Source organism: Dromiciops gliroides, chromosome 1, assembly GCF_019393635.1.
Source record: "Dromiciops gliroides isolate mDroGli1 chromosome 1, mDroGli1.pri, whole genome shotgun sequence".
NCBI lineage: Eukaryota > Metazoa > Chordata > Mammalia > Microbiotheria > Microbiotheriidae > Dromiciops > Dromiciops gliroides.
Window position 1 is genome coordinate 60,838,389 of NC_057861.1, and position 108,771 is coordinate 60,947,159.

Below are 108,771 nucleotides of genomic sequence, written 5' to 3' on the forward strand. Positions count from 1 at the left end.
TTGATTTAGAGCATTCTTTCATATGGTTAATAGTTTGCAATCCTTCTTTTGAGAATATCTGTTCATATCCTTTGCCTGTTTATGTATTGGGGAATGTCTTTTGACTGTGTGTATATGCATGTATGTGTATGCATATGTAAATACACACATATATGTGTAAACATATTTGTTAATTTTAAATATATCTTGTCAGCTGACTTGAGGCTAGATTGCTGTAGAGAGGATTAGGGTTAGAGTTAGTTAAAGAGAGTCTTGGTGGGCAGGAAAACCAGTTAGGAGACTATTGCAACATTCCAAGTGTGATGTCATGAGGTTTTGAGTAGAAATAAGGGGATGTAACACCAGAGGTGGTATCAAGACAGGTAGAGTTCTGGGTCATATGGGACTTATAGGAAAATGACAAGTGGAACACTGGACAGATATGCATATCGTAAAGAATTTTAGATAGGTTTACCACTCGAATTACAAGGAAAAGCACTATAGTTCTGTCCTCCAGCTTTTGCAAGGATAACAAAACTGCAGTAATTCCAGAAAGAATTTTCTGATTGTTTGATGAGAGTGAACTGGCCACTCTTTTTTAAAAAAGTATTTTATTACTTTCCAGTTACATATAAGGATGGTTTTCAAAATTTGTTTTCGCAGGATTTTTAGTTCCAAATTTTTCTCTCCCACCCTCCTTTCCCTCCCTCCTCCCCAGGATGGAAAGCAGTATGATATAGGTTGTATATGTACAATCACATTAACCATATTTCTACATTAGTCATCTTGTGAAAGAAGAATTAGAACACAAGGGAAAAACCTCAAAAAAGAAGGAAAAAGAAAGTCCAAAAGTAGAAACGGTATGGTTCAATCTGCATTCATAATTCACAGTTCTTTTTTTCTGAATGTTGAGAACATTTTCTATCATGAGTTTTTTGAAACTCTTTTGGATCATTGCACTGGTGAGAAGAGCCAAGTCTATCCCCATTGTTCATCCAAAATGTTGCTGTTACTGTGTACAGTGTTCTCCTGGTTCTGCTCCTCTCAGTCAGCATCATGAACTGGCCACTCTTAGGCATCTTTAATAATATCTAGGTGGCCTCCAGTTCTTCAAGGTATCAGTCAGTTGAATGGTTGGTTATATACAGCATAACGAATGTGTGTGTGTGTGTGTGTGTGTGTGTGTGTGTGTTTGGTGGGGCAATGAGGATTAAGTGACTTGTCCAGGGTCACACAGCTAGTGTGAAGTGTCTGATGTCGGATTTGAACTCATGTCCTTCTGAATCCAGAGCCAGTGCTTTATCCACTGCACCACCTAGCTGCCCCTTGAATGTGTTTTAAGGGAAGGCCCCCAAAGGAAGGGCATGTGACTTAACTATAAACAACCAAAGGAGCAGAAGACAATGAAAGACAAGTACTAGGAGAGCCCACTGACTCTCTTACACTGGGGCTAGGACTCACACCTCCAGAACAGAGCTGCCTAATGTCTCCTTCACATTGGGACTGGGACAGATATCTCTCAATTGGGACTACAAAGGAGGAAGAAAGGAGCACACATGAGGATGCTGCCTGGGACATGATGCTCATCAGATCATGGCAAAAGGCGGGTCCCAGGATTTAGTGTAGGACTATAACATATCCTAATTTGCATTCTTGAATTAATGAATCAGGACAGCTCAGATTGCTCCTGTGTAAGAACAACTTGATGGTCTTGAGACTTATGGTAGCCCAGGCATCAGTACTGCTCCAAGTGTTTTATAAGGAGATGAGGGTGATCTGATAGGTTTCCCATCCCTGAGGTTACAAGCAGGGAGACACTAATCATGTAGAAATCAGGAAGTCTCTAGTTTGAAATAGAAGATTTCTGAGATTGGAAGAAAGGGGTGATGTCAGGCAGAGAGGAGGGGGGGATTAGGTAAGAGGAAGGACCATGGCTAGAAGAGATAATCTGTTAGAGAGAGATTAAGCCACAGAAGCCAGAAGTTTTTTCCAGATTGCATCAAAAAGTAAGCTAGGCCAATAATTCTGACTATGGGGAGTGTAGTAGTGACATTATTGCTGCAGTGTAGTTAGTGTGGTCTGGTTGTTGGTTTGGTCATAGAAGGTGGTAGAAGTGTAACCCAGGTTTCAAGTTTGGAGCATTTTGCATAAGATTTTCCTCATTGGTGAAGAGAATGATGAATCTATGCTAAATGTGACTGTGTGAGGGCTAGAATTGGTAAGAGAGAAGAGGCATTTTTCATTCCTACTTTTAGAGAGAGAAACATCATTCCAGACTCTCCAAGGGACCAGGGAGGAGAAAGAGAAACAATATCTTTCAGATATATTAGGAGAAATCATGTCTTTAATTTCCACTTGCCTCTCTAGAGAATTCAGGGCAGTTTCCCCTCAGGTAAGACTGAAGTCCCTCTCTTGGCTGACTCAATCCCATTGAAAGAGCTTCTTTACTCATGTATTTTCTAGTATATTGTAACCTGTAGAACATCTCCAATCTCTGTTTTCAATCTGCTTGGATAAATTGGTTTGCTTGATATTCACTATTTGTGATGATCTTTTGTGTAAAAAGCTTTTGGTGGGTATCTGCAGGTAGAACCATGGAACTTTAAGAGAATAATGACCAGGAAAGTGAGTGGCTTTGTTGCTTTTGAATAAAAAAAAATGTGTCCCTAGGCCATTCCCGCAATATTTAGGGGGTAGAAAGGTATAATTCTAGTTTAGTATCTCCTCTCAGAGGATACAATGCCTTGGTGCATTTCAAATGTATCTCACCTTCAAAGAAACCTATTTTTCTGTTTTTGACCTATCAAGCTATCCTGAAGATGGATAACAATGGTTTTTAGCAGATGCAACTGGAGTCCCATGGGCTCTTGGCTTTTTGTTTTCTCCTACCTGTTTGCTTGGGTCTCATGGGGGTCATGCCTGAGGGAGATGAAGACTCCGTAGAGCTCACTTTGCCAGAGATTCTAAATTAGAAGTTAAGAAGACTCTCCTCAGGAGGCCGACCATCAGTTTCTTTTGATCAGTTCAACTTTTTAAAGACTTCCCCAGAGTCTGATTAAAATTCTGGGGAACCTTGTTAGAAAGAAGAGTGAGGAGAAGAGGATTGTTATCTTTCCTTCATCCCTATAGGACTCTATACAGCTTTTATAGCTGACATTGAAATTGTGCTTTAAGGTTTATGAAGCTGTTTACACATATCATCTCCTAATATGTATTCCACCATCCAGTAACAGTGGTTTCTTTGCTGTGCCTTGAATAATACTCCATCTCCTGACTGCATTTTCACTGGCTATCTCCCCCTGTCTTCCCAATGTCTTCTCATTTATTTTTATCTCATGACTTCCTTCAAGTCTCAGCTAAAACTCCACTTTCTACAAGAAGCCTTTCCCTGTTTTCTTTAATGTTAGTGAGAAATCTCCAGTTTAGCCTGTATATATCTTGTTTGTACATAATTGTTTTCATATTGTCTCCCCCATTAGATAGTGAGCTCCTTGAGGGTGGGGACCATTTTAGACATAGACACTTGTACAAGTTGTATGATTCAGGGAAAGTCACTCCACCACTGCCTGCTTCGGTTTCCTCTTCTATAAAATGGGGGTTAGAGAAGGAAATGAAAAAGCACTCCAATATCTTTGCCAAGAAAACTCCATGGATAATATGGTCTATTGGGTCAAGGAAGAGTCAGATACAAGTGAATGAATGAACACCACCACCACCACCAAAATGGGAATAATAATAGCACCTATTTGCTTGGGTTATCATGAAAATAAAATGAGACAATATTTGGAATGCATTTCAAAAACCTTGAAGCTCTATATGAAGACTAATGATTATCATTTTTACTATTATTATTAGTAGTAGTAGTAGTAAAAGTAGTTATAGTCATGGTTGTAGTAGCAGTAGTAACAGTTGTGGTGGTAGAAGAAGAAGGAGGAGGAGGACAAGAAGACTCCTTAGTACTTAGTTTAGTATCTAGAACATAGCAGGCACTTAATATATATTTACAGACCAACTGACCAACTGTGTGACTCGAAGCAACTTTGTGAGGTAGGTACTATAGATGTTACTGTTCCTACTTTAGAGATGAAGAGATTGAGAATCAGAGAGTGATTTGGCTACTGTCCTACTGCCTGTAAGCATCAGAGATTGAATTTAGACATGGGTCTCTCTAAGTCCAGTGCCCCTGACACATCCCATTGTGCCTGTTTTTCATGTCTGGGCTTCTCATTTGAGGAAAACATTGACAACTTTGAACACATCTAGAGAAGGATGACCAGGAGGGTGAAAGAACAAGACTTGGGGAAAGAAGGGAAGGGGAAAGGTTATGATTTTTCTCATTCAGTCGTTTTTCAGTTATGTGTGATTCTTCATGACCCCATTTAGGATTTTCTTGGCAACAATACAGGAATAGTTTGCCATTTCCTTCTCCAGTTTATTTATAGATGAAGAAACAGATGAGGTAAACAGGTGAAGTTACTTGCCCAGGATCACATAACTAGTAAGCGTCTGAGGCTAGATTTGAACTCAGGAACATGAGTCTTCCTGACTCCAGTCCTGATGCTCTATCCACCTCACTACCTGGCTGACCCAGGGATATAATATCTGTCTTCAAGTATTTGAAGACCTGTCATGGGGAAGAGGAATTCAACTTGTCTGGTCTGACATCCTAGACTAGAGGATTTGGAAGCTCTTAAGAATGAGATTCTAAAACCATAAGCAGCACAAAGAGGAGGGAGCACTGTCTAAAGAGGCTGATGTGGACACCTAGGGAATTTATTGTCCTATTTGGGTTTTTGTAAAAGACCCGGGGTCACCAAATCAAAGCATTTACAAATTGGTTAGAGGGGCAGCTAGGTGGTGTAGTGGATAGACACTGGTCCTGGAGTCAGGAGGACCTGAATTCAAATCTGGCCTCATACACTTACTAGCTGTGTAACCCTGGGCAAATCACTTAACCCTGATTGCCTTAAAAAAAAAAAAAAGAGTTGGATGGGACCTCAGAGTCAATCCAATCTAACCTGTGCCTGACTTTGATGAGTCTGTGAAAAAGCTTTAATTGCTCATTTGAGAAGCCAGTTTAGTTTGGATGGATTAGCAGGTGGACTCAGGAACTGAATGTTATCTTTAGTGATGATGATGTAAAGGAATTCTTTTCAGCTACATATTGGACATAGATCAAGGGACCTTCTCCTTGAGCTCAACCAAAGGACAAACACACCCAAAGAGATAAGGAGCACCAGATCGGACTGAGCAAGCTCGAGGACCACCACGCTCCATTCCAGTCCTGCTCACCACCTGGATGAGGTAATCCTGTTAGGTGTGGCTGCACCAGAAGGGGACACAAAAACTGCCCACCAGCAGACTGCTTGCGACCCACCAGGATGGAGTTAACGTCCATCACCAGATTGTCCACGACCCATCATCAAACTACCCCAACCCACCTCCAGACTACTTCCAACTCATCACCCAATAAGGTACATTTTGCCCATGCCATCTTGGCCCCATAAAAGGGCGCTCCCCAGACTAGTCGGGGAGGAAAGTGTTTTTAAACTTTCCTCCCAGCCAGTTTCTCTTGTACCCCAATAAATCTGTTCTTTTATTCCTAAATAGGACTTGTGTGAGAGTGTAATTCTTTACAGAAGAATCCTAAGGACCCATGTGCTTTCCCCCCATATCACTTTGATCATTATATTGTTGAGAATAGCTAAGTCATTCACAATTCTTCATCAAACAATATTGCTGTTACTATGTGCAATGTTCTCCTGGTTCTGTTCACTTCACTTTGCATCAGTCCATGTAAAATTTCCCAGGTTTTTCTGAAACCATCCTGGTCATCTCTTGTCACTCTTTAAGTGATTACTATATCCTAGGTACCATGTATGAAAAGCTCTGGGAATACAAATATATGCAAAAAGGACAATCCCTGCCCTCAAGGAATTTACATTCTAATGGGTAAGACAACACATCAAAGGAAGCTGAAAAGGAAGGAGGTGGGGGAAAGATGCTTGGTTTGGGGCTTGATGGAGAAATCCAGAAGTGTGTAGCCTGATGGGAAATGAAGAGATGACTCTCCTGGGCACCCTCCTTACATGGGCATTCTAGGAACAGCCCTCCACCCTTCAATCAGAAGGAGAGGTCATAAGGCCAAAGGGCAGTTCAGAGTTGTGAGTACCAGGGTTGAAGTGATCTCTCAGAAAAAAGACCTTTCTTCTTGAGGTGGCCTCTAAGTGTGGACACATCCATCTCAAGATTGATATTTTATTTGTCTAAGATCAGAAAAGTGCAAACACAGAGGAAGCCATCCAAAACTCAGGAATAGCCTAGCTTAGGCAGGATTCACTGCTGTATACTCACAGATGATATTCTTAGATGAGGCAGAGGGAGCTGCTTGCCACATAGAAGATCCAAGGAAGAAGAGCACTATGGCTGGAGTCATTCTTTTTTTTTTTTTTCTTCAGGGTAATGAGGGTTAAGTGACTTGCCCAGGGTCACACAGCTAGTAAATGTCAAGTGTCTGAGACAGGATTTGAACTCAGGTCCTCCTGAACCCAGGGCCGGTACTTTATCCACTGTGCCACCTAGCTGCCCTCACTCTCTTTCTAAAGATCCATTGAGTCATTGGTTCTTCCTGCTCAGTGGTCACTGGGGCAGGATGCTTCATCATCTCAAAATTATACATGGGTGGAAGAACCAGGCTTCATTATTCCCAAAGCACTGAAGTGATGAGCCAGCACCCAGGATTGGCCAGAATGAGGAAGGGCAGCTTTGTGCATACACATTCCATCCTGGGGAGCTAGGGAGCACCATGAATAGAGTACTAGACTTAGATCAGCAAGACCTGAGCCTGGTAAGTCACAACCTCTCTCAACTTCAGTTTTCTTATCTGTAAGATGGAGACGAGTTGTCAACAAGCATTTAGTAAGTACCTACTATGTTCCAGTGCCATAATAATAGCACCTACCTCACTGAGTTGTGAAGATCAAATGGGATAAAGTATAAAGTTCTCTGCAAATCATAAAGTGCCAACTATCGTTATTATATTCATTATGTAGATACATGTTACCTCCATTAGAATGTAAACTCCTTTGGGGCAGGGGCTATTTCACTTTGAGTTTTGTATACTCAGCAATCAGCCTAGGAGGGTAGAGCTGACAGGGTTGGCATGAGATTTGTCTGGTGCCTGATGAATGAAATAGAAAAGCATTTATTGAATGCATGCTTGGTGACAAGAGCTGTGCAAAGCACTGCAATTGCAAATAAAAAAATGCAAGACAGTCCTTTATTTCGAACTCACATTCTGATTGGGGCATGCAATACCTACAGGAGGATTCAACTGCACAGCAGGTGGTAAGGCATGCATGGGGCCCTCAAGGGTCCAGTAGCAGTGGGTGCAGATGATACACATCTTTTCCATCCTTCTTATTTCATAGGACCAGCATAGTGGTTAGCAAGCCATCCTGTGTTTACATATAAAATGAGAGGGTTGGACTACATAAGGTCTAGATATAGGAGAAGATCAGACTCTTTGATGGCATGGGATCTATACAGGCTACAGTGAAGTGGGTTGGGAAAGGACAGGGCCTGTGAGTCACTGCAAGGAGGGTAGGGTGCATAAAGGAGGTAATCTTGATGCTACTCATACACCTAATTCCTCCCCTTCAAATCAGCTCAATCCATTCCACTTCAATCAATACTTAATAAGTGATCTTTATGTGCAGAATATTGTGCTCAGATTGGGGGGATACCAAGTTTAGATGAGATATGATCCTTGACTTCGTGGACCTGAGAGTCTATTTTGGGAAATAAGATACTAACATAGATATTGTGTGGCATCATGTCTTTTAAAATGTACTAGGGGATGGAGCACCGGCCCTGGAATTAGGAGTACCTGAGTTCAAATCCGGCCTCAGACACTTAACACTTAACTAGCTGTGTGACCCTGGGCAAGTCACTTAACCCCAATTGCCTCACTAAAATAAATAAATAAATAAATAAATAAATAAATAAATAAATAAATAAATAAATAAATAAATAAATAAATGTACTAGGAAGTTACAAAGCTGCATGCTGTGTGAGATCTGAGGAGAAGGTCTTCCCCAATTAGCAAGATCAAGTAAAGCTTCCTGGAGGAAGTAGAATCTGATGTTGGAGTAATGGTGTTGTGGTACATAATTGACCCAAATGCATCAGCAATAGATGTTTTGGAACAGGGATTCCTTTGAAAGTCGGGGGAAGGTGTCTTGGAATGTTTGTGGAGAATAAAGCTGTAAGAAAACAGAGGAGGAGGCAGCACTGGGTGGGCACAGGCACATGCTCCATTATCGGAGGTGCCTAGGTTTACCCTAGTTCTTGGGTGCAGCTGATTCCTGTGGCCAAGGGTAGTCAGGTCAAGCCAACAAGGATTTATCAAGTGCCCACTGTGTGCCAGGCATTTTGTAGCTGGTGTAGTAGCCAAGACGAGGCACCGATGTTCTAAAAAGACCTTATTTGGTGCGAATGTCCCTCAGTGACATTCTCCCTCACTTGGGATACTGAGACTCTGAGGAAGCTGCTATGTTAACTACCCCTTCCCTGGTGGCTAAACAGAAAAGAACTGTTTGCTGCCCTTCAAATCAGAAGTGTTTAGCACCCGGCTGTCATATTTCCAATGAACTGTGCTAGCCATCCTTTCTATCAAGTTCCTCCTCCTGTGGGGATTTCTGTCCATCATTTTTGCAGCTGATTATCCCACTGTTAGAGAAAATAAATTAGGGTGGTAATCTCAGTCTGTGTAGGTTATTCTTTTTTGGGGAACATGGCTGGAAAAAAGGGAAATCTATTTCCCTTTCTGCCCATCCCACTCCTGACTACCCTCAAAGAAGAGTGGGAGTGGGTGCTTCCATCCTGGGCATTCTTTTCTGGGGAAGGCCCCAGGCCTGTCAATATTCATTTACCTCCTGGCTGTTCTTCTGACTTTCTGGACTTCAACACCATGCTCTGTGTTATGGGGAAAACATGTGGGTCCTTAGGACTCCTCTGTAAAGAATTATACTCTTGCGCGTGTCCTAGTTAGAAATAAAAGAACAGTTTTATTTGCTACAAGAGAAACTGGCTGGGAGGAAAGTGCTGAGCACAGTATCTGGCACATTATAAGCACTTAATCAATGCTTCTTGCATTTAGGGAAAGAGCTGGGCTTGTGAGGAACCTCAAGTTACCTTGCATTTGAGCTGGGGCTCAAAGGAAACCAGAAAAACTAAGGGGAGAAGAGGAGGAGTTAGGAAGGGCATTCGAGGCATGGAGGACAGCGTATGCAAAGCTGAAGAGTCAGGAGATGGGTTTACACACCTGAAAAACATCAAATAGGTCAATGTAGTTGAATGATAGCATGAACAAAAGGAAGTAAAGTATAAGACTGGAAAGGTAGCAAGGGGCCAAGCTGTGACGAGTTTTAAATGTCAAACAGAGGACCTTAGAGGTAATAGGGAGCCACTGGAATCTAATGAGTAGTTGGGTGACATGATCAGACCTGCACTTTAGGAAAACCATTCTGGCAGAGGTGTGGAAGACAGACTGAAGTGGGAGAGACTTGAAGCAGGGGAGACCCATTATGAGGCTATTGCAACAGTCCAGGCAAGAGGTGATGAGGGCCTGAACTCTGCATTAGTAGCTATGTGAGTTGAGAATGGTGGTGGTGGAGGGGAGGCGGTATATGCTAGAAATAATGTGAGGTGATGAATTAAATTTGGGGGATAAGAGTGAGGAGTGGATGGTGACATTTAGGTTGGGATGCTGGGGGAATGGGAAGAACAGTGGTATCCTTGAAGGTAATAGAGAATGTTCAGAAGAGGTGAGGATTTTTGTAGGAAGATAAAAGAGTTCTGCTTTGGACATATTGGGTTTGAGATTCCTCCTGGACATTTAGTTCTTTTAAAAATTTTTATTTATTTTGTTTTCTCAATTACATGTAAAATTGTTTTAACATTTTCTTAAAATGTTGAGTTCCAAATTCTCTCCATTCCTCCCCCCTCATTGAGAAGACAAGCAATTTGATATTGGTTATACAAGTGCAGTCATGCAAAACATATTTCCATATTAGTTGTAAAAGAAAACACAGACACCACCCCCCAAAAAAGAAAACCCAAGAAAAATAAAGTAAGTAAAACAAAGTATGCTTCAGTTTGCATTCAGACTCCATCAGTTCTTTCTCTGAATGTGGATAGCATTTTTCATCACAAGTCCTTTGGAATTGTCTTGGATCATTATATTGCTGAGAATAAGCCATTCATTGTTCATGATCAGCATTGCTGTAATTGTGTACAATGTTCTCCTGGTTCTGCTTATTTCACTTTACCTCAGATTACATAAGTTTTTTCAGGTTTTTCTGAACTCATGCTGCTTGTCATTTCTTACAGCATGATAGTGTTCCATCATGATCATATACCACAACTTGTTCAGCCATTCTCCAATGGATAGATGTCCCTTCAATTTTCAATTCTTTGCCACCACAAACAAGAGCTGCTATAAATATTTTTTTATACATATAAGTCCTCTTCCTTTGATCTCTTTGGGATACAGATACAATATCACAACTAATTGCTGGGTCAAAGGGTATGACCAGTTTTTTTGTTTGTTTGTTTGTTTGTTTGTTTGTTTTGTGGGGCAATGAGGGTTAAGTGACTTGCTCAGGGTCACACAGCTAGTGTCAAGTGTCTGAGGCTGGATTTGAACTCAGGTCCTCCTGAATCCAGGGCTGGTGTTTTATCCACTGAGCCACCTAGCTGCCCCCCATGACCAGTTTTATAGCCCTTTGGGCATTGTTCCAAATTGCTTTCCAGAATGGTTGGATCAATTCACAAGTCTCTCAACAATGTATTAAAGTCCCGATTTTCCCACATTCCCTCTAAGATTTGATATTTTATTATTCAACATTATCCCATCTGATAAGAGGTGGTACTTTAGCATTGTTTTAATTTGTATTTCTCTAATTAATAGTGATTTAGGGCATTTTTTCATATGATTGTAGATAGCTTTGATATCTTCTTCTGAAAATTGCCTGTTCACATCCTTTGTTGTTGTTGTTGTTGTTGTTGTTCTTGTTGATGAGTCATTTCAGTCATGTTCAACTGACTCTTTGTGACCTCATTTGGGGTTTTCTTGGCAAAGATACTGGAGTAATTTGTCATTTCCTTCTCCAGCTCATTTTACAGATGAGAAAACTGAGGCAAACAGGTTAAGGTACTTGTCCAGGGTCAAACAGCTACGAAGAGTCTAAGGACAGATTTAAACTCAGAAAGATGAGTCTTCCTGACTTTGAGCCCAGCACTCAATGCCACTTAGCTGTCCTCCTATCCTTTGAACATTTCAGTTAGGGAATGACTCCTATTATATATTTGATTCAGTTCTCTAAAGACTTGAGAAATGAGGCCTTTATCATAAAAACTTGATGTAAAAATTTCCCCCCAGTTTCCTGCTTTCCTTCTAATCTTGGCAGCATTGTGTTTTTCTTTTTAATTTAATGTAATCAGAATTACCCATTTTATATCCTGTAATGCTCGCAATCTCTTGTTCGGTCATAAATTCTTCCCTTATCCATAGATCTGACAAGTAAAAATTTCCAGGCTCAGCAATTTGCTTGATTTCACCCTTTCTGGACATCTAAGTCTGAAGGCCAATAGACAATCCAGAACTCAGGAAAGAGAGAATAGGGTTGGAAATTGAACTGAAAACCTTCCCTATAGAGATGATCGAACCCAAATTGGGCCAGGGACAGAATCTTGGCAGAACAATTGTGATCCCTTCTACTTCTGAACTCTTAAAGGAAGAGGGCAGGGTGGATGATGAATGATCATAATGGCACATTAAGGTTTTCAAAGCCCTTTACCAATGTTATCTCATTTTGTCCTCATAGGTTGCTATTGTTCCCATTTAAAAGATGAGGAAAACAGAGACAGGTTAAGTCGCTTGCCCAAGGTCACACTGCTAGAAAGTGTTGGAGGCTGGATTTGAACTCAAAACCTTTTTTTGTTTGGGTTTTTTTTTTTTGTGAGGCAATGAGGGTTAAGTGACTTGCCTAGGGTCACACAGCTAGTAAGTGTCAAGTGTCTGAGTCCGTATTTGAAGTCAGGTCCTCCAGAATCCAGGGCCGGTGCTTTATCCACTGTGTCACCTAGCTGCCCTCAGAAACTTCTTGACTTCAGGTCCAGAGCTCTATCTGTGCTACCATAGCTACCCCAAATAAATGTGAATAATACTTGCTTTAAAGTTGCTGAATAGAAGCTGGGAGGTGGGGGTGTGTGACAGGGGCCTTGGAGGGTAGGGGGGGAGCTAGGGGCTGTGAAAAAGATTTATGGGGTGAGGGCTCCGAGAAAGGAGTGTGGATATGTGTGTGGGTGGGTAGGTGAAGGAGGGGACGTGTTGAGCGTGGCCTTGAATTTTTGGACGGGAGAGGTCTCTGTGAGGATATGGGGGCCATGATGGGGCGGGGCCTGTGAGGAGGTGGGGGGCATTTGAGGCCCCTTATCCCCCTTCTCCCTTTCCCACTAGCGTGGAAGTAGGGGCCAAGATGCGGGTGGGGCCTATGAAGAGGTTGAGATGATGGGGACGGGGCCTGTGAGAAACAAAAGTTCTCCGTTGGCAGAGTTTCTGAAGAACTGGTTTTCTTTTTTCTTCTCCTCCCTCTTCGGAAGGCGGGAACCAGCCGCAAGGACCCGGATGAGCCCAAAGTCCTGAGGGCTGAAGACTTATGAATTCAGGGCCCTTTCCCTCCACTTGAGTGGCAAGCGCCAGTCACGTGAGGATAAGTGCCGACCAAACCACAGAGCTACCTCTGTTCCCTCAGGGGAAAAAGGGGAGAGCGGGTGGGGCGGAGAAGCCACCAATCCCCGGAGGCGAGGGGCGTGGCTTGGGTCTCGGGGCTGAGGGAAGACGTGCCCACGCAGGATGGGGCGGGGATTATCCTGAGTTAGCCAGGCCCCGCCCACATGGTTGGGCCGGGGCGGTGACTGGGTGTGGGGTGGCCGAAGCAAAGTCCGGGCCGGGAGCGAGCGGGGGCGGGGGCCTGCTTTTTTCCCTGGGGCTCGTGTCGGCCGGTGTAGCTGGGCCATGGAGGCCGGCTGGGCCTCGGTCCCCTGCTGCGTCCTCTTGGCCTGTGGGGCCCTGGGTGCCGTCCTGCTCGGAGTCGCGCATCGCCTGGGCCTCTTCTACCAGCTCCTGCACCAGGTGCCCGGGGCCGGGGAGGGAGGCGGTGCTGCCCCCCGGACGGACTTGGCTGGGATCGGGGCCGGCCCGAGCTTAGCTAAGGCTCGGGCCCTGCGCCCAAGAGCTCCAGGGCACTCGGGGTGTGTGGGCGCGGGTATGACACACACATCATCTGTACCCTACGGTGCGGGCTCAGAGAGGGGCAGAGTGCTGTGTGTGGCCGGAGCGACTAGGTCGCCGTGCGGGCTGCCCGCCGGAGGGGGCATTTAAAGCCTTCTCCTCTCCCCTCCCTCATTTCTCCCCTTCCCCTCCTTGAAACGCACAGTTTACGCCGCCCGCGGTGGGGGTGAGGGTGAGGGTGAGGGTGGGAGTGGGGAGAGGCAGAACACCTGGTGCCAGCTGGGCCTCTGCATCCGAGGCCTTGGCTCTCCCAATCTCGGGATGTTGTGTCTCACCACACTTGCTGCCCTTTGTTCCCCACCAGCTCCGTGGGGAGCTGTCAGTTCCCAAGCACTTCACGGAGCTCACTCTGTTCTCCTGACACTTGTAACAGGGAATGGTGGGAGTGAGAACAGAAGCCAAAGTCTGGCTGAACTGGGCACGGAAGACAGGAGTCTCCCTGAGCTGATGCCCACGGATTAAACTGGCTCTGCCTCAGGACTCTGAGGGAGTTGGGCAAGTTGTGAAATGCTTCAGGGATTAGCCATGCAATGGGCAACAGTCCTCTGGGATGTGTAGGCCTTCTGGCTGAGCAGGGGTCCAGGACCTACCATAGCAATAGGTAGGGAAGGACAGGTTCCATGCTATGGAATCCTCTGCACTTCTCCTTTGGGAAGGCAGCCTAGGGGACAAGAACACACTCAGAGCCCTGACTTCTTTTACTCAGTTGTAAATGTATCCTTGTAAACCCAGGCTCTCCGTTGTTTCAAGGGAATGGGTACAGCCATCAAGCCAGGGTACTAGATGGATTGTTCCCACACTCTGCTGCCTGTCTCCCCTGCCCCACTTAGAGTCTTCCTGCTTCCTTACTTCTTACCTCTCATGTTCTAGGTCGACAAATCTAGTTCACGGCACGGTGGGGAGAGTGTGGCAGCAGTGCTGAGGGCCCATGGTGTGCGATTCATATTTACGTTGGTGGGTGGACACATTTCTCCACTGCTGGTGGCATCTGAGAAGCTGGGCATCCGGGTGGTAGATACACGGCAGGAGGCCACGGCAGTCTTTGCTGCTGATGCAGTGGCCCGGCTCTCAGGTAGGGCCTATGTTCCTTCCCTAAGGAGGGGAGGGGGAAGGAGGATGGGTATTACTGTGGTTTCTGAAGAGGGGTGGGTGTCCTTTCTAGGAGATCTCTATGATTGTGCCCATGGTGGGTATTGAAGGGGTGATTGGAGGTGGGCCTGTGCTGCTTATGCCCATCAGAGCCTCAGTGAATACTTGTTGAATGAGTGAATGAGTGAATGTTGACTTTGCTGACAAAGAGGACTTGTCTGTGGCAGGCACTGTGGGGGTTGCTGCGGTGACAGCCGGGCCTGGTCTTACCAATACGGTGACGGCTGTGAAGAATGCCCAGATGGCCCAGTCTCCTGTGCTGCTTTTGGGAGGGGCAGCCAGTACGTTGCTGCAGGTGAGGTGGAGGCTGGCTGTCAAGGGGGGCCGGTGTGATAGCCAAAGCCTAGTTCTTGCCCTAGGCTAGGTGTGGAGAGCTGGTGGTGGCAGGAGGGGAGGGTGTTCAGTGGGATCTATAGTGGCGATCTTTCCTTGTGTCAGGGCCGGGGGGCACTTCAGGGCATCGACCAGATGTCTCTATTCCGGCCGCTTTGCAAGTTCTGTGCCTCTGTGCGCCGAGTCCGTGACATCATCCCCACCCTTCGGGCTGCCCTTGCTGCTGCCCAGTCTGGCACCCCAGGTAGGCAGGGGATGGGGTTGGGGGGAGGGGAGACCAATGAAAGAGGGATTGTCCTGAGGGGTGGGGAGTGCCTGAGGGAGAGAGTGGGGTCTTGGGGAAGATGGAGCAGGTGAGGTAGCCTCCTGTGCCCCCATTCCCAGGCCCTGTATTTGTGGAGCTCCCCATCGATGTGCTCTACCCTTACTTCTTGGTGCAGAAGGAGGTGATGCCCTCCAAAGCCCCCAAGAGCCTCATGGGAAAGCTTGTCTCCTGGTGAGCAACTCCCCTGCTTCTCCCTCCTCCTCTTGCTTCCTCCTTCATCCACCTTATCCTTTCCCCCAGACCTTTCCATTCAGTACATCAGCAGGCATATTGAAGCCAGCTTTCCCTGGCCTATAGGAGAGTTAAAAGGAGGAGACATGGAGACTTGGTGCTTGTCTTCAGGGAGCTAGCTCATGGTTTCATTGGGGATCTAAGACTCACATTGATGATACAATCAGAGAGCTAAGTTATGTGTTTCAAGGGCATATTGTTGTAGGTGTTCAGAGACATCAAAATGGCCTGGAGCAGTTAGGAAAAGTTTGTCTAGGAGGTAGCATATAAGCTCAGGAAGTCAATTTAACAGATATTTATTAAGCATCTACCATGAGTAAGGTGATTGGGTCATGCAGAGATAAAGGCAGCCTCTTACTGAGTTGGCTGTGCTCTGTGGGTGGACTGGTGGAGATGGGGAGGGAAGGGCCACACAGATTGGGAGAACAGCATGTGCAAAGGACGGGTGCCCATCTTTTGTGGACAAGTGTAGAGAGGAGATAAGGTTAGAGCTTAAAAGTAGGACCAATTGATGAGACTTGGAAGCCAGAGCGGACAGTGGTTCAGTTGGATAAAGGAAGCAATGAGGATCAATCGGAAGTTCTTGGGTCATGTACAGAGGGCATTGGAAAGGAAATTCTGAGACTGGGGTCCTTAACCTTTTTTCTTCTTTTAGAGACAGCTAGGTGGCACCATAGTACACAGACTAACTGGCAGGAGTCTGGAAGCCCTGACTTCAATTGTCCCCTCAGATACTTTCTAGATCTGTGAGCCTATGCAAGTCACTAAACTGCTGTTTGACTCAGTTTCCTCATCTGTAAAATGGGGATAATAATAGCACCTACCTTCTAGGGGATTGTGAGGCTAGAATGAGACTTTTGTAAAGTGCTTTGAAAATCTTACAGAGATATATAAATCTTATTTATCCATTCATCCATTTATCCATTTAACTATTTACTTACTTGCTTATCTATTTACTTGTTTGTTTGTATTATGGATCTCTTTGACATTCTGGTGAAGTCTGTGTACCCATCTTAGAATAATGCTTTTAAATGAATAAAATAAAGTACATAGAATTCCAAAGGAAGCTAATTATATTGGCATACAATTATAACAATACACACACACACACACACACACACACACATCTCAACAAACAAGTTCACAGACCCCAAGCTAAGAACCCATGGAGGGAAAGTAGGTAGGAGGCCCTTGCAATATTTCAGGCGTGAGGTAATGAGGATCAGGACTAGCGATCAGGAATAAAATAAGGCTCTGGACTTAGCATCAAAAAGGAGGAACATATGAGAGACAAGAAAGAAGGATTGCTATAACTTGGGGTTAGATTGGCCCCAAGAGACAGAAGGTGGAAGAGGAAGAAGATCCAAGGTGCCTCTTGAAATTCCTAGCTTGGGTGGTATGACTCAAAGGGGAAAAAGGATTTGGTTTGGGGCTGAAGAGGTTTGCTCTAGACATAATTGAGTTTAAGATGATGTTTGGGTATCCACCTGGAGATGTTTTAGAAGTAATTAGGAATATAAGAGAATGCCTTGCAGTTAGGAAGTGCATAACACACGTTGGTTGAATTGTATTGGTATACCAGGTAAGAAGCTGGGGCTGCTTGGAGACAGCAAGGCCATAGAATATTGGAGGCAGAAAGACTCGTAGGGAGGGAGCATCTCATCTAACATCTTCATCAGTAGGGTGATGCTCAGTTTTTCTGAGAGGTTGTGACTTTCCAAAGATCACACTGAGTTAATGACAGAATCAGGACTAGCACCCAAGTTGCTTGCTTCCTAGTCTAGTAGGGAAGCTTGAAATTCTGTCAGCAAATGCTCTCTTTGAAGGAGTGAGGATAGAAAAGAAGGCACCAGAAAAGATGCGTGGTTATTGTTGACTTTGGAGAAGAAATAGAACTATTGAAGGAGACAAGATTAAAGGGAAATAGAAGATCCATGAGTACCAGGTGAAGGTTGAGGGGGTTCAAATGATGCCAAGAAGGCTGGAAAATGAATGTGAGAAAAGAACATGGGAGATGGGGAGAAGGGTAGCATGATGGGAAGAGGATGATCCTCATAGAGCTGGAAGGGACCTGAGAAGCGACCTACTCTAACCCCTAATTTTATAATTGAAGATACTGAGGCCTGGGGAACTTGAAATGATTTGCCTCAGCTCACATATACTTGTATATATCAGAGTGGCTATTTCAACCCAGCCCCAGAGTTACAGTTAAAAATCCTGGCTTCAAGACCCAGTTCTGATATTTACTAGCTTTGTGACCTTGGGTAAATCATGTTATCCTGCTGTACCTCTGTTTACTCATCTGTAAAATGATGGAGTTGGCTAAATGGTCCCTAAAACCCCTTATAACTTCTCATATTTCATTCTGTAATAATTTGCTTTTTTCCTGTGGCTTTCTCCCTTTCCTATCCTGTGAGTTTCCCAATCCTCTGCCTTTCTCTTTTTTCCTCCTCAACTCCTGTTTCTCCAGTTTAATGTATTCGTATTTTTCCTGCCCTCTCCACCAGGTACCTGCAGAACCACTTGGCTAATCTGTTTGCAGGGGCCTGGGAGCCACAGCCCGAGGGCCCCCTGCCCCTGGACATTCCTCAGGCCTCTTCCCAGCAGGTGAGCCGACCATGCTTCCTTGGGCCTGGGTCAACCTCTCTGAGATTGCCTGGGCATTTGTGTGTTTGTGTGTTGTTAGATCTACAAGCAGAAGAACCTTCTCTTCACCCTGTCTTGACAGGTTCAGCGCTGTGTGGAACTTGTGAGTCGAGCCAAGAAGCCCCTCTTGTTGCTGGGAAGCCAAGCTATGCTACCCCCAACCCCAGCTGAGAGGCTCCGGTGAGGAGACTTTCCCTGTTCCTCCTGGCCAGAGCTTCTTCGGGAAAGATCTTCCTTCTCCTAACCACTGTCTGCCCCCTTCCCCTCTGCCCCAATCTGCCTGGCTTCTGGTGAGGAGATCTTGCTTCTGGGCCTTCTTTGAGGAATCAATCCCCTGCCTCTAATTCAGAGAAGCTCTGTGTGCCTTCTTCCTCTAGGCCCTTAGGGGAGAAGAATCTTCCCTCTCTGCCCCTGCATGGCTCCCTTCTCTTCAGCTGACCTAAGGCACACTTGGGCTCCCTCTGGCAGGGGTTGGGGTGAAGATGTGGAGGGGATGGAGGCTGGCAAGAGGAACTGACACTGATGGAATTGGTGACCAGGAGGAGCTACTCTGGGCTCCTCTGATTTTTCTTTTCTCATTAGAGCTGCTGTGGAGTCTCTGGGTATTCCTTGCTTCCTGGGAGGGATGGCAAGGGGACTTTTGGGCCGAGACAGTCCCCTTCACATCAGGCAAAACCGCCGTGATGCACTGAAGGAGGCTGATGTTGTCATCTTAGCAGGTATGTGAACTAATCTGTGGAGGCAAGAGTGGAGAGGGTGGTTGTCAGTGGTTCATTTTTGCAGGTATCCTTGGGTGTGTAGGACCTCATCACTTTTCCTGCTGGTTTCTTTTGCTCTTTGTAACCTCCTTCTCATACCTGCTGCCTTGAGAGAAATTTAGTCATGCCCCCATATTCCCATTCTTTTTTGTCAAATTCATCTTTAAAAGGTGAACACCTTTCCACAGAATTGAAAATGGAGTTTAGGTATGTGGTCACTAGGTGGCTGCCATATTGGAAGCCTGTTGTTGGTGGTATGTGTTTAGCTAAGATGAGATGGACATGCCTTCCTCATCCTCTTTGACTAGATAAAATCCGTGTTTGGATTGGATTGATTAAAACAGTTAAGTTTTGAAACAAGCATAACCAGTTCAGCAGACAATTATTTTAGAGGTAGCTTCTTAAAGAACAAAAGGCCACCTATATATTAATAGCTCTCATTTATTTAGTCTTAAAATTTGCAAAACACTGTATACTTTCTCATGTAATTCTTGGCATTACAGATGTTATTATCACCATTTTTCTTCCGTTGCATATGACTATAGTTTGCAGAATAGTTACTGATCTGAATTAGTAACTAAGAAGCTCCCTACACTGATGAAATCATAGGTTTGGACCAAAATGAAAAATTATCCTCATTTTCCAGGTCGAGGAAATTGAGACTTAAAAAGGCCAATCAAGAATATGGTGTAGTAGAAAGAGTGTTAGATTTGGGTTCAAATTCTATCTCTGATACTTATTAACTCCATGACTATGGTCAAGCAACTTAATATCTCTGCGTCTCAGTTTCTTTAGCTATAAAATAGGTTAATAATAACTGTAGACATTCTGCTTCCCAGGCCTTGGGTTTTGGAATCAATCATGGAGAATAAGCATAACAACTTATATTTCTATAGATAGATAGATCAGGCACTTACTGTGTGCCAGGAGATATAGATACAAGCAAAAAAAATGGTCACTGCCCTCAAAGAGCTTATGTTCTAGTAGGGTCTTTATCCTTCTATTCATTTTTTTCACCTGATAGATGTTTACTGTGGACTGTTACTTCAGCCATTGCTGACTGGCTGCCCTTTCTAGGGAAAAGGCAGCAATGCCCACAGCCTACCATAGGAACCCACTTTGGGTACTGCTGGTGGAGGAGGACCTGCCAGATGGTGGCACTGGGATAGAGATGAGTAAGACAGATGGAGTTTGTAGTCCAGTTAGTTGTAAAGTACAGAACAGAATGCTTTTGAAACCAACTTGAACTGGGAATTAAATGAAGTTTCGCTGGTTTCATCGCCCTCCCGTGACCACTGACTACCCTTCACCCTTAAACACTCTGCTGTGTTTAAGTTGGTGATGCCCCTTCAAACCCCCAGGTGCTGTGTGTGACTTCCGTCTATCCTATGGACGTGTCTTAAGCCACAGCAGCAAAATTATTGCTGTCAATCGTGACCGAGAACAGTTGCTGCTCAACTCTGACCTCTTCTGGAAACCTCAGGAAGCCGTGCAAGGTGGGCAGGGGAACACCTAGGAACTCACAGGATGCATTGATTTGGTTTTGGACCATCGAGTTCAGATCTGGGTGGGATCTTAGAGATGATTGAGTCCAATGCCCTCATTTTGCAGAGGAAGAAACTGAGAACCAGAGAGGAAAATTTCTTTCACAAGGTCACAAGATAGTAAACAGCAGAGCTGGGATTTGTATGTAAGTTCTGACTTTTTAAATTCCAGTGCTTTATACGCTGTACCACACTGGATCTCTAATAATCCTTTGACATGGATAATGGAGGAGAGGCCATCTGGCAGATTGACTGTGGCGCTGGGCTTAGATCAGGAAGACCTGAGTTCAAATTTCATTTCTGACACTAGCTGCATGACCCCAAACAAGTCACTTAATCTCTAAGACTCAGGTCCCTCCTGAGGATCGAGCTACTAGGTCTTAGATGGATTGCTGCCTGCCTTCTCTGTGCTGTGCCTGTGCTGATGAGCAGTATTATTGGTAGGAAGTGACTTGTGTACACCTCCACAGTAATGGAGCACTTTATGTATATTACCCCATTTGATCCTGTCCACACCTCCATGAAACAGGTGGGACGGGTCATCCTTGTTCTACAGATGAAGGAATGGAAACTCAGAGAGAGCAATAAGTAATAAGGGCAGAGTTGGGACTCAAACCGAGGTCTTGGAACCTTTCTTCTATGACATGGGCTCTACCCTCTTTATTCTAGCCTTGCCTGGTTACTCTGGGCTTTTTGTCCCATATCTGATCACTCCCCTATGGTGTTCCTTGTGTCTTTGTTCTCACCAGGGGATGATAGTAGGAAGGGGATAGAAAGGGGAAAGGGACTAAGCATTTATATGGTGTCTACTATGTGCCTGGCACTGTACTAAGTGCTTTACAAATATTATCTCATTTGATCCTCAGAACCATCCTGCAAGGTAGGTGCTATTATTATCTCCATTTTAAGTTGAGGAAACTGAGGCAGACAGAGGTTAAATGACTTGCTGAGGGAAACACAGATAATAGGTGTCCGAGGTCAGGTTTGAACTCGGGTCTTTCCTGACTCCTGATGAAAGAGCAGCTGGGTGGTGCAATAGATAGAGTGCTGGTCCTGGAGTCAGGAAGACTTACCTTGTTGAGTTCAAATCTGGCCTCAGACACTTTACTGTGTGACCCTGGACAAGTCACTTTACCCATTTTGCCTCAGTTTCCTCATCTGTAAAATGAGCTGGAGAAAAAAAAAATGGCAAGCCATTCCAGTATTTTTGCCAAGAAAACTCCAAATGGGGTCATGAAGAGTAAGAGTCGGACACGACTGAAAACGACTAAACAGCTTCCTGACTCCAGGCCTAGCCTTCTGTCCACTGTGCCACATAACTGCCTCAACAGGCCTTCTCTGTCTGCTCTTCCTTTTGTGCCTTTTTCTTGCCCATTGGGGCGGAGAAGGCCATCGCAGCATGTAACCCCAACCCCACCAATATTTTCCTCCCAGGGGATGTAGGCTCCTTTCTGCTAAGGCTAGTGGAAGGGCTTCAGGGCCACACTTGGAACCAGGACTGGATCGAGCAACTTCAAGAGGCTGACCAGAAGAAGGAACAGGCCAATCGGTGGGTGTTGAAGAGGGTTTATCACTGGGCTCAGGAGCCTGTAGTAGTAAGGGGAATGGGCTAAAGTGTGTGTGGGGGAAGTGAATGGGCTGGGTTCTGCAAAGGCCGAGGAAGCTTCCTTTGATCCCTGAAAAGGAGTAGACTAGAGTGGTAGGAGAAGAGTTTCTTTCAGGGTGCTAACATCCTGCCTATTCTAGAGAAAAGGCATCAGTGCCCACAACCCACCACCTGAACCCACTTTGGGTGTTGGAGCTGGTGGAGAAGACCCTGCCAGATAACTCGGTGCTGGTGGCAGATGGTGGAGACTTTGTGGGCAGTGCTGCTTACCTGGTCCGGCCTCGAGGCCCTTTGTGCTGGCTTGATCCTGGTGAGTAGAGACTGGGAACAACTATGCCCTCTCTTTGCCTTTCTTTTTTGGGAGAGGGCCCTATATCTAGAGAATATTGTGAGGCCTTTTGTATTTGGACGTTATCTTCTTATCTCTTTTTCCTCTGTCTGTTTTTTCATAGGAGCCTTTGGGACTCTGGGAGTAGGAGGAGGATTTGCACTTGGTGCCAAGCTGTGCCGGCCAGATGCAGAAGTGAGTTATGGAATAAAGGTGAGGGGTACCAGCCCATGGGTTACTGCCTTCCTTCCTTCCTTGCTTACTTCCCTTTCCTTAGGTCTGGGTCCTCTTTGGAGATGGTGCCCTTGGCTACAGTATCATTGAGTTTGATACCTTTGTCAGACACAAGGTATGTGGGCACAATAGGGGTATTCTTGCTGTTCTCTGATAGCAAATCTCTCTGTGAGAGAACTGCTTATCTATGGGGAGGGAGAAGTATTGAGATTTCTTTCTATCCCTTACCCAGTTGTGTTTCTCCCTTCTTCCTTGGGGGCCCCACCCCTTGCTTCTGTAGCTCCCATTTTCTTAGCTTGGGGCAAGAGGGTTAGGATTAGGGTTAGGATTCCTACCCTCATGTTTCCTTTCTTTCAGATTCCTGTTATTGCTGTGGTGGGGAATGATGCATGTTGGACCCAAATCTCTAGGGAGCAGGTGCCCATTCTTGGCAGTAATGTAGCCTGTGGTCTGGCTTACACTGGTGAGGAAAATTGAGGGGGAGGGTGGGTAGTCAGGTTTTTGCTTCCTCTTCCTCTACCTGCTACTTCTTTAAGTCCTAGAAGTAGATAAGCCACCTCCATATTTATTCCAAGATCTGGCTTTGTGCTAGAACTATACTCTGATTGTCTTCTTATGTTGTTCCTGCAGATTATCATGTGGTGGCAGAAGGGCTGGGATCTCAGGGCTTCCTGCTGTCAAGGGTGAACAAGGAGAAGGCAGCAGAGGTGCTGCATATTGCCCAGCAGCGGTGTCGTGAGGGCCAGCCTGTCCTTATTAACATTCTCATTGGAAAGTCGGACTTTCGGGATGGTTCCATCTCTGTGTAGGGGGACCTATTAATGCATCATCTTGTGCCCTGACCTCCTTATGCCACCTGTTAGATGGAGGTGGGCCATCTTGCCCTTCCCACTTCTCAGAAGATACTGTTTCAGACAGTATTAAAAGTGGGAAGGGGAACAGGACAAGTGAGAATGAGACCATTCTTGGAGGTTGTGCTCTGGATGGTGAGCTCAGCCTCTCACTAGGCTGGTTTGAAGCATCCCTGGATGTGATAATGCCCTCTTTCCCCATGAACCTTGGTTCAATAAACATCACATCTAGGCCTTTGGTGGCCCAAGGACTCAGCCCTGGTACCTGTGCATAATGATTTATTGTTCACACAGTGAGGATGGGGTTGAGGGAGGGTAGTTGGTGATGGTGGGAAGGACCCTAACTTTCCCACCAATGCATTGCTCCTCACAGATGAAAGGGATTGGGGTGGGGTTCCACAGTGGTGCCTACTGGTTGTGGCCTCAGAAAGTATATATCCACTGCTGATGACTCATCTCCATGTTTTTTCTGACCTGAAGCCCAGACATCTATATAAATGTATTTCTACAACATTCTCTCTTATTCTCAACACACACTTATACACATACACACAAACACACACACTCTCACAGCTGGAGGCAATAAATAAGAGCCTGTTCGTACCAAAGTATACCAGCCTGGCTCTTGAGGAGAGGGGGAGGGAAGAATGGGCAGAGTCATCCTTCAGAGAAGGGGGGGGAGTAAGTGCTTAGTTTGGTGGGCCTGAGGGTTAGGACCTATACTCTGCTACCCCTACTTGCTCTTCTGAGGCAGTGATTGACTTTCCCTGTCTCTCTCTTTGAGAGTAGGGGGTGAATACTCTTAGAGGTAGGGCGATACTGAATACTGGTTGCCCTACTTAGATAGCCCTTGGCCTGGGGCCAGCTTATGGACTCCCAAAATAACACTGCTGATTTCAGTGCTTAGGGGAGTAGGGGGTGGCAGAGTGCTGTGTCCAAAGCTAATACTGATTTGGCTGGCAGCAGCAAGGGAGGGTGCGTTGGTGTACCCCCCTCAGGGAGGTGGGTGATCACAGCAAGATAATAAATCATAAGATTTTAGAGCTGAAAAAGACCATAGAGATCATCTAGTCCTACCCTCCTCATTTTTACAAACGAGGAGACTGAGGCCCAGGGAGATGAAGTGACCTGCTCCGGCTGACATGGGAGCAAAGAGCTGAGCAGATTTGAGTGCAGGTTTTTTCTGACTTGGATTCTCGGCTCTTTCCACTCCACTCTCTCACTTTTACCCGGAAAAGTGGCTGCAGTAGGTTGGCTCCCACAGGGGGCACCAACCTGGCCTCAAGAAAAGTGGTCCCTGGTTTCAGGGGAAAAGGTCCATGGCAAGAGGGCTATTTATCCCCGTTAAGAACGTCTCCTTAGTAACAAGGAGATGATCCTTGGCAACGGAAGGCTGGTCCCTAGCAACAAGGAAATAGATGGTCCCTAGCAATGGGAGGCAGGTTCCCTGCCAGGGCTCAGAGGCACACGTTGATCTGCTTGGACAGCTCCCTCTCCAGGTCCAGGATCAGGGTGTCAAAGTCCTTGAGGTTGAGGCGGGTGTTGAAAGGAGCCTCGGGGTCATCATCCATGAGGGCAAAATCTCCCACGAAGTCACCGGCCCCCTCTTGCCCTCTGCCTTCATCCTCGTCTTCGTCGTCCTCGCTGCTCCCCGCTACCTGGTCGTAGTCTGGACCGGACAGGAAGTCCCCACCATATGACAGGAAGTCCCGCCCGCAGATGCTCCAGTCGCCAGCGTAGCGGTTGCTAGGGGGGCTCTCGGGCCCACCCCGGTCTCGGGGCCGGGTCACCACTTCGGGCTCCCCCAGCGGCAGTTCCAGCAGGGGCTGCCGCTTCGGGCGGAGGTAGGGGACGCTGTCTGGAGGATCCGGGGGGCGGCGCGGGTCTGGGGGAAGAGGGGAAGGGAATGACCTAGAGCTGGCTTTGAGCTGACGTCCGCCCCCAATTGGCCTCGGGAACGGTCTACAAGCCGGCATCGGATTGCCTAGTTAACGGGTGGGGTCACTCAGTTTGGTCCTCTGATTGGCTGGGTGGTAGGCGTGTCTGTGTGTAGCTCAGACCCATCTTTGGCTAGGTAGAGGCGTGGCCTCAAAGGTGATTTAGCCTCCCATTGACTGTAATACAGCCATGGTGACAGGGGATTGGCTTTCTGGATGGCTGATTGATGGATACGGCTCCTAGGGGATTGGGCTTCTGCTCGGGATGGGCGGGGCCTGAGGGGGGCGGAGCTTACCTGGCCAGGCCTGCAGCAGATAGTGCAACACCTCGATGTGACGTTTGAAGTCCAGCGGCGCTGGCGAGCCCGGAGCCAGAACCTGGGCCAGGCAGCGGCCTCGGAGCCGGGTGGGCGCTTGGCGTGGGGCAGCAGCACAGGCCCGAAGCAGACAGCTAGGTTCTGGGGGGTCATGGCGGTTGTGGGCGGTGGAAGGAGGAGACAGGCGCAGGGTGATCCAGAGCAGAGTCAGTTTGGCCTGGAGAGGTGGGGGGGGGGGGAAGGGGGGTTGGGGGGGGCAGCATAAATGAGTTGGGGCAGGGGCTGGTGAGGCTCCGAGCACGGCATCGTAGAGGGACTCGCCCCGACCTCCTCCCTCCCCTTGTCCCGCCTTCCCCAATGCCCTTGCTCCTCGTGACCTCTGGACTTCTGCTCTTCTTCCAATCCCTGACTCCTGCTCTTCTCTCTCTCTGCTTCTTTCCTTGCCATTCTCCCCTCTCGGTGTCTTGCCCTCTGAACTTCCCGCTCTGTCCCCCTTTCTCCCATTCCCTTCTCCCATCCTCTTCCCTACCCACCTTATCCCCTCATCCTCCTGTCCGCCATTTCCTTGTCATCCCTGTTTCTGACTCTAGTTCTAATTCATACTGTCGTTCTTCCTTTTCTTTCTTTGTCTCTCTTCTCCCACCTTTCTTCCATTAGTCTTCCCTTTGACTCCATCTACCACTCCTATCTCCCTTTATTTCCCTCTCCCCACCCCCAGCGTTCGTTCCTGTTCCTTATGCCTAGGCAAGATTTCTGTAATATGTACTATTGTCCACTGGAGGCTTTAGGTTATCACTGTAACATGTCAACACAAAATAAATGATAACAGGCCATGGCCTTTCTATGTGTATTTGTGAAAAGAAATGTTACAAAGAGTCTATGTGCTAGTAGCCCAAGTGGTGGACTGCCTTCCTTGTTTTAGCCCCAACTTCCTGTTCCCCTTTCCCTCATCTTTGGTTCCCATTACCCAGCACCAATGTTCTCTTTCCCTTTCTTCCCATCCTTCTACCTCTTCCCCAGGCCACTTACCCTCTCAACTTCAGGCAGACATTGGAGGAGCTCTCTGGTACCTTGTGGGGTTGACTCTGCCTCCACTGGGTGGCCCCTGCCTCATGGCCTCCAGGAACCCATTGGTAGAGTGGTGGGGTGATGAGGGGTTGTGGGTAGCTCTCTTAGGTAGTCCTTGAGGATCCTACAGAGGTGCTGAGCCCCAGCTCAGGTTAGGGCTTCCTTGTCTCTTTTTCTGCTGATTGTGCCCTATTCATACTCCTGGCCCCAGGTGAAAGAGAGGTAGGATGTGGGGGAGGGGAAAGAGGGGGTAGAAAATGAGATTCCCCAGAGAAACCCTAGTCAGAGAGAAAAGGGGAGGTCTAGTGGAATGGGTCATGCTTCTTGGGTGGAGAGACAGAGGTCATGTTAGTGGGACTTTGGATTTGGAGTGGATTAGAGGAGCCAAAGAGTAGGGTTGGTGTGCAGAAGGAGACCTAGGTTGAGGGGAAAATTCTGACCTGTGATAACATTGATGTCCGGGTACAACTCCTCTGAGATACTGACTGCTGCACTGTCTCGCTCAAAGGCATCCCGAAGTTCCTTCTTTACAGCTGCTGCAGGCCACACAGACGGTACAGCCCTACCACCTGGAGGAGAAGAGGAACCTTTACTATGGCCACCTGGGTACCTGGACCATGAAGTGCCCAGAATCCAGGAGGGGTAGGGGGGGAGGGGTGAGGAAACTTGGGATGTGGCATAGAGAGTATGGCCAGGCCAGGGTTCCAGGGCCTCACCCGTAGCCCCCTTCTCTCGATCTGCCCAATGCCACTTCTGGATGATGAGGGGCACGTGACCGGAGCTTGTTCCCGGTTCTATACCACAGTGGCAGGGGGTAACCCGAAGACTCTGGGCTCCTGGCTCCGGGGGCTTCCTGCTGTTCCCAGAGGGTCAGTTTTGCATATAGCAGGCCTTGGGGTTCTATGCCTCACAGCTAGCTGCTGGGCCCGGCACCCTGGGGAGCAAGATATAACAGTGTGATAGAGACAGGGTCTTGTGGCAGGCTCCATAGCCTATAAGGACCAGCCCTGCCCATTCTCTGGCCACCCATTCTCCCCCTATCTTCAGTTCCCATTCCTTGCCAGTCTGAGCCCTTGTTCCCTCACCAGGGAGGCTTCAGGCTTGACTCGCTGATTCTGCCTTCAACACCTTACTTGATCTATCCCCAGGTCCACACCCCCCCCCCCCCAAGTCATCCCCAGATCCCATGCACCTCGGAAATGAGGGCAGCAACACAGTGCCGTGAGCACAGGGCCGGGTGCGCGCTGGATGCAGGGGTCCCATGAGGGGCAGGATTAGGCCCGGAGCAGATGAGCAGCCTCCAACTCCAGGTGGAAAGTGTGGTCCAGCCTCAGGAAGTCAGTACCATCCCCTCGAAGCGGTCCTGTCCTGGCTCTTGGTGTACCATCCACTTGTAGCAGGCAGCAGAGATCTGGTGCAGTGGGTCCTGCTGGCAGGCGCAGGCCCCCTAGCCCATGTAAGTGCAGACTGAGGCGCCCCCAGAGGGCAGGGGGGGAGGCACGTGGGGGTGGGGCTGCTTCATAGGGTCGGAAGGCATCGGGAGATGGGTGAGGAGGCCGTTCAGGGGAGTCACCGTCGCTGAGGTAGCCGGCCTGGCCCCCCTGGGCTCCCTCTGTACACCTCTGTGCTTCCACGCTGCTGTCCAGGTGGTATCGGCTTATGACTGAGCCAGCTGGGGCCGCCCGTTCTCGTTCCCCCTCACGGTCCCGCCCGCTTCTGGGTCCTCGGAGGCTCAGTCGTCGCCTTAGTTCAGGCAGTTTTTTCATCTTCATTGAGAGGCGCCTTGCAGGGCCTGGAGATTTGGTTCGCGATGGTTTAGTAGGGGGATTGCTGGGGACGACCTCTGGGGCTGGTCCTATGTAAAGACAGAGGAGGAGTCAGATGTTGGAGAACAGAAGATTAGACTTAGGGACCTATGAATGGGGGATGGGGGATACTGATGGGGCAGGGACTGGCATGGGGACAACTGAGGGGAAGGGATCTGAGAACAGCAGGGATCAGGAGGGTGGGGATGAGAATGAGGACTATGGACAGATGGGGGTTTAGGGGGCTGGGACTGGGGGTTGGAGGGAAGGCTGGAGAGCAGGGCTGAGGTTAAGGACATGGAAAGGAGACTATAGGGTACAGGGTAGGGAGAAGAGTAGGTCCTGGAGGCAGCTGAGTGGAGAGATTTAGGACAGGAGATTAGGTTACAATTGTTTCCTTACCCCCAGGGGTTGCACTCTCCAGGTTGGTCTGAGTGGGCTGGGGTGTGGTCCCCCCAGAGGCCTGGCCTCCTGGCTCTTCTTCGGGGATAGGATTGTACCATATCTCTCCAACTAGTTCCGTGGGCCCTCCAGGTCCCAGCACTATCTCCTCTGGAGCCTTGCTGCCCCCCCAGCACCCAGCGACGGCTGCTGGACTCCAGGCTCTGCAGGTAGGCCCCCCCGGGCTGGGTTTCTTGACACTTCAGGGCTAGGAGGTTCCTCTTCCCCAGGCCCTGCCACCTGGGGTATAGGCTCTGTCTTGGGGACTTCAGGTGCTGGCTCAGGGACTCTGGGTTCTGGGATCGGAGCTGGGCGGCCTGTGGGGACAGGAGGAGGTGAGACTGTCACCTCATCTGCCCAGAGGAGAGGAGGGGCCCAGTCCTTAAATCCCCACTCTCCCCTTTCTCTCATGCTCACTTAGGGCTCTAAGCAAAGCCTGACATCAGTAGAGATGCCCCCTCCCTGCCATCCCTTTCTCCCCCCTTAGCATCCCCCAGGGGTCTGCTCCTCACACCCGACTGTCCCGACTAAAGGGTGCCTGCTCACTGTTCTCACCACTCCTCAGCTCCCTGTCCTTGGGCCACCCTGAGGAGCAGCAGCCACTGTTGATCTCCCCTGGGATAGGCAGCCATTCCAACTGTATAACGGTTTGGAGTCCGACCCCATCCCACCCCTCCTCCTGTTCCCCCCTCCATCCTTCCACCCCTTGCTCCCAGATCACCACCCCCATCCCATTCCCTGAGGTACCACCTTCTCCTTCCTCCAGCCTCCACCTTGGGGTCCCCCCAAGAGGGGCAGTTAGGAGGGCTGTGTATGAAGAAGATGTCAGCGGTAGGAGCTCTGGCCCTTGGAACTCCCCTTGGACCTCACCTCTATCCTTCACATCCGACTTTTTCCGGGGAAGTTTCTCCCGGCCCCGAAGGCGGGAGAAGGTTTTCCTGAGTAGCGGCTCGGCCATGCTGGGGGCTGGGGTTGGGGGCTGGGCCAGGGTCCTGCCAGGCCAGGCAGAGCCCCTTGCCCTGGGCCGCCCCCTCCCCTCTTCTCCTTGCCTGCCCACCCTGCTGGATTTCTCCCTCCCTCCCTCCTCCCTCCCTCCCTTAGGCAGGAAACAAATTCCAGGAATGCTTTGGCCCAAACTTTTTTTTTCTTCCCTTGGCCAGAGCAGGTGCTGCTGGGAGATGTAGTTCTTGCCTGGGGATGGATAGGATGGGAAGCTGGAGAGAGTAGATGGAGAGAAACTTTAGGAAGCTGAGGTAGTAAGGGGAAGATGGGGATTGTGGGAGGCATGGGACAATGGCTGGAGCATTTTTGTCTTGGCAAAGGATTGAGTTTCGAGTGGGCTTGGGTCAAGCTGTTGGACCTCATGTGCAGGGTCCTGGATCTCCATGGAGGTAAGGGATGTGGAGGGGAGGGATCTGGAGGAATAGATGGTGTGGAGCGTGGTGATGTGACAGGGAGGAGGGACGAGGGCAAGATCTCCCCAAGAAGAAACTAGAGAAAGGGTGTTGGGAGAGAACCTTAGTTTAGCAGATGCTCTGGACATTGTGTTGAGAGTGAGAGTGATCAGGTATGGTTCAGGACAGGAGGGTTCGACAAAGATTGGGATTCCTATTCCCATATGGAGTAAAAGCAGGGATGTGCCAAAAAGTGTTTAACAACCAGCTGTCCTAATATATATGTGTGAGTATGTATGTATATGTATATGTATATGTATATGTATATGTATATGTATATGTATATGTATATGTATATGTATATGTATATGTATGTGGGACACACTTTTAAGTTTAATTGGCATTATTAACATTTACCCCATCACTTTATTAAGTCTAGACAATCAACGAAACAATAAATCAAGCCCTTATTTGTAGCATTTGCCAATTTCTGAGGTATAAAAATGCTCACACTGAAAATTTCACTGCGGCTTTCTAGAGCTGGCTTCAGACACCTGCAGGGTAACACAGGAATTAGAGATGGATAAAGTGGGAAACTGAATTGGGGGTGGTGTGAGGAAGGCTGGGGATAGGGAATAAGGAGGCAGGAGAAGGGAGATCTGCACTTTCAGGCCTGCTTTTGCCTCTGCCTCCTAGCACCAGAGATGTACAACTGGAAAGCACATCAAAGGCCATTTAGTTCAAGGTGCTCCACATTTTACAGATTAAGAAACTGAGGCTGGAGTCACATCTGTAATGGGTGATAGTTAGAATCTGAGCTGGTTCTCTGACTCCAAAGCCAGCATGGTTTCCATCAACCCCCACTTCCTGCCCTTCTGTGTGTCCAAGGTGGTACTTGACTCCAAGGCTTCCTGACTCCTGGGCTCATTCCCAATCCAGTACTCTGGGCTGCCTTGGGTGAGCTACTCTTTGGGCCTGTTTTTTTCATCTGAAAAATGCAGATATAACCTCAGCTTTCCTTACCTTAAAAAAGACTCAGTTGAGGTAATGATTGAGAAGTAGCTTGGGGAAGTTATAAATGCTACTCTTTGCCTATCATGTTATTGTTATTAAAGTCTTGGAATTGAAAGGGACATCGAAAGTATTTCAGCCCAGCTTCTCCCTGAATCACAAACCTCATTCTACCCTGTTAGAGGGGTAGGCAAAAGAGCTTTGGATCTGGAGTCAGAGAGCCAGAGCTCAAATCCCAGGCCATTAACTCCTATGGGCCCCAATGTCCCGTGTCAAATGAGCTGGTGGGACGAGATGGTCTCCAAGTGCCTTCTCAGCTCCAGCCTGCACTCTGATATCTCCAGTGAAGGAGAGTTCATTATATCACACCAAGATGACCTGTTCTGTTTTGGAATAACTCTAATTATTAAGGTACTTTTTATTACTCTAGATTAAAGTCTGTCTGATGGAGCCTTCTACCCAGTGCTCACAGTTCTGTCCTCTTCACATCAAGCAGAACAAGTCCAATCTGCCTTCCTGATCAAATATTTGAGGACAACAGCACATTCTGGGAGTGGTGGTTGGCATCTGTGAAGGGGAAGTTATTGAGATTCTACCATTTAACCGGGATCTTTGGGGCCCAGTGCTCTGTTTAGCCACCTAAGGGGATATCCTCAGTACCTTAGTCATGACTGTCTAAGAGAAGGGGAGAGGACTGGGGGAGGGGGCTCAAAGCATTCTCCACCCCCCACCCCAGCACGATCCTAGGCCCTGTCTCCCTCCCATCCTTACCCCAGGTGTTCCTGGGCACTCTCAAAGATGAGGTATTGAGTGTCCAGCCTGGCTCAGACCATTTTCTTAGGGGCCTAGGTATTTAGCACAGAGCTTCTTAAACTTTTTCCACATGCGAGCCCTTTTCACCCAAGAAATTTTTACATGACCCCAGATATACAGGTATATAAAATAGGTATACATAACCTTTTACTGTTGCCAAATTATTCATGACCACCACATTCAGTTATACAACCCATAGTTTAAGAAGCTTGAATCTAGCAAATGGGACAAGTAACTCCCTGGGATCAAAAGATGAGAGTTACTCTTGACTTGGGTACTTGGCCAGTAACTTAGAGGTTAGTGAACAGGTAACCAACAGGCAACAGGAGTTGATAATCTAGGTATTAAAGAGGTAAGATGGTAGTGGTGGACTACGGTATGCAGGAGCTCCCCTCTCCCAAACCCACCCATCATCCTGACTTCCCTCTTTCTGCTGAGGGCAGCCCACCTCTCCCTGATTCTCACTTTCCCTCATCCTTCATATCCAATCAGTCCGCAAAGCTTGACAGTTTCTTTCCTCAGCAGAGCCTCTTGCTTCCCTGACCTTCTCTCTGCTCATACAGCCAGCAGCCTTGCACAGGCTCTCCTCACTTCTCCTGGATCTCACCTCTGAGACTCTTAGCTACCTTCAGAACTTAGTTCAAGTACGGCCTTCAGCAGGAAGCCTTTCCTGGTCCCCCCTAGCTGCTAGCCTTCTTCTGTTACTTGGAGTTTACTTTGTGTACATTATGTATTTATAGGTTATACATGTTGTTTCCCCGGATAGAGTCTAAGTTCTTTGTGAACAGGCACCGTGTCTTTTTGTCTTTGTATCCTTAACGTTTAGGACAGTGCTTGGCACATAGTAGGTACTTAATAAATGCTTGTTGATTGTTTTTCAGGAACCACTGGTGGCATTGCAGGAGTTTGGGGACAGTAGGGAGCACAGTGGGGTTACTGGGGTCTTTTGGGGGCATTGAGGCTTTTTGATTTAGGGATTAGAGGGTGGGGAGCTGTGGAAGGGTTGGGTGCTGTTGGGGAGGTTCATATGATAGGAGTAACTAGAGAGGACTTGGGAAATTGTGAAGCCCAGAGTTGATGGTGTTAAGGGCTAAAATTCTAGCTAGTCTGTCTAAAATATCTAATGAGTGGTCATCAATAAATTATAAGCTTTAGCAAGAGTTAGACTTTTAAGCATTTATTAAGGAGAATAAGAATTTGGTAAAGAGAGAGAAAGGCCTAGATTCCTATCTATTAAAGGGAGAGCACATTTCTAGCTCCACTTTCCACCAGAGTCCAAAGGAAAGAGAGTGAGACTGAGCCGCCAGTCTCTTCCTTCTTCCTCCCACTAGCCTGCGCCACTTCCTGACGCCAAAGAAAAGACTCCTGGTCTTGCCCTCAAAGACCTTCGCTTCATGGGCGGAACTTTTCTACAGTAAGTCTCCAGCAGGTGGCATCATTCCAATCGTTACAATGGTATGACCATAGGCAAGTCTAGATACAAACTCAGGTTGTCTGACCCCAAGTCAACTAGTCTTTCCATTATGCTACAGTGTCTTCAGTGCCTTTGGAGTTAGGGTGGGGTGGGGAGAGTATGGGTAATTGGAGTTTGTTGGAATTGAAGATTATGGGCTGTTGGGTATAGTAGGATAAGGAGATCTGTGGGCAGGAGAAATGTTAGGAGCTATGGTAGGGCTGGGAAGAGGTGGGACCAGGAGTGTGCTGGGGCATGGACCCTTACCTTGGGTGGCAGTTGGCGCAGAGGCATACAGTTTTGAGTGGCCAACTTTAGCTAGATGGCAGCACTTCCCATGGCTCAGGCCCTAGGGTAGACAAGCTCCCACCAAAGCCAGCAGCTGGCCATGTCTCACTGCCCTGCCAGCCTATGCCCTCTGTTCCCTGTGGCCATAGACCCGTGAGTTGGACCTGAGGCTGACCGCCTTGTCACCAGGGTGGTCCATACCCCCAGACTCAAGACGTGCCTTGTGCCCTTGGCAAGATAGCACATAGCCCCCATTGTATAGGAGAGAGGGGTAGCAGTGGGAGATAGGCCATTTGGGGAGCAGGAGGTAGGTCAGGAGTTAGGGTTAGGGTTAGTCAGTGTCTGAGGAAGACTTTGGTGGGGTGGGGTGGGGGGAAAGTTTCTAGGTTTTCAGGCAAGTCAAAGGAAGAAAGGCTGGGCTACTCTCAGGGATCTGTCCCCTAGGTACTTCCCCCTCCTCCTCATAAGCATTTGGTTCCCTCCTTCTTTCTGAGGCTGTTGTGAGGAGCAGCATAAAGGACACAGCTGGCCAGGGGCTGAGTCCCATAAATGATAGAGTGAGCCTCCCCTCTCTGAGTCTAAGCCTAATCTTCAGGGAAAGAAGGGAGATGGGGATGGGCAGTGAGTAAGTTTATGGCCTTCTCCTTTCCCTGTATTCCCTGCCATTCCCTATGTGACATCCCTTCATAGCCTGGTGTGGCTGGCCACCAGAGGCATGTTAAGACCACATCACCTTATGGTCTCTCACCCAGCCCTCAGATGTGACCTCCTTTCTTCTTCTAAGTTCCTCCAATCTGGCCAGAAGACCCTGAAGAGAGAATGGCAGGGTTACAGATTTAGAACTGGAAGGGATCTGAGACGTTATTTAGTTCAACCCACTTATTTTATGGACAAACTGAGTATTGGGATCTGGGCTGTAGCAAAGTAGGGATTGCCTCCCATTCTAAGAGAGGCCTATGGGGGTGGTGGTGGAATGGGAAGAGTGGGACTTAAGAGGCCCAGCTGTGTGTGTGTGTGTGTGTGTGTGTGTGTGTGTGTGTGTGTGTGTGTGTGTGTGCTTGGTGATTATGCTTGCTCTGACCTGCTTCTTGTCCCACTCTTGGCCCTCCTCCCCATATCTGTCTCACGTTCTCGCCACATATACTGGGTGGGTGTCCTGGAGAGTTGTTCCCGTGTGACAAAAGTCACTCTTTGTAGGAAAATTAGTATTTTTATAGATCACCTAAAGCTGAGCAATTCTGGCACTGCATTTTGGAAGAGACTTTGACAGGCTGGATGTGGGTCCCCAGGAGGGACAAGAGAGCTTCTCTTAAGAATTTTTATTTATTTATTTATTCATTCATTCATTTATTCATTTATTTATTTGTTTGTTTATTTATTTTTCGGGGCCATGGGGGTTAAGTGACTTGCCCAGGGTCACACAGCTAGTAAGTCTCAAGTGTTTGAGGCTGGATTTGAACTTAGGTACTCCTGAATCCAGAGCCGGTGCTTTATCTACTGTACCACCTAGCCGCCCCCTCTCTTAAGAATTTTGAAAGACTTTCATAAAGAAGAGGGTTGAGACTCATTCTGCTTGGCCCCAGAAAGGAGAATCCAGAGAAGTGGATGTGGAAAAATCCCCCAAACCAACCAAACCGGAACTCGGAACACTTGCTAAAAACTGGAGCTTTCTAAAAGCAAGATGGGTCGCCAAGAGATGTTGGAGGTTGCACTGTGCTTCAGAATATCGAGCAGGGCCTGGGCAGCTGGCCGATGCAGTAGATGGAACAATAGGCCTGGAGTTAGCAAACCTGAGATCAAACTCAGCCTCAGACACCTACTGTCCATGGGACCCTGGGAAAGTCACTTACACTGTTGTCTCCTCAGTTTGTTTCTTCATCTATAAAATGGGGTTACTATTAGCAGCTCCCAGGGTTGCTGTGACAGTCAACTGAGAAAATATTTGTAAAACACAGCATAGTGTCTGAGATATAGTAGGCACCATATAAGGACTAGCTTTTATTATTGTTGTAATTTTGTGACCCCTTACCCAGGATGTCATAAAAAGGGAGTCCTATTCAACTACAGATTGAACTAGATGGCCTTGGTGGTCCCTTCCCTCTGTGAACATGTGAGGCATGGTGTGTGTGTGTGTGTGTGTGTGTGTGTGTGTGTGTGTGTGTGTGTAAGTATAACAAATAGCCTTTTTTTGGCTGAAGCATTAAGTTAAGGGGAACAGTGGGTAATAATTCAATCCAACAAATGTTTATAAGTGCCTATGATGTGCAAGGTGCGGGGACAGCTCCTGGGGCTACAGCACTGTGCCTGGCACATAGTCAGTGCTATCTGAATGATAGTGGCATTGGTGGTGATGGTAATGATGATGTGACCACTTGTCAGGGTTGTTGTAGAAAGAGCCTGTGATTCAGGGATAGTTTGAACTAGATGGTCTCAGAAGTCCAGCTGTGAACTGTCCAAATCATCCTTTCCATTTGCCCAAAGATTTTCCAAAGGTATAGCTCTGATCGGGCCTTTTCCATGCTCACAAACAGTCTATAGCATGGTCCATGCTTTTAAGGAGCCCACCACCTGTTGACAGGGTGGGTATGACATCTGCTAATGAATATAACACAAGCTAAGTAGTGTGATAGTGCCAAAAGGAGAGCCAGACAAAGTACTCAAGGAAAATCCAAGGATGGGCTTTTAGTTGGGAGGACCAGAGAAGCCTGTGAAGAGGAGGTGGCTCTGGAGCTAGGCCTTGACAAGCCTTTCATGAGGCAGAGCTGATTATCATAATTGCTAGTGTCTGTGTAGTGCTGAGGTTTGCAGAGTACTTGATGTGTGTTGTCTTATTTGATCCTCACAATAACCCTGAAAAGTTGGAGCTATTGTTATTCTCATTTTACAGATGAGGAAAGAGGCTAAGAAAGTTTGGGACAGCTAATAAGTGTGTGATGAAACTTTCGCCCTCTGCACTACAAAGTTGAGAAAGGGCTGTGTGGTGGTCATGTGTGAATTCACCAAGTCCTGGGAATAGCTACTTGTCCAGTTTGGGTCGGAGAGTTTATAAAGAAGAGTTATGTGAGATGTGGCTGGACGGGCACTTGTCAGGTATGTTACTGTGGGAGTTGACCTACATCATCTCTGAGGTTGTCTATGTTGGGAGTCCGGCTGTAGACATTTAATTGGAGACATATCTGAAAGATGCTGTTGAGTTGGAAGAATAAGTGGGAGACAAGTGGTATGTGCCAGAGTCTCCCTTTGAAGGCCGAGATTCAGATCAGAGCTGTGGCTCACATTTCTGCAGGGCTTTTCTTACCATCCTCTGCTCCTGTTCTCTAAGTGCATCATACATGCTCAGGCCTCAGTTACCTTCCTTTACAATCCTGACCTTGTGGAGTCAACTGTGCACAGCTACCCTTCATTTCTTGTCTCTCTGACCTATTGACAGGCATGCATTGCAAAGTCCAAGCCTCTGTTACCCCTTTGCTGCTGAACACAGCCTGAGAAAGTTGTGAAGACATTCTGCTGAGTGGCTTTATTACACATTTATGTTATCTAATCTCAGCTGGGCCCTTTCCTGTCTGGGGCAGTAATCCTTTTATTTTTCTCTGACTCTTTTTTTAAAGAGGCAATTGGGGTTAAGTGACTTTCCCAAAGTTAAGTGTATGAATCTGTATTTGATCTCTGGTCCTCCTGACTCCAGGACAGGTGCTCTATCCACTGGGCCACCTAGCTTCCCTTCTCTGATTGACTCACTCTCTTTTTTTAGAGTATTCTATATTTTATTTTTTATTTCAATTTTAAAAATAACATTTCAATAATATAATCAACTATACTTGTTTAGTAGCTACTCTGATCGACTCTTGCATCATCTCTGCAGGGGCTATTCTGAACATCTCTACTCAAAACTCTTAGAACATCTTCTCTTCCTTTCCTCTTAGTAGAGGACATCATCTCCTGCTTTCCTGAGAAATCAGAGGCTCCCTCCTTTCCCTTACTCCATGCCTCACCAGTCTTCTTCAGCATCCCCTCCCATTCTGTCCTCCAGTCTCTGTTGAAGAGGGGTTGAAGAGGGCACCTTTTTGCTCAAGCCCAGCTCCCCCACATGTTTGTTGAGTTCTCCCAGATTTTGCCCCTTAGGACATTCCCCCCTTTCTTTCATCTTCAGCCTCTCCTTATCCACTGCCTCTTTTCCCATTGCTTAAAAACATTTAGGGTTTCCTCTATCCTTAACGAGCTTCACTTGACCCTGTCTCCTGTGTGTTAACTTAGCTTTGTCTCCCTCCCTCCTTTCCCTCCCTCCTCCCTAAGACAGTAAATAAATGAATGTTTGACTTTACTTCTGCTGATCCTCTGACATAATATCCTCTGTCTGCTTCTATCTAGATTATGACCTTGTAAGTACTCCAAATAATGTGATCCATGATGGATCCACACAGTAAAAACAATGAATAGCTATTGTATGGACCAAGATCTGAAGTTATAAGGAAACATGTAGGGCTCATCCATCATATACACATACTCACACACATACATATGCACATTACAATCTATGAATCTGAGTTTAGCTCATAATCCCCCTCATATTGTCTAACCTAGATGCCTTCCAACTCTGAGTATCTATAATTCCATAATATTTGGAAAAACTCTAGGAGGTAGACTAGGGGTGTGATAGTACCTACCCTGTGAGATTGCCTTCCAACACAGAGAGACAGAGACAGAGATAGACAGAGAGAGAGAGAGAGAGAGAGAGAGAGAGAGACAGAGAGATGCCTGTGTATGTAGAGATACAGAGATCTTGTAAGCACCTGCTTATTTACATGTTATCTCCTCCATTAAAATGTGAACTTCATGAGATTGGAAACTGTTTTTGCCATTCCTCATATCTCCAGCTCTAAGCACCATGCTGGCACATAGTAGGCACTTAATACATGCTTGTTGACCAATGACTAGACAGTACAAGTAATACTATCCCCTTTTTATACATGAGAAACTGAGGTTTAGACCATGCCCAGGTTGACAAAGCTGCTAAACTGGGACTCAAACCCAAGTTTTTTGAGGATCAAATTCAGTGTTCTGTGTATTATTTACATTGGGCTTCAGAATTTCACAACATCTCTCTCTCTTAAGGTTGTTGTGAGGATAGAATAATTTATGTGATGTGATTTGCAAGCTTTAAATCATATCTCTATCTCTATCTCTATCTCTATCTATATATATGAGCCATTGTTATTGTTGCCTTTTATCATTAGAACTGATTCCCTTTTACCCTAGGAGTTGGAACCTCCCACAAGACACTGGTTCCTCTGACCTGGGTTACAGAAGCAGTTCTAGAACACCATCATATACCATAGCCCGTGAATGAAATGCAGTTGTGGGTCTCCCTGAACCGATCTCTCTGTACCGATCTTCCTGATGTCTCTCATCAGTTTCTTTTTCATCACACTAAGATGAGCTTCCATCCTTTCCTCAACCTGTTACAAAGTTCACAGAAAAAGCAGCACTTCAAGGATGCCTGTGCCCATTGTGGCCCTTTCCCCTGGGGTCTTGGGAAATGCTTCAAGTAGGAAGGAGTGGTTGGCACTGTCAAAAACTGCACAGAGGTCAAGTAGAATGAAGTCTAAAAAAAAGGCAATAAGATTAGCAGTTAAGACACGCCAGTAACCTTGGAGAAAGCACTTTCAGTACACATAATGGTGGGGCAGAAAGCAAATTAGTAAATTGGCTAATATGACAAAAAAGGAAAATTATAAATGTTGGAGAAGATGCAGGAAAACACTAATGCACTGTTGGTGGAGCTGTGAACTGATCCAACCATTCTGGAGAGAAATTTAGAACCATGTCCCCCAAAAGTAGAGTCAAAGCTAACTTACCTCACAGGAAAAGGAAGGTAGAAATGGGACTAAGATGAGCAGGAAGACTTGAGGACAAACCAGGGTCAGAAGCTAGAGAAGAACAGGTTCTGAGTTGAGGTCCCTCTGTGAAGACAATTTGCTGAGTTCAGTGTGTGCTTGATGTTTCAATGGCGGGCCAGTGTAGACTGTCATGTCCTCTTCTGCTGCTTGAAGGAACGACCCTGTCAGAAGATAGCTCTATCCGACCCCAGAGACTTCCTGCCAGGGCCTCAGATGAAGGAAGGCATTTGGGGCAGATGACAAGGGAAACTTTAAAACCAATCCAGGGACAGTAGATGGGGACTGGAGTTGAGGTGATAGTGGGACAGAGAGAAGTAAATTCAGTTAAAACCACTTGTAAGTAGGAGAGATTTCATTTTCGTTTTTAGTTGTTTTGAAGGGCTATTTTATTTAGGTTTTTATTAAGGAAGAGCTTTGGTGTTAAAGTCTAGAGACTAAGTACCAGTCTCATCATTCAATACATCTGTCACTTCCTGTCCCTGAGTCTCAGTTTTCCTGTTAGTAAAATGGGGATAATGCCTGCATTACTTCCATAATAGAACTGTTGTGGGGCAGTGCTTTGTAAACCTTGTATTGTAGGAGGAACAACTTATGATCCTTATAATAACTCAGGGATATAGGTGCTGTTTTTACTCCCATTTTACCAATGGAGGAACTGAGGCCAACAGAAGTTTAGTTGATGAGGATCACACAGCAAGTAAGTGTCTGAGGTTGGATTTGAAGTCAGGTCTTCCTGACTCCAGTCCCAGTGCTCTATTCATTGCATCATCAAGCAGCCTGTATTTCACATCTGTCAAGATGATGATTAACTGAGTACTTACGGTAATTTGTTAAGCACTTAAAGTTTTTAAGGAGAGGTCACTTTGGCAGAAAAACCCAGTCTTTGGCTGCATTGTGTAACTCTTAGGGAAGTAAGAGTGACTGGGCTGTTCTGTGATTGTCTTCAGTCCTTCTGGGGTCAGGGGCAGGGACTGGCATCTGGAAGGAAAAATTCAAACCCTGCAAAGCTTCTATTGAATCTCCCCACATGACATGTGATGAAGCTGTCTGGAGGGAGGGCAGTCAGTTGTGGGAGAAGATGCAGCAATATTTCCTAGCCCTTTCTAGAAGTGGCTGGCTAGCCAGGGGATATTTAGATTTCCTCTCAGTTATTGTTCCTGCATTTCAGATGAGGACAATGGGACTGGACTGTGGCCTTGGAGCCCCCTTGTGGCCAAGGCTGGTATCTAACTTCATCTTTGCTTCTCTAGCATTTCTGAGTGTTATGCAGAAGGCTCATCATAAATGTTGAATTGACTTGAATGCCCCAAATAACTAAATTTCCCATAGATGGAGTTTATTGAATTAAAAACCATTGTGTTCTCTTCCACTCAGTTTTTTAAAAGTAAAAGAACTTTTATAGAGATAATATAGAATATATTTATGCTAATTAAATGTTTAGTAGAAATTTATTCTAATTAATGCTAATATAGCATTTTCCAATTACCATTTTGAAAATTACACAATGATAACAAGACAAAGTGATATAAACATATAGGTGTATTTCTCCCTAATCTTAATTATTCTAAGACATTATTCAGTTCAATTTTGGCTTTCCTTCAAGGTAAATTATGTGTAAAACATAATTTTAAACTTCACTTGAAAGCCATTCTTAGGCACATATACAACTCTAGCTTTGCCTCCTTGGGACTTCACAGAATCTTGGCATCAAAATGTATATTTGTATCAAATACTTTGGTATTAAATGTCAAAACTGAAACTTTGAATCAATACCTTGGTATCAAAGTTCAGCCTTTGATCTTGTTAGCAGGGTAAACTTTGCAAACTTGCTCCTTCAAACTTATTGGGAAAATAGTCCGATTTGCCCTCTCTGTGAACAATCTGGTTGTTGATGTTGTTCTTTTTTTAAAATACATTTTTATTTATAGTTTTGGGTCCTCATTTTTATCCCTCTTTCCCTCCCTCCCCTGCCCCTTCCCTGAGGCAGCAAACAATCAGATATGGGTTATACATGTATGATTATGTAAAACATTACCATATTTGTCATTTTGTACAAGGAAACTTGATTAAAAGGAAAAAATGAAAGAAAGTGAAAAATAGCATGCTTCAGTCTGTGTTCCATCAATATCAGTTCTTTCTTTGCAGGTAGATAGTATGTTTCATCAATAGTCCTTTGGGATTGTCTTGGATCCTTGTATTGTTGAGAATAGTCAAGTCATTCACAGTTCTTCATCAAGCAGTATTGCTGTCTCTGTGTACAATGTTCTCTTGGTTCTTCTCACTTCACTATACATCAGTTTCTGAAGTCATCCTGCTGGTCATTTCTTATCGCAAAACAATATTCCATCACCATCATATACCACAGCTTGCTTAGCCAGTCCCCCATTGATGGGCATTCCTTTGCTTCCCAATTCTTAGCTACCACAAAAAGAGCTGCTAGAAATATTTTTGTACAAACAGGTCTTTTTCTCTTGATATAAACCTAGCAGTGGTATTACTGGAGTTGATGTGGTTCTTATTGATGCATCTGTGCTTTCTCTCTTCCTCCTGGTACAACAGAAGAGGGAAAGAATAAGGTAAAAGCCAAGCTGTGTTTTCCTATGTCAGCTTCTTACATTGATTTAGCTGATTTCTCTGGCCCCTTCCAAATATGTAAGATTCTATTCAAATTTTCTATAGTTTTTTTTCCTAACATTTAGTTGTAGAGTCACTTTAGGTTATCCATCTCCCATCACATCTCTAGAAATTACCACACCCCTTATTAATGACTATAGATCTCCAGTAGTTCTCATGATCTGGCCCCTGATTAAGATCACATTTCAAGTTGCTACAAAATTAAATTCAATGAATATTTGTTTGGCAACTTCTGTGCTAGGAACTGGGGAAGCTGTAAGGTACAGCTAAAATATGGCTGGTGCCTCCATGGAGCTTACACTTTTATGGGGGGATTTGACACATACACTAATAACTATAATTTAAAATAGTGTATGATCAAGTTCATCAGAGTGGTACAAAAGCAGGTGTTATGTAAGATTCAAAGCCTTTACCAAATGGGAGGGAAGAATGAGGAGAGGCTCCCTGGAGGAGGAGGCTTTTGAGTTGAAATTTACATGGTGGGTAGGATTTCAAGAGAGAGAAGTTCAGGTCAGAGGACATTCCAGGCAAAGGAAACAGGGTGAGCAAAGAAACAATGATGGGAAAACAATATCTGTGCATAGAGATGTGAGCAATACGGTTTGGCTGCAACACAAAATTCACAGAGAGCAGTAGCATGCATTAGGCTCAAAGAAATGAGGTAGTTGAAGATTAGGGAGGGCCCTGAATGCAGAGAATTGGGATTAAGTGACTTGCCCAGGGTCACACAGCTAGTAAGCGTTAAGTGTCTGAGGCCAGATTTGAACTCAGGTACTCCTGAGTCCAGGGCCAGTGCTCTATCCACTGCGCCACCTAGCTGCCCCCAGAGAAAAAGATTTTAAACTTTGCTCAGTTGGGAATCCTGAGCCACAGAAGGATCTTGAGGAGAGGTTCATGATCAGGTTTAGACCTAAGAATGATTTGTCCGGTGCCCCATAAAAGATGGATTAGAGGGGCACCTAGGTGGCACAGTGGATAAAGCACTGGCCCTGAATTCAGGAGGACCCGAGTTCAAATCCAGCCTCAGAAACTTGACACTTACTAGGTGTGTGACCCTGGGCAAGTCACTTAACCCTTATTGCCCTGCAAAAAAAAAGATGGATTAGAGGAGGGAGAGAACGTAGGTAGGAAGACCTGTTAGAAGATGATTGTGATAATTCAAGTTGGTAGCACTAGAGTCCTGAGGGTAGAAATGGGAAGCAGGGAAATAGGCTAAAGAAATCGATGGGTTTTTGGAAAGTTTTAACTGAGTCTTTAAAAAAATATTTAGTATTTTATTTTCCCTGCAATGACATGTAAAATAATTTTTACATTAGTTTTTTTTTAACTTTGAGTTCCAAATTCTCTTCCTTCCTTCCTCCTCTCCCCCTTCACTGAGATGGCAAGCAATTCAAAATAGGTTATACATGTATTAGTCATGCAAAACATTTCCATATTAGTCATGTTGTAAAAGAAAACACAGACAAAAAAAACCTCAAGAAAAAAAAGTATGCTTCAGTCTGCATTCAGGCACCATCAGTTCTTTCTCTGGGAATGGATGGCATTTTCCATCATAAGTCCTTTAGTGTTGTCCTGGATCATTGTATTGCTGAGAATGACTAAGTCATTCATAGCTCATCATCTTACCATATTGCCATTACTTTGTACAAAGTACATTTTACTTTGCATCAGTTCATGTAAGTCTTTCCAGGTTTTTCTGATAACATCCTGCTCATATGAAGAAATGGATTTCATGCACAGGAGTTGGGCCCTGACCAAATTTTACAAATGTATATGACTTTCCTAGTCTGGATGATATGAAACCTGAGTGCATCCCCCAGCCCTCCTTGGTGAACAGTGTGAGCTCGGACGGGCCCTACCAAACTGGAACAGCTTCAGGTATGAGGTCAGTGACACAGGGACCAAGCCAAGGGTGAGGAGGCCCTTTGCCAGGAGGCTGGCTGCCCACAAGGTGATGATCTGATTTAGTCACAACTCACAAAGACCACATCTTAAGGTATGGAAGGGTTGCTGTCTGCTCCAGTAAAGGGGAGTGTATGCACTAATGAACCAATAATAATAATGGTAACCAACATTTATATAGCTCCTTAAGGTTTATAAGACACTTTACAAATATAATCTCATTTTTTATCCTCACCACAGCCCTGGGAGGTAGGTGTGGTTATTATTCCCATTTTATAAATGAGCGACCTGAAGTTGAGAGAGGTTGAGTGATTGCCTAAGGTTACACAGTAAGTGATTGAGACAGGATTTGAACTCATTTTCCTGACTTCATGAAAGATGAAACAAGTTGATGATGTTGAGTGATTCTTCTTGCAGCTGTGAAAAGTGAGGCTCAGAAAAATTTAGTGACTTGCCCAAGGTCCTGGATCCAGGATGGGACAGAGTCAAGGCTCCAACCAAGGTCTTATGACTCCAAGTCCAAAGCTTTTCCCATAAGAGGTCAATGGTTCCATTGCTTGCACAAGAGGCACTTTGTTAAGACAACCAGACTGTGTACCCAGGTCTATCACTGATTATGTAGGGGTTGAGAAATTGGTAGTTGGAAGATGGGGAGGCTAAAAGGTAGATTGATTACATTTAATTGTTCCAGCCCCAAAGTCTAGGACTTGGGAAAAGTAGAGAGTTTTATTTGTATACAGATTTCAGCTCAGAAGAAAGAATCACGATCAGATTAATCCTTTTTTTTTTCTTTTCTTTTCTTTTTTTTTGGTGAGGCCATTGGGGGTAAGTGACTTGCCCAGGGTCACACAGCTAGTAAGTGTCAAGTGTCAAGTGTCTGAGGCCAGATTTGAACTCAGGTCCTCCTGAATCCAGGGCTGGTGCTCTATCCACTGCGCCATCTAGCTGCCCCCAGATTCATCTTGAAGTGGGGGACTCCATCTCCTTCTCTATCACTGTAGGTCTTTGAGTAGAAGCTAGGTCATCAGTCATGGAGATGTTGTATAGGGGCATCCTGCCCAGTTCTGGTGCAGAGGATGTGATTTCTGAGGTCCCTTCTAAATGAGATCTAGAAGCAATAGGTATTGTGTAAGACAGAGAATTGCTCAAATGAGGTTGTTCATGATATAATATTATTATTGCTGATATCGCATAATTTCTGTGGTTCACTCTCTCAACCCCAGCTCACACTAGCAGATCCAGTAACCTTGAGGAGTTGGGGGTGGAGGAGGGAGTGGTTCCTCTAGTATTGTTGCTTACAGGCCTTTATCCATTATGTTCCCTCTTCTGATCTTCAGTTGATCAGATATCAGTGAGCCAATTGACATCAACTAGCTTTTACAAAATGACTATTTACTGAGATGGTAGGGCAAGGCTCAAGATACAAAAACAACCCAAATGAGGATACATTCCTCATTCCACACCTCAGTTTGGTCCTTTGTGAGAGTGGACTCCAACTTAAAAGTGGTTATTACACAATGTGACCTCCTACCTGGTTCACTTCTGGATGTAGGTTCCACCAGAGGACAAGGTATTCCTGTCCAGTTGTGCTTCCTTATCCCTGCCTGAGCCAAGCCGCTAGCCTGGGGATTTGCAGTCTGCTTACTTGACTCCTTACTAGGCATAGCTGCTTTGGCCATGATCAGACTCTGTTATAACCTTCAGTTGCTGGAATTTTTTTTTTTTTTTTTGATGAGGCAATTGGGGTCAAGTAACTTGCCCAGGGTCACACAACCAGTAATTGTTAAGTGTCTGAGGCTGGATTTGAACTCAGGTCCTCCCGAATCCAGGGCTGGTGCTTCATCCACTGCACCACCTAGCTGCCCTGAGTTGCTGGACTTTTGATGGACATTTTCAGTTTTAGAAGCTCACAGGATGCAACCAGGTCCTTTCTATGTCTGATATTCAAGCACCTCAGATTGGGAGAGAAGAAACCAAGTTGCCACAAATTCATTTGATAAGAGGTCTAGCAATTCACCATAATTCTCGTCTGCTCCTGGGGAGTAGGGCAAGAAAGAATGGGATAAGCATTTATAGATCACCTACTGCATACCAGGTGTCCTCAAAAGGGGGGTGGCTGGGGAAGAGAATAAATGCTTATGTGCCTTCTATGTGGGAGGCACCATGCTAAGTACTTTACAGATATCATCTCATTTGATCCTCTCAACAACCCTAGGAGACAGGTGCTATTATTATCCCCGTTTTACAGTTGGGAAAGTGCGGGTAAACTCCCAGGGTCATACAACTAGTAAGTGTCTGAGGCAGATTTGAACTCAGATCTTCCTGACTCCAGGCCCAGAGCTCTATCGTCAACCATCTGCCTCAAGAAGAGAGATTGAAATCCTTTGCTTGAACCTTTTGTATGCATACTGGGTTGAGGCTCAGTACCAGTTAAAAAGGCTCTTTGTCACCACTGAAGTAAACCCAGGAAACAAGATACCAGTGCATGTGCTGAATTGGGAAGCACTCCTCTCCCCGCCCCCATACCCCAGACATTTCTAGAAGCTAACTCATCTCCATGTGGATTGGCAGCAGGCAGAGCACTTCCACATATCCTAAAGACTGGTTCCTCATTGGCCAATACTCTCATTACATGGACAATAGAGCAATTCCTACTCTGTAACTTTTTCTTTCCTCTCCTTTCTACTTGGAGATTCCTTCATAGTCACAGCCTCTCTTCTACAGCTGCTATAGGTGCCCCCCAGGGCTGTTTAAGGCTCTCTTCTCCCTTTAGACTCTTTTATTTGGTGATCTCATCACTTCCCAAAGATTCAATAATCAACTCTTTGCTGATGATTCTCAGATTTATTTATCCTGCTCTGCTGACCTCCAGACTCAAATCTCCAACTGCCCATTGGGCATCTTGAACTGGATATCCTGTAAACATCTTTAACTCAACATGTCCAAAATAAACTTACCTTTTCCCTCTAAACCTCCCTTCTTTCTAACTTCCCTATTACTGTAAAGGATAATGCCAGCCTTCCAGTCAACCAGACTATCATCCAGACCCCTCTCTTAACTCCCCCTCCTCCATATACAATTGTTGCAAAGACTTGTTGATTTGACCTTGTTAACATATCTGACATATGCCCCCATCTCTTCTCTGATACTACCACTACCCTGGTGCAGGAACTTATCACCTCACACCTGGACAAGTGCAGTATCCTTTAAAACATTGATGTTTTCTGTTTCTTATATCACCATGGTATCCCAATATATGCCTTCCTTTACTTCTTCTCCTAGGGAGTGATCTCAAAAGACAAATATGACAAATAGTAGTTTTTAAAGAGGAAAAAAGTCAACACAACTGATCTACACATTGAGAAAGCCTGAAAACATGTACAATGTGTGACATCTATGTGCCTCCTGCTTCCATCTAGTGGCAAGTTGGGAGTGTCTTCTTGTGTCTCTTTGAGTCCTACTTGATCTTTATATATTTGTTGAATTTACTTTTAATTTTTTGGTGTGTTGTTCTTTCCATTTAATATTGATTCAAATTGTTGTAGTTACTGTGTATATTGTTTTCTTGGTTCTTTTTACTTCATTTGCATCAGTTCATATAGATTTTTTCATACTCTTCTGTATTCATCATATATCATTTCTTAAAGCATAGTAGTATTCCATTCTGTTCATATACCAGAATTTGTTTCATTGATAGGCATCTACTTTGTTTCCAATCTTTACTTATCACAAAAGTGTGACTATTAATATTTTGGAGTATATGGGGACTTTTTCTTATCAATGGCTTCCTTGGGATACAAGCCCAGTAATGGAGTCTGTGGTTCAAAGGATATGGGCATTTTAGTCACTTTACTTGCATAATTCCAAACAGCTTTCCAAAATTATTGTACCATTTCACAGCTCCACCAGCAATGTATCAGGGTGCTTATCTTCCTACCACCCCTCCAATATTGACTGTTGCCATTTTTCATGATTTTGTTAAGATTTTCAGAGTACAAAGTAAAATCTCAAGGTTGTTTTTATTTTTCCCTTATTATTAGTGATTTATGCATTTTCCCCATGTGGTTGTGAATACTTTGCAGTTCTCCTTTTGAGAACTGTTTGTTCACATCCTTTGACCATTTATCTATTGGGAAATGGCTACAATAATCTTTTGATGGGTTCCCCTGCCTCAGGTCTCTTCCCATTCCAGTCCATCCTCCACTTATTTGTCAAAGTGATCTTCCTAAAGCACGAACCTGACCACCTCTCTGTCTCTGTCTCTGTCTCTGTCTCTGTCTCTGTCTCTGTCTCTGTCTGTCTCTCTCTGTCTCTGTCTGTCTCTCTGTCTCTCTGTCTCTCTGTCTCTCTCTCTCTCTCTCTCACACACACACACACACACACACACACACACACACACACACACATCCTCCCCACTCAATAAATTCCAGTAGCTCATCTCAAGGATCAAATATAAAAGAATCTAGTATTCAAAGCCCCTCCATCCACCCACCTTTCCAATCTTCTTTCTCCTCACTTACTCTGTGATCCAGTGACACTGACCTTCTTGGTCTTCCTTGAACAGGATACTCTCTCTTCATGCCCTGGGCATTTCTATGTCTGTCCATCTTTTATACCTGGAATATTCTTCTCCCTCTTCATATCCTCTTCTTGGCTTCCTTCAAGTCTCAGGTAAAATTCCACCATCTCTAGGAGGTTTTTCTTGATCTCCCTTGATTCTTAGCACCTTCCCAATGTCAAATATCTCCAATTTATCCTATTTACAGTTGTTGTACATAGTTGTTTGCATGTTGTCTTTTCCATTAGTCTGTGACCTCCTAGAGTAGGGTTTGTCTTTTACCCTTCTTTATGTCCCCAGTGCTTATTATGGTGCCTGGCACATAAATGCTCATCCTCTAGGCGTTGCTGCCCAATGTATATGGACAGGCAATTAGAGCTCAGTGCTAATGCCAGCCAGCCAGCCAGCTAGTGATTTGTATAGTCTCAGAGGATGGGGTTGTTAGGTAGGGCACTATGTGGTACGGTTGGGGCTGCTCTGAACAAGATAGGAATCGTTATAGTCAGAATGGCTAGTATTTTCTCCAGCACTGTTAGGCTTACAAATTACTGTGTGTATATGATCTAATTTGGTCCTCACAATTACCCTGTGTGGTAGGTTCTAAGGTGATATTATCTTCATTTTATGGATGAAGAAAGCAGTTCTCACAAAGGTTAGATGACTTGCTCAGAGGCCCACATCTAGTAACTGCCAGAGGCAAGAATGGAATCTGGGTTTTCCAAACTGCCGGTCCAATAATTTTCTTACTATACTGTGTGTTCTCCTTATTAGGATCTGGGGCAAGGTTGGGCTGAGGTCTGGGCTGGGTTTTTGATTAGGCTACAATTCAGGGATATGCTGAACTGAAGGGGTGATGACTGGGTTTATGGTTACATTCCCTTGTGAGGCTGGCATGTGATTCGGTCTTATTTCTATCTGAATCGAGGTGGTCTCTGGGCTGGGCTCAGGGCTACATTGAGTTGACAGTTGAGGTGGGTCCCAAGTCTGGCAGAACCTGAGTCCCTGTGGAGGGACACACTGCTTCTCTTCTTATCCTAAAGCCCTCACTGGGCAACTCCAGACAACATTACTGAGGTGACAGGTTTGGGTGACTGCTTCTTTCCTGGAGCATGTGAAAGACAGCAACTCTATGACGGAAGAGACAAGCTCCCAGGGGAAATAAATGGAAGGATGTGATCAAGGGCACATGCAGAAGGGCTGGCCCTGGAAAGGAGAAGGGCTTCCTCTTCAAACAAGGGATCAGATGATATAGCCAGGTGATGCAGAGGGGCTTTGAGGCACGGCATATGGGGGAAGAGGGAGCTCAGGACAGAAGACCTCTATTTTCTCAGCAATAAGACACTAAGTCATCTGCTGAGAGGGAGGCAAAGAAGTTTGGTATAAGAGATTTGAGTAGAGAAGCCAGGGAATATGATAGAGATTCTAGGGACCCAAAGCTCTGTTGTATGTCTGGCAGTGAAGTAGGTAACACATTCATGGTGGCTTTTCCCAGGAGGATTCAGCAACATGTGGGTGTAAGCAGAGACATTGGATGGTGCCAGTAACTAGGGGCAGTGTTTGCAAAGGCCCAAGAATAAGACAAGGGAAGGGGGGCAGCTTGGTGGCACAATGAATAGAGCACCAGCCCTGGATTCAGGAGGACCTGAGTTCAAATCCTGCCTCAGACACTTGACACTTACTAGCTATGTGACCCTAGGCAAGTTACTTAACCCTCATTGCCCCGAAAAACAAACAAACAAACAAATAAACAAACAAACAAACAAACAAATAAATAAATAAATAAAACAAGGGAAGAAGGAAGCCCATCTTTAGCCAACTCATCTTGGTAAAGAGGCAGCCTTGAGTCAGGAAGAGCCGAGTTCAGGTTCTGACTATGACACACACTGGTTCTGTGGTACTGAGTAAATTGCTTAACCTCTCAGTGCTCTTGGTAACTCTTGAGGACTTTAAATTGCTGAACTACCTTGGTAGAGAGAATTCCCTCACTGGAATTACCTCTGGGAATGAAATAGTAGGTCTAGCCAAAAAAAGAAAAAAAAAGAAAAAAGAAGAGAAAGAAAAGAAAGAAAAAACCAAAGTCAACTGAATTATAGGGATTAGGGGAGAAAGATGAGAGCCTGCTAGTCCTAGGAGGGGGAAGTACAGCTGACTTCAGGGTTCTGTGTTGATGGAGGGTGGCATCAATTTGTTCAGTGGTAAGATGCCAGCAAAGAAAGGGTTGTGAACAAGTATGTAGAATAAATCAGTAAATACATGGTGCCAGTTCCATATTTCAATCAGTCAGTAATGTAATTAAGTAACAAGCATTTATTAACTGCTTTATATTTGCCAGACATAATGTGAACTATAGATTCAGAGATAGAAATGAAATGAAATTACAAGTCTCTGCTTGTAAGGAATTTATATTCTAGCAAGGAAGAGTACACATGTAAATATATATATGTATATAAAATAGCTATGAAATAAGGTCATTTAAGAGCTGGAGGAAGTAGTAGGAGTAGGAGGTGGGGGAGGAAAGGTTTCATGTAGGAGGTGATGTTTGAGCTGACCTTTTATTTATTTATTTATTTTCTGGAGGGCAATGAGGGTTAAGTGACTTGCCCAGGGTCACACAGCTAGTAAATAACAAGTGTCTGAAGCCAGATTTGAAGTCAGGTTCTCCTGAATCCAGGGCCTTTTGCTTTATCCACTGTGCCACTTAGATGCCCTTTGAGCTGACCTTTGATGAAAAGTAGTTATTCTGAGAGATGGAGGTGAGGAGAGAATGCATTCCATGGTGGAGGACAGTCAGCCTTTGCAAAAGCATGGAAACATGAAACAGGATGTCATCTGCATTAGGAATAGCAGGCCAATTTGGCTGGACCATAGAGTGTATAAAGGGGAGAGGTGTATCTGGATTAGGAAAGGCTTTAAATGTTAAGCAGAGGAGTTTGTGTGTGATTGTTGAGCTGATAGGGAACCACAAGAGTTGACTGAGTAGGAGAGTGATAGGATCGGTCCTATGCTTTAGGAAGATCACTTTGGTAGATGTGTAGAGTATAATTTTGCTAGGCAAGACACTTGAGATGGGAAGGACAAGCTGAGGCTCTTTTAGTAGGCCAGGTGAGAGACAGGAAAAGCCTGAGCTAAGGTGACTATGGTGAGAATAGGGAGAAGGGGACAAAAGTGAGAGATCTTGTGGAGGTACAATTGGCTGAATGACTAGATCTAAAGGAGAGGGGATTCTTTGGTATCATCCTAGAGCAGGAGTTCTTAATCTGGGGTCTGTGAACTTTAAAAAAAGTAGTTTGCTCTTATTTTGTATACAGAATACAGCAATAGTGTTAAGATGATCTGCTGGGAAGTATGTGGTTATTTTCAGCAAGGCAGTGATCCAATATAACCCTGAAGGACTTATGAAAATGGCAACCCATCTATAGAGAAAGAACTGACAGTATCTGAAAGCAGATAGAAACACATTTTTAAAAATTTTTTTCTTTTTTCCTCTTTGACAATTCCTCAATCTGAAGTGTTGGGGTTTTTTTGACTGTTTTCTCTCACAACCTAGCTAATGTGGGAATGTTTTCCATGACTACTCATGTATTACTTCTTTTGAAATGCTTGAGTTCTAGTGGGTGGGGGGTGGGAATAGAGGAAGAAGAGAAGTTGGAACATAAAGTTTTTTTTTTTTTTTTAGTGAGGCAATGGGGGTTAAGTGACTTGCCCAGGGTCACACAGCTAGCAAGTGTTAAGTGTCTGAGGCCGGATCCGAACTCAGGTACTCCTGAATCCAGGGCCGGTGCTTTACCACTGTGCCATCTAGCTGCCCCTGGAACATAAAGTTTTAAAAAATTGATGTTAAAATTTGTTTTTACATATATTTTGGAAAATAAAATTCTATTCAAAAAAGGAAAAAAATGTAGTTTGATAACTGCATTTCAGTATAATTGGTTTCCTTTGTAATTCTCTGATGTGTCTGCCAGGAAAGATATACGAAATATAAATACAGACCTAAGTAATTAGAAAAATTGCTAATATTATGATAAATACTTATAGCTCATGTTCTGCATCATGAAACACTTTTTATATATTATCTCATTGAACATTTATATTGAACAAATATATTTGTATTTTCTTTTATTCATTTGAATACATTATTCTGGGGAGGGGTCCATAGGCTTCACTACATTGCCAAAGGGGTCTGATGCAGAAGGTTAAGAACCCCTACCCTGAAGGGAGGTTTCTGGTGGAGTGTCTCAGGGGATCTTCCCTTAGGCCTGTCCTGTTTAACATTTTTGTCAGTGACTGGGACTCGATCATCCGCTCTTCGAATGGCACAATGCTGAGAGGCATCACTATAACATGATGGGTGACAGAGTCAGTATTTTGAAAAGATCTCCCAGGCTAGAATGATGGGCTGACTCTAATGAAATGAAATTTAACAGGGAAACTTCAGAAAGACGGGATGGGGGAAGTGTGCCTGGAACAGCAGTCATATTCAAAAAGCATCTGGGGTTTTAGTGGGCTGCAAGGTCAGGGAGTCCAGGGTGTGGTGTGGCTGCCCACAATAGGTCACTGTCTTAGGTGTTAGTAGGGGAGTGGTGTCTAGAACTGGGGAAATGATCTCCCCATTGTACTCTGCAGTAGATAGATACATACTGCACAGTTGTGTCTTGTTCTAGTCATTCATTTTCTGAAGGTCATTGGCAAATGGGATACATCCCAAGGAGGGCAACCAGAATGGTTAGAGGACTGAAGACTGGGCCATCCAAAGATTGTTTTTAAACACACAAGGGGATGTTTAACTTGGGGTGGGAGACACAGATGGACATGATAGTTGTCTCCAAGTATTTGAAAAGAGTTTAGATTTGTTCTTAGCTCCAGAGGAGCAGAGCTCAAAACAATGGGAGGAAATGGCAATGAGATAGACTCCTTCCTTCCTTGATGTAAGAAACAACTTCCTACTCATTAGAGCTGTCCAAAAGTGGAATGGGTGTCCTCAGGAGATCATGAGCTCTCCATCACTGGAGCTCTTCAGGTAGATGTCTAAGACGTCATAGAGGGATTTTTTTTTTTTTGAAGATTAAGAAAAATGACCCAGAGCTGCCAGTCACTGGCTTGTGGAACTCCCAGTGAAGAAATGCCCTCTACCGATGCAGATCAACAATGACTCTGCAACTTTGCAGCTTGACAGGTTCTTGTTGTTGTTGAAGCATGAGGCAATGTTACATGGTGGATTGAGAACTAGTCTTGGATTTAGGAAGATCTGAGTCAAAATCCTTCCTGTATAAGGATGTGCAAATCATTTAATCTATAGATAACTTCCTGAGGACTTGCCTCCTGAGGCATGGGTGGATTCAGTTCCCAACCCTGAGCTCCCCCAGGCTGATGACATTGAAGATGCTTCTTGTATTCAGGGATGGCTTGGACCAGATGACCTTTGAAGTTCCATCTAACTCTGAGAGCCTGAGAAACTGACTCCAGTAATCCCTCTTCTGAGTCCCTTGGCCACTCAAAACAGTCATCACATCTTGCTAGATCTTTCTTCTCCAGGCCAAGCATTCTTAGTCCCTGCATCTGGTCCCAGTTGTCCTTTCTTAGATGCTCTCCAACTTGCCAATGTCACTCTTAAAATGTGGTGTCCCCTCCTGTGATCCTCAAGGCATAGCTAAGACCTCGGGTAGTGGCAACAGAAGTGACCAATGTTAGAAACAGGAAGCTGCCTGCCTTGGGTTCCCCAGGTGCCTGTGGCTTCATTACTGTGATGATGTTGTTCTGCTGATCAGTTTCCTTAAAGCACCCTTCATGTCCCTATTTCTCAGGCTGTAGATGAAGGGATTCAGCATGGGTATGACCACTGCACACATCACAGCAGCTGCCTTGTCCTTCTCTGGAGAGGCGGGTTCTGAGGGCTGCAGGTACACGGCAAAAATGGTTCCATAAAAGAGTAAGACCACAGTGAGATGAGAGCCACAGGTGGAAAAGGCTTTCCGTTTTCCCTCGGCAGAGGGAACCTTCAGAACTGCACAGAAGATGCAGATATAGGAGAGCAGAATGCACACCAGGGGACTTATGCCCATGAAGATGCCAAAGACTAAAACCACCAGCTTGTTGACATGGGTGTCAGAGCAGGAGAGTTTCAGCAAGGGCATGAGGTCACAGAAGAAGTGGGGAATTGTGTTGTCTGCACAAAAGGTTAACTTCGCCATCAGGGAGGTGTGCACCACCGACTGGAGGTTGGTGATACCCCAGGGTCCTCCTACAAGCAGGACACAGAGCCGAGGGCTCATGATGGTTGCATAGCGCAGTGGGTGACAGATGGCCACGAAACGGTCATAGGCCATCATGGCCAGCAGAAAACTATCCATGGTTCCAAACAAATGAAAAGAATACATTTGGATGAGACAGCCAGCATAGGAGATGGCCTTGTTATGTGTCAGGATATTTGTCAACATCTTAGGCATTGTGGTGGATGTCTGACAGAGATCCACAAAGGACAGGTTGGAGAGGAAGAAGTACATGGGGGTGTGGAGGTGGGAGTCAGAACAAATGGCCAGAATGATGAGCACATTCCCAACTATGGTGACCATGTACATGCTCAAGAAGAGCCCAAAGAGGAGAAGTTGTTGGTCTGGTCTCTCTGAAAGTCCTAGAAGGAGGAATTCTGACACACTTGTGTGGTTTTCTTGTCCCATGTAGCTGATGTGTCTGTCAAGAAGGAGGTACAAAATGGAGATATGGGTCCCCCTAAGGAATCTGCAACTTTGCTAATAACAAAATGGTTATAATCACTCATGTTTCTATATTGCAAAACACGCTCAATTCAACACATTTATTAAGCAGCTACTATTTGTTCCCGCTGTGCAATCCTTCCGCAAAGATAAATATGACAAGAGCAATGTGCGGTCTAATCTAATAGAGGAGAAATAAATAAATATTGTGCAAAATAGCATGGAAATCCAGTGAGAAGGGCTTTCCATCTCCTTCTCAGCATGAAATAACTTTCACACATTGTAATGGGAACAAAATTGAGTTTATGCTGAATTCTTTTCCAAGGAATTGGGAAGAGTTCTAATGATTTCATGCTTAGTTTTACAGATCCTCATATCCTGCTGTGGATTTGGAAGAGGAAACTGGAATCTTGGAATACTCTCAGAATTGAGTAATTTAAACCAGATTGACATTGAGTTTGAGAGATTAATTAACCATGATAATTATCCATAACATAGCAGACCTGCCAATGGTGACATTAAAACTGATCAATACCCTGTGCTGACTTTTGAATGTAAAACCACAAAGAATCTCAAAATTGGGAGATATATACATGTAGTCTTTTTTTCCATGTAGATAATTTTGGAGGTGTATTCAACTGGACTATTGTTGAACTAATTTCACTGTTTTATTTATTTGGGAGATGATTTTATGTTAATGCTATGTTTATATATTTCCATCATTCTAATTTTGAAAAGGACTAATTTTGAATTTTGAATTGATCTTTATGAATTTATACATCTGGATATTAGCTTGTTTTTACAGATTATTTAAACATATTTGAATCCTATCCCTTCCTTCCCATGAGGTGGGAATATGATACTTTGGCAATTTTTATGCAATTTATCAAAATTCAAAAATGATAATTAATTAAAGATTTTGTTCGATAGTGTGAGAAGGCAGTGCCAGTTGAAGAATTCAAGGAGACAGTGAAGTTCACAAGACCTGAGAATATTTGGAATGTTATTAATATGGTAAATTAGCTTCCTATACTGTATTTAAATAATGAATTTGGGGATTTTCCCCCATGGAAATGTGAGCCTCTCTGAGTAAACCCTAATGCTTGTCATATATTATGCAACAGTTATAAACAAATCCCAAAACCTGTTGGTATTAATGTTAATTGCAAGACCATTGCATCTTTCTTTTATTGTAAACATTGGAACTTATTATTGGGTGAGGTGGAATCTCTTGGGGCTATCAATAGATTTACATTTTGTCCATGATCTCACTTTGATCCTGATAAAAAGCATTTGTTGACAAATCAAGCTATTTACTATGCAAAGGGAAAATGTCAGTGGCTGCCAACTGGTTCTTGCTAAATAGAATCTCCATGAACCAGGATCTGGTGGATGAAGACTGTGAGGAAGGTCAAGGGGACCATCTTGCAAACACAATGACGGATTCTCCCAGTCTGTTAGAAATGGAAGGTTTACTACCTGTCGGTCAATAAAGTTGGCTATCATAGCCCTTGGACAGGGTGAAGTTAGGAGAAGGAGAAGTACAGGGCCTGTGAATCCACTGGTAGAGGGACCACTCTCTACCAAATGTGGTGAATAAAACCAGGTCATCTGCATTTGGTGGGGGGCAGAGAGGGAGAAGGATATGAAACATTTATACAGCACCTACTATGTGCTAGACACATAGTAGTTAAGCACTTTTTATAAAAATTATCTCATTTGATAATATATTTTTTGAGTCCTCTCTCTAGCTACTGAGCCACAATGCATAAATCAGTTGCTCCAAATAGATGTCTTACTTTTACCCAGGATCAGAGTTGAGGGACTCTTGTCTCTACATACCTAAACAAGGTTCATCTGTGTCTTTTAGACCCAAGAACGGATAGAACATTTTAACATACAACAATTTATGATTTGCCCCTCTTAAGGATGATAAGTTCAACGATATGTATCTCTGATGCTGTAAATGATAGCAATACAGGGATAGAATTGCTTTCCTCTATCCATCTCAGGGGTGGTCCTTGCCATTGTTACTTGCCTAAAGGAATGAGCTCCTTCTGTAGCCCACACCTTTGTCTGTTCCCCTCCCAAAGCATCGACTGCCTCCTTTTATTCTGCCTCATTTTTTTTTTTCAGGGCAATGAGGGTTAAGTGACTTGCCCAGGGTCACACAGCTAGTAAGTGTCTAGTGTCTGAGGCTGGATTTGAACTCAGGTCCTCCTGAATCCAGGGCCAGCTCTTTATCCACTGCGCCACCTAGCTGCCCGACTGCCTCCTTTTAGTGACTTTTGAGGGGAAGCTTGCAGATCAAGTTTATTGGGTTACCTAAGTGTTATTCCTGTAAGAGTATTGACATGGAACCTGGATAGGTGGAAACCACCCTTGTGGTTTCACGGAGACTCCATCACTGTTACTAAAAAAATTCCTTAATATTCCCAGATTTGAATTGCTGCTTACATTAGATAATGATATGCATTTTACATTAATAATAATATAGCACTTCAGGGTTTGCAAAATTTTTGACAAACAATATCAACAGATGATCTGCAGATCCCATCCACAACTGATGTAGAATACCAACAATCCTTGTCACAAAAATGTGCTCAGCCAAAGTTGGCAGGAAACTGGCCCTGAGTGGCCTAATGTTTCCCCTGTAGCTCTCATGCACATTAGGAACACCTTGAATAGAAAGCATAGCCTGACTTTACAGAAGGTTCTCACAGCATATCCTTGGTAAATGCTAGGCAGGCTTCCAGTCTCTCCATACCAAAGAGACCTCCAATAATTGATGGGATTCTTCTGTATCACTGTAAATGCTAATGGAATCTGGTAGGTCTATTTACCAACAACTATAAGAAGTCCTGCCCTGATTGCCTGATTCCCTCTGCCACAACTTCTGGCCAGGAGAATGAGTCTAAGTAAAGGCCTATCAGTAGGGAAATACCCTTCAACTCCCCCATACACACACACACACACACACACACACACACACACACACACACACACACACTGGAAGGGTCCATTCCAGGTCCTGTTGACCAGCAACACAGCACTGCCTGCTATCAGGAGCATCAGATATGGCCCCCTATATAGCCTCAGATCTGGACATTTCTGCCCCCTTCTCTGCCTTACAGTGCCTCTTTGGGACCAAGGAAAAAGAACACCAGAACTCTCCTCTCTTACCCCCTCACCCTCTGACTTGATTCAAGAATACACGTGTACAGGGAGGGGGAGCAGGGGACTTCTGTTAGCACTGACCACAACATTGCCACTCACCATGGTATTCTCAGTGATCTCCAGACTAGACCCAGATTGAGGAACTCTATATTTAGCTGTACGACATAAGACTCAACCCAAGTCAATTTGTTTTCTCTTTTTATCTTACTCTACTTATTTCATTATCTGAGCTATGGTCACTTCAAAGGGATGGATGGGTAGCATTTTCCTGAACTCGATCCAGGTGTATGTGTCAGTAGTGAATCTCATGTATTGTTGGGTGTGCTTACATACACCAGCCACTATGGTTAAGGCTTCCTATTGATTAAAATGCTACCAGACATCCAGCTCTCTCTGATGGCCAGTGACTCTTCTCATTTCATGAATGTAGGTTTTACATGTCCTGGTGACCCCTTGAGTCTTACAAAATGCATCTTTTCAGTGTCCCTGACATACTATTCTACAGTTGAATGTGTGGACTTTTTCTCCCAGATTCACTATGATAACCTGATTCTCTTAACAAACACACTCTGTTCCAGAGTGTAATGTCACTCATTTCCATTTCCTCCATGGCAGTCCATGACATGCTCGGTTCATCCTTCTTACATTGCTTTGCAGTATACTTTTGGAACATGATACATGATGCAGGTAAAATTGCTTGGGGAGGAATCACACCTTCACTGCACACATCTTTTCTATGGCCAAGCTCACCTTCCTTGAATCCAACTTTTCTTCATTCCTCCCCCCAATTCAACCTTTCCCTGTTAGGCTAGCTTAACACTGCTTTCCTACAATCCATTCCATATGGCCAAAGAGCAACTTGTTTGATTCTGTAGATAAAGAACACATCAGCATCTGTCCTGGGACTTCTCTGGTACCTGCACTGTGAGCTATATCTCTCCTCACTTATCCCTTCACACGGCCCTTCGTTCTTCCCCTATGACATCACACACAAAGCACCCCTAACTTCCACAAGCTCCTCGATTGCTGATAACACCAGTTGGGGTTAGTGAACATGAAAGGTTCAATCTCTCCAGCCCCCTTGTGAAGTGCTAATATCTCTTGTCAGCTCTGCAAGGACCCCAGACCAAAACATCACTGCCCTAACAGCACTTTGGTGACTCTCTTTTGCTTCACAAAGTGAAGTCTGGTCTCTGATTAAGGCTTCCTGCTGCATCTGGAATTATAGAAACTGTTTCTCCATGCTATCCAGGGCCTTCTGCCTCCTTTACATTGCTTGCCAACTGAAGACATGAGCTATTCCCTGGATTCTCTGACTTAAGCATCTTGTCTTAGGTCTGCAACCCCATGCAAGCATGAATTTCTATCTGTTATTCCTTTATTCTTTTTCCTTGTCACAGATATGGAGTTTCCACATTGGCAACATCATTTAGCTGTTCTCCCTAACTCCTACTTCAAGGATCCCATGTTCCATTCTCCATTTACTCCGGTGTTAGACATGAGCATGAGAAGAGGGCCTTGTACTTCCTTTTCTTCAGCATGAATCAGCATTCACTCTGGGCAAAATAATCAATCACATACAATTCTCAGAATCTGGACTTACTCTAGCCCATCCCACAAAAAACCACAACAGTTTGCCATACTCTGCTTCCAAGGCCAACCACAAAGAGAAACGGGTTGCTCTGTTCAATTTTCAAGGCTAACTATCTGGACACAAAACCAATTTGTTTTTCTTCGTGTATAAAAACCAACTGTAAGCTCAGTTTGGTGGGATTCCTTCATCTGTGATTCCTCCCATGATCATGTGTTTCTGAATAAAATTTCCTCTGACCTGAACCCGTAGTTTTTGCCACAACAGCAGAGTATGACAAAGTTTGTGCAAAGTATTCTAGGGAAATTTGAGGAGGGAGAGATCACTTTCAACTGGGCAGGGTCAGGAGTGGAGGCTGGGTTGGAAAATTGGAGAAGACTTCATGGAGGAGGTGTCACCTCAGAATTCATGGAGTCAGGTGACAGCAGAATGGGACCAGAAAGTATCTACAAGCTCAATTTGATTGGAGCATAGAGTACATGCAGGAGAATAGGGTGAAACAAGACTGAGAAGGTAAATTGGAGCCTGACTATGGAACCTTAAATGCTAGGCTGAATTTGTATTTTGTTCTATAAGCGGCAGGAAGCTAATGGAAGGTTTCGAGGGACATAGTTAATCCTCTATTTTAAGGAAGATTAATTTGGCAGTTGGTTGAGAGGCAAATTAGAGGAAGGAGAGAAGCCAAGCCAACTAGAATGCAAGGAAGTCATAAATGTCACAAATTTATTCTAGGGATCAGTGTCCCTTGAATGTGAAAATGTTGGGGATCTTAAATAATATTATTTATCTGTTGTTACTAGTTAGAGAACTTGTTCCTCTCCACCTTGTGGGTTAAGAAAAACCACCTAATGTTCTTTGGCAACCAGAGGTTTGATAATTAGCCCTTTGCTAGTATCGGGTGCCAACAGCCCCTAAAAATGACAGAAACCATCAGTTAAATAAACTAATCTTTATCTTAGGAAGAGAAAGGAATAAGCATTTATATAGTGCCTGCTCTTTGCCAGGAACTTTACAAATATCTTGTTTGATCCCCTCAAGAACCCTGTGGAGTAGATGTGGTTATTATCCTCATTTTGCCATTGAGAAAACGGAGGTAAACAGAGGTGAAGTGACTTGCCCAGGGTCACACAGCTAAGTAGTGTCTGAGGCAACACCAACTTTCCAGTCCTTCAGGTCTGCAACTTAGGACTCATCATAGATTCCTCACTATCTCTCACCCCCATTATCTGAGCTGTTGCCAAAGCCTGTCAATTTCACCCGTGCAGCATCTCTTGAATACACCCTCTTCTCTCCTCTCTCATTGCCACCCCTCTACTGTGGGTCCTCATCACCTCACACCTAGACTATTGTAATAGCTGCTGGTGGGTTTGACTGTGTCTCAAGTCTTTGTTCCAATTTAGCCTCTATTCAGCTACCAAAGTGGTTTTCGTAAGTGGAACTGATCGTGTCACCCCACTACTTAGTAAACTCTAATGACTTCCTATTGCCTCCAGCACCAAATACAAAACCCTCCGTTTGGCATTCATAACCCTTCAGAATATAGCCCCTCTTACCTTTGAAATCTTCTTACACTTCACTCCCTGTCACATACTCTTCAATCCAGTGACACTGGCCTCCTGGCTGTTCCCTGAATAAGACAATCCATCTCTCACCTCTGGGCATTTTTGTCTGTTCCCCATTTTTTTCTCTCCTCCACCCCAACTACTGACCCCCCCAGCTTCCTTTAAGTTCCAATTAGAATTCTATCTTTTACTGCAAGCCTTCCCCACCAATCTCTCTTAATTCTGGTGTGTTCCCTCTGTTAATTATTCTCCACTTATCCTGTTTATAGCTTGCTTTGCATATGTCTGTTTGTTTGTTGTCTCCCCAATTAGATTATAAGCTCCTCTTTTGTATCCCCACCACTTAGCACAGGGCTTGGCACATAGTAGGAGCTTAATAAATATTTACTGATTGATCAATTGAACTCATTCCTGATTCCAGTGATTGATTCACTGTACCACCTAGTTGCCAAATAATCAGACTGATTCTATCACAGACACCAGATGTCCTTTCAAAGAAAGAATGTAAAGGCAGATGTGCTCAACTCAAAAGCAATCTGGATTCTAGTCCCATACCTGCAATCCACTGGCTATGCAATCTTAAGTGTCACCTCTCTGAGGCTCTGATTCCTCGTCTTTAAAATGAGGCAGTTGTACTAGATGGTCTATAAGATCCCTTCCATATCTAGAACTCTGTTCTAGAGTTCAATGGTGTGATCAAGCAATGGTTTAAACCCTTAGTTTTATCTGATGATGCTTCTTCCCGCTCCAATATCCCATGGCAAGCTCTACACTGGTGATAGAGTATGACATGTTGCCTATTGATTACAACCCATTGGGCTCCCCCCAAAGGCAAGCTGTTTGATGCTGATGAAAGCTTGACCATCTACAGCTTAAACAAGAATGCATCAATACTCCAAGACTCTGAAGAGATTGGGGATCTCTTTGATGTAGTCATTCCTTCCAAAGATGCTGGTTGTAATCCATACTTGCCTGCTTGCCATAGGAAGTCCCCCTAATGTGCTAGGGACCTTCTTTGAGGTCTCCTGATACCCCAAAGATATCAATAGAACTTTGGGCTGTCCATTAGATATTTTTTACTCTCACCGTGTGACCAACTCATCTCTCCCCCTCCCCCCCCCCAGATCGCATATTTCTTTGAAGACATCCTTTAACCATCTTTTCCTGGGCAATCCTTTGTTTTTTATTTGTTACAAATTGTTCATAACCATCATATGCCTCTCCATTATTCTTTGGGAAATTCCCAACTTCAATTCTTTAGAGACTGGAGTGTTTTATGACTCAAGGTGCTATAACTTTACTGGAAAAGCACCAATATTTCTGCTCCCCTGGCCCCCTTTTCAGATAGTAGCTTGAGGTTGTTCAACTAACTTGGCAGTTTCCTAAAAGCAATCCAGCCCACTCTTTTTCTGTTAAATTCTTGACCTAGTTCATTTTCCATTTGCAGTGTCTGTCCTTCAGGGATGGGCTTAGTGGTATGCTGCTAAATGTTTAACTACTGGCTCTCCAGAAAAAAAAAGTATGCAGAACACACTGTTAAGATTAGGCTGCATTGTTAACATTTTCTCCAAAACCTTTTTAAGTCTAGACAGTCAATAAAACAATAAAGTCATGATTTATAGTGTTTGCCAATGTCCAAGGTATAAATGCTCACACTGAAATTTTAACAATCAGCTCTCTTGAGCTGGTATGAGCTAGCTTCAGCACACCCCTGGCATGAACTCTATAAGTTGTCCATATAACTGCATGTCATAGTCTGGACAATAGACATTCCTTATCCACTTAATTTTTTTTCTGTTTGAATAGTTAGGTGACACTCTGTGAAGTGGTTTCATGGTCAAAATCCAGGTAGAAGACAGAGGATCAGCTGAAGCAGAGTCAATGTTGAGCCACTACAAATGGATCAGGAAGATGGAAACAGGACTGAGCTGAGCAGGAAGATTTTCGAGGACAAACCAGGGTCAGAAGACACAGGAGAGGAGCAAACTCAGGACCATCCATTCAAAGATACCACTCTGAGTACAATGTGTGCTCTATTGAAGCAGCTTTTTAATGGTAAGCTGGCACATGATGGCATATTCCCTTCTGCTTCTTAAGGGGAAATCCCACCAAGAACTAGGTCTGTTAGACTCCAGAAATTCCATATCAGTGGCCTCTTAAGAGAGAACAAGGAGAGGGGTGATGTGGCCTCAGTAGATCAAGGAGGGCCGGCATTGATGGTAAGCTATAGAAAAACAACTCTGCCCTTCTCAATAGACCTCAAGCTGCATCTCAGCTCTTTGTTAACCTCTCCCCGTTGAACCATGACCCTGACCTTGCTTCACATTTTTGCATCTCAGTGTTTGGTGTTCACTTTGACTCTATCATTGGTCTTCATGATCCATGGACCTGGACTAATTTTATGTCCTTTGACTTTGAACATGAGGTGTCTCTATCCATTGCCCACCTTCCCAACAGTCCCATAACCACAACCACAACTGGGCTGGAGCTCATGGCCCCTGCAGATTTATGAGTTAACCTCTGCTTGCCCAAGTGATGGCTTCAAGGCAAGGCAGTGATCCTGATAGGGTGTGACAAACTCCATAGAGATTTCAGGGTGTGACAAGTTCCATAGTGATTGCAAGGTGTGACCTGCTCCAATGGGAGCTACAGGTTGTGACAGATATACAGGGTGTAACAAAATAAATAAAAATCTGTTTCCTTCTTTGGTTTTCTCCTTAACAAGTAGACAGGTATTATCCAACTACTGTGTACAGAATACTGTGGCAAATGTTGGAGGGAAGATGCAAAGTTCAGATAAGGTGCAGTCCTAGCTAAGAAGCTTACAGTAGTAAAGAGATAACCAACATAGATACAGTACATTATAATCTTCTAATTGTCAAATCTGATGGTCTTTTTTCATATCCTTCCCCATTCTTTCTTCCTAGATTCTCTCTCTTCCCTGAGCTTTTGTGACACCAATCCCTCTTGGTTTTCCTCTTGCTTCTCTAACTGTTTCTTTTCTCTTTCCTTTGCTGATTCATCATGTAGAGACCATGACCTTTGGCAGCAGGCATCCCCCCCACCCCCCCAGAGCTCAGTCCTAGAGGTACTCTACTCTTCAATCTCTACATTTTCTTTCTCTTGGTGACCTCACCAGCTCTCATGATCATCTCTATGTTTATGGCTCCCAGATCTATTTATTCCTTCCCCAGTTCTTTCCCTGAATTTTAATACTGTTGAGGGGGTCAGACAGTTTGCTCAGAGGATCAAATGAGATTATATTTGTAAAGCATTTGGCACAGTGCCTGGAACATCATGGGCTATGTGTCAACACAACTACATATGTGCCCAAAGAGATAAAGTATAAATTCTCTTCTTTCCATCTGTGATTTGGAAAATAGGTATCAGTTGTAAGGGAGAGAAGATTGTGATGGTGTATGCTCTTAAGACCAACTCTGAGGAAGAGTTGTTGTTTGTCCTTCATTCTCAAAGAGGACCATGACATGGGGATATGATGCCATGACTTGCAGTGAATTGGATTTGAGTGAGGGAGGGCTGTGCAGCCACCAACCTCACTCTTTCCTCTAGAGCCATCTGGGTTCAGTGGCAAGATATATATATTCCAAAGGTTTGTCATGCCGGGGTGGGAGTGGGGATAAGCTCCCACTCTCTATAAAATGCTCCAATAGCGTGCGTCTCAAATAGCCTCTGACAACCGAAGCTCAACTCCTGGACTTCTCATGGAGGAACTGTTTCCACTAACAGGAGAAGGGGCGAAGGTGAGTCACTGGCTCCTTAAAAAAAGTCGCTTCGGGCAGGTGGGGCTCGTTAGCCTTGGCAGGCAACCCGCCTAGGGGAAGGAAACCCTGATTTTAAACCTCCACTGCCTTGCGGCTATACCCATATATGGGAAAGGCTCCGGGAGTTAACCCCAAGGAAAAATCAGGAGTCGGAGTCCCTTAGGCAGTTGGATGTTGGACATCACATCCCTCTGGCAACTGCAGTGGCACTGGTGCCAAACTGTATTGGCTCTGCCTCTCCTTTGGATCCACCAATGTTGAGGAGAGGGAAAACCTGCTGCATGGGCAACAGCTTGTTTTCCATATTGATCTGCCCAGGCCAGCACCCTGGAGAGGACACTCCAGCTACTCCTCATGGGGTAGATACAACACGGGATGTGGCAGTTACTGGTTATAAGTCACTCAGGAGCTGCGGCTCCCGTATTGGACTGCACAGCCACATTGTGGCCTGTGGCTCTTCAAGGTGCTGATCCATGGTCGTCCACGACTGGTGGAGGCCTAATATATATATATATATATATATATATATATATATATATATATATATATATATATATATATATATCAGGACAACTAGAGATGGCCTTGAATGTTTAAGACAATTGAGGTTAAGTGACTTACCCAGGGTCACACAGCTAGTAAGTATCTGAGGTGAGGTTTGAACTCAGGTCCTCTCAACTTCAGGGCTAGTGCTCTACCCACTGTGCCCCCTAGCTGCCCCCTGGGGGATAATAGAAAACCAAGAAAAGAGGAGAGAAGAGGAACTGGTAGACAGGGACTCTTGGCCAGCCTACCCATTTGGGGGCAGATTACAAGGGGAAACTTTAAAACCAATCCATGGACAATAGAGGGGGAGTGGCATTGGAGTAGTGGTGAGTAAGGGAGGAGAAATAAATTAATTAAATTAAAACTACCTGTAAGTGGGAAGGATTTATTTTCCCTCTTAGTTTTGTGTGTATGTGTGTGTGTGTGTGTATATGTGTGCACGTAAGCAACTGGGGTTAAATGATTTGCCCAGGGTCACACAGGCAAGTGTCTGAGGCCAGATTTGGACTTAGGTCTTCCTGATTCCAGAGCCAGTGCTCTATTCACTACACTGCCTAGTTGCCCCATATTTTCATTCTCCGTTTTTTTTAAAGGACTACTTTATTTAGGTTTTTTGATTTTTGATTTTCATTTATAAATTCACTTATTTATTTATTTATCCACTTAGTATCTATCCATTTATTTATTTGCTTGTTTATTTATTTATTATTAAGGAAGAGCTTTGATATTGAAACCTGCAGACTTAGGTTCCAGTCCCAGCCTCAGCATTCCCCATCAATACCTGTGTGACTTTGGGCAAATGACTTCTCATCTCTGGGTCTTAGTTTTCATGTTTGTCAAATGGAGATAATACTCTCACTGCTTCCCTTATACAGTGGGGAAAGTGCTTTGTAAACCTCAGAGTACAATAATAATAGCTTTAAAGTTGGCAAAGCGCTTTACAGATATCATCCCATTTTACTGATGAAGAAACTGAGTCAGCGAAAGGTTAAGTGACTTGCCCAGATCACACAGCTTAAAGTCTGAGGTCATATTCACAGTTGGGTCTTCCGGAATGCAGGCCCAGTGTTTTATCTTCTGCACCATCTTACCTGCCTATAGCACATGACAATAACTTTGTGAGATATGATCATTTACTGAGTACTTATGGTAATTTATTAAGCATTTAAAGTTATTAGGGAGAGATCACTTTGGCAGAAAAACTCAATCTTTGGTTGCATTGGAAAGAGGAGAGAGAGAGCCTGGGCTGTTCTGTGATTGTCTTCTGCCCTTTTGGGGTCAGCGGCAAGGACAGGCATCTAGAAGGTAAAATTCAAACTCAGCAAAGCTGCTGTTGGATCTCCCCAGGTGGGCAGGAGGGCAGCCAGTTGTGGGAGAAGATGCAGCAACATCTCCACTCCCTTTCTAGGTTTAGATTTGCCGGCTTGAACGGACCTCCAGGGGATTTGAGATTTCTTCCCCAAAGCACCGTGGCTGGACTGCAGCCTTGGGGCCTCCTTGTGGCCAGGACCCGTGTCTAATTTCATCCTCGCCTCCCCAGCCCCTCTCAGAGTGTGTTGTATGTAGAAGGCCCATCAGAAATGTTTATTGAATTCTTCCAACTGGCCCAAATAACTAACTTTCCCATAGATGGAATTAACTGAATTAAAGACCATCATGCTCTTTTATGCTCCATTTTTTTAAATAAAAGAGGAACTTTTTATTAAAACAACACAGTAAAGCCCTTATTAATTACTCTTTTTTAAAATTCCACAATGAGAGTAATGCTTAAAGAAATAGAAATATCTAGCTATCTTTCTCCTTAATTTTTAATTATTCTCAATCTCTAGTTCTTCTAACGCTGGCTTCTCCCTTTCCCTGCCCACTTCCAGGTTAGAGTTGAGCACAAGTCCCCCCTCCCTTTTTTTTTGCGGGGCAAAGAGGGTTAAGTGACTTGCCCAGGGTCGTACAGCTAGTAAGTATCAAGTGTTTGAGGGTGGATTTGAACTCCGGTCCTCCTGAATCCAGGGCAGGTGCTTTATCCTCTGTACTACCTAACTGCCCCTTTTAAAAATTTTAATTAATTAATTAATTAATTTTTTGCAGGGCAATGAAGGTTAAGTGACTTGCCCAAGGTCACACAGCTAGTACGTGTCAAGTGTCTGAGGCAAGTGTTTGAAATCAGGTCCTCCTGAATCCAGGGCAAGTGTTTTATCCACTGTGCCACAAAGCTGCCCCTTTAAAAACTTTTTTCTTTTTTGAGCACAAGTTTTTATCTCCCTTTGAAATTTTACTTTGAGTTGAAAGCTAATTCAGGACATGTAAACTGCTCTAGCTCTGGCTCCTTAAGGCTTCAGGGCACCTTGACATGACATGTACACAAGTACAAAACAATATACCATCAAGTTCATTCGAGATGTGCTGAACAAAGTGCTACATGACAGCCAAGGTCAGCATCCAGGAGGCAGGGGAGGATTCCTGGAGGACGTGATATTCAACTCAGATTTAAATGATGGGGAGGAATTCAAGAGAGAAAGAGAGAGAGAGAGAGTTTCAGGTCGGAGGACATTCCAGGCAGAGAGAAACAGGGTGAGCAGAAAAGTAATGATTGGAAAACACAGTATGGAGGGGTTGCTATCTGAACCAGGGAGGGGGTGGCCACATTCATGAAATAATAATGATAATGATGAATAATAGCAATAACTAGAATTTATATAGTGCCTTAAAACTTGCAAAGCACTTTACTTATGTTATCTCATTTTTATCCTCAGAACAAACCTGGGGGGTAGGTGCTATAATTATCCCCATTTTACAGATGAAAAACTGAGATTGAAAGAGGTTGCTTGACTTGCCCAGAGGCAAGTAAGTGTCTGAGGGATGATTTGAATTTAGATTTTCCTGACTCCATGAAATATTAAAATAAATTGATGATAATTGATTGATTGATTGATTCTTCTTGGAGCTGTGAAAAGTGCAGTTCAGAAAGGTTAAATGACTTCCCTAAGGCCCCAGACCTAGAATGTAACAGAACCAACCCCCCAAACTAAGGTCTTTGGACTCGAAGTCCCATTTTTTTCTTTTTTCTTTTTCCCCTGACTACAGCCCTATGGTTCCACTACTTACACAAGAGGCACTTTGTTAAAACAACAGGATTATGTGCCAAGGTCTATCACTGACTGTGTAGGGGGTTGAGAAATTGGTAGTTAGTGGGTGGAGAGCCCTAAAGGTGGGTGAGTTTTATTTTGATTAGTATCTGTGAGCTATTATATTACAAGCAGGCAAATTTCAGTTCCATAGAAGAAAAACTTTCCTAATTACCTAATTCCTAAATACCTAATTTCTAATTACCATCTCAAAGTGGGATGCTGCTCTGCCTCTCTCTGGAGGTAGGAGAGTCGCCATTACTTCAGTTCTTTCAGTAGAAGCCAGAGAAACATTTGTGGAGGAGGATGTTACAGAGGGGCTTCTTGCCCACATATAGCATGGATTATGTTATCTCTGAGGTTCCTTCTTCTAACCGAGATGCTGTGACAAGAGGTGTGGAAGCCACAAATTTGCACAAATACGGAGATTCATAAAAGACGACTATTATGGGTACAGAGTAATTCCCAGTTTCTCTGACCGATTTCTCCTCTCTTTCTCTTCCCACCTGAGAATTCCCTCCTGGACCTGATCCTTCCTTCTTCCCTGGCTATTGGGCAATGACCTGGGCTTTTTCATGGGTGATTCTTGAACCCCACCCCCTGTCCAGGTTAACTTCCAGGAGGACCTGCTCCTGTGTGTGGATGGGCTCTTCAAGCTCAGTGCCATCACCAGCCTGTTGGTCATTGTGGCCTCAGAGGATGTGGTTCATGTATTGAGACCAACCCCAGGTGTAATTGGGGTTTCTCCATCAACAGCAATGACAATAACGTACTTGAAGATGCTTTCGGTGAGGCAACAGAACATGGCATTCATTACTCAATTACAAAAAAACAGTTTTTTAATCCACCTCACTAATAACCCACAGAACATTAAATATAAATGAGTCATAGCAGGTAGAACCATTTCTATCTGAACTTCATAAAAAAGACAGGAAGAGGGGGAGCTAGGTGGCCTAGTGGATAGAACACCAGCCCTGGAGTCAGGGGGACCTGAGTTTGAATTTGACCTCAGATACTTATTAGCTGTGTGACCCTGGTCAAGTCACTTAACCCTGATTGTTCCCCCCAAAATGAGAACAAAATAAATAATATCGGTGTTCCCAGCTGACCTTTATGTAAAGGTCTAATATTAGTTTCCCACACGATCTCATTTGAGCCCCTGTGGGATTGACACTGCTGGGGGTTATCATCTCCATTTTTTGGATGATAAAAGGAAATCTCACAGAGTTTAAGTGACTAACTTCCCCTCTTTCTCCCAGCCCCCTGTCTCCTCAGATCTGCTTCCTGCCTTCCCTGGCTTTCTTCAAGGCCCAGCTAAAATCCCAACTTTGATAGGAATCCTTTTCCCATCTCCTTTTTAATGCCAGTGCCTTCACACTGTTGATTATCTCCTATTTACCTGGTCTATAGCTTGTTTGTGCATGGCTGCATGGTGTCTTTCCCATTAGACTGTGACCTGTTTGAGATCAGGGACTGTCTTTTGCCTTTCTTTTTGTTACCAGTGCTTAGCACAGTTCCTGGCACACATTTGGTGCTTAATAAATGCTTATTGACTGACTTGCCCAAAGTCTCAGAGATGGAATTTAAGTAAAGGTCTTCCTTACTTCAAGCCATCACTATCTCCACTGTACTATGTTACTTCCTGACCGGAGCTGAATGCAGATTTGGCTGGTACCAGGCTGGTGTGTTGGGTTGAACTCTAGAGGTTAGGCTCAGGTTTAGGCTTAGGGTTACACTGATGTTAAGGGCTAATGTCTGAACTTATCTCAAGGCTACATAGATTTGGTAGGGAGAGGCAGAGCTGAGATCTAAATTAGAATGATCCCTAGGTTACCTTGAACTGAGGAACTGGTGTCTTGGATAGGATCTGGTAGAATCTTCTTGAGTCCCGGTGGAGGAACAAACTACTTCCCTTCTCCTCCCAAAGCTCTCAATGGCCTACCCCTGCTCACCCAGTCAGGGTCACTGAAGGGACAGACTTACCTGACCACCCTTCTTTACTGGAGGATGTGGAAGACAGCAACCCAAGAAGGTAGGGAGCCAACCTTGGGTAGGGATCCCCCAGTCTAGACTGATGTCTCTGGGAGGCACAAATGAGTTCCCTCCTGACTTAGAACAGCTGAGATGAGGGGCTTGGGGCTGAGGGGAGGTCACAGAGGGGATAATTAGTTTCTAAGTTCTTGTGGGCCCAATCCCTATGGCTCCTTGTTAAGGATGTCCCTGGTGATTAAGTTTCTACTGTGGTCTTTAGGGATTTTCTTTCTTGGGGATTTCCCACGCTTACTACGTGAGCCCTGAAACCTTTCTATGTTGTGTTTCTTCCTCCCCTCTTCCCCTCATCTGCCCCTGAGCCCAGTGTATATTCAGAAGTGAGAAAGCTAAGTGGTTAGGGCTATAGATTGGGTATCTGGAAGCTTGAGTCCTTGATTTCTGTGGTGGAGTAGAAAAGGTCCTCTACAAGAGTGCAAGAAAACCTGATTTCTAATCTACTTTATGCTCCTAACAAGCTGTGTGACCTTCATTGGGCAACTCACTTCATCTCACCAAGTCTTAGTTTCACCCACTCTAAAATTATTGGGGGGGGCCCTTCAAGTCCTTGTTAATCTTTGAGTCCTTTTTGAAGTCTTAGATGTCTATAGATATCTGAAGGGCTCTCCTGCTGAAGAGGGCCATCTAAGCCCTTTTGTTGAGCCAGGAGCAATAGATAGAAGGTATGGATAAAAAGAAGCTTCCTAAGTCAAAGCCTTTTAAAAGCAGAATAGTCTGCCTCAGAAAGTAGTAGGTTCATCATTATTGGAATCTTGCAAGGAAAGGCTGAATGTCACTTTTTAGGGATGTTTGTGGAAGGGCTCGTGGTGTGGATAGGAGTTGACTTCGATGCTCTTTTAAAATTATTTTATTTTATTTTTAATTTATGAAATAAAGCAAGCATTTCCATAATAGTAGATTTCTTTTTTTTTAAAGAGGATTGCACATGAAACTGCAAATCTGTTATGTACAACTTGCTATTCCTTTTAAATAAATAATAAAGCTATCATGTAACTTTCATTTTTTCTTTTTTTTCTTTCCCCTGCCCCAGAGATGGCTACCATTAGACACACATATGTATTATATGTTACATATATATGTAAAATTATTCTATAATACTTCTATCTATAAATTTTGTCTCTGGATGCAGATAGGTGGGCCTATCATAGGTCCTTTGTAGTTAATTTATGTATTTATAATAGTCAAAATGACTTAGTTGCTCAAAGACCTTCTTAAAACAATATTGCTGGGGGGCAGCCTGGTGGCACAGTGGATAGAGCACTGGCCCTGGAGTCAGGAGGACCTGAGTTCAAATCTGGCCTCAAACACTTGACACTTTCTAGCTGTGTGACCCTGGGCAAGTCACTTAACCCTCATTGCCCTGCAAAAAAAGCAAAAAAAAAAAAACCCAAACAAACAAACAAAACAAATATTGCTGTTACTGTATACAATGTTCTCTTGGTTCTGCTCATTTTGCTCTTCATTATTTTGTGCAAGTCTATCCATGTTTTTCTAAGATTCTCAGGCTCATTATTTCTTATAGCACACTAGTATTCTACCACAATTATATGCTACGGCTTGTTCAGCCATTTCCCACTTGACGGGCATCCCTACAATTTCCAGTTCTTTGTCACCACAAGGAAATGCTCTTTGAGATCCTTCCAACTTGCGGTTTCTGTTATGATTATAACTCTATGACAAAGTCTGGAGTCCAGCTATTATCCAAGATCCTGCCTCCCTTTCTTAGCCAAACTCCCAGGAAAAAGCCATCTACACTCACTGCCTTCATTTCCTCTGCTCTCATTCACTGGTCAGTCCTTTGCATTTTGGCTTCTCATCTCATCACTCAACTGAAACTCCTCTCTCCATTGTTATCAATGATTTCTTTTCTTTTTTTAATTGTAAACTCAACAAACGCCAAATGAAATAAGCATTTCCATATACGAAGTAGAAGAGAGAAAGAAAGTTATGCACAAAACTGCAAATTTTGTTCAAGTTTAGCTTGCTTTCCTTTTAAAATATATAATAACTTTAAAATGTAACTTTCAATTGTCTTTGTTTCCCACTGGTTTTCAGTCCACAAATTTAAAAATATTTCATTTTCCTTCCTTCCTTCCTTCTTTCCTTCCCTCCCTCCTTCCTTCCTTCTTCCCTCCTTCCCTTCTTTTCTTTTTTCTTTCTATCCATCCTTCCTTCTCAATTTATCATTAGCCAGCTTTCTTCCCCCACCCAACTGTAAAAAAAAGATAAAAGCAAATCAAACCAAGTCAAGCAAAATAAATTCCCACATTGATTAAGTCATTAAAAATGTCTCACTTTGTACCTTGACTCTTTGTGAGGAGATGAGGAGCATGCTTTTTCTGTTCCATAGGGATCTGGGAAGTCTCCCTAGGAGGGGGGTGGCAGTTCACATCACCTTCAGAGAGTTCTTATAAGGAAAGTGCTAAATAAGTATGAGTTGTTTTTATTGTTGATTATGGATATCATACATTATGTACTATATTCATCATACATAATAGATGTTATATATTATATATTGATTATAGATGATGTAACGATTGGAATGATGCCACCTGCTGGAGACTTACTGTAGAAGAGTTCCGCCCATGAAGCGAAGGTCTTTGAGGGCAAGAACATGAGTCTTTTCTTTGGCATCAGGAAGTGACGCTGGCGAATGGGAGGAAGAAGGAAGAGACTGGTGCTTGGTCTTGCTCTCTTTCCTGGGGACTCTGGAGGAGAAGGGAGCTAGAAATGTGCTCTCCCTTTAAGAGATAGGAATCTAGGCCTTTCTTTCTCTCCCAAATTCTTATTCTCTTTAATAAATGCTTAAAAGTCTAACTCTTGCTAAAGCTTATAATTTATTGGTGACCACTGAAACGGTACGTTTCCTTGATGAAACAATGATTATAGAATGATAGAAGAATTCTTTCCTTTAAATCTAGACCTGGAGTCTAGAGTACAAACACAACTGTCAAAACAACTGAATGAACATTTTCCAATTATGTACATTTCATTGTCTGCATAATGTCAGCATCATGATATTTGAAAACTTTGGATGATTGGATTTTTCTTTGGTATATAAAATGTTGTGTAATAATGTATAGAGGTAATTTAAAATCCCTCATTGGGATTAACAGAGGTGCAATAGAAATTTGGGATACCTGGGTTCTTATATTAGACCTGGTACAGTATAACAGTGTAATTACATGGTTATAATTTCTTAATGGTATAATGTTACAGTGTAGCAATGTAATTTTGAGCAACTCTATTCCCTTCTTGCTCCTACTCCCTATGGGCCACCGAGACCCCAGCCTACTTGGGAGCAACAAGAAGGCTCACAGTGCTTGGATGAGCTGGGACCTACCTTCTCTAATCTTTCCAGTGAGATGGAGGGACACTGGGCTGTACTAGCCATCTGCCCTAGTTAATGTGTCCTGATGTGTTCTTATTCTCTGCCCTTCTTCCATTTCCTCTGGACCCCTGGCCCTTGCCGACTGCCTTATAGCTGTGCCCTTAGGACTCTGGGGACATCAATCTACACTACAATCAAACTTGCTTTTATGTGTTTTCTTCCTCACTTCCTCACTGTTTCTATGCCCCTTCTATTAGAGTGTGAACTCCTAGAGAGAGAGCAGGGACTATTGCATTTTCTGCTAGTATGCCCAGTGCTCATGAGGCACAGTTCCTGGTACATAGTAAGTGCTTAATAAATGCTTTTCTATTCATTCATTCATTCTCTGAGCCTTAATTTCCCTGCCTATGAAAGAAAGTGTTTAGATGAGCTCATTTCTAAGGTTTTTTTCCGGTTCTTAATATTCTACATTTAATGTTCTAAGGTCCTTTCTAGCCTGACTGTTTACGATCTTTTTCCCTCAGATCCTTCACAGTTCTGACCATTCTATGCTCTAAGGTCCATTCTGTATTTTATGTTCTAAGGTCTTGTTGCATTCTGATATTCTGTGCTGTAAGATCTGTGGAAATTTATTTTGATTTGAGGACCCTACCTTTAGGCTGAGATTAGAAAGCCTTAGGCCCTCAGGGTCTCTTCCCCTCCTCCTTAGCTTCAGCTGAGCCAAAGAGCCCTGTGCGCTGTACAAGATGCCAGGTCAGACAGCTGGGCACAAAAAGCCCCCAGCTCCCTCCAACCTGAGCAGAGCTATCTGAAAGATCCCGGATAGCCTGCGCTGAGGCGCGAGCTGCCCGAGCACCGCCCCCCGCCCCCACCAGCCGCAGCCCTGGCTAGCGGACTAGCTTGGTCTGTGGGGGCACAGGAAGCCCTGAGATTTGAGTGGAGAGAAGAAAAGGTATATATAGACCTGGGAGTTAGACAGCAAGCGGGGCGGACAAGGAGGTGGGGGAGGGGTTCAGCGGAGAAGGACCGGGCGAGAGAGACTGAGAAGAGGTTCGGACAAGGAGACTAGGGACGAGCTGAATAGTAATGCAGGACTAGGAGCAAGGAGGAAGACCGGACAAGATTAGAGGGGTGGCAAAGGCAGCAAAGGGCAGACTGATGGAGCAGACAGACAGAAGGTCGGTGAGAGAGAAACACGGGGGTTCAGCGGTGGCAGTAAGGAGGAGAGAAAAGTTAGAAGCAGGGGGATTTACAAAGTGAAAGGGTACTGGCAGAGTTAGAAGAAAGTAGCTGAGCAGCGAAAGTGTAACATGCCCTGAGGCCGGAGGCAGATAAGGCCCTTATTGTATTCAAAAAGTTCGAAGTGCAGCAGGTGGGAAAGAGATGCAGTGGAAAGAGACCGCAGGAAAGCAGTAAGGTTGTAAGTTTTATTTCCCTGTATTCTTAATTTTAAATAGTATCTCATAAACTCTGCTTTGATTATTTAGTTAAGAGCCTTCTTAATCTTTAGTTTATCAATTTGGGAGTGAAGCAGTGTGGTGGAACTTTATAAACGGCCCACATTCAATTAACGAAGTCAGATAGCCAGTTAGTCAACAGTCCCAGATTAAGTACCCCAGTCAGCATTAGCCCCTGAAATTAAGCTAGTCAATTCAAAATATTTCTACAGATCCCTTCGGTCTCTAAAACTGGAATTATAGAATTCTTCTACCCAGGAGTTCTACCCTTCCCACCCTTTAACAGCAACTCTGTTGGAGCTGTGCTTGACCTGAGGCATCTGAGGGTTTTTGCAGACTTAACATCTCCACTGGAACCACTATGAGTCACTGCTTGTCCAAGAGATCACTTTCACTTCCCTGGAGGAGACTCAAGTACACGGAGCATTTGGAGGGACATGATGTGGGCAGGAAAATGAAGATTGTATCTCTGCAAAGGAAACATGTCTAGAATCCCCATTTTAACTGTCTGGAAAAAGAAAAAAAAACATTTTCTAGCATCGGTGGCTACTGCATTTTTCTGCCAGGGCATGGGGAAGTGGGGAGAACTCCTGGTGTGACTCTGGGATAGGATCTTTAGACACAGTCTGACCTCGTTTAGAAGCTACAACTTCAAGGTTCAGTTTGCTTCTTGACCATTGGCTTCTACTGTTCTAGAAAAAAAGGCTAATCATTTGTAGCTGCTGCATAAGCTAAAATCCTTCCTCCAAAAACAATGACTATGGTTTGGGAATTAACTCTTCTTCTTGGTATTTTCAAAGATTTCTTTTCCATCTGAGACTATGGTTTCAAAAAAGGGATGATTCATAGACCAATTAACATTGGTGCATGAAGTGCCCTGGGAATCTATCCTATTCAAAATAGGGTCATTCTATTTGGAGCTAGAATAGACTTTAGAGCTCATTTCACTGATCCCAGGAGAATCATTTGGTCTCTGTATTTATTTTTGTGGGGCAATGAGGGCCAAGTGACTTACCCAGGGTCACACAGCTAGTAAGTGTCAAGTGTATGAGGCAAGATTTGAACTCAGGTCCTCCTGAGTTTTATCCACTGTGCCACCTAGCTGCCCCCTGGGCTGTAGTTTTCTATGCTGTCACTCAGTCTGCACTGAGTTCAGCATCAACATGGGGAACCCCAGGGAATAGTGGATAATACAGCTGCTTAAAGAGGATTGCTCTAGATCACAAATGGAGCAGGCACTGGGGATACAAGGACAAAGAATGAAACAGTCCCTGTTCTCAAGGAACTTCCATTCTATCTGGGAGGATGACATGTTCACATGTAAGTAGATACAGACCAAATACCAAATACACAGAAGATAGTCCAACCCAAGAGAGTTTACAGGCAGAGGGGACAGGGGTATTAGGAAGGCTTGATGTAGAAGGTGGTACTTCAGTTGAGTCTTGAAGGAAATAAGAGATTTTACAAAGTGGTGGGTGAGGAGGACATTCCTCCTAGACAAAGGACATAGTGAATATAAAGGCAAGGAGATGGGATATGGACTTTTAGGTACAGGAAAGAGCAAAAATGCCTGGACTACAGAGTAGAAAGAAGGGGACTAATTAATAATTAAGCTGAAAAAGTAGGTTGGGGTCAGATTATGAAGAGCTTTAAAGGCCAAACAGAGAAAGCATTTAAGTATCTACCATCTACAGGTACTATGATGAGGGCTTTTATTTTATTTGGTCTTCCCAACAATCCTGGGTGGTCGATTCTATTATTATTTCCATTTTATAATTGAGGAAAGTAAGGCAGAAGTTAATTTACTTTCCTAGAGTCACACAGTAGAGGCAGGTTTTGAATTCAGGTCTTTCTGACTCCAGGTCCACTGATCTATCTGCTGTGTCACGCCTAGCTGCCTCTCCTAGGGAGAGGGAGGAGGGGAGGGGTGGAGGGATGGTGGTGACATGGTAGGACCTGAGCTTAAAGAAGATGATTTTGGCAGCTCGATGAAGACCATGTAGGAGAGGGGAGAAACCTGGAGACTACTGTAGTATTCCATTTTAGAGGTAACGAGAGCGTAAACTAAGATGGTGCTTCTGTGAGTATTGAGGGGTCAGATATGAGAAATGTCGTAATGTAGAAATCATGAAATTTGGCCACTTTTTTGACTGTGTAGGATGAAGGAGAGTGAGCATGATGTCAAGGGTATGAACCTTGGCGATTGGAAGGATAGCGATGCCCTCTGTAGCAACAGGGAAGTTTAGAGGATGGGTGGGGTTGGGGTGAGAGATAATGAATTCAGTTTCAGGTCCAACATTCAGTCATTTATTGAAAGCATTTTGTAAATGATTACTGCTCTAGAAATGGAAGTTGTCATCTTCATTATTATTAATAGGATGCACACAGGAAATCATTCAAGGTGGCACATCATCAAACATCTAATGCTACTTGTAGGGGACAGACTTGTAAGTCAGAAGAGGCATGCTCATCATGGACTGGAGCATTCTGGGAAGGTTCTGAGGGGTGGGGTTTGATATGGGTCTTGGAAGATAGATAATTTAGCTCAACAAGCATTTATTAGGCACCTACTGTGTGCCAGGCTCTGTGGTAGGCACTGGGGATACAAACACAAAAAATGAAAAGCCTCTGCCCGTGAGGAGGTTGCATTTTTCTATGGGGGGGATACAGTGTGTACAGCAAAACAACCAGCCCACCTGATGAAGGGGGGAATATGGTGGGCAAAGGTGCAGAGGGCAGAAGTAATTGACTATAGCTTGATCAAAATAGAGGGTGTGTGCTAGAAAGGAGGGGGAAGATAAGGTGGCGGATCAAGGAGAGGGTCAGATTGAAGAAGGCCTTGAATGCCAGATCAGGGAGTTCTGACTTGATAAAACCATGTTTTTGGAAGATGAATCTAATTCTGAAGTCTTGAGGGGGCAAAAGAGGGTCCCTGGGTTCTCAAAAGCTATGTTGGTTAACCACAAGCTGGCCAGAGATGATCAGTCCAACTAAGATCAGAAGGCTGGCCCATTTCTTTGTTGTCATTAGGCCAGGGCAACTTGCAAAGGCAGGGAGAACTTGCTATCTGCATCTGCAGAGGGAGGACCCATGTAGATAAAATCACAGATGTCTTGAAGTTTTGACATGACCCCATGTTCTTACAGGTTATACCCATGGAGTGCATATCTTGGCAGGTTTTATCAAGTAGGAAAATGTGTTGACGGTTGGCCCACTGGTGGTCTTGTTGATCTTTTTTTTTTTTTAAATATTATATTTTTTTTCCCGTTACATGTAAAGATAGTTCTCAACTCTTGTTGATCTTTTGTCCCAGGACTTGCCTAGCCAAGAGCAGAGACCAATCACCAGAGGAGTAGCTCTCAGGGGGAAGGAGAGACTCAAGAAGACCCTTTCTCTATTAAGGTGGGACATGGTAGGGATATGGGTGAGTGTCAGTGAAGCCACTAACATGTGAAAGGTTGCTAGTATTCTGTGAAATAGGCACTCCAGGGCCCTAGCTGAACATTGCCCCCAGATTTCAGGCCTTCTTCTATATGGGAAGTGATAGGTAACAAGTGGAGGGAGTGAATCAAGTAAGAGGGATAGGACCTGGGCCCAAGTTCTTGGTGCGTCCAGTGGAGTAGGAGGCTGGCTACCACCTAGGCATGGAGTAGGTGAAGGAAACATGCACATTTCAGTTTCTCTGGCTCTCCAACGCCCCTGGACACCAGCTCTTGGGCTCACTGGCTCAGGAAGTCAACACCCCTCAATCCTGGACCCCCTCCCACTATTGCAGATACAGCAGCTTTCGGAGGGTGCTCTGGATCTCAGGGTTCACCTTCCTAGGCTTGCCTTCTTCCATCAGCTCAGCGTCAGCCATACGTCGGGTCACCTGTATGGGCAGGGGAATTCAAGGTGAGCCTCCTTGTTGGGGAGTGGCCATTAGCAGGGCTGTTGGCAGGACCTCTGTACAAGTAAGACTCTGGGGAGAAGTCAGAGGCACCAACAGTCTACATAATCGGGTGTGAAGGCAACCTTCTTGTCCCCTTGCCCCTAAACCCCTCAGTGTGGTCATGGCTTGGGCCACCATGAAGGAGGCTTCTGCTTTATAGGAGGGAAAGATGTCCAGGGAGGTGGGGGATACTGGGGTTTGTGAAGGCAGAGGTGCCTGAGTCTGTCTGCAAGGGAGAGTCATTGGCTAAAAGATGGTGCCTGCTTTGTCTGGCTTTTGAGTTAGAAGAGAGGAGGATGAAGGAGGAAGAGAGAAGAAGGAACAGGAAGAAAAGAGGGAAGAAGAAAGAAGGGGGAAAGGAGTAGGTAGAAAAGGGAAGAAAGAAAAGACAAAAGGAATGTAAAAAATAAGGGGAGAAGGAGGACAGAAGGAGGTTAAATTAGCCAATTAAAAACATTGACTAAGCAGGTTATGTGCTAGAGTTGCTAGAGATACCAAGACAAAAATGGGATAGTATTTGTCCTCAGGGAGCTTACATTCTCCTATGTAGCTAGGGCATCTAAAAAAAATCTAAATATGCAATAGCTACACAGTGATTTGGGCAAGGGACACTAACCACTGGGGGAATCAGGAGGGGTGTCTTGAAGGAGGTGGCACCTGAGCCTAGTCTTCAGTTTTTAGAGGTGGAGGTGGAGAGGGAGAGTGTGGAGAACAGCTCATGTGAATGCACAAAGGTGGGAAGTGGGCTCTCAAGTGCAGCAAATGAATGACAGGGTAAAACAGTCTGCTTGGAACTTAGAGCCCCTGAAGGGAAATCATGTGTAATCAGCCTTGAGAGATTGGAGCCAGATGGCAAAAGGTTTCAGATGGAAAACTGAGGAAATGGTGTTCTATTTTGCTGTGGTTTAGTTGGTTTCAGTCACGTCCCACTCTTTGTGGCCCCTTCTGGGGTTTTCTTGGCAGAGTTACTGGAATGGTTTGCCATTTCCTTCTCCAGCTCATTTTACAGATAAGGAAACTGCGGCAAACAGGGTGAAGTTACTTGCCCAGGGTCACACAGCTAGTAAGTGTCTGAGGTTGGATTGAACTCAGGACTTCCTGACTCCAGGCCCAGGGTTCTATCCACTGTGCCACTTACCTACTCCTTGTGCTTTACACTAAAGGCAAAAGGGAGCCACTGAAGCCTTCTCCTAGCTGTCCAGTCTTATTGCACCTTACATCCCAACGTGTACTCTCCATTAAACTGTAAGCTCTTTGAAGGCAGGGCTGTCTTTTGCCTCTTTTTGTATCTCCGGCACTTAGCACAGTGCCGGGCACATAGTAGGTGCTCAATAAATGTTTATTGAGTTGGATAGCATTGAATTCTTGAGTAGCAGACTGACATGGTTGCATGATTTTGGAATATCAGGCTGAAGGAGAGGATGGGAAGGTTGGAGTTGTAGGAGAGAGAAGCTGGGGAGGAGAGAGGTGCAGACAGGACAAGGATGAATCCTTACAAGGATGGGAGTAGAGTTTGGAGGGCTTTGGATTCACAGGCTCTAGAGCCAGACCTCAGACTCCATCAAGTCTTGTATTCCCATTTTACAGATGAGTAAATTGAGGAACAAAGACGCTAAGTGACTTGCTTAAGGCCACATGGCTAGAAGTTATGTCACTGGGATCTGAGGTCCAGCTCTAATGTTTTTTCTTGTCTTCTTTCTCTTCTTCTTTCTCCCCTCCTCTTCCTCCCAGGCTCAGCATCCCATTCTTTTTTCATGCTCCCTAGCCTTGGAGGGGCAGGATTTCTGGTCTGAAAGGCTCTAGTCTCAAGGACAAGGGCCTGTAGGAAGGAGGGCTCTGGGACTGGTCAGCTCCCCGGATTCTCACCTCAGTCAGTAGATCCAGGATGTGACCTTTCATATTGGTGAATACGTCTACTATAGTCTGGATGAAAAAGGAACCATCCTCCTCATGACGGTAGGCAATGTATCCTGAGAAAACCAGGAGGATCATTTGTCTTGTGCAGGGGCCTGTCCAGGAGGGGAGATGGCACGAGGGAGGGAGATCGCACTGGGTTTTAGGGGGAAAATGTGTGGGAACAATGGGATCATCCTGGGTTGGCGAGGGTTATGGGAAGGAAGTGGGGGAGGGCCGTGGATAGGAAAGGCAGGGAAGGAGCATCAGGGAGCAGAAGGGGAGCCCTCACCCTCCACAGTGGCGTAGACATGCAGGATGTCTGTGTAGGTTGGGAGCTTGGGAAGCTGTTCAGCCAAGACGACAGTCTCGTCGGACCCTGCTGGCTGAACCACCTCGCCAGCGTCTTTCTGATCTACAAAGTACAGATAGAGGTGTGCTTGTCAGAAGCGGGCTCCTGGAGGAGAGAGGTAGAACAGACGAGCCCTAATAGGGCTCAATACCCCGAGAACAGGAAAAGGAGGGTGTGGAACAAATGCTGGGCTGTGGGTCCTATAGGGTGGACTGTGGCTTCCCTGGCTTCTAGCATCTGGACTGGGTTGAGTTCTGAGCTCAGAGATTTGTGAGATCTCTGGGTTCTGGGGCCGGGCTCTTAGCTACGGGCCCTGGACTCTTTGGGATCTGGGTGCTGGGTTGGGTTGAGCTCTTTGTTATGCTGAGCCCTAAGCCCTAAGGCTTTGGACTTCAAGCTGGACTGGGCAGGTTAGAGAGATCCTGCTTCCTCTTCCTCCCCTTCTCTTCCTCCTCCTCCTCCTCCTCCTCCTCCTCCTCTTTTTCCCCTTCCTCCTCTCTCTCTCCCTCCCCTCCTCCTTTTCTACCACCTCCACTTTCTCCTCCTCCTCTTCTCCCCCTCCTCTTCCTCCCCCTCCCTTGTTCCTCCTCCTCCTCTTCCTCCTCTCCCACCACCTCCACTTTCTCCTCCTCCTCTTCTCCCTCTCCCCTCCCTCCCCCTCCTCTTCCTCCCCCCTCCCCTGCTTCCCATCCCCCTTCTCTTCCTCCTCCTCCTTCTCCCCTTCCTCCTCCTCCTCCTCTCTTCCTCTGCTTACCTCCTCTGCAGGCTTGTACAATGAACACCTTGGGCTTGCCCCGTAGGGCCCGGCAGTTCTTGTTAGTGAGTATAGAAAAGAGATCCTCCAACTTAATGGTGTGGCCATCGATCCCTTGCAGTACGCCTTCCTCGCCATGGGCCATGAGCACCACAAAGCAGCAGCTCACCGGGTCTTTCATCTGGTCCATTTCATCTCTGAACTTTTCCAGCTCCTCCCAGAAACCCTGCCCGGGAGATATCCAAGTCCAGGGGCACTGGCTGAGACAGGGCTAGAGGCTCAGGGGGGTATGGTCGCTCAGAACCCCCATGGAATGGTCTGAGGAAGGGAGAAGAGGAGCCTAGGGCCTTGTCTCCTGCTCCCCCTATTTCTCACCAGAGCCTATGGGGGATGGGGGGGGCTGTTGTACCTTGGCTGGGAGGTTCCTCTTCACTGTGCTCTTAAAGCCCAGGTCCTTGTACATCTGCTCCAGGGCCTTCACGTCAGTCTCTGATCCTGCTCGGTTCTTGGTGATGCACAGGGTCAGAGCCAGGCGGGCGTCTGACATGTCGTAAGCATCCTGGGCCCCAGAACAGGTCAAGAGTCAAGAGCACAATGGGCCCACAGACCTTCTTCCTCCTGCAGACTTATGGACTTTGCTTCATCTCCACTCCCCCCTCAGTGGGATCCTTCCCATCTTTCCCTCTCCTCCCCCCCATCCCCTCACCCCACACCCACATCCACCTCATTTTATGAGCTTTCACTTGTCCCTTCTTGCAGGCTGCATGAACCCACCTGGTCTGTAGATTGCTCAGTCTCCGAGCTCATGTCTCCTCTCACACTTGTCCTAGCACTCAGGGCCTTAGGTTGGATACTGAGGAAAGGGGCGAGGGGTGAAGTTAGTGCAGAGGAATCAGGTAGAAGTTCTCCTGGGGAGGACAGAAGAATACAGGGACTGGAAGTATTTCCTATTGCATTCATCAGGGGAGGTAGAGTTGAAATGACCCCACAGCCCTATGACACTCCCTCCCCTCTTTTCTTCTTTTCTTTTCTTTCTTTCTTTCTTTTTTTTTTTTTTTTTGAGGGGTAATGAAGGTTAAGTGACTTGCCCGGGGCTGCTGGATTTGAACTCAGGTCCTCCTGAATCCAGGGCCAGTGCTCTGTCCACTGCGCCACCTACCTGCCCCCCTCCCTCCCCTCTTTTGAGGAGAGATCACGGATAGTGTAATGGGAAGGGCACACGGCTTTCTGTCTGTGCGTGATCTTCATTTCTCTGGACTTCATTTCCCTCATCTGTAAAATGGGGGAAGTAGATGATCTCTTCTATTCCTTCCAACTCTGATGCTGATTCCATGATCTCTCCTTCCATATTATAGAGGGAAGTGTCTGATGAGCTACAGATTTTTGTAGTGTCAAAGGTCAAAGGTTTGGAGCGGGAAGGGTCCAGGCAAGATGCAGTTTTCAGCTGCTTTTAGATGCTAAGCACCGAGGGTGTAAAGAAAGGCAAAAACATGATCCCTGCCTCAAGGAGCTCCCATTCTAATGGGGTTACATGCACACACGTGTACAAATGGAAGGAGATCTCAGGGGAAAGGCACAAGCCTGGAGAGCACAGAGGAATTGTCAAGGGCTTCTTGTACGAGCTGGGATTTGAGCTGAATCTCAAAGGGAGCCGGCAAAGCCAGTGGAAGACAAGGCAGGAAGAGACTTTAGAGATTATCTAATCTTCATCCTCTTTGCTTTACAGACAGGGAAACTGAGGCCCAGAGAGGAGAAAGTAACTTTCCCAAGGTTATATGAGTATCAGAGCCTAGATCCAAACACAGGTCCTTTGACACCCCAGCCTTGGTGCTCTTCCCAAGGTGTTTCTCTGGATTCCAGGGAATTCATCACAAAGGTACTTGGCAGGATGACAGAGCCTGAGACTAAAAGTGGATGAGGCTGCAAAAGGAAGGGAGACTCCTGGCAGTGAGATGCTGGAAAGTGCAAATGATTCTGAGGAGGACGAAAAGGGGGAGGCATCTAAAGAGAAAGGGAACTCAGATTTCTCTAGGACACATCTAAGAAATAAAAATGAGGGCAGGCAAAAGGATGAATCAATTGATCGACTGATTGACAAGCCCTTATAAAAAGCCTACTATGGGCAGGCCCTGTACCAGGCAATGGGGATAAAAGGGCAAAACTCTGTTTTCAGGGTGCATACATTCTAGGGTGGGGGTGGGGAAGCGAAACAACACGTACCTATATGTGGGTAGACAACACAAATGGAAGATAATTCTTTGAAGGGAGGACACTGGCAGCTGGGGGGAGTTTAGCAAAGGATGCCTCTAGATGATGGTGCTTGGGATGAGTTTTGAAGGAAATGTGGGATTTGAAGAGGTGGCCACTGCCAAAGCAGCTTTCCTAAACTGCAGGTCTGACCATGGCACCCCTCTCCTCAATCATCTCCAGTGGCTCCCTATTACCTCCAGGATCAAATAGAAGATCCTGTGTGGCTTTGAAAACCCTTCACAATCAGACCCCTGCCTACCTTTCCAGTCTTTTTACTTTTTACTCCCTACCACATATTCTATGATCCAGTAACAATGGCCTTATTGCTTTTCCTCAGCCCTGACATCCCATCTGCAGTCTATCTTCCACCCCTACCTATAACGCCCTTCATCCTCACCTCTGTCTTTTAGCTTTTCTGGGTTCCTTCAAGACTTAGCTGAAATCATGCATCCTTACCAGTCCTCACCCCTACCTTGTCCCCTTTACTTTGAGGGCCTTCCTCTGAGATGCCCCTCTCTTTATGTCTTTATATTTTATATGTACAGTGTCTCTCCCATTAGAATGTAAGATCCTTGAGGGCAGGGACTATGTTTTTGCTTTCCTTTATATGTCTTGCGCTTAGCACAGTGCCCAACACACAGGGTATGCTTAACAAGTGCTTGAACAACTGACTGACAGGTGATGAGGTAAGAGGGCACTAAGTGCACACACAGGAAGTGGCTGGAAGGTCACTTCTGGAAGAGGTCCAGTGTGACCACATCATACAGCTTATAGAGGGAAGGAATGTAGAACAAAGCTAGAAAAATGTAGGGATGACAGATTTTCAAAAGAGTGGCACAGTCCTGTGAGGATAATGTCAGAAAGGCTAAAACCCTAAGTGAGCAGCAGAGACCATGAGGGCAAGAACCCCACCCCCAACATAGGGGCAAGGAGAGGATAGGACGGTCAGTGAAGGATGGGGCTCAGAGCCATGTCCACTCTCTTCTCCCTCATCCTCCAGGTCACCAGCACAGCCTCAGCTTCCTCCGCCTCAGGGGACACACTTGGTCTTTCAAATGCCCAACTGTAGCTTTGGCTCATGCCATCATTTCATTCTCAATCCATTGTCATATCTTCCCCATTGAAATCTTGGAGTCCTGGCTCAAATACTCCCTACCACAGGAAGCTTCCCAGACTCTTCTGGTTCAGACCCATGAACCATTTGAACCCTACCCCCCACCCCCAAGCCCTCTCTGAATGCCCAAGGACCCATTGTCTCTCTCAGGCAATTTTGTACTGTAGTTATTTGTAGATTTATCTTAGGTCTCTGTGCAGGGGAGAGGCTGTGCACCTTATTTCTCTGAATTTCCCATAGGAGCCAGCACAGGGCCCTGCCCAGGGGAGGCCATCAGTGAGCACATAGTTCTTGAATGAATGAGTGAATAAATGACTTGCTCTGACCTGGCTTTGGTCCTATCAGACAATGAAGCTGTTCCCATGGGGACAAAGGGAGGGAGGGAGAGAGAAGGAGCAGAGAAGAAATAACAAAGGGGGAGAGTATTAAAAGTGGGAAAAGGGGGGAGACAGAGGAAGGGGAGAGGAGGGAAAAAGGGAAAGGAGGGAGGATGAAGAGGGGTTGGAGGGGAGGGGTAGAGGATTAAGAGAGGGAGAAAGGAAGGAAGTAGAGTATGAAGAGATAGAGTCAAGGAGAGGGTGAAGATGAAAGAAGAGGGAATTAGGAGGGGAAAGGGGAAAAGAGGAGAGGATGAAGTGAGAGATAGGCGGTAAAGGTGATAAAGAGGTAGAAGAGAAGAAAGTGAAGGAAGGGAGGGAGACAGAGGACAGGATGAGTAGGGTGAGAAGGGGAGGGGAGGGGCAGAAAGAGGATGAGGTAAATGGTGAAGGGGAGCAACAGGGAAAGAGGGAGAAGGAGACAGAAGGATGGGATGGAGAGGAAGAAGGGGAAGAGGGAAGAAGAGAGAGAAGAGAGATAGAAGGGGGAGTATGGGCTGGGAGAGAAGGACAAAGTGTTGGTGAGAGGTCACTGGGACCCATCTCTGGGAGCCAGGGCTTGAGGAAGTCCCAGTGTGGAGGGCAGCACTTACCTAGTCTGAGGGCAGCAGCCCCACAGCAGAAGGCTCAGCAGGATGACTTGATCTTGGACAAGGAGGAAGGGGGGTTCAGTCCTGGTCCTGAACGCAGGTATTCAGTGTTGGGGACGGTGCAGGTCACCGTCATCAAATTCCTGGACGTTTCTGTGTCTCTCTTTTGACCATGCTGGGGAGGAGAGAGCTCCGAATGTGTCAGGCTGGCTGCCACCTGGACTGCCTGTGACTTGAATGCTCTCCCTGACATCCTTTTGTAGTAATGGAGAGAAAAGGAAACTCCCTTCATGCAGGCCTGAGTGAGGAAACTCTGCCACATGCCAAGGCAAGCAGGCCCTGGACACCACCCAAACAGGGCTCATCTAGGACCTACTGCCTGAAGGGAGATTGGCAATGCCAGGGGCACCGAGGCCAAGAATTTTGAACTTCAATAGTTCACAGACAACCTTCTCAAGAGCCTGCTCAGCCAGGTGCTTTTTAGCAGTCTGGTCTTAGAAATTGAAGGAGCAGATAGGCAGTGCAGTGGATAGAGCACTGGCTCTGAAGTTGGGAGGCTCTGAGTTCAAATCTGACCTTAGACACTTACTAGCTGTGTGACCCTGACAGGTTACATGACCCCTATTGCCTTAAAAAACATCTGGGGCCATCTCCAGTCATCCTGATACATATCTTGCCACTGGATCCAGCTGGGAGAGAGTAAGGTTGGTGACTTTGTAGCCCTCCCTCACTTCAATTCAATTCACTGCAAGTCATGACATTGCCTCCTGATATCATGGTCCTCTTTGAGAAGGAAGGACCAACAGCAACTTCAAAATTTAAATTTAACAAACATTTATTAAGTGTCTCTGGTATGCAGAACTTTTTCTACCATCTGCTCAGCCTCCCCCATCCTTCTTCTCTTTACCTTTCCCATCCTCATCCTCATCAGCATCCCCATCCCCAGCTTCACTCCTAACATCTCTCTCCCTCACATCCTGATCCTGTGTATATTTATTCTCAAAATAATCTTCATCTTGTTCTCACTCTTCTCATTGACCTTATCCAGAATCATAGAAGTTGAATAGTTGTGTCTTTCCTCTATCATTTAGTATTATCATCATATCTATTCTTGAACCAAACTCACCCCTTTTTGATCTTCCTCTCTCCCCAACTTCTTCTTTCCATTACTTTATCTTTCATACCCTAACAACACTGTCTCCAACCCCATTCCACTTAATGAAATCCTTCTCAACCTTTAAGATTTGGGGGTACTATTTTTAGTAGGGCCGTTGATAAGCCAGCACACATCCAAGGTAGGGCAACCGAGATGATGAAATGATTCAATATAATAAAGCCTGGAGAAGTCAAAACTTTGTGGAAGATAGAATTACCCTCAAATATTTTAAGGGTTTAGATTCATTCTGTTTAGCCCAAAAGGGCAAAAGTAGGAGCAAAGAGGCAGATTTCAGTTCATTATAAGGAAAGCATTCTAATAATCACAGCTGACTAAAAGTTAGATGGTCTGATTGGAATGGTAGCCAGCTTCCCATTATTGGAAGTCTTCAAGGGGTGATTAAATGACTACTTTTCAGGGATCTTGTAGAAGGGATGCCTCTTTTGGGTGGGAGGTTAGGTGATTTGTGACACTCCTTCCAACTCCAATGTTATAATATTATTCCTTGTAGAATAGTTGGGGTCCCTGCCTGGTGTAAGTCAGAGGATCTTTAATTATGTAACTTGTGAACAATGACAAACAGCTGCACCCATTGTCTCTAAGAGATTCTAATGGGGACATGAAGAGTCAATGTAAAAATGGGGTTACCTTTCAGGAATTTGAGGGAGGACCTATGTTGGGATGAATTCTAATCTTTCTAAGGTGGTAAGAACTCTAACTCTTTTCAGTGTTTCTTAGATTCAGAGCTGGATCTAAAACAATATCTAGGCCAAACCCCTCCCTACAATTTTACAGGTAAAGAAATTGAGGTTAAGTCCTGTCTAAGGTCTAAGATAGTAAATGGTTGAATTGGGACGGACCCCAGGTTTTCTGGCTCCAAACCAAATACTCTCCCACTCTATCATCCAGGTTCCTCCTTAGTTTTCTTTCCCATAAGGAAGAGGGATAAATACAATGAATCAATAAGCTTGAGGCAAAGAACCAAGGTGAGAAAATTTCCCAATTAGTTTGGGTATATTCTGGAAAGAACATTCCATTCTTGCTTGGGGCCATGGTGCAGTGAGGAGAGCACTGCCTATCCAGTCTGAGAATCTCAGTCCAGATCTTGGCTCTGTCATTTATGCTCTCTTGGCCTCAGTTTCCTCATCTTTAAAATGAAGGCATTAGATTAAGATTCTGCCTAGCTCTAAATCAAGTATTCCCTCAACCCCATTTTAGTTTGGGGAACTTTCATTAATGATTAGCTTAAGGAATTTAGGTCCCAAGGTCCTTTCCTGGCCTGCAAAGTGACCTTCCCTTGAATTATTACTTTAGAATTTTCTTTTTCTCTTCTTTCTGAGTGGCAGTGTGGACAGAGAGCTGGCTTTGGATCCGGGGGGCACTAAGTCTTCTCTCTAGAACATATTATTGTGTGACACTGAGCAAGGCATTTAACCTTTCCATGCTCTGGGCAATTTCTTTTTTCTTTTCTTCTTCTTCTTCTTCTTTTTTTTTTTTTTTTTTGCGGGGCAATGGGGATTAAGTGACTTGCCCAAGGTCACACAGCTAGTAAGTGTCAAGTGTCTGAGGCCGGATTTGAACTCAGGTCCTCCTGAATCCAGGGCCGGTGCTTTATCCACTGCGTCACCTAGCCGCCCCTGGGCAATTTCTTAAGATAATAAATGGTAGAGAAGGTCCTGCTATTGAGGTTCAGTTGTTTTTCAGTTGTGTCTGGCTCTTTGTGGCCCCATTTAAGGTTTTCTTGGTAAAGCTACTGGAGTGGTTTCCTATTTCTTTTCTTTTCTTTCTTTCTTTTTTTGTGGGGCAATGAGGGTTAAGTGATTTGCCCAAGGTCACACAGCTAGTAAGTGTCAAGTGTCTGAGGCCGAATTTGAACTCAGGTCCTCCTGAATCCAGGGCCGGTGCTTTATCCACTGCGCCACCTAGCTGCCCCCCCATTTCTTTTTTTTATCATAAAAGTGTTTTTATTATTTTTCACTTACATGTAAAGATAGTTTTCAACATTTTTTTCATAAGATTTTTAGTTCCAAAATTTTCTCCCTCCCTCCTTTCCCTACCCCCTCCCCAAGACAGAAAGCAAACTGATAGAGGTTATATATATGTACAATCACATTAAACATATTTCTGCATTAGTCATGTTGTGAAAGAAGAATCAGAACAAAAGGGAAAAACATCAAAAAAGAAAAAAAAGTAGAAACAGTATGGTTCAATCTGCATTCAGAATCCACAGTTCTTTTTTCTGGATGTGGAGAGCATTTTAGATCATGAATCCTTTGGGATTGTCTTGGATCATTGTATTGCTGAAAACAGCCAAGTCTATCACAGTTGATCATCACACGATGTTGCTGTTACAGTGTACAATTTTCTTCTGTTTCTGCTCACTTCACTCAGCATCAGTCCACTTAAGTCTTGCCAGGTTTTTTTGAAATCTGCCTGCTCATCATTTCTTTTCTTTAAATTATAAAAGTATTTTATTATTTTCCAGTTACATGTAGACATAGTTTTCAACATTTGTTTTTTGTTTTTTGTTTTTTGGTGGGGCAATGCGGGTTAAGTGACTTGTCCAGGGTCACATAGCTAGTAAGTGCCAAGTATCTGAGGGCAGATTTGAACTCAGGTCCTCCTGAATCCAGGGCCAGTACTTTATCCACTGTGCCACCTAGCTGCCCCCTCAACATTTGTTTTTATAAGATTTCTAGTTTCAACCCCCTCCCTAATACAGCAAGTAATATGATATAGGTTATATATGTAGAATCACATTAAACAAATTTCTGCATTAGTGAAAGAAGAACCAGAGCAAAAAAGGAAAAACCTCAAAAACAAAAAAGAGCAGCACCAAAAACAAAAGAAATAGTGTGGTTCAATCTGCATCTATATTCCACAGTTCTTTTTTTCCTGGATTTGGAGAGCATTTTCCATGATGAGTTCTTTGGAACTATCTTGGACCATTGTATTGCTCAGAAGAATCAAGTTTATCACAGTTGATCAACACACAATGTTGTTGATACTGTGTACAATGTTCTCCTGGTTCTCTCATCTCACTCATCATCAGTTCATGAAAGTCCTTCCAGGTTTCTCTGAATCCCACCTGCTCATCGTTTCTTATAGCACAATAGTATTTCATTATGTTCATATACCACAACTTGTTCAACTATTCCCCAATTGATGGGCAGCCCCTTAATTTCCAATTCCTTGCCACCACAAAAAAAAGGAGTTATGGGGGCGGCTAGATGGTGCAGTGGATTAAGCACTGGCCCTGGATTCAGGAGTACTTGAATTCAAATCTGGCCTCAGACACTTGACGCTTACTATCTGTGTGACCCTGGGCAAGTCACTTAACCCCCACTGCCCCACACAAAAAAAGGAGTTATAAATATTTTTGTAATGTGGGTCCTTTTCCCTTTTTTATGATCTCTTTGGGAAAAAGACATAATAGTAGTATTGCTGGGTCAAAGGGTATACACAGCTTTATAACCCTTTGGGCATAATTCCAAATTGCTCTCCAGAATGGTTGGAGCAGTTCACAGCTCCACCAACAATGCATTAGTGTTCTAATTTTTCCACAGCTTCTCCAACATTTATTATTTTCCTTTTTTGTCACATTAGCCAATCTGATAGGTGTAAAGTGGTTTCTCAGAGTTGTTTTAATTTGTATATCTCTAATCAATAGTGATTTAGAGCATTTTTTCATATGGCAATAGATAGCTTTGATTTCTTCATCAGAAAATTGCCTGTTCATATCCTTTGGCCATTTCTCAATTGGGGAATGACTTGGATTCTTATAAATTTTATTTAGTTCCCAATATATTTTAGAAATGAGGCCTTTATTAGAAACACTGGCTGTAAAAATTGTTTCCTAGCTTTCTGCTTCCCTTATAATTTTGGCTGCATTGCTTCTGTTTGTAAAACCCTTTTTAACTTAATGTAATCAAAATCACCCATTTCACATTTCATAATTTCCCATTTCTTTCTTCAGGTTACTTTACAGAAGAGGAAACTGAGGCAAATAGGGTGAAGTGACTTGCCTAGGATCATATAGCTAGTAAGTATCTGAAGCTAGATTTGAACTCAGAAAGATGAGTTCTCCTGACTTATCTATGCCACTTAGCTGCACTGACCTAATCGTAAAGGGAGTTTCCCAATCTATACCAATGGACTCAGATCCAGTTCCTATCCTATCTCTAGCCCTGGCCCTTGTCTTTTTTATGAGTACTTACTTCAAGGCTCCACAGTTTCTTCCATGTGTTCCTTCCACTCATGACCATACAATAGCTCTAGAAAAGCTGCTGGATTTGGAGTGGGAGGACCTGAGTTTGCATCCTGGCTCAGCTATTTACTATCTGTGAATTTGGGCAAATTATCTAACCTCACTGGGCCTCACTTTCCTCATTTGTAAAATGAGAGAGTTGGCTTAGATGAACTCAATGGTCCCAAGGTCATATGCTCCTTAGTGTACAGCCCTTGTGAGATCTTATGGCTAAAAAATTCCCTCATGACATGGTAGCCAGCTTTCTATGAACCTAGCTAGGGTGGTCCTTGAATGACAGACACACAAACCGATATTGAACTTGAAGTCTTTCTAGCTTCATAGGACCTGCCAGAACTTGTGCTTCTAGAAAATGCATGCTTGTGGTGTGGAGTTTGTGTATATGGAGGGTGTGGGAGAATGGAGAAGGGAAAGAAGGAAGACAAAGGGACCTGGAGGAGGTGGCAGAAGCTGAGGAGATGGTTCAGTGAATTAGGGATCAGGAAGAGTTGATCTCAGAACCCAGGGGGCCAAGGGATCCAAGGGGCCAAGGATTAGGAAAATTTAGAAAATAGCAAAAGTTAGAAGTCCTGGGGCCAAAGATAATAGTTCCAAATAGAAGCAATGATGCTCAGAGAAGGTGATTAGTGGTAGCCAGGTCCAGAGATGGCTCTTTCAGAGCAGATGTCTCCTGTAGAACCACTGAAATTCAGAGGCTAGTCCTGTGTCACTCTGGAGAGCTGAGCTGTGAATTGTGAGATAATTCCTGCAGAGGATGAGTGTCAGGGTCCCATGCTCCCTGACTATTAGCATCCCATGACTTTTGTCACAAGCATGTTCAAGAGAATAGGTAGGGCTCAACCGAAGGATATGTGTTTCCAAAGACCACCAGGTACTTCTAGTACACTCCACTGCACATGCCTCTCCCCAGGAAAAGGAAATTATAAGGAAACATAAATACAGGAAAATTCCCCTAGGTAGATAGACTCTACAGAGCCCACTGAGCTCTTTCTTTAATCTCTGGCTTTCTATAACTCTCTTTCCTGATAACCATTAAATATGAGGACTAGGTTAGAAATACCAGACTAGTAGCCTGGGCTATCCACTAGAGGTATCAAGGTGGCTCAGTAGATAGAGCACTGAGCCTGGAATCAGGAAGATCAGAGTTCAAATCTGGCTTCGAATACTTCCTAGCTGTGTGATCTTGGGCAAATCACTTAACTTTGGTTTGATTCAATTTCCTCAACTATAAAATGGGGATGGTAACAGCACTTAACTTGTAAGAATGTTGTGAGAATTGGATGAGATATTTGTCAAGGGCTTAGCTCACAGTAGGAGCTATATAACTACTTATTCTGCCCCCCCCCCTCTTCCCTAGCTCTATTTTTATACCCTGGCTACAGAGGAAGAGAGAGAGGCTAGGGCTCTTCTTAGGGTTATTAGCAACAATGTTCTGTGTTCAAATTCATGTTCTGTAGTTCGATTGCCCTTCCTTTCTCATCAAAATAACAGATCCCAAGGAAATGAAAGGCCAAGAGGCAATGGGACAGTAGAATTGGAGGAAAGAGAGGCAAGGACAACGACTATTTTCCTATGAGACAACTATGAGAACTATTCAAGTATCTCTCCCATAAATCCATGCCCTTTTCTCTTTCCCAGTTTGTTTACACCTATTTAGAGTGGGGTCCTCCAGAATCCCCTTAAATATGAACATATAGTCTGGGCTTGATTGTGCAGGGTTTTTTTTTTGTTTTTTGGGGGTTTTTTGGTGAGGCAATTGGGGTTAAGTGACTTGCCCAGGGTCACATAGCTAGTAAGTGTTAAGTGTCTGAGGCCGGATTTGAACTCAGGTACTTCTGACTCCAGGGCCGGTGCTCTATCCGCTGTGCCACCTAGCTGCCCCAGATTGTGCAGTTTTGATTGTGCTATTAGGAATGGTCCACTGAGGAAGGAAATTGATTATTCACAGTACCTGAATTTCTATTTTTTTATCAAAGACTTGGATAAAATTATAGAAGGTATATTTATTGAATTTGTAGATGATACAACTATGGGATGGATGGCTTTTGTATTGGAAGAGAGAGTCAGGATCTGAAAAAAATTTAAACCAGTTATTAAGTGCTTTACAGATACGATTGACTTAATAGAATAAGTTGAACTTTAATAAGGATAAATGTAAAGCCCTATGTGTTGGGCTGGGGAAGCTAGGTGGATAGAATGCCAGGCCTAGAGTCAGGAAGACTCCTCTTTGTGAGTTCAAATCTGGCCTCAGACACTTACTAGCTGTGTGACCCTGGGCAAGGTACTTAACCCTGTTTTCTTTGGCTTCCTCATCCGTAAAATGATCTGGAGAAAGAAATGGCAAATCATTCCAGTATCTTTGCCAAGAAAACCCCAAAAGAAGTCATGAAGAGTTAGACATGACTGAAATGACTGAACAACAAAACATTTTAGGCTCAAAAAAATCAACTCTTTATCTTTTTGACCAAATATTTGGCCAGATGTTGTATATGTTGTTATTTTTTTTTGTGGGGCCATGAAGGTTAAGTGACTTGCCCAGGATCACACAGCTAGTAAGTGTCAAGTGTCTGAGGCTGGATTTGAACTCAGGTTCTCCTGAATCCAGGGCCAGTGCTTTATCCACTGTGCCACTTAGCTGCCCAAAATAAACTCTTTAAATACAGGAGGCTACATTTCAGGTGAAAATGATCTGGGTATTTCAGTGGACTGCAAGCTTGATTTGAGTCAGTAGTGTGATGTAACCAATAGAAAAGGTGATGAACTGAAAATGCAAAATGAGACATATATTTTCAGTCATGGCCAATGTGGGGATTTGATTTGCTGAACTATTCATATTTCTTATAAGGGTTCTTTTCTTTTTGGGGGGGTGGGGGGAGTGGGAGGGAGAGAGAAATTATTGTAAAAATAAATATTTGTTTAAAAAATTGGATCACATCTGGGGGAAGTCAATTTGGATGATGAGACTCAGGTGAAGGAGCTGGCAATGTTTTCCACGGAGAGAAAACTTGTGAAGGGGAGGCACAGGATAACTGTCCAAAGTGGATAGAGCATTGGGACCAGAGTGAAGAAAGCTAGTTCAAATACAGCCTCAGATCCTTACTAGCTGTGTGACCGTGGACAAGTCACTTAACTGCTGTCTACCTTGGTTTCCTCCTCTGTAAAATAGGGATAATAAGAGTATTCATATTGCAGGGTTGCAATGCTGTAAAACTCTTAGCATAGTGCCTGACACATGGTAGGCATTAATAAATGCTTCCTTCCTTCCTTCCTTCCTTCCTTCCTTCCTTCCTTCCTTCCTTCCTTCCTTCCTTCCTTCCTTCCTTCCTTCCTTCCTTCCTTCCTTCCTTCCTTCCTTCCTTCCTTCCTTCCTTCCTTCCTTCCTTCCTTCCTTCCTTCCTTCCTTCCCTCCTTCCTTCCTTCCTTCCTTCTAGTATTCAAAAGACTGCATTGCAGAAAAGGAATCAGGCTTGTTCTGCTTGACTCCAGAGGCTCGAACTAGAAACAATTGTTTGATATCAGGAAAAATTTTGCCCAAATTAGAGCCATACCACAGTGGACGGGGCTGCCCCCACAGGAAGCAGGTTAGAGAAGGGAGTCGAGTTCAGCTCTAGCTTAGAGCCGCTGACCCCTGACGTCCCTTCTTGCTCTGAGATTCCATATTTCTGGGAGCTCTGGAAAGGAGGGAATGCAGGGTTGTCTAGAATGCCTGACCTCAGAGAGTAGAAAGGATTTTTACAGGTTGAGAATCATGGGTAGGGCACTTCTAGTAAGGCAACAACATGGTAACATATGCGGTGACACAGAAGCAAGGATGAGCAAGGTGTGTTCTTGGGACAACAAAATCAACTCGCCCGACTGGAGTAGACAAGCGGATGTTGGGAAATGAGGTCAGGTAGGTGGGGTGGAGTAGGTTTTTGAAGGGCCTGGGAAGTCAGGCATAGATATTTTAATTTGTATTATTAGGGGGAAATCATTCAAACCTAAAAACACCAGACTTGGAGTCAGGATGCCTTGGATGTGCTCTGTTACTGGCTAGCAAATCATTTTCCCTCTCTGGGTCTCAGTTTCCCCATATACAAAATGAAGGGGCTGTAGTAGATGATGTCTAAGGTAGTTTCTGGCACTGACCATTTACCTACCTCTTGTAAAAACGTGCTAGTGATGTATTCAATATGTTGGAGGAGAGGAGGAACATGACCATTGCTGAGCTTTGGGAGGATGACTTCGGAGATTTTCTTAGTTTCCAGAGCTCCCCCACTCTCGTGCCCTCTGAGAAAGACAGGAAGAGTTGAGGGCTGGGAGAATGGGAGTGAGGGAGCTCTGTTACCATGCCAAGTCTGCCTCGCAGAGCCATAGTTCAGGATGCCACTAGCTCCAAATGTTACCTGTCCTGGGGGTATCACAGAATCTCAGAGCCAGGAAGTCCCTTCCATCACGGGGGAAGACAAGTGAGCATCCAACCCCTGGCCAGAGATTGTTAGGACCTGGGAGCTCACTTTCCATTCTGACTCAGGCTCTTCCACTGACAGTCCATCCTTCTCTGTCCCTGAGGCTTTTCAATACACTTTTGCTTCTCTTGATATAGGACTTAGGGCTCTCATTAGACTAAAGATCTCCTCTTTGACTTCAGCTCCCAAAAGTCCTTTGGTGCCTCTAGGGATCGATGTGGAGCACAGACCCCAGCAATCCTTCATGGAATTGTCTCCTTCTTCCCTTCATCCTGGGAACTTACCTTCACCTTATTTCCTGGCCCATTTCAATTCTTGCCACTACCATTTGGACCATCCTCTCCCAACCTCTCATCTGGACCTCATCCCTGGGTCCTTGGATTCTTACAGCTTTTACATGATCTTATCAGCTCTCTCTCTCTCTCTCTCTCTCTCTCTCTCTCTCTCTCTCTCTCTCTCTCTCTCTCTCTCCCTCTCCCTCTCCCTCTCCCTCTCCCTCTCCCTCTCTCCTCCTCCTTCTTTTTCTTTTTCCTCTCTCTTCCCCCTACTCCCTCTCTCTTCAGAATCTTTTTTTTTTTTTTTGGTGAGGCAATCCGGGTTAAGTGACTTGCCCAGGGTCACACAGCTAGTAAGTGTCAAGGGCCTGAGTCTGGATTTGAACTCAGGTCCTCCTGAATCTAGGGCCGGTGCTCTATCCATTACGCCACCTAGCTGCCCCCACTCCCTCTCTCTTAATCCTTCCTCTCTTTGCTTTTCTCTTCTTTCCTTTCTCTTTACTTCTCTCCCTCTTTCTTCCTTCCATCCTTCCCTCCTTCCTCCCTCTCTTCCTTCCTTCCTTTCTTTCTCCTCCCTCCATTTCTTTCTTTCTTTCTCTCTTTCTTCCCCTGCCTTCAGCTCTTAGACAACCTCAGAAATAAAATCCATCTACATATACAGCAAGTAAAATCCATCTGCACAGGGACTTTCTCCAGATATGGGGAATTTCATCATGTGTCCCTTCTTCAGGGGGCCACCTTCTAGGAACATTCCAAATAATTCAAATTGTGCCTTAAATCACCCATCCTTAAATCTTCTTTGGTCTTGGAGGTTGGAGTGTGAGGTAATGTTGGTATTCATAGGACCGTAGCTTTAGATTTGGGGGTGGAAAGAACCTTAGAGGTCATCTAATAGAATCCCCTCATTTTGCAGAAGAGGAAACTCAAAGGAGTTGAGTAACTTGCTTAAAGCCACATAGCTAATGAGTAGCAGGGACAGAATTCATATGCAGGTTCCCAAAGCTCTTTCTGCTGTCTCACATTGTCTTTAATGTCAAATCACCTGGCACTGGTCTAGATTTCTTATTTGCACCTGGAAAATGTAAGAGAATTGAAGTGTTCTGGTACATATTAGAGATAAGGGGTTCAAGTTTGGGTATAGAGACAGAGAAGTAGAGTGATACTGTGAAAAGAAGCCAGGATTTGGTTTCAGAACTGGATAAAATCCTTCTTCTACTTCATACCTAGCTGACTTTGGGCCAGTCTATTACCTCAGTTTCCTCATCTATAAAATGAAGCATTATTGGACTAGACATTCTCTGAGATCTCTTTATGGCTCTAACACCAATAACACGGAAGTCATAGAGTGGGGGGAGCTATCCTTCATCTAGCTGTGAAATATTCATTGATGGTTGAAGTCATGAGAATGGATGAGTATGGAGAGAGAAGAAGCAGAAGGAAGATCCTAGGGATGGAGGCCTGAGCCTTGGGGAGTGGCCATAGTTTGGGTCAAGGAATAAGGTTGAAGTGGTAGGAGAATGAAGAGAGTAAAGGGGTGAAAGGGAATGAACTGTCTCAGTGCAGTTCAACAAGGACTTTAGTGAGGTAAAGTATTTTTTTTTTTGGCCGGGGCAATGAAGGTTAAGTGACTTGCCTAGGGTCACACAGCCAGTAAGTGTCAAGTATCTGAGTCCGGATTTGAACTCAGGTCTTCCTGAATCCAGGGCCGGCGCTTTATCCACTGCACCACCTAGCTTCCTCCAAGATAAAGTATTAAAAAACAATTTCAAACCTTAAGGAGTTGAATGGGGGATTTGGGTAGTGCAGTAGATAGGACACAGGACCTGAAGTCAGGAAGACTCATCTTCCTGAGTTCAATTCTGTCCTCAGACACTTATTAGCTGTGTGACCCTGGACAAGTCACTTAACCCTGTTTGCCTCAGTTTCCTTATGTGTAAAATGAGCTGGAGAAGGAAATAGCAAACCATGACAATATATTGTTATTACTACTAATAATGAAAGACTTCTAACTGGAAAATTTGAAATACAAAGATTAAGTAGTCCATAGTCCCTGCCATCAAGGAGTTTGCGATCTAGCTGGAAGATGAATCACATACACAAATGGCTATATGATAGAATGAACTTACTCCACCCACCCTTCCTATTTCACTTCAGTGTTGGGAAAGGTTGCAGGAACAACCAAATTTGACTGTTTATTAGGCAGTGAAAGAAGTAATGTGATTTAGATTTAGATTTAGAGATAGAAAGAACCTTAGAGAGCATTGAATATAAATATATCATTTTACAGATGGGGAAACTGAGGCTTAGAGGTATTAGGAAATACCATGACCCAACTGTGGCAGAGAAAGGCTGGGAAAGAGAGAAAGATGGAGAGAGACATCAGGGTGATATGATGGCAACAGGTTTCTCCTTATCAGGGTAGACCACTAGGTCCATTCAAACTACTCTAGGAGGGGCAGCTGGGTGGCACAGTGGATAAAGCACCTGCCCTGGATTCAGGAGGACCTGAGTTCAAATCCGGCCTCAGACACTTGACACTTACTAGCTGTGTGACCCTGGGCAAGTCACTTAACCCTCATTGCCCCTCACAAAAACAACAAACAAACAACAAACAAAACAAAAAGCTACTCTAGGAATGGTGAGCTAGGATGGTAAGATGAGGTCAGAAGTCCTTGCCAGTGATGGGTCTGGTTGAGACTGAAAATACTGGCCATGGGAGCTTCTGTTTTCTTCTGCCACCTGGATCCCAAATATAACTCCCTTGCCATGATTCCTGGGACCATAATTCCTTAAGAGTCTTTGTGTCTTCTTCTGATGATTGGTCCTGTTGGATATATGAGTGGAACACTGATGATGGTGGTGGTATGATGATGGTAATAACTCCTTGGTTTGGATAAGACTGTTGCCATTTGGTACTGTTGGGGATTTTGGAGAGTCTATGGGATTTATTATGTATTGTTTATTGACTTTATCTTTCCTATCCTGATGCCACAAGCACTGCTGTCTTTTGGGGGCAAGTTAGCTCTGGTATACCAAGATCATACAACTGGGTCTTATGGAAATATATCTAGTCAAAGAAGAAGTGAGGGTTGCCATTAGGTGGCAGCCAAGAACTGTTCTAATTGCATAAATCATTCATGCCCACTAGATCAGGGGTGTCAGACATGAGCTATTTACATTCCACAACACTCCTGAGTGACACCTGAGCCAGATTAAAATGTAGTTCCTATCTGATTTTTTTTCTTTTTCTTTTTTTTTTTTTTGAGTGGGTCAATGAGGGCTAAGTGACTTGTCCAGGGTCACACAGCTAGTAAGTGTCAAGTGTCTGAGGCCGGATTTGAACTCAGGATCTCCTGAATCCAGGGCTGGTGCTTTATCCACTGCTCCATCTAACTGTCCCCTCCTATCTGATTTTAATGTGTTGAAGTATTAATAAAAATATATGTGTATATGTATATACCTATACACATATCTGTGTGTGTATGTGCATGTGTACTTCTAAGTCTTCATGAGCCCTACAGGGATCCTTATGTATGGTTTAGTGGCTCCCATTTCTATTTGAGTTTGACACCATTGAACCAGATAATCATTTGGCACTGACCCATAGACAGAGGCAGAGCTGAAGGATAGAAAGTTGTCTATGCTTAGAGTTTAGAGGAAGTAGCATGCTCCCACATTAGATTCAAAGGACCTGAGTTCAAATCTTGCCTTTGTAACTTGTCTCTGTGACTGTTGGACAAGTAGCCCAACAACTTTGAGCTTTAGTTTTCTCATTTGTAAAACAGGGTGGGACCAGGTGGCCTTTAAGATCCGGAACAGCTCTAGATTTTATGGTCTTGCTGTCTCATCTTCCTTCACTTACTGAGTCTGAGGTCCTTCTACAAAAAGCTTTTCCCTGTCCTCCTTAATCTTAGTGCTTTCTTTCTGAAACTATCCCCAATTTACTTGGCCTCCACTTATTGTTTGTACATAGATGTTTGCTTGTTGTCCCCTCCCACAACAACAACCCTGGGAGTTTCATTTTACAGATGAGGAAATTGAAGAGAGAAAGAAAAATAAAGACGAAGAAGAGGAGGAGGAGGAAGAAGAGGAAGAGGAAGGAGAAGAGGAGAAGGAGGAGGAAGAGTGGGAGAGAGGGAGAAAGGAAGGAACGATTTCTTAATAATAGGGTTATGAAGTAGGCACCTGATAAATGCTAGCTGATTGATTGACTGAATCTAATTTCCTTATTTTACAGACAAGTAAACTAAAGCCCAGAGAGGTTGCAGTTCACTGAAGGTTACACAGATACTAGTAATTGCCTTAAGGCTGATATTCAAAATCAGGTCTTCTGACTCCAAATCTTCTATTTTTACCATTACACCACACAGGAAGTCACTAGTGAATTTGGAGAGAACAATTAAAGTAGAGCGGTGAGTCTAAAGGGGAATTAGGTGGAGAGGAATAATAGCTGAAGAAACTTCGAATGCTCAGCTCAGAAAAAGAGGAGACAAAGAGAATATATTTATCAACTTGAATATCTGAAGAGCCATCATGCAGAATCAGATTTGTCCCCCTTCATCCTGAGAGCAGAGCTAGGAGCAATATGTGGAAATTACAAACAGGCTGATGAGTTCAATATAAGGAAAATCTTATCTACAGGTGAGACTTTCCCACAGTGGAATACACTGTCTCAAGAAGCAGTGAATTCCCTGTCTCTGGAAGTATTCAAGGAGAGGCTGGTTGGCTGTTTGTAGGGGATGTTGTAGAGGGAATTTCTTCTGAGGGGTTGAACTAAATACTCTTTGAGATTCCTTCCAGCTCTGCAATTCTATAATCTACAAACAGCATTATTCCAGTCATAGAAATACAGCATAATTGCTGCCCGTTAGGTCACTTAGGAAATGTGGTGACAGAAAGCCCTTGGGTCGATGAGTGACATCTGGCATCAACTTGAGTTCTTGAAAGGGATGGCACATGGAACAGGGTTTATGGGTAGGCTCAGAGAAGAGATGAAGAGGTAGGACTAGAGAATTAGGCAAAGGAAGTCATCCAAAGATTAGATGTGCCTGGCAGGAACTGAGAGGACAAGTTTCAACCATAAATTGGTAGATGGGTCTCTGCTAGGCCCCAATCCAAGGTGTTGGACATGATCAGTGTTAAAAAAAGAAACACATGTCCATGTCCTTTTAGCCTTAGCAGTGACAATGTGTTAGTTGTTGAGAAGCAGAGGGATTATGACTGAAAAAAACTGAATGATCCACTTTTAGTTTTGCCAGCATTCTTTTGTCTAAAAATGACTGTGTTTTCACAAACTCCTGAAGAAAGCCATCTACACATAGTTACTTCCACTTCGTCTCCTCATTCTCCTCTTCACTACCTGTGTTCTGGCTTCTGATCTCATCAGTCAATTGAAACAGCTCTCTTGAAAATGACTAGTGAGCTTTCCTTGCTAAGGTTAGTGACTTCTGCTCTATCTTCATGCTTCTTGACTTCTCTGCAGGCTTTGGCACTGTTGACTACCCTCTCCTTTTGGGTATTCTTCCTCCTCTGGGTTTCTGTGACATGGTTAATCCTGCTTCTCTTCCCACCTAGCTTACTGCTCCTCCTCAGTCTCCTTTGCTGGATCCCCATCCATGTCATTTCCTTATACCTGTGTGTATCACTCAAGGCTTTTTTTTTCTCTCTCTACTTTTTCACTTGGTGACCTCATCAGCTCTCATGAGTCCAGCTATCATTTCTATGTAAATGATTTCTTCATCTATATATCCAGCCTTAGCCTCTCTCCTGAGCTCCAGTCTACATTACCTACTGTCTATTCAAAATGGAAGCCCCAGAGGCATCTCAATCTCGATCAATACTAAGTAGAGCTCATTACATTTTCCCTCAAACCAACTTCTGATTTTCTCTGTTACTGTCTAGGGTACCACAATCCACTTCACCTAGGTTTGGAACCTCAGGGTCATGCTTGAGCCCCCATTTCCTTACCTCACATGTACAATCTCTTGCCAAATCTTTTCATTTCTATCTTCACAACATTTCTTGCATTCATCCTTTCCTCTCTCCTCACACAGACATCCTATTGCTTTACACTTTCTTTTTCTTTTTTTAGTGAGGCAATTGGGGTTAAGTGACTTGCCCAGGGTCACACAGCTGGTAAGTGTTAAGTGTCTGAGGCCGGATTTGAACTCAGGTCCTCCTGACTCCAGGGCCGGTGCTCTATCCACTGCGCCACCGAGCTGCCCCTGCTTTACACTTTCATCCTTTCTCACCTGGATTATTTCGATAGCCTCCTTGTTGGTTGGCCTCCCAGTCTTGACTCTCTCTGTCTTTGTCTGTTTCTCTCTGTCTCTGTATGTCTCTGTCTTTCTGTCTCTCTGTCTCTGTCACTCTCTCTCTCTTTCTTTGTCTCTGTCTCTCTGCCTGTCTCTGTTTCTCTCTCTGACTCTCTGTCTCTCTCCCTTCTAATCCATTTCACACATAGTTGCCCAAATGGTTTTCTAAAAGTAGAAGTCTGGGGGCAGCTAGGTGGCTCAGTGGATAAAGCACTGGCCCTGGATTCAGGAGTACCTGAGTTCAAATCCAGTCTCAGACACTTGACACTTACTAGCTGTGTGACCCTGGGTAAGTCACTTAAACCCCATTGCCCTGCCAAAACAAAAACAAAAACAAAAACAACAAAAAAATAAAAGTAGAAGTCTAACCATGTAATTCCCTATTCAATAAACTCCAGTGGCTCCCTATTATTTCTAAAATCACATTTACAGCCCTCTGCTTAGCATTTAAGGTTCTTCGTAACTTGGTCACACATTAATTCTTTCCCCACATTTTGTTACCTAGCCATAATGACCTACTCTCTCTTTTGTATTCTGTGATTCTCCATCTCCTATTTCCTTTTCTTTGCACTGTCTGTTCCCCATTTCTAGAATGCTCTTCCTCCTCACCACCACCACTTGGACTCCTTGGATTCTTCCAAGACTTGGATCAAGAACCACCTTCTTCTGGCTGAAGCCTTTCCTGATATTCCCAGCTGCTGATGCTCTCCCTCCAAAGGTTACCCACATTCCTTTTGTTTATCTATGTATATATGTGTTGGCTCCCTTATTATTGTGCTCCTTGAGGGCAGATCATGTAGCACTTTTGCTTCTGAATCCTCAGTGCTTAATACAGAGGTTGGTCCTGTGACAATTGGAGTGATGCCACCTACTGGAGAGTTACTGTAGGAAAGCTCCGCCATGAGGAGAAGGTGTCTGAGGGCATGCCATGTGGCTTGGAAGTTCAGTTCCTTGGTGTCAGGAAGTGACGTTTGCCCGTGGGTACTGTCGATCAAAGCTACCAGCCAATTAGCTTGGAGCTGTGTGTGCCCATGTGGATGGGATGTTTCAGGTTTGCACAGAAGGCTTGTGGGACAAAGAAGGGGTGAGGCTCGCTCTCTCTGTCTCTTTCATGAGGACCTCAGAGGGGAATGGAGCAGGAGACGCTGGCTCCCTGAGATAGATAGCTGAATCTAGGCCTCTTTCTCTCTCTCTCTTCACCAAATTCTTATGCTCCTTAATAAATGCTTAAAAGTCTAAGCTCTTGCTAAAGCTTCTAATTTATTGGCGACCACTCATTAGATTTTTAGACAGTATAGCTAGAATCTTAGCCACAGTCCATAGTAAACATCTGATTGATCTGTATAAACATATATAAATATAGTCTCCCCTCATAGACTCTAAGCTCCTCAAGGGCATGGATTGTTTAATTTGTGTCTCTGTATTTCCAGGCACATAGTAGGCACTAAATAAATGCTTGCTGATTGATCTACCCTTCTTCATAAGATTTTACAAGTTAGTTTAGTATACTGTATTCTAAATGGGAGTTGTTTTGACAACCACCCCTCTCTCTACTTGGCAATGCTTGATGATTAGTAATAGCTGGTTGTGTACCTTGGGTGAATCACTTCATCTGAACCTCAGTTTCCTCACTTGTAAAATGAAGAAATTGATCTTTGCCTTGCCTGCCTCTCTCACAGGGCTGCTGGGCAAGGGATGTAAGTTGGGAAGTGCACAAAAGATGGGAGTTAATTAAAAGATTAGCTCAGTTTCCAAGAGCAATCTGATGTTATCAGCAAGGATGGAGGAGTTGAGGCAGCTGAAGTGTATGAGTATGAGAAGACAATGGTGACCAAACCCTCATTCAGAGTTTGCATCATCTTGCCAGGTTTCTTGTGGTAAGCAGAAATTGACAAACTTACAGTCAGAATCAGTGGTAGGTGGAGGGAGGGGGCAAGAGGGAGAGAGGGAGAATTACTACTTGACAACCTGTTGAAAAACACCTGCTTGACAGAAGGGAGGGAGACTGCTGGAGGCCTTAAATGTCAACAGGTTGGAGGGAGAACAGAGCCTGGGCTAGAAAAAGTTTCCACAATGAGGTGGGGACTCCGTCTGCTGGAATGTTCACAGGACCAAGATGGTACCTTCCATTATTATCTCCATGTCAACTCCCTCAGCAAATTATCAGCAGATCATGGTATCATTAATAATAAATGCTAATAGCCTCACTTGAGCACAGTGCCCTGCCTTTCACACCTGTTGCCACAGTAGTGCAGAGTCTCAGTTTGGAAGGACCTCAGAGCACAGGTACCTGAATGAGAATCCCCTCCATAACATCCCTCATTGTCCTGAGGACCTCCAGTAATCGGGAGTCCATGGCCTCCACTTATGTGGAATGCTTTGTTAGGAAGAAACCTGCCTCCTTCTAGGTTCAACCCACTGTTCCTGGTTCAGCCCTTGAAGGCCAAGAAGAACAAGGATTGTTCATTACATCACAGCCCTTCACATACTTAAACACCATGTCCCTGCTAAGGTTCTGTTCTTCAGACTAAAGAGCCCCCTACCTTCCTAGACTTCCTGGACTTTGTCACCATGCCTCAGTGGCTATCTCACCTGGGAAATTCTTCTTTTCCATTTGGCCAATTTGACTTTTCAAGCTGTTAACTTTTTTTCATGACCCTCCGGTATCACTCTCATTTCTCTTTCCATTTTTCCCTCGACCTCTCTTACTTTATCTTTAAAGTCCTTTTGAAGGGCTTCTGTAGCCTGAGACCAATTCATATTTTTCTTGGAAGCTTTGGATGTAGGAACTTTGATTTTGTTATCTTCTTCTGAGGGTGTATTTTGATCTACCTTTTCACCAAAGAAACTTTTGATGTCTGCTGCTTTTTCTGCCTGCTCATCTTGCCTGTTTATTTCTTTGCTTTTAACTCCTTTTTAAAGTGGGGAACTGCTTCCAGGATCCACTGTCCCAAGCTTCAGAGGGTCCCAGGTGGTATGATTTAAGGAGAGGCTTATTCTCAGCCCACCTGGCCTGTAAGTAACTATGGGCCTGCTTGCTCTTTAACCCAGAAGCCGAAATCTGATTCTCTATGGTTACAAGCTTGGTGTGCCTGTGCTCCTCCCCAACTGGGCCATTGCCACTCAAGTCTGCTTCATGAGTAACACCACAGCACTCCCATCTCTGTTCCCACAGAGACCCCCTACTATATTCCCCTGGCTAACAACTGGACCCCCTCACTAGTCCGTGAGCCAAGTTTCAGAAGTAGCTGCTGCTGCTACTGATTCCAAGGCTCCAGAGGCATGGTCTCTCCGGGGCTGGATCTGTGCTGCATGCTACACTCCCCTCTCAGCTCAGTACAGCCTACCTTCCCTGCCACCCTTTTAATACACCTTTGTCTGGAAAATGATCTCACTCTGTTCTGTCGTGGGTTCTGATGCTCCAAGAATTGTCTTATGGAATTTTTTGAAGGTATGTGTATAGATCATGTCAGGAGCTCTGAAAGTCACAGCCTTTCTTCTGCCATCTTGGCTCTGCCCTTGTGCATACTCTTTGATCCAGCAATACCCTAGGTTTATATCTGAAAGGCGTCCCCCAAAATGGAAAAAAACCTATTTGTACAAAAATACTTATAGCAGCTCTTTTTTTTTTTTTTTTTTTTTTTTTTTTTTTTTGCAGAGCAATGGGGTTAAGTGACTTGCCCAGGGTCACACAGCTAGTAAGTGTCAAGTGCCTGAGGCCAGATTTGAACTCAGGTCCTCCTGAATCCAGGGCCAGTGCTTAATCCACTGTGCCACCTAGCTGCTCCCTATAGCAGCTCTTTTGTGGTGATTAATAATTGGAAATCTATTGGGGAATGGCTAAACAAGCCATGCTATATAATGGTGATGGAATTTTACTGTGCTATATAAGAAATGACAAGCAGGATGATTTCAGAAAGGCCTGGAAAGACTTGTATGAACTGAATTGATGTATAGTGAAGTGAACAGAACCCAGAGAAAGTTGTGCACAGTGACAGCAGTATTGTTTGATGAAGAATTGTCAAGGACTTAGGTCTTCTTAGCAATACAATGATCCAAGACAATCCCAAAGGACTGATGAAGCATACTATCCACCCCCAAAGAAAGAATTGATATTGATGGAACATATACTGAAGCATGCTAGTTTTGACTTTCATTTTTTTCTTTTATTCAAGTTTTCTTGTACAAAATGACTGATATAGTAATGTTTTACATAATTGCACATGTATAACCTATATCTGATTATTTGCTGCCTCAGGGAATTAGGTTCGAAGAAATAGAATTTGGAACTCAAAACTTTAAATAAAATGTTTATTATTGAAAATAAATTAAAAAACCAACTCTGGGGTAAAAAAAATCTATGTTCATATGCCTCCCCCCTGCCTCCCCCTAGTTGTTAAACATTTACCACTACACCCCTATATTGCTCTACCTACTTTGCTGGAGCCCAGCCGGAAAACCAATAGAAGGTTCAGTCAATGAAATCATCACTGACCTATAGGCCTGGTGACTGTAGGCTAATAACAAATAATGACATCTAATCGGACAGTGGATAAAGCACTGGCTTTGGAGTCAGCAGGGCCTGAGTTCAAATTGCATCTTAGTCACTAGCTGTGTGACCCTGGGCAAGTCACTTAACCCCAATTGCCTTAAACATCCGGGGTCATCTCCAGTCATCCTGATGTATATCTTGTCACTGGACCCAGATGGCTCTGGAGAAATGAAATTGGTGACCCTCCCTCATTTAAATCCAATTTACTGCAAGTCATTACATCACTCCCAATGTCATGGTCCTCTTCTAGAATGGGCAAACAACCACTACCACAATAAATAATAGCAGCTGGCATTTGTACAGCATGTTGAG

At 44.6% G+C, this 108,771-nt stretch overlaps 4 protein-coding genes and 1 long non-coding RNA gene across 6 annotated transcripts; 2 read left to right on the plus strand and 3 right to left on the minus strand.

Moving 5' to 3' along the window:
* The first annotated feature begins 12,927 nt into the window (after positions 1 to 12,927).
* Positions 12,928 to 23,596, plus strand: ILVBL (ilvB acetolactate synthase like). Its single transcript, XM_043966252.1, has 15 exons — positions 12,928 to 13,177; positions 14,207 to 14,408; positions 14,653 to 14,780; positions 14,924 to 15,062; positions 15,203 to 15,314; positions 17,882 to 17,981; positions 18,103 to 18,200; positions 18,603 to 18,739; positions 20,140 to 20,274; positions 21,757 to 21,871; positions 22,069 to 22,238; positions 22,381 to 22,451; positions 22,534 to 22,605; positions 22,848 to 22,953; positions 23,121 to 23,596. Exons 1-15 carry the CDS (start codon positions 13,061 to 13,063, stop codon positions 23,297 to 23,299), a joined length of 1,881 nt encoding a protein of 626 aa, XP_043822187.1. The 5' UTR covers positions 12,928 to 13,060; the 3' UTR covers positions 23,300 to 23,596.
* Positions 23,597 to 23,645: 49 nt separating this feature from the next.
* Positions 23,646 to 29,955, minus strand: SYDE1 (synapse defective Rho GTPase homolog 1). The gene is given in 16 exon segments (XM_043966290.1): positions 23,646 to 25,226; positions 25,575 to 25,700; positions 25,703 to 25,748; positions 25,750 to 25,812; positions 26,625 to 26,788; positions 27,104 to 27,203; positions 27,206 to 27,232; positions 27,380 to 27,507; positions 27,510 to 27,567; positions 27,569 to 27,597; positions 27,854 to 27,905; positions 27,908 to 28,518; positions 28,871 to 29,039; positions 29,041 to 29,088; positions 29,090 to 29,226; positions 29,780 to 29,955. Coding segments are annotated over 16 exon segments (2,274 nt in total). The 5' UTR covers positions 29,868 to 29,955; the 3' UTR covers positions 23,646 to 24,798.
* On the plus strand, positions 25,049 to 73,983 carry LOC122728120. 2 transcript variants are annotated; one of them, XR_006353237.1, is made up of 4 exons: positions 25,049 to 25,185; positions 56,500 to 56,583; positions 63,706 to 63,954; positions 73,924 to 73,983. It is a non-coding gene; the product is annotated as an uncharacterized LOC122728120 (long non-coding RNA). The 2 variants fall into 2 exon arrangements; XR_006353238.1 differs by lacking the exon at positions 25,049 to 25,185 and adding an exon at positions 27,989 to 28,119.
* LOC122728107 (olfactory receptor 1I1) lies at positions 54,595 to 55,536 on the minus strand. The gene has a single exon (XM_043966279.1). It carries the CDS (start codon positions 55,531 to 55,533, stop codon positions 54,595 to 54,597), a length of 939 nt encoding a protein of 312 aa, XP_043822214.1. The 5' UTR covers positions 55,534 to 55,536.
* Positions 73,984 to 79,952: 5,969 nt separating the features above from the next.
* On the minus strand, positions 79,953 to 83,923 carry CASP14 (caspase 14). The gene is made up of 6 exons (XM_043966266.1): positions 83,891 to 83,923; positions 83,526 to 83,675; positions 83,117 to 83,342; positions 82,303 to 82,425; positions 81,984 to 82,087; positions 79,953 to 80,057 (listed from the first exon to the last, which is right to left on the minus strand). The coding sequence occupies exons 1-6, from the start codon at positions 83,921 to 83,923 to the stop codon at positions 79,953 to 79,955; spliced, it is 741 nt and encodes a 246-aa protein (XP_043822201.1).
* Positions 83,924 to 108,771: the final 24,848 nt, after the last annotated feature.

Bases quoted from the DNA above. Each gene is read 5' to 3' on its own strand.
- ILVBL (XM_043966252.1), top strand. From the start codon at position 13,061: ATGGAGGCCGGCTGGGCCTCGGTCCCCTGCTGCGTCCTCTTGGCCTGT. The intron at 14,781-14,923 runs GTGAGGTGGAGG...TCCTTGTGTCAG, and splicing joins CAGCCAGTACGTTGCTGCAG to GGCCGGGGGGCACTTCAGGG. The intron at 21,872-22,068 runs GTGGGTGTTGAA...TGCCTATTCTAG, and splicing joins AAGAAGGAACAGGCCAATCG to AGAAAAGGCATCAGTGCCCA.
- LOC122728107 (XM_043966279.1), bottom strand. From the start codon at position 55,533: ATGGGACAAGAAAACCACACAAGTGTGTCAGAATTCCTCCTTCTAGGA.
- CASP14 (XM_043966266.1), bottom strand. From the start codon at position 83,923: ATGAGCTCGGAGACTGAGCAATCTACAGACCAG. The intron at 83,343-83,525 runs GTACAACAGCCC...TCTCCCGGGCAG, and splicing joins AGAGGAACCTCCCAGCCAAG to GGTTTCTGGGAGGAGCTGGA. The intron at 82,088-82,302 runs GTGAGGGCTCCC...TGGTTTTCTCAG, and splicing joins TGTCTACGCCACTGTGGAGG to GATACATTGCCTACCGTCAT.